Source organism: Erpetoichthys calabaricus, chromosome 6, assembly GCF_900747795.2.
Source record: "Erpetoichthys calabaricus chromosome 6, fErpCal1.3, whole genome shotgun sequence".
Lineage (NCBI taxonomy): Eukaryota > Metazoa > Chordata > Cladistia > Polypteriformes > Polypteridae > Erpetoichthys > Erpetoichthys calabaricus.
Window position 1 is genome coordinate 81,011,499 of NC_041399.2, and position 144,179 is coordinate 81,155,677.

General features: G+C 37.7%; 3 protein-coding genes across 6 annotated transcripts in view; 2 read left to right on the plus strand and 1 right to left on the minus strand.

Annotated features, from left to right (window-relative positions):
- Positions 1-15,643, minus strand: part of smchd1 (structural maintenance of chromosomes flexible hinge domain containing 1) — a 509,382-nt gene extending 493,739 nt beyond the window's left edge. The window contains 1 exon segment of the mRNA XM_051928888.1: positions 15,322-15,643. Within this exon segment, the coding sequence (XP_051784848.1) occupies positions 15,322-15,501 (180 nt within the window). The 5' untranslated portion in view covers positions 15,502-15,643.
- Positions 15,644-15,709: 66 nt separating this feature from the next.
- On the plus strand, positions 15,710-19,078 carry LOC114653071 (PWWP domain-containing DNA repair factor 3A-like). 4 transcript variants are annotated; one of them, XR_007935255.1, is made up of 7 exons: positions 15,710-16,077; positions 16,476-16,639; positions 17,098-17,163; positions 17,589-17,754; positions 17,863-18,063; positions 18,148-18,236; positions 18,571-19,078. XR_007935255.1 is itself a non-coding variant. In XM_051928884.1 (5 exons), the coding sequence occupies exons 1-5, from the start codon at positions 17,087-17,089 to the stop codon at positions 18,758-18,760; spliced, it is 723 nt and encodes a 240-aa protein (XP_051784844.1). In that variant the 5' UTR covers positions 16,673-17,086; the 3' UTR covers positions 18,761-18,949. The 4 variants fall into 4 exon arrangements, 2 of the variants coding, with proteins under 2 accessions (XP_051784844.1, XP_028659080.2); XR_007935254.1 differs by lacking the exons at positions 16,476-16,639; positions 17,098-17,163 and having other exon boundaries at positions 18,571-18,941; XM_051928884.1 differs by lacking the exons at positions 15,710-16,077; positions 16,476-16,639 and having other exon boundaries at positions 16,673-17,163; positions 18,571-18,949.
- Positions 19,079-46,683: 27,605 nt separating this feature from the next.
- On the plus strand, positions 46,684-103,902 carry mettl4 (methyltransferase 4, N6-adenosine). The gene is made up of 8 exons (XM_028803765.2): positions 46,684-47,057; positions 53,756-53,821; positions 54,615-54,984; positions 62,205-62,274; positions 66,519-66,693; positions 70,251-70,357; positions 70,729-70,820; positions 103,064-103,902. Exons 1-8 carry the CDS (start codon positions 46,803-46,805, stop codon positions 103,195-103,197), a joined length of 1,269 nt encoding a protein of 422 aa, XP_028659598.1. The 5' UTR covers positions 46,684-46,802; the 3' UTR covers positions 103,198-103,902.
- The last annotated feature ends 40,277 nt before the right edge of the window (positions 103,903-144,179 follow it).

Sequence of the window (144,179 nt, forward strand, 5' to 3'; positions counted from 1 at the left end):
TGTATGAAACAATGCCATGTTACAAATATATTATTAATATATACTATATGTGTTTGGGTGTGTGTGTATTATATATTATAATCTGATACAGTATGAGAGAGTGAATATATGTGTGTTTCATGATTTACATCTCTTATGATGTTTAAAATGTGCTTATCTGTTTATACATCCATTTCGTGTCCATAACAGTCTGTGTGTTGTATATGATAAATCATTTTAGAACTAGCTACACTCACTCAGACTTCTTACTAAATTTTAACTTGGTATATAACTTTGCTCCCCTTCATCATCTCCATCATGCATAATGGTTCAGCAGTTAAGTCTTGTACTCCATATCATCTTGACACATCCGGATAATGTAAAAACTGCTCTTACAGAGGTACTGTATGTTTATAGACAATAGCTTAGCATTCAACACTGTTGTGCCAACAGAACTGGATTTTGGACTTCATAGCGAGCAGACCTCGGCTTTGCAGATTGTCAGCATCATATCCTCTATGCTCACTCTAAATCCAGGTACACTATGGGGCAGTGTGCTAATCCCCCAGTGTGACTGTGTGTCCAGACACCATGCCAGCTCCATCATTAAAAATGCTGCTGACATCACCGTCATAGGCCTGATCACCACCAATGATTAAATGGCTTGCAGACAAGAGGTCTATCTGCTGACTCAGTGGTCACAGGACAATGTGACCTTTCAGGTCCAAAAATTAAGGAGCAGGTCACAGACTTCAGAGGACAGATTACGCTGTGGTTTGTGTTTGTGGGGTGCTGTGGAAATGGTGAGCTTGTTTAAATTTCATACGGTAACAATCACTGATGAATTGAGGAGGGAACAGCACATTGTTTATTGCCAAGTTCAGCAAAGCCTTCCTGAGATGTCTCACAGGTGCTGTCTGGAGTCCATCTTCACTGGCGGCATCACATCCTGGTCGGGCAAACACGCTTGGGTCACTGCAGAGGGTGGTGAAAGCCACAAACTATTACTGGCACCCAGCTGCCTTCTGTCCAGGATATCCAAGATTATTCTACACTCAGCCATTCGGCACAAGTGTTTTTCTTAATCCTCCCTTCTAACAAATAGTAAAGAACCAATGGCGCGAAGTATGGCTTCAAAGAAAGTGTTTTAGTTAAAGAGTTACTGAACAGCCAATCATAATAAGAAACATTGTAAGAAAAAGAATAGGTATAAATATTTGAAATATACTTGAATATATATCTATACTGTAAATTGTATTCTATATATTTGTTGTGTTTTATTATATCACTGTTCTGGAAAGGCATATACAGTAAGTAACAATATTATTGTAATGTATACACAAGACAATAAATACTGTATATTTAATGGTGAGATCACCTCGGGATAATTCTCTGCTGGAAGCACACTGTAACTGACCCACTATTTATTAGTAGTAGTAGTTACAACAGTTTTTGATATTTATCAAAATTTTAAAAAGATGACGACTCAAACACAGTTTGAGTCTATATTGGTATAAGTTGGGTCTTTGCAATCAACTTAAATGTTGCACGAAAAAGGTTTAAGAACAATCAATTGTCTCAAACTGAAAAGTTGTTAAAAAATGTAAAATTATATAAAATCTACTGGCTGTCACATGCCTTTCAATTGATATGTACATGACATACAGTATTTCACACATGCAGCTTTTAGTAATGAAAACGTTGATGGATCAAATCAATAAATAAATGACTGTTTCCTAAAATGTTTCCTTGTCAGTTTTAAAACCAATTTTATATGTAGCGCTGTTTTTCCAAACCTAAAAATAATTAAGCTTATTATTGTTTCACATGTGTATAATTTACTAGTGGGAATATGAAATACAATTATAGATTGAAAATCTATAGGTATGAGTTTCATGAGATACATTCCATTTGAAACACTGGATAGTAATAAGATTTGTTACTTTTACTATACTGTAACACTTTAGGAGAAAATGTAATGAACAACCATTCAAAATAGAAAAAAAAAAACTACTTTATATCGGCAAAGTGTTAGAATCTTGAAAGAGCTTAGAATGATTGGATAGCATAAGTATGAGACTGGAAGTCATTTATGTTTGACCAGATAGAAAACTGTTGTAATTTGTACAACTACAGCATACTGGCAACGAGCACGTCAACACTGTCTCACAGAGGGCATGATGCGACGCTGGGAAAGAGCATTATGATAAATCGCGTCAATCGTGGGTGTGTGGTGTGTTGTGCACTGAAGGGCGTTCTGTGACTGAAGCTATGGGTGTTCCATGATATGGAGAGTGTTCCATGAGGTATTGCAGTCTGCAGCTTCACTCTGTTGAAATGGCAATATGAATCACTTTTTAATACTGTGCTCTACATATCCTGATAAAGGATATTTACTGTCTCATTGTAATGAACCCAACTACAGATGGCCATTCAAGCATCTATTCATTTTCTCATCAATGTATACAGCAGTCCTATGCAAATGGCAGCCGGCAGGCCACATGTGGCACAGAAGCAACCTCTAAATGGCCCAGCCTGTGGTCCCTCCAGGGCTCCAGACCTCAACTAAAATGATCAGCAAATGTGTCCTAAAATAGGTTTGGCAATTATTTCTACTGGCTGTGCAAAAATTTGGGTCCCCTTGTAATTTTGCTGATTTTAATGCATGTAACTGCTCAATACTGATTACTTGCAACACCAAATTGGTTTGGATTAGCTCGTTAAGCCTTGAACTTCATAGACAGGTGTGTCCAATCATGAGAAAAGGTATTTAAGGTGGTCAATTGTAAGTTGTGCTTCCCTTTAACTCTCCTCTGAAGAGTGACAGCATGGGATCCTCAAAGCAACTCACAAAAGATCTGAAAACAAAGATTGTTCAGTATCATGGTTTAGGGGAAGGCTACAAAAAGCTCTCTCAGAGGTTTTAAACTGTCAGTTTCAACTGTTAGGAATGTAATCAGGAAATGGAAGGCCACAGGCACAGTTGCTGTTAAACCAAGGTCTGGCAGGCCAAGAAAAATACAGGAGCGGCATATGCGCAGGATTGTGAGAAATGGTTTACAATCAACCCACAGATCACCTCCAAAGACCTGCAAGAACATCTTGCTGCAGATGGTGTATCTTTACATCGTTCTAAAATTCAGCGCAATTTGCACAAAGAACATCTGTATGGCAGGGTGATGAGAAAGAAGCAGAGAAACAGAAACAGAGTTGCTTGTTGTATGCATATGCTCATTTAGACAAGCCAGATTCATTTTGGAACAAAGTGCTTTGGACTGATAAGACAAAAATTGAGTTATTTGGTCATAACAAAAAGCACTTTGCATGGCAGAAGAAGAACACCGCATTCCAAGAAAAACACCTGCTACCTACTGTCCAATTTGGTGGAGGTTCCATCATGCTGTGGGGCTGTGTGGCTAGTTCAGGGACTGGGGCCCTTGTTAAAGTCCAGGATCAGATGAATTCAACCCAGTATCAACAAATTCTTCAGGATAATGTTCAAGCATTAGTCACAAAGTTGAAGTTACGCAGGGGTTGGGATATTCCAACAAGACAATGACCCAAAACACAGTTCGAAATCTACAAAGGCATTCATGCAGAGGGAGAAGGACAATGTTCTCGATTGGCCGTCACAGTCCTCTGACTTGAATATCATAGAAAATCTATGGGACGATTTGAAGCAGGCTGTCCATGCTCGCAAGACATCAAATTTAACTGGAGAGATTTTGTATGGAAGAATGGTCGAAAATATCTCCATCCAGAATCCAGACACTCAAAGGCTATAGGAGGCATCTAGAGGCTGCTATATTTGCAAAAGGAGGCTCAACTAAGTATTGATGTAATATCTCTGTTGGGGTCCCCAAATGTATGCACCTGTCTAATTTTGTTATGATGCATATTCCATATTTTCTGTTAATCCAATAAATTTAATGTCACTGCTGAAATACTACTGTTTCCATAAGGGCATGTCATATACAGTGCATCCGGAAAGTATTCACAGCACATCACTTTTTCCACATTTTGTTATGTTACAAGCCTTATTCCAAAATGGATTACATTCATTTTTTCCTCAGAATTCTACACACAACACCCTATAATGACAACTTGAAAAAAGTTTGAGATTTTTGCAAATTTATTAAAAATAAAAAAATTGAGAAAGTACATGTACATAAGTATTCACTGCCTTTGCCATGAAGCTCATAATTGAGCTCAGGTGCATCCTGTTTCCCCTGATCATCCTCGAGATGTTTCTGCAGCTTAATTGGAGTCCACCTGTGGTAAATTTAGTTGATTGGACATGATTTGGAAAGGGCACACACCTGTCTATATAAGGTCCCAGAGTTGACAGTTCATGTCAGAGCACAAACCAAGCATGAAGTCAAAGGAATTGTCTGTAGACCTCCGAGGACAGGATTGTCTCGAGGCACAAATCTGGGGAAGGTTACAAAAAAATTTCTGCTGTTTTGAAGGTCCCAATGAGCACAGTGGCCTCCATCATCCATAAGTGGAAGAAGTTCGAAACCACCAGGACTCTTCCTAGAGCTGGCCGGCCATCTAAACTGAGCAATCAGGGGAGAAGGGCCTTAGTTCAGGGAACCCGATGGTCACTCTGTCAGAGCTCCTCTGTGGAGAGAAGAGAATCTTCCAGAAGGACAACCATCTCTGCAGCAATCCACCAATCAGGCCTGTATGGTACAGTGGTCAGACGGAAGCCACTCCTTAGTAAAAGGCACATGGCAGCCCGCCTGGAGTTTGCCAAAAGGCACCTTGAAGGGACTCTCAGACCATGAGAAAGAAAATTCTCTGGTCTGATGAGACAAAGATTGAACTCTTTGGTTGAATGCCAGGCGTCACGTTTGGTGGAAACCAGGCACCGCTCATCTCCAGGCCAATACCATCCCTACAGTGAAGCATGGTGGTGGCAGCATCATGCTGTGGGGATGTTTTTTCAGCGGCAGGGACTGGGAGACTAGTCAGGATAAAGGGAAAGATGACTGCAGCAATGTACAGAGACATCCTGGATGAAAACCTGCTCCAGAGCGCTCTCTTGACCTCAGACTAGGCCGACGGTTCATCTTTCAGCAGGACAACAACCCAAAGCACACAGCCAAGATATCAAAGGAGTGGCTTCAGGGACAACTCTGTGAATGTCCTTGAGTGGCACAGACTTGAATCCAATTGAACATCTTAGATCTTAAAATGGCTGTGCACCCGACGCTTCCCATCCAACCTGATGGTGCTTGAGAGGTGCTGCAAAGAGGAATGGGTGAAACTGGCCAAGATAGGTGTGCCAAGCTTGTGGCATCATATTCAAAAAGACCTGAGGCTGTAATTGCTGCCAAAGGTGCATCGACAAAGTATTGAGCAGAGGCTGTGAATACTTATGTACATGTGATTTCTCAAGTTTTTTTATTTTTAATAAATTTGCAAAAACCTCAAGTAAACTTTTTTCACGTTGTCATTATGGGGTGTTGTGTGTAGAATTCTGAGGAAAAAAATGAATTTAATCCATTTTGGAATAAGGCTGTAACATAACAAAATGTGGAAAAAGTGATGCGCTGTGAATACTTTCCGGATGCGCTGTATTAAAAGGAAGTTGCTACTTTGAAAGCTCAGCCAATGATAAACAAAAATCCAAAGAATTAAGAGGGGTTCCTAAACTGTACACTCACAGACACTGTATATACACTACCGGTCAAAAGTTTTAGAATATCTCAGTTTCTCTTCATATTTAATCAGCTGAAATGCAATTGATGACTTAAAATGGTGAAAAAGTAAGCAGTAAACTGCCAGAGACTTAAATTTCAAGTTTAGGTTAGAGAAAGGCCAAGCAAAATGACACCTTTTATTGGCTAACTAAAAAGATTACAATATGCAAGCTTTCGAGGCAAATCAGATGTAATACAGAAACTGGAGTTCCCTGTGTTTATACACACACTCTAGGACAAGAAACAACATTGGTAAATCTTTAAATGAGAAATTTTAAATGTAAAAAATGAATAGATTCATTCAGGCTAGGGTTAATTTAATAAGAGAGAGAAGAACAATGTATGGTCAAGATCTTTGGATAAGGTAACTGTCCAACAAAGTCTTTTGAAGTTAGTAATGAGTTTTTCAAAACAATGTGGATCTATACACAGGTTGTCTGTCATTCTGAGAGATGTAAACAATCCTCATATCTGGCCATAAAACTCTTGTCTTTATTCAAGCCATCATGTAAAAAAAGGTGTCATTTTGCTTGGCTTTTCTCTACACTCATAATGGCTAACACGGTACAACACTCTAGTACTGCTAAGCTGGCTGCGCCGTAAGCTGGCTGCGCCGACGAGAGCTCCGAGTCATCTCAGCAAAAAGTTATTATTTATTTCTTACTACTCACTCTTTTTGTGCGTTCTACTTTATCACACTTTCAGTATGACCGGCAAACACTATTGGAATTACGTTCATCAGCCAGTTCGGATTTTACAACAGTTTTTGATATCGTGGACACTGTACTGCCTGGAGCCTTTTGCTTACTCGCGCAACGCCGAAGGAAAACAAAGAGGGGGAAACACGCCGGAGTTCTGTGCCGAACCCGACAGAGAAACAACAGGCCTCCTCTGCCTAGCATCCTGCTCGCTAACGTTCAGTCTCTGGACAACAAATTAGATGAGCTGCGCGCACGGATAAAGCACCAGAAAGACATCACGAACTGCTGCGTTTTGGCGTTCACGAGAGACGTGGTTGGAGCCCAGCGTACCTGACTGCGCAGTCACACCAGACGGGTTCACAGTTTATCGGGGAGACAGAACGAAGGACTCAGGCAAGTCAAGGGGAGGGGGTGTGTGCTTTATGGTTAACTCTTCGTGGGCTACGGATGTGTGTGTCTTAAAAAACACACTGCTCACCGGTTCTTGAGCTGCTGACCATTAAAGTTAGACCCTTTTACCTCCCGAGGGAGTTCAGTTCAGTTCTCCTTTCAGTTGTTTACATCCCCCCACAAGCTGATAAAGCTTCGGCTATGGATGAACTGTATGATGTTATCAGTGGACTAGAGAACGCTAACTCAGAAGTAGCATTTATTGTGTTGGGAGACTTTAACAGAGCAAACATGAAGAAAGTTCTCCCTAGATACTATCAGCACATCTCTCCCCCCCACAAGAGGTGATCAAACACTGGATCACTGTTACACCTTATTCAAGGACTCCTACAAATCTCTCCCTCGGCCAGCTTTTGGAAAATCAGACCTATACACATTTCATTGTATGTTGACCCTGTGTTAACCTATATATGACAAATAAACCTAAACCTACTAAAGTTTAGGTTAGCAAAATCTAAAACAAAGGATGTATCAGAATATTACAAATGGGCCTTCTTCGGGGAACAACTAATAGGTTGCAACCTACAGATGTTCTGTAGCAATTAAAGTTAATTAAGCCTTGCAAGTTGAAGCAAACAATTTGCCCTGGTATACCAACCTCTGTTGATTATTTAAAAACCCTCTGTCTGTCTTTGAGCAAAGTTGGAACAGACTGTGTTACTGCACCCTCTAAAGTACGATTTGCACAATATTACACTGTAGAAAGATGCAAGTTCCAATTATAATGGCAAGAAAATGACAGTAAATAAATTAAATAAGACAGAGCATTATTACCCTTAGAAGTGTAGGCATTTCATTTAGGGAAACTGCAAAAAAAAAAAATCAAAGTGTCAATGTGTATGGTGTGCTATACAATCCAAAGGCAATTGGAAACTGGAAGAAACTCTCATAGGAAGAGATCTGGCTGACCCAAAGTCACAACCGAATAAGAAGACAAGTTTCTGGGGGTCACCAGCTTGCGTGATAGACACTTCACAGCACAACAGCTTCAAGCAAAGCTCAACAGTGGTTGAAAACAGCAAGTAGCAAGTCTCAGTTTCTCATGTGAAGAGGAGACTTTATGTTGCAGGACAAACAAGAAAGTGAGGCTTGCCTGGGCAATGAAAAACTGGCTGGGGACTACTGTTTACTGGAAGAAAGTCTTATGGACTGATCTTCAGTTCATCATGCAGGGTGTTTGCATGCCATTGAGTCGATTGAAGGATGGTTCCTTAGTGTGTGGCACCAACTGTCAATAATGGAGGAGGAAATGTGACGGTCTGGGGTTCGTTTGATGGTGGCAGAGTTGGAGACTTGCACAGTTTGACTGGCATTCTGAATCAAAAGGGTTACCACAGCATTTGCTGGTGAAGGAAACGGAGGAGATAAGGAAATGATGGGTAGGTATGATGTTGAGGAGAGGAATGCTGAAGTTCAGATAGTATTGGATTTTGTGAAAAGGATGGACACTGTGGTGAATGCATATTTTATGAAGATGGAGGAACACAGGGTGACATACAAGAGTGGAGGAAGATGCACACAGGTAGATTATATCCTATGCAGGAGGATCAGTCAGTCTGAAGTAGATTAAAGACTACAAAGAAGTAGCAGGGAAAAACAGAGTTAGTGAGCATAGGATGGTGGTCTGTAGGATATCAAGAAGAGAAGGAGAATGAGGACAGAGCCAAGGATCAAATGGTGGAATCTGAAAAAGGAAGACTGCAAGGTTGAATTCAGGAAGCAGGTAAGATAGGCATTGAGTTACCAGATAGTTGGGCAACTACAGCAGAAGTTGTAAGGGTGACATTCAGAAGGGTGCTTGGTGTGAATCTGGACTGAGGCAGGAGGATAAAGAAACCTTGTGGTGGTGGAATGGTGAAGTACAGCAGAGTATACAGAGGAAGAGGTTGTCAAAGAAGAAGTGGAATAGTCAGAAAGATGCTGAAGGTAGATAGGAGTACAAGGAAAGAATATGTAAGGTGAAGAGAGGCAGTGAAGGCTAAAGAAAAGGTGTATGATAAGTTGTATGAGAGGTTGGACACCAAAGGATAGAAAAAAGGACCTTTACCAATTGTTTAAACAGAGGGACTGAGCTGGGAAAGATGTGAGACAGGTTAGGGTAATAAAGGGTAAATACTGAAATGTACTCACAAGTGAGGACAGTGTGCTGAGCAGATGGAAAAAGTACTTTGAGAGGCTGATGGGGGGGAGAGAGAGAGAGAGAGAGAGAAAGAGCTTAGAAAGTTGGATAATAGGGAGATAGTGAATCAGGAAGTGCAACAGATTAGCATGGAGGAAGTGAAGACAGCTATGAAGAGGATAAAAAAATGGAAAGGCTGTTAGTCCAGATGATATACTGTACCTGTGGAAGCATGGAGGTGTTTAGGAGAGATGGCTGTGGAGTTTTTAACCAGATTGCTTAATGCAATCTTGGAAAGTAGGAGGATGCCTGAGGAGTTGAGAAATGTACTGGTACGGATTTTTAAGAATAAGGAGGATGTGCAGAACTGTGGTAACTACAGAGATAAAACTGATGAGCCACAGTATGAAGTTATGGGAAAGAGTAATGGAAGCTAGGTTAAGAAAAGAGGTGATTAAGTAAGCAGCTGTATGGTTTCATGCTGGGAAAGAGCACCACAGATATGATGTTTGCTCTGAGGGTCTTGATGGAGAAGTATACAGAAGGCCAAAAGGAGTTACATTGTGTCTTTGTGGACTTACAGAAACCATATGATAGGGTGCCTAGAGGAGTTCCGGTACTGTATGGGAAAGTCAAGAATGGTGGAGAAGTATGTAAAATTTGTACAAGATATGTATGATGGAAGTGAGACAGTAGTGAGATCTGCAGTAGGAGTAACAAATGCATTCAAGGTAGAAATGGGATTACTTCAGGGATCAGCTCTAGGCCCTTTCTTATTTGCAATGGTGATGGAAAGGTTGACAGACAAGATCAGATAGGCGTCCTCGTGGACTATGATGTCTGCGGATGACGTGACCTGTTGTGAGAGTAGGGAGCAGGTCGAAGAGACCCTGGAGAGGTGGAGACATGCTCTAGAGAGGAGAAGAATAAAGGTCAGTAGGAACAAGACAGAATACATGTGTGTGAATGAGAGGGAAGTCATCGGAATGGTGATATACTTGGGATCAACAGTACAGAATAACGGAGTGGAAGAGAGGTGAAGAAGAGTGCAGGCAAGGTGGAGTAGGTGGAAGAGTTTGTCAGTAGTGATTTGTGACAGACTGGTACCACCAAGAGTGAAAGTCTATAAGACGGTAGTGAGACCGGCTATGTTATAGGGCTGGAGACGTGTCTACAATGATCAGTGTAAATGTAGGATGACAAACAGATAACTAAAGGAGAATTTTTTTTCATGTTATATAAATAAATACAAAATTTTGACATGAGATGTATAATGTGTGAAGAATTAAGTCCAAATATCAAATAAACACTTTCACAAAAGGTAAACAAAATAAGTGTGCTTTTTCTTCCATTTTATTCTTGAATAATTGTTCAATTTAAATGTTGCTGCCAACGTTTAAAAACTGAAACCCAAATATCAATCGATGCATAATAAAGATGTTTGCATGCGTGCGCGTGTTTGAACGTTTCATTGTGGAAACGCGGAGGTCTCACAGGTATCTGCTTCATTGGTGCGGGGGTAAAAGCTTCTGTTTCGTAGTTAAGACGTTGCTGGTTTGATCCCCGGTCCTCCCTGCATTTACAGCTTTCATTAGTAGGCTACTATTATGGTTACTGTTATAAAATAAAAACTTCATTTGAGTATCTAACAAAACAACAAAACAAGTGTGCGTTTATTCAAGAATGAAACTGAACAAAAACCGAATTAAAAAAATCCGGACATAAAAGCACACTTAATTCATACCACCACGTCTTTATTTAAAAACTAATAGAGTCAGTTTTCAGGTCGGGGTCGTGATGACAGAGAATAAAACTGACTACAAAAAAACATTAACAATTACAACTACCATAACTTTACACAAGTTGTTAAGACTAAATTATGTGTGGTTATCTTTTTAAAAAAAAAGACGCAAAAAAAAAAAAAAAGTAATACCTTACATGAAGGAGCACTGCAATTACATAACTGTAAAGCTGATAAAGGCAGGGCCTGAAAAGAACAGTTTGTGATTGGCCAAATTACCTATGTGGCAAAGGCGCTATATAGGCGTTGACCCGACACAGGCCGACAACGGAGGCACAGGTAAAAATAAACAAAAAGATTGTATTTTTGTCTTCAGCTGTGGGGCACATCTTCACCGTGTCCCACATGCCCTACACAGTCCCCAAAAACACTCCCTTCTTCCTCCTCCATGACAGCTTTGTCCTCCTCCTCCTCCCAACTCTGGTGCCTCGAGTTGAGACTTTGGCAATGATATTTTTTCAAGTTACGCCCTACTCTCAACCATTTTCAACCACGCACATGGTAATCTCACCTCTAATTCGTATGAATGCTTTTAACAGACATTTTCTGCTCTCTCAGCTCTTTTAAATTTTAACGTATTCCTCACTTTAAGTTACCAATTAAAGAAGAAGTATTATGCCCAAATCTATTGAAGAATTTCATCAAATAGGGTTATTAACAGAAAAAATGAGAACACGGGCAATCCTAGCAGCAAGAAACGATAAACTCAAACGAATTAACGCCAAAAACGACGATCGTGTACACAGCAAATTATTGATACACATTTAACCAGACTATGCTGAAACAGTTGGTGGTGATCGTGCGGAAGATGAAAACATCAACTTACAATATCCCGAAGAATAACTACAACCGTTAACACTGTTAGGTCTTCCAATGCACAAATTACTGTAGAAAGAAGGATGAATCCAAGAAAGGTAATGTAGTACATCTTCCGCGGATAGCATTACACAACAAAGGAGATCATGATATGCCATTCATATTAAAACATTAACAGTTTCCCGTTAGAATTGCTTTTGAAAAGACAATTAACAAATCTCAGAGACAAACATTTGAAAAAGTTGTTTTATTTAATAAAGAGAAAGAAACTAAATTCAATCACGGGTAGTTATACGTTGCATTGTTATGATGAAAGTCAAAACACAGTATCAAAATTCAATGCAATATTGATGAAAATTTAATTCAAAAATTTTTTTTACTGAAGTTTTACAGTAAAAGTGTACACTTAATAAGTATGTGTGCTAATTTCAAAGCCAAACAGAACAAAATTGTATTAGCAACGAATAACTTAACGCAACATGAAACATAATTTACTTTAAAATTATTAAATTTTACTCTTATTTAATATGGTTAATTACTCGCTGTAATGTAAAATATTTCTATTATGCATATACTGTATAACAATTCCCATGAAAATAAAAATCTGTTTAAATTGTACAACCGCATCCCCATAAGCGAGCAACGGAACCGCAAAGAGGCTAGTGCTTATCGCAAGCACTTGATTTGGCGAGCAAAGCGAGCAGGGGGCAAAGCTCCCCAGTATTTACTAATTAATGACATCAATGTTTGTTGAATAATAGTTAAATATTCATAAACATCAATGAACACCTTATCACAATTACTAAAAACAAATTCACCAAACCCTGTTTAATAATTAAATATACTCTTCACAAAATACTTGAAAAAGTAAACAAAATTATTAACTTCTCATAAATAACAAGAGAAGATTAATAGGCTATTTACACAGGGTAGTGCAGATGTACTTCTGGTGAAATTTCAGCCAGCTCAGTCACTTCCGTTGTCCATACTGCAGTTGTGATTTTTATTCAGTGAGAAGAATGTCCAAGAAAAGGAAGCTTCGGTGTACAAATAGCTCTAAAGCTGAACATTGTTGTGCATCTTTATGTCAAACTTCCAGGAAGTACAACAAGGCACTTAGTTTTCATAACTTTCCTTCCAATATGGAAACTCAATCTGAATGGATTGTTTCTAGCTGGAGAAAGAGCATACAGATAGTCCCCCTATCTGAGTTTGCAGCTGGCTTTTTTTAAAAAAAAAAAAAAAAAAGGATTTTCATAAGCCAGGGTCTGAGACAGGGCATCAACTGCTGAAGAAGGGAACAGTTCCTGCGTTGTTTGAGTGGAACAATATCTCCACTCCACTTTCAAGACTGGGGGTTTGGGAGAGGAGAATGCAACCGAGAGAGGATGACGCACCGGACAAGGAGGGGGATGATAAAATCCTCTGCAACCATAACTATGCTGGCCCCAGATCCAGCAGTTGTAAACCTAGCACTTTATGAAAACAGGAGACAGGAGATCCTCCAGCTGAGAAAACAAACTGAGACCCTTACAATGAAGCAGCAGTTTTGCACTAACCATTTTGCTGGCTCGGACAGAGACATTCGCTTTTTTACAAGTGAATGTATTGTACCATCAGCACCGATCACCACAATGGATGGATTCTCTAATGTTTACATGGCTCTTTGGGGTAGTTCGCTGTACTTAAAAGGATTGCTTGCTTTTTGCCATAGAAGTTGGAAAAAGCATGTGTGAATTGCACAGTTGCCGTCTTTATAGGCGCTTCTGCTATTGATGATGTAATGCCAGCTTTTTCTTTGAGTGAACCATCTCTGGCTGATATAACTTGTCTAGTGCCATTGCAGTATTAAGCTTACATACAGTAGATATCATACATATTCACCTGTCCCTGAATAAAGTTTAATGAGAATTGAAATTCTGTTTTTTAAAGAAGCCTAATGTAATCACATAATTGTTCCATTTGAGTTAGTGGTCACAAGTTTTTAATACGCCCGGATCTTACCTTCGTGATTGTGGATGTAGAACGAAACCTATACTTTGAAGCTCTTCTCCTTTATAGCTCATTATGTTCATCACAATGTTTAAATAATGCGACTTTCATCATTTACTGTAAGCCTGGGCACGTCTTGAGAAGATTGGGTGAAAAACACCATAGCTAGTCCATTTTGATATCAGCTGCTGGCTGACACACAATCCCAAAGAGTGTGCATATAGCCTGTTCTTATAATTTGATAGGCGAGTGGCAAAACAAAGTGATTTTAGAATACTGTCCCTTAAATGCAAAATATCTATTTCCCAATATTATAAAAACAACAAGTTAATAAAGTGTCACCACTCCTACCCAGTGGGCTTAAAGTGGCTTTTTTATTTGCACTTGATAACCCACATTTGAAAGACTAATGTATCATCGGCAGACTTGGCTGGAGGTTGATGGAAAAAAAGGATAAAATGCAACATTGTGCTTTCACATTGCTTGGAGATATTTTTACAGTGGTATAAACCAGGAAAATAATATATGGAAGCAAACATGTTGACAGCAACAGGGAAAGTGACTGATCAACAACTGGAACACTGTGAAGTAACCACTGCAAACTGCACATGAATCACGATTTGTAAAGCTTGTTGCTTGCGAAGAACTTAAGGTGCATCCTAACACGTTCTAATAAACCGATGTGACAGGCACACAAATGGCAAAAATATCAATAGCCTTGAAACATAATGCGCCGTTGATCATCAAATCACCATAAATGTTAGGAGGAAAAAACAATGCAAAATATTTGTTGACTGCATGTCAGTAACATCGAGGAGTTTACGTGGACCACATGGTCAAGTATGAGGGGATCGCAAGGTTGAGAACACTTGCATCATGCTGACGCCTGTCTATTACACTTTTCACGCCAACACTATCTATACAGAACACGTGTTTTTTTTTTTGTGTGTGCGCTCCCACCGGCCAATGCTGATAAGCGGATGCAGCCATTGAAATCCTTGAGAAGCGCGAGTCCCGAGTGTTTAAGGTTTGTGGTGAGTGTGCCCCCCTTCCAACGTCCCGGTACCATGAGCGCTCGATCGACTGCCTGTGTGGTGTACCCGGCCCCGCTAATTAGCAATCATTATACATACTTTGATCAATAAATTGTAAACAAGAAAATGCCATTTTTTTTCAATACGTTCCTACCTTGTTGTCCAATGATGCTTGCTTTGACCCCTGATCTTCACATGGATCTGAATGTTTCACTACATTGGCCTTGTATTTCTACATTTATGTAGAAAGGGGATCCGCAGCACTCTTGATGGCAACTAACATTCTAGGAAGGTGCGTGGATAAATATGTCAAACTAAGGAGGAGGACCGCGTTACTTGAGGAGTGCTTTCACAACGAAGGAAAAAAGTCATTTCTTTAAAGCAACAAAGGTTGGGCTTAAAAGATAAAAACGTATTCTCGTATCTTTCGCTTAAAGATAACTTACTCGTCACAAGAATAAATTAATGAACAATTGTAAGTATTTAAACCAAACCTATTTACATTTTACTTCTGAAACAAGTCACTTACGGGGAAGTGCACTTGCCCTACGCTATTAACACGCCGAGTCCATTTAAATTAACGGGGTAGGTGTTCATTTCGTCACTAGGTTTACATATAAAATGTATTGCCATCTAAATGCCTCTGTAAACGATAAATTCGCGTCCATTCCAAGCCAACAAAGATACAGGAAGTCCAGTTAAAAATAATAAGTATACTCACCCGACACAGCGCATCCCTGAAATGCTCAAAAGTAACATCTCCACTCTCCAGCACCCTCTCAGTGGCTTCGGCGCATTCACGGCGGCAGTCGACAACGAAGACCCTACGTCGAAGCAAAGAGGCCTCGGCGGTAGGCTGGACGCTTGTGTCACTGCTCCGAAACTTGTCATCTGCAGCCATAGTGCTGTCAGGAAACCCTTACTGCCGGAGTATGCAGAGGCTGTTAAATAACAAACAAACCTCGCGAGCAGAAGTCAATAAACAAGTCAAAAAAGACTGCACTCAAACTCACCGCCACCGCGCAGCAGGCGCGTGCGCAAATAGCGAGATCCCGGAAGTGCAATTACGTAGTTATGACGTTGCCTCTAGGGGCGTATTTGTAGAGAAGGGAATTGCTGCAGACCGGAGACATTATGGGCGGATCTGAAGGCGGGATAACTGTAAATGGAAGTGGATAGTATTGGCTAATTCAGAATTTCAACGAATTAGATTGTTGTTAAAGTATGACAATCAAAAACTCACTCAACGTTTGAAGTTGTCTATCAAGTGTAACTTCCACCAATCTTTTCACAGTTAGTGATCCCTACCGCTTTGAGGTTCCGCCTCATAGAGTTTCTTTTGAAATAGCCTTGCGCTGTACTAAGCAACGAAACTCTGTTAAAGAAAAGAATACAAAGACGAAGCAGCAGCGAAGAAACTCTATTAGACCAAAGAAGAAGCGACGAAACGAATTGTTTGTTATTTCTGACAATGAAAGTAAGTTTGCTTCTAAATTAAAACGTATGAAATTTGCAATTGCTAAGTTTTCTTCGTGTTTTTCAAATAACATTTTGTTTCTTTGTTGTGATTGTACGTTTGTATAAATATTAATATATATTGTATTCACGTTTGTATTAATAATTATTTTCGCTGTAGTAATTGATGCATATTCAGTGCTTGAAGTGGTCTGGCACTCAGCGGTGCCGGCAAATCTTCAAACGTTGCAAAGCAAGTTTCACGGGCAACATACACCCATACCCACCCCCTCTCCGGTGCTCAGTGGAATGCTAGTAGATCACCGCCAGTAGTTTGGTTCCCTATTAACTCTGTGCATATTTACATTTGTGAGATGTTCGATTAAAAAGCTGTAATGTTATTTTACATTTTTTAAACAGGATCATATCGCGATCAAAAAATACCACAGACATTCCGTCCGTACTTCAATCTTCAGATGCGTTTTTGTGCTCTTTCTGTCATCCGCGACTGTATTCTTCACGCTCGTATATACGAGCAAATGAACAGTTTCGAGATCACCGCAGAACAGCAGTTTCCTACGGAGGTACGTGTATCCCATTTTTCCCATTAATTCAGGCTGAGTATGGGTGGTAAATATTCAGTGTTTCCTTTTTGTTTTGTTAACAATTTATCCCATAATTTTATGTGGCCATTTCCTATGGTCTGGTTTAGTGGGTGCCAAATGACCTGTGCCTTGTTAGAATAATTTACAGATATTGGTACTTGTTCTGAGTGTACCATTGCTGAGTGCCGGTGCAGGTACTCTGCTTTTGGAGACGCTCCTTTTTGGGATGCTTGGACAATCAAAGGTGACACCTCACATCCAACCAGGGGAAAACAGTTTAAATAAGCTTGGAATTTTACATTTTTTAATGTCTAAATAAGTTCATATAGTGTTACTTTAAATACACCAGTGTGTGTTTTGGTGTATACAGGTAAACTTTTACTGGCACTCTTTTTATTCTGTTAAATAAATAACATCAATATTTTAATGTCTAAAAGGCAGGACCAAGAAGATCATGGCAGCAGTGAACTCGTTGAGGAATATATTGATACAGCCACACCAAGGTATTAATGTAGAACTTAGTCTACTTGGTTCAACTTGAGTAAAAACCTTAAAATTGAACATGGTATGAAGGATTGTCATAAGCTTTTTGACCCGTTGTCACATGGGGAGTGTTAGATTGGTTATTTTGATGGTTAGAGTAAAAATATCTTCAAAGCTTTTCTGTGACTTGCATATTACTTTACCAGTGTCCGGACTGGTGCAATCATAATACTCTGAAGTAATGGATGTATTCAGAAAAGCTATTGAGATCACATCCAACAGGGGTTTTTGTAGTGATCCGCAGAGTAATCCTCACAGTTTCAACTGTCTTCCAATGTATCCACTTTTCCGAGAAAACACAACTGTTCAGACCAAAACCACACAGCTTGCATAAGACAAATGCTACATGTGACAGTCTGATGCATTTATTTGTGTGTGTCCACAGTGTAGGAGAGCAGGCTGGCTGTGTGGCTGCAGTAGGGCAGCTGACTGAAGAACAAGTGGCTCAGGTTTTTGCAGCTGCAGAGATCAGCAGGGCCTACAGGAGGACTCAACATGAAAAACTGTTAGAGTTCATAATAAAGGACCATGGAGCAGATGATCACTTGCTGGTAACTTAGTTCAGATGACAAGTAAAACTTTGGTATTGTAATCTATCTGGCAGCAAAGAGCTATGATGACTTTATAGTGCCAAACACTTGTATTTTCTTGTCCAACAGGCTGTTGTATCTCGTAAGGTATCGTCCAAATGGTTAAAAAATTATGAAAATCCTAAAGGTCACCGGGTAATGACTTATATAGAAGATGAGGAGATGATAGATGGCCTCTACAACTTCTTGGATGAAGTGCTGTCAAGAGCTGTAGGCACTTTTGAGAGGATTGACAGAGTTCACATCATTCTGGATGTGCTGATGCCAGAGGTTATTTAGTCTTCAGTAAATCTCTAATGAGTACAGAAAGTGTGTCTATGAGTAACATCCTTTCTTTTTCTGTGTTTTTGATAGGCTCTTATTAAAGCTATACAAACAGTTGAGAGGATTTCCCTACCAGAGGCAGAAAATCTGTTCATGGATGGACCAGTATACAGTGAGTTGTACGTCATGTGGAAAATAAACAGTCCTTTCTTTTTCTTTTCAGCGCCATTATTCTGTTAAATAGAATACCCTATAGTTGTTGTGAATTTAGACAAGAATATAAACTAAATATATATAAATGTGAATATATATGTTTAAAGTGACATTTAAACTATACATTAGTACATTTTTAGTATTGGTAAAATTACATTTAGAAGTATGCCATATGTAGCATTTATTCTAAACTGTACAAGGTCAAGAATTGTGGTTTCAAATGACAAATGCAGAAGTGTTTCTGGTTGGTATGATTAGAATTTGTTCATTTGTGTGGTTGTTTTTGTTTTGTTTTTTTAGTGAGAAGAAGAGTTTGACATACTTGTTTTGCAACAGTTGGAAGCACAAGGAAAGCAACACTGAGGCATTTAAACTCAGGATTACAGTTCAACCCTACTCAAATAAATGTGTCTCTTTTTTTACTTCTCTTTTGCCTTTTTTATTTCTGTGTGTTAAAATGACTGTGCATAATAGAGTTGTATGTATTTAATGTAACTATTGATGTAAATAATAAAGGACACTTTCTGTTATTGTTAAAGATTGTTGATTAAGTTCTGTATATTTGAAATTGCGTGTCTGTTTTTAGACAATTGATGTCATCTGGATTTTTTCTTTAATTGTTATAACTGCTTTGTACAGTTGTTATGCATTTTACATTGTTGTTTTATGTATATATAATATATAGAAGTGGGCATGCTGTTGTTTTAATACTTCAGTATATTCCTTGACTGCGGTGGGTTGGCACCCTGTCCGGGATTGGTTCCTGCGTTGTGCCCTGTGTTGGCTGGGATTGGCTCCAGCAGACCCCCGTGACCCTGTGTTCGGATTCAGCGGGTTGGAAAATGGATGGATATATTCCTTGATCAGTCTGTTTGTTAAATTTAATCTTTGTGCATTCTTACTTTCAATTCAACTGACCAATCATTATTGATAATTGTAAATATTTCTTGAAATTGTTGCACAATTTATATTGAATAATTATTAATAAAATCTTGTTTTTGGTAGTGATAATACTGAGTGTTCTGTTTAAGTGGTGCTGGTCCAATCACCTTGCGTATTAACACTGTTAGAACTGATAGATATGACCAGAGCCTCCACTTGTATCCACATGGTTACAAATGGTGTGCACTTTGCTAGTAATCCTACAAGATAAAACAGCTTGGAAACTGAGCATCCTGATCAAGGCTTTGCTGTTCACTTACAAACATACTCTAGAATAATATGGTTCTTACTGATCTTTTTTCAATAACACTTGCATTTTTAACTTAAAATGCAGGTTTTACATATGGGAACAAAATTAAAAGAAAAGGATTGTATACGCCGATTCCCGGGTCCTCCCTGCGTGGAGTTTGCATGTTCTCCCCGTGTCTGCGTGGGTTTCCTCCGGGCGCTCCGGTTTCCTCCCACAGTCCAAAGACATGCAGGTTAGGTGGATTGGCGATTCTAAATTGGCCCTAGTGTGTGCTTGGTGTGTTTGTGTGTGTCCTGCAGTGGGTTGGCACCCTGCCCAGGATTGGTTCCCTGCCTTGTGCCCTGTGTTGGCTGGGATTGGCTCCAGCAGACCCCCGTGACCCTGTGTTCGGATTCAGCGGGTTGGAAAATGGATGGATGGATGGATGGATTGTATACGCCTGATAAATAGTCAAAAGTTTTGAAGCTCAGTATTCTAAAACCATGACTCACAGCTAGGACCTTGTTGTTCTAAGGTCTTGACATTATATATTGTGACACTTTAAGGTCTCCGTGACCCCTTGAACCCTCAGACTAGACGTCAGACACCAGGTAAAAGTCCAAATAATGGTTTATTAATAATAATAATAATAGTGCACAAAGCACCCTCCTCTCCACAATACTCAGTAATAAATCAATAATCAAATAACAATACACAATCCTCCACTCCCACACGCGTTGCCCTCCTTCCACCCAGCTCAGCTCAACGTCTGGGATTTCCCATCGTCCTTTTATACACCCTGACCCGGAGGTGTTCCTGTCCACAGTTCCTTATCCCTTCCGGGTCAGGGTAAACAGTCCTTTTCTTCAACCCGGGAGCACATCATTTCTTCCTGTCACGTGACCGTGACGTACTCCCAGGTTATAGGGCGCATAAGAGTCCACGAGCCCCCCTACAGCGACTCCCGGTGGCCCCCAAGGTATCCAGCAGGGCTGTGTATAAAAACTACATAGTCCAGGCGGCCCTGCTGGAACTCGGGGCACGTCCACGCTGCTGGGAGAGCTCCTCCTGGCGGCCTGGGGGTGAGGACCGGAGTAAAAAGCCGGCAATCCTTCACAATATATATATAGATATAGATAGATATACTCAAAAAATGAAAGGAACCCTTTTTAATGAGAGTACAGCATCAAGTCAGTGACACTTGTGGGCTATTGATCTGGTCAGTTAAGTAGCAGAGGGGCTTGTTCATCAGTTTCAGCTGCTTTGGGGCACTAGGGGGAGGGGGGGCAACAATGAGACGACCCACAAAACAGGAATGAATGGTTTAACAGGTGAAGGTCACTGACATTTTTCCCTCCTCATCTGTTTTGTCACTCATTTTGCATTTGGCTACGGTCAATGTCGCTACTGGTGGCATGAGGCCATACCTGGACCCTACAGAGCTGGCACAGGTAGTCCAACTTCTCCAGGATGGCACATCAACACGTGCCATTGCCAGAAGGTTTGCCATGTCTCCCAGCACAGTCTCAAGGGCATGGAGGAGATTCCAGGAGACAGGCAAGCAGTTACTTCAGGAGAGCTGGACAGGGCCCCTCGTAGAAGGACCCATCAGCAGGACTCACCAGTTTCTGCTCCTTTGGCCAAGGAGGAACAGGATGAGCACTGCCAGAGCCTATAAAATGACCACCAGCAGGCAGGCCAATGGTGTGAATGTCTCTGTCCAAACAATCACACAGACTTGAGGAGGGTGGCCTGAAGGTGGCCCGACGTCCTCTAGTGAGCACCAGGGAGCTTGATTGACATTTGCCATAGAATACCAGAATTGGCAGGTCTACCACTGGTGGGCACCCTGTGCTTTTCACAGATGAGAGCAGGTTCACCCTGAGCACATGTGACAGATGTGTAAGGGTCTGGAGAAGCCATGGAGAACGTTATTCTGCCTGTGGCATAGTTCAGCATAACCAGTTTGGTGGTGGGTCAGTGATGGTCTATGGAGGCATATCCATGGAGGGACACACAGACCTCTACAGACTAGACAACAGTGGGCACCTTGACTGCCATTAGGTATCTGGATGAAATCCTTGGACCCATTGGCAGACCCTATGCTGGTGCAGTGGCTCCTGGGTTCCTCCTGGTGCACCACAACGGCCAGCCTCATGTAGTCAGAGAATGAAGGAATTGATCCCATTGACTGCCCCAAGAACACCTCTGGGTGGGACATTTTGTTTCAGTCCATCCGACACCACCAGGTTGCACCTCAGACTGTCCAGGAGCTCAGTGATGCCCTGGTCCAGATCTGGGAGGAGGTCCCCCAGGACACCATCCTTCATCTCATTAGCAGCATGCCCCCCCCCCCAATATTGTCAGGCATGCACACAAGCACATGGGGGCCATACAAATTAATGAGTGCTATTTGGAGTTGCTGCAATGAAATTTCGGCAAAATGGACTCGCCTGCCTGCCGCATCATTTTTTCCCTTTGATTTTCGGGGTGTCTTTGAATTCAGCCCTCTCTAGGTTCATCGTTTTCATTTCCAACAAACAATGTGCCATCCTTTTGTTCCTAACACATCAGTCCATAGCAGTAGAGACAGCCAGCAAGATTTTTTTTCCCATTAAGATCTCGTGCTTTCAAGTGTTCCTTTAATTTTTTTATATAATATATATATATAATACATACTATTGAAAACTACATTGATGTAAACCAGATTTTCAGTATAAACCAATGAGAAACAACAATATAAAAATGCCTTACCAGAAATATCATTGCCAAAATAAATTTCCACCTGTTCAGATTGAATTATTTAACGGCTATGACTTAACAGACTCAGTGCAGTGTGTGCTAAATGACCAGTTAAGTGGAGTCGTTTACAGCTGTACAGGTTGTTATGTCAGGGCCATACTGGAGTATACAGACTCAGTGTGCTCTGAATATGCTGTTTGCTTGGATACTCATATAGGATTATGTCCAGCTCAAATATCTGTCATCTCTATCTTGTTACCAGTCGTGATGCTGATGCCCATCAGTGCCTGCTGTACAGTTGGACTCCTGGCCTCCTCCAATCACAGAGACCCTAAAGACAGGCTGACGTGTTCAGCACACCACTAGGACCTGATGGAGTCAAATGGAGGATAAATGAGATATGAACAAACATCTGTCATGTTTTAATCTCTAAATGTAAATTTTGCATAAGTAATATGTATTATAATAAACACATATTTGATGATCTTAAAGAGGTATTTAAAATCCCAAAAGTAATAAAGGTCCAATTAAGTCAAATAATTGAATACCCTGATTAACAGGTGCACAGTCACAAAAACTGCAAAATTATTAGTCTTTTGAAGGCATAATATTTGCTCTTCACAGATCATTTAACATAGTAAACTTCATTGTAAAAATAATAATTGAAAGGTGACTATTAGCACTATGACAACTGTGTTTATTACATTTAACATTGATAACATAGAGACAGCCAATCGATTCTTTAAAGTCATAATTTTATTGCCAGCTTTCTTAACGTTTTATATTCCCTGATACCTGAACATGAGAGTGTCAAGTATGTGATTTATAATAATCTGTAATCATAATACAGCTAAAAAATAAACTTAAATACGTGATTCACAGGCAAGAAACTCACTAGAGCTGCTGGTATATTGAGAACAGACATGAAGACCGAAGAATATTTGACTGACATCAGCAAACAAAGCACAGAACCTGATCTGCAGGCAAGAAGGGGCTACAATGGAATATTAGGAACTCTGATAGTTTATTCAACGTTTAAAATTGTAATACGTTCATAGCCTTTAAGGTCTTTAAGGTAAATGTAGGCGGCTATTTCATTTGGACATTCGAGTAAACACCAACAGTCAAACATTTGTTTTAATCTGACTGACTTAATCAAGTAGAGCCCACACTTAAGTCCACGTCAATCCATTAAAATTAGGCGGACACAAATTTGTATTGTTATGTTCATTTAAATTTTCTTCAGACGTTGTTCAGTAACGATAAATATCTCATATGCAAACTTTTATTATTATTTTTTCAGAACCGCTACTTCATAAATGACTGTGATAAAAATACACAGCTGTCTTAATAATGCACTCGACAAAGTGCTATAGTGTAAGATATTGACACTAGTAGACTATCGTCGGAGAGGTATTTTATGAATATACACTCCGTCTCTTACAGTCACTTTATCTTGACCGTCCACCTTTAGAAATTATCTTACACGTCCACCTTTAGAAATTACACCCACCTTTCTTTTTACGTATCCAAAAGGCAATTGGCTAAAGTGGCAGATGAATGACAAATAATACCGATTGGCGATTTGTTGAATAAAACGGTGATTGACCGCAACGTTTAAATTTGCGATTGGCTGATCAGTGACTGACGTGCGCAAATTTAATATATGATTGGCTGAAGTTGAAAATGATATTAACGCCCATTTTACTCCGGTCTTCAGCAATATCTACTTGTATTTGTATGCGCTAGATATACCGTATAATGATAACGGAAGAAAATGTAATGACTTTGAGTGTTTAATTAAACGAACATATTTATTTATGATTTAAATTAAGTTCAAAGTAGCTTCAAGTCGAAATCAGTCTACATTGTGTTATTTTAATCAACAGTAGTAGCGAAGTGACAGATTCCAGCCTTGTGACATAACCTGTTGGTACTCCACAAATGCACAGTAGTGTGAACAAAGTGTCCACGTGTTGTAGATGAACCGAGATTCGAACCCATACGCCAGCAACTGTTATCCGAAGCTGATTGAATCGATTCCATCATTAAGGTTTTGCCTGACACTAACCCTTTCAGTTTACCCAGGCATGTTGGTCCGGTTTGCCCCTCTGGTGGCTAGAAAGTCCAAGGGTAGTATTTGGGGATGGAGCCCCAAATGAAGAGCTAATACCAAGAATGAGGAGGGAGGAAATAAAGGAGGTGCTGAAAGGAATGAAAAATAGAAAGGCAACAAGATCGGATGAAATAGCAGCAGAAGTGTGGAAGAGTTTACAAGAAAAGGGAGTAGATGTGTTATGGGATCTAATGCAGAAGAGAATACCAGTGGAGTGGAGGAACAGTGTGATTGTACCAATTTTTAAGGAGAAGGATAATATTCAGGACTGTGGAAATTATAGAGGGATAAAGTTGATGTCACACACAATAAACATTTGAGAAAAGGTTATAGAGAGAAGGCTTAGGGAAGAGACCGCCATTGGTGAGGAGCAGTTTGGTTTTATGTCAGGGGTTGCACAACTGATGTAGTCTTTGCATGGAGAGAGCTCAGAAAGAATCATCGAGAAAAACAGAAAGGTTTGCATATGGTGTTTATTGATTTGGAGAAGACTTATGAGGCAGTACCATGTCAAGTGATCTGGGGGTGCATGAGAGAGAAAGGCATACCAGAGAAGCATGTAAAGATTGTCCAGGATACAGTATGTATGAGGGAGTGAGGACCCAGGTTAAAAGCAGTGTTGGGGGTAACAGACAAGATCCTAGGTAGAGTAGGTCTGTACTAGGGATTGTAAAGGACAGCCGGGTTCCATGCCCGGCAGGGACGCCTCTGCTGCATCTGTTCCGGGGGAGCCACCACGGGCAGCTCAATACCTCCCCCGGGACGCTTGGTGGCAGCCTCCCTGGCGGATGATGATTCCCCAGCCTGGCGCATGGCTCCATGGGACATGGAGTCCTCCACAGCCTGGTTGGGGGCTTGGCTGACCGCCAGGGGGAGCTGCATGGTCTTGGCAGCCCGGCTGGTCAATTCCTCAGCCCCACCCGGAAATGCAATTAGACCCAGGTGATCAAGCACCCTGCGGTGGGTTGGCACCCTGCCCGGGATTGGTTCCTGCCTTGTGCCCTGTGTTGGCTGGGATTGGCTCCAGCAGACCCCCGTGACCCTGTGTTCGGATTCAGCGGGTTGGAAAATGGATGGATGGATGGATGATCAAGCACCTGGAATACTTCCAGGTGGGGTATAAAAAAGACCAGCCACCACCACTGAAGAGAGCAAGAATCGGGAGGAAGAGGATGAGGTTGCCTGGGAGGAGTGGTGGTGCTGAGGTGGAGAGAAGAAGTGTGGTTTGTGTGTTATTTAAGTGCTTGTGGGACTGTGTTGGGCCTGTGGGACACGGGGAAGGCGTGCCCCACGGCTGAAGAAAAATAAAAGAAACTGTTTGTGTTACACGTGCCTCTGCCTCAGTCTGTGCCGGGTCGGGCACTATATAGTGCTCATATTACAGGATCTTTTTTAAATTCTTAACTCTTTGATCTGGGTATGGATGTGTTGAGTCATGATTTTTGCTGATGACGTTGTGCTGTGTAGCACCAGAAAAGATGGCAAGGAGGAAGCCACTTCTGAAAAAAAAATTCAAAATTAATGTGACATCATCTGAAATCTTTTTTCAAGACAATGTTGTTCTGATGAAACTAAAGTTGAGCTCTTTGTCCTGAAAATGAAGCAATAGGTTTGGCACAAACCGAATACAGCCAGGTAGCACTATCTACTATCATTTCTATTGGTGGAAGTATTAATCTCTCAGGTTGCACAAGGAATAGGAATGCTCATTGCCATCAAGTGCAACATGGACAGACCCCATATATAAGTAAAAACTTGAGAAGAACCAGCCAGATATTTTACATTTAGGGTCAAGATTACTTTCCCAGCAGGACAATGACTCAAAGCACATGGTAAAACAACTAAGGAATGACTTAAAAATGACAGTAGTCTGGAATGACCCATGACCAAGGAGACTTACAGGTATAATTGCTGCTATGTACAAAGTATTGACCTGGATCTATTTGGTGGTGCAGTGGGCTTTGAATACTTTTGTAAATGAAAAAATATAAGTCTTTCTCTCTGGGGAAGTCAAAGTTTTTGAATAAAACAATAATATTAATTTGTTGGATTTATGGTGTTAGTGGACAGAAAAACAGCAATCAGAAGGTTGCCAGTTCAAATCCCATAAAACAGCAAAAGTGACTCTTGAGCAAGGTCCTTAAACCTGCAATTGCTTCGTCATGGGGTATGTAGGCCCTCCAACCTGAAGGGAATAATCTGGGGGTTGGTGGCAGAATTGCCATTCCAGCCACCATAAAAAACCTCACACTGTTCAATTCCATCTGAACTAGTGTGGTGCTGAGGTGTCACCCGTTGCGTGACTGGGACAGGTCCTAATCAGGGATCCTGAATTGGTTTGTCATGTGGTGGGTATGGCAATGCACTGTATCAGTGTGTGCTCCTAACCTTCAAGGGGCATTAGAAAGAACTAGAAATATTCATTAAAACAAAAACCACAGGCAGGACAATGTATTGTAATGTATAGTATTGAAGCATACAAAGCACTTTGATAATTTTCCTTTTTATTTCAGACTCATTACTTCAAATACTGTCTGAAAACACACCAAAGAGATCTACAAAGGAGTTGCCATAAATACAGCATTCTGACTGGCTAAGATTTAACCCAGGTGAACTGTTCACTAGCTACTGTGTATTTTTATTATATAGGTAATATGGTCTGTTGGGTTTCATGCCACCAATCTACTGATTCAATCCCTTTCATTGAATAAATGTGTGAGACCCTGAGATGTGCAAAATGTTAACCAACAACTTCATCTCCTTTTTACTACAGTTTTTTCCAGGAGATATATGTCAGGGGCCACACAGCTTGAAGGATCCAGCACCTCAAACATTTTGCTAGATGCCTATTGCCCAGTACTTAAGGAACTATGGAAAGGAAGATTAACAGTTAATTATTGTCAACTGCACTTGATTTCAAAGACTCCATGCTAAAACATATACAGTTTAGAGTTTAATTTTTTTTTCAAGTTAAGTGTAGCATATCTTCCATTCATCCATCCCATCCATTATCCAACCCGCTATATCCTAACTACAGGGTCACGAGGTTCTGCTGGAGCCAATCCCAGCCAATACAGGGCGCAAGGCAGGAAACAAACCCCAGGCAGGGTGCCAGCCCACTGCAGGCGTGTAACATATCTTTGCTTTTTAAAATTTTTTAAGTTGCTTGATATTTAAAATTAACTGAAAGATTAAAAAATAGGAAGATTTAGCTTTGAGGATACTGTACAATTAGAATTTCTATAACAGCATCTAGTCACAATGAAGTGTGCTCCCAGAACAGTATTCTTGCTGTTACAGGGCCCCAGCACATCTGTGCATCCACTGCGCTTTGATACTGTCCCTTAAAAGTACATCTATTGTAGCACTTCTTTTTTGGTTTCAGATTTTTATTGGCAAAAATGAAACCAGAAAAATGTAATATACATTTAAATGTAAATAAAATATGTGGCCATGAAAAACACTATTACTGTATAATAATGAGAAACAATAATGGAAGCCTCCAGCTGGCACCTGCCCACTACATACATGCCTTGAAAAGTGACAAACTGGCAGCTGGTTTCTCAGTAAGGTCACACAGGAACCAAAAGTGCCAGTAAATACAGAAATGAGAAGAGAAGAAAAAAAAGGAAAGGAAAGAAATATGTTTCTACTACCCCCAAAAATAATTGGATTGCTTTAGTTCAAGTTTGGATAGTGTAGCTGGGTGAGCAGTTGATCCTGGCTACTAAAAGTTGTAAATGTAAGACATTTTTAAAGTCGGAGGATAGAACAGTTCAGGGTGTTTTTATTTTGAGGTCAAGAACAATTTTTCTGTCAACAAGGGCAGCATTATAAGTGGCCCCTGTGGAAAAGAGAAAAATTAAAAGGAAAAATCCAGCACACTCAAAGGAACAGAAGGATATGGCAAGAAAGAATTAAAGAGAGAGTCAGCAACATAGAGCCAAAGAGATGCCACAGGGGGAACATTAGCAAAAATGTGGAGAAAGGTTCCAAGAGCATTGAGGGAGTAAAGGTGGCATATGGGATCAAGGGTTAGGTCCAATAGATGATGTGCTTGTGGTAGGATGGAATCAATGTACAATCTTAAACTCTGTCTGCTGATGGTTAGGTTATTTTAAAGACGTATTTAAATTTTGGAAAATGGAATTGCAGCACAACATTGACTGTTGGCGAGATCACAAAGAAAATTAAAAACAGCTGAAAAAAAACAAAGGATATGAATTTGTATTTAGAAGAGAGGAACATGGCAAGAGATGGATGGAAAAGAGGGACATTAATGGGACTCTACATGCCTAAAAACTGACTGTAGCTGAAGTAAAAAAAAGGAAGAATTGGAATAAATGGAATAACTTAACCTAAGGGATTGACCTAACCCAATTTCACCAAATCACCAAAGACATCACATGAGTATGCAAATACCTTGTACAGGGGAAAAGAGTTGGGATAGCCGCTAACATTAAAAGTAATGTTGTGAAATAATGAAGTAAGATTATGTCACCTCACAGATATGCCCAAAAGGTTTCCTACTTGGCGCCACAATTTTAAGGTGTAAGAGTGAAAGGGACAAAACATGGTGGCCAATGATTTTATCTTATTGAAAATAAATTGGATAGTGGAAAGAGAGTAGGAGACAGTATATTTGATTTTTATTAGAAGTCATCATGGAGGATATGTGGGTTTGAGAGTGAGTATGAAGTGGTACAATTCTAGATCTGGAAGAGAGAAAATCCTTGTCTTTCATATTAATACAGATAACTTTTTAACAATATCTTCATCATTAATTTAAGAAACATTATATATATATATTATATATTATATAAGTACAATGTGCTGGCATTACATCAATAGTTGGATCCTGACTTACAGTATGTCTGATGAGGCTAGAATAGACTCTGGATCTCCTATGCCTCTGTAATAGATTAGGCAGGAAATGGATTGAGGGATGGTAGTGTAAGATAATGTATAAGGACCTCATGCAATGGCATTTGTTTCTCTTGAAAGTGTGTCTGTAACCTATGCAATACTCCAACATTAAACACTATTGTGATCCTGCCAGCTTACAAACTGAAAAAAGCCAGACCTGCACTGAAATATAGGTCTGGACCAAAAGTGTATGCTTCGTCAGCTCAGGCAGTCTGGCCCCAAACTTAAGAGGCAGGAGTATGATCTGTACAGGCCAAAAAATGGGAAAAGTTTAATAGTCATAAATGTGAAATGTGTAAGAGGGAAAATATAAAAAACCTTTGGGCCAAGAAAACTAAACAATGTTCCTTTAATATTTAAACATTTACTGTAGTGTTCAAAAAGGGTTATACAAAAGCAAGGACAAGCACAAAAAATAAGAAATAAAACAGGCATCCCACAAAGGCAAACTTAATAAAGAACAAATCCAAACATTAAGTTGAAAGAAAAAAGTCAAAACCAATGAAACTAAGAATAAACACACAAAGCAAAAGACAGGAACAAACTTCAAATCCAAAGCAATCATGCTGTTGACTGCTTCTTCTTAAACGGCAGTGTAGGCAGTTCCTCATCTGTAGCATCAGATGGCGCAATCCCCTTAGATTCAACATATAAGATACAAGTAACATAATTTAAAAGACAAGGCACCACAAAAGAAACATTATTAATAAATATAAACTTATTAATAAACAAAAGAATATAAAAAATACAACATAATAAAAAACAAAAACAAAATTATTTATATTAACAAAATAATATTTAAAAAACAACATTAAATAAACAAAAAACACACTTGTGCCTGGTTAGGGGATTTAAATGGCTGTTTTCAGTACCCAGCTAGGCAGGCAACTACTGGGTTTGGGGTCTGTATTAAGGGCAGTAATAATAATAATAATAATAATAATAATTCATTACATTTATATATATGTCACTACTCAAAATGCTACCACACAGAAAGGACCCGGCATGGGAACCCAGGAGTGTTTTCATCTTGGTAATCTTGGATAGTAACTTGTGTAAAGTGTAGTTATTGTTTTGTTTTGTGATAATGCTTTATTTTTAATTTTTTTGTACTATACATTTCCGTGCTTAATTATTCTGATCGATCTGCATCTTTTTTGTTGCTTTGCTGGCCAATTTCTGTTTGTTTCACAAGTGCGACACTTTTTTCTTGCTAAATACTTTGATGCTTGCAGAACCTGGGGCATCATTCAGAAAGCTTGGGTACGCATAAAAAGGAGCCCAAAATGTGCATGTGCAATGTCCCACAGAAATGTGTGGATTTATAAAAGAAAACTTGACGGGGGAACATGCATATATTTACAGCAACTCTGACCCATGTGTATGCAATATTTTGGAGAAACTGGGAAATGATGTCACCCTTGATCAAGCGGGGAAATTGAGCCATACCAGATAAATGACGACTCACACGCATAATAATTCATATCAATGAGCCGTTATTATATTGTTCATTGATGTCACAAAAACACCTATATAACTATCAATATTATGCACTGACTGTACTTTAGTTCTCATTTAAGAGGGCCAATGCTACATGTTTGCACTGAAGAACATGTTTGTTTTTTACTCAGTTTTTGTCAGATACCTGTTGTCACTTCTCAGGGCACTGGCTCACAAGTCAACAGTATCTCAGTCAAGCCTGCTGTCCTGGAAACCATTAACCAACCAGAGAGGCACTACATCCAGCTTTTGTATTGTGTGGGTGTACATGCAAAAAAAAAAAATATATATATATATATGTTTTTGCAATTTGCAGCTGTGTGTGATTCTCCTAATGTAATTGGAGCACTTTTTTGTTAACCATAAGCAGTTACAGTACATTCCATTAATGCACAAGTCATCCAAGATGTGGCTGGTAAAAATTGTGTCTCAATGGCCTGTGTCAACCCATGATTCATTTATTTTGAGGCAAAGTTGCTTTGACAAATGTGTTGGTGCTGTTTGTCATGGTTGGCTTGTTGGTGTGGTAACTGGCTGAACCCTAGGTGTTTCATATAACCTGTACAATTCATTGTGACAGGAATCACATCATCACATGTGCCATTGGTGCCTTACACCTTCTCTGGACTCCTAGAGTGCAGAGGAGAGGTGCTATAATGCTGCATTTGATCTTGCACTTTCAGTTGTTGAGCACAGCCAGACACACTTAAATGTAGGTGGCGGGGTCATGATGCTTCAGATGGGAGGCAGCTCTACCAGCAAATAAAGTTCTACAGCATCATGATTTCATATGTATGAGGCTGATTAGCATGCTCCATATATGGATGTTTAAGGGCAGCATTCGAGGAGTGTTCATGTATGGATATTTAAAAGGTGATTGTGCATTATAAACTGTAAAATGTGTAGAAATGTATGTATGCCCTATTTTATAAATCTGATTTTTTTTTAATTACATGCATTTTCCAGTTTTTCCAAGCTCAAATCCATGCAAAGTTTTATAAATGAGGCCCCAGGTGAGGGGATTTAAATGTCTGCTTTCAATTCTCAGCTATTAGCTAGAATCTGCATGTCTCAGTCTCAACCTGGATGAAAGAGCAATATCTTCAACTCAACCTGACAAAGAAGGACCTCCTTATTCTGCCAACCAACATGATCTCTGTTCAGCGCAGCTCATTATCCTTAACACCTGCCAAGTAAGTATGCAGCTGTGGGATTGTGATCAATGATCAGCAATCCTTCACTGACTATATTTCATTCATGCAGATTCATTCTATATAAGAAACTTATCTGGCAGAAAATGCATCACAACTCCTGGTCCAAGCATTGATCTTGTCACATGTGGACTTCTGCAGCTCTCTACTGGGAGAAGTAACTGCAGGTGTTACCAAGTAACTGCAGATGATTCCTAACATGTTCCATCTTTTGTTCAACCAGCCAGGACTGGCACAGTTGTTCCTGTTTTTAGGGTGCTACATTGGCTCACTGTAGCAGCTCACATTAGTTTCAAATTCTTGATGCTTGCCTACAGAGTAATCAGAGTAATAGGTCAGAACCTATGTATTTGGAGACACTTATGAGGTCCAATGATTCTTCTTGCCCACTTAAGTCTGCTAGTATACAGTGTCCAGTGAAGCACTTTCTGCATGGCATCTAATTTCAAACCAGACTCTTTTCATATGTAGCTCTTAGCTGGTGCAAGGAGCTGTCCATCTTGATCTGAACTGCTGACTCCCTAAATGTATTTAAGAAGTTGAAGGCAACTGTTCTGTCAACATCTATCTAATTTATAATGGCTTTGATAGGTTAATGTAACTAAAGAAAGATTAACGAATGTTGTGCTCCATTTGTTTTAAAGTTCTTCACTTTTCACACCTCATAGATTTTTTTGTAACCTTCTGCTGTAACACTTGTTCCAGAGCAGTCCCAAGACCGATGTCTACTTGACTATGTTAACCTATTTTGTAAGTCACTTTGTATAAAAGCATCTGCTAAGCAAATAAATGTTAAAGGGCCAGGGATGAGACCCTGGCTGAAACATATCATAGTTCCCCCAAGGAGAGGCTTCCAGACAACATAAAACAAGAAACATAATCCAAAAATTAACAGTTCATGTGTTAATGAAGATGACAATATAAGAAGACTACTGTACTGTCCAACTGTGATATCAAGGCAAGTGAGATTTTACTGAAGTTATAAGATAAGGAGAGCATTATCCAGCAGGAACGAGGAGACATGCAGGCTATTTCCCCACTAGGATGATAAGACATGGAGATCACTGTCTAACGGGGAGGATGAGGTAAAGGGACTGCTACCCAACAGGGAGGGTGAGCAAAGATAACCACTACCCAATTGGAAGGATCAGTGCCTGAAAAGAAGAACAACTGGCTGGCAAAAATAAGCTAAGACTTAAGTTTTTGGGGTAGATACTCACCTCTTGAACCTCAGGCACTTTAGCAGCCAGGACATCTTGGGGCACTATGGTGACAAGGGCATTTCTGGTACATCTTGGAGTACTCTGGTGGTGAGACAATAGATCTAGCAGTGGTGGAAGAAACAATGGCACCCCCTCATGGTGACACGGCATCAACAATAATTCAGAGGCATTTCCTCCAGGGAGCACATATGAGTACAATAGAGACATCTACTCATGTGGACATGGGTGATGATAGCAACTCTGAGGTCAAGGTGGGTGGCTGAGGCTGCACAGTGAAGGCAGGAGAAGCACTAAGTGGCCAGACTGAGTGGTGAAGGCAAGAGCAGGAGGTTCAAGCTGAGAGGCAGAAGACTCAATCAGCATAGTAAAAAAAAAATAATAATAATTGGTGAACAAATTCCTACTAAAGCTTTAATAATGGCTGTGAGTGTGTGGATCAAAAAATATGATGGCATATATTGGGGAAGGGGGTTGAAGTAGACTAACAGAAGTAGGAACTGAAAATGGGATTCAGAAAGAAAAATTAAAAGATAAAGGGACTGCTCATGAGTGGCTTGGTGTGGCACAACATGGAGTTGATGCTTCAAAATATTCAGTGGCATAAATAGAAACTGGTGGCTTAACGAACAATGACTGAAGACTTGAGCTCAGCAAAGACTAGAGACTTGGGTTTGAGGACAGGAGCAGTTGTATTATACAACAAAAGAAACACTAACAAGTTCATCCTTGTCTTTCTAAATCTGTTACACTAGTGGTTCGAGTATATTAATCATGACCTTAGTGTTTTGAATGAGAGTGAAAAAAGTGTATTTATAATCTTTAGTGTTTCTTTTCATCAGATCTTCAAATACAGCATGTCCATCAGAGTTTTATTCATTTTTCTCTAGTGTTTTATTTAAATTGAGAACATTATCAACTCAGTTTATTTTATCTATACTCTTAGTCAATGCAAACAGACTGCTTTCATTACTATCCAAAATCATCTCCATAGTATACAAAGTCTTTTTTTTTTTGGCTAGTTTATGGCTTCCATGTTTTTTGTTTTAATGAACCTCCAGATTATGTTTCAATCCTGCTAGTTCAAAATTCTCAAAATAGGCGAAGGCCTCAAAAACACACATCATTCATGGACACAAAATGATTAATAAACATAACAATATTCCTCAAAACATACAACATGAAACAAATAATAATAATACATTAAGTAGTTCTCTCCTGAAAAGTGGACAGACATACAGACATACGGTCATTGGATTTTACAGTATATATATAGAGATGTCTTGGCAGCACAGTAAGAAGTAGTACAGAGATATTTTTTTAGTTACACAAGGAACTAATTAAGTAACCCTTTAATAATGTGGAATTCTTCAGCTTCTGAGTGTTTACTTTCTGATTAGATTACGTTTATCTAATCAGCCTGTAGTTAAGGCAAGTAACCTTAATTAGAAACCTGTATTTCATGTTCCAGGGATTTCTCTTCATGTTCTCTTTCTTTCACTTTCACTCCATATAAACCATATCTAGTTTATTCAAATATTTTTAAGCCAATAAGAACTTATGAGTTTAGTCTGACTAGTACAAATTTGTTTTGGCAAAGCACCAAAAGGAAGCTGGGAACAGTATATATTTTTTTTGTGTTTTGCTTCCTTTTAGTGTTTAAAAATGCTAAAAGCAAACATTTCAAAATCTACTTGTTTGTCTTTACTAAGTAATCAAGAAAGCATATCACATTAAGTCATTGAAGCAAAGTTCTGATTTTAGGTCCACCATGAGATGGCACTGTAGACTGTAAAATGTTATATGTACTTTGACTCACAAGGAACTAGGAGATTGCTGAATTCAGACTTATAAAATGATACATCTTCTAATGAGCTTTGCGAAAAAGGTTAAATTTGTAATTTGGCATCATAGTCATAAACACATAATCAATTTGCTGTTTGGCATCAATTTTCAAGTAAATTCTACCTTGCCTGATGAAGGGGCCTTAGCTGCCTCGAAAGCTTGCATTTGTAATCTATTTAGTTAGCCAATAAAAGGTGTCATTTCACCCTATTTTCTCAAGTAAATTCTACGTAAGTCCAGAAAACAAAAGTATTCTTACTTTGTGTCATTATTTTTAAGCAAATGAATGAACAAATGTCAATACTATATGAAATATGTCAGGTCCCTAATGGCCATTGAAGTGACAGAGAGGCTTATAGACCAAATAACTCTTTTGCCTAATGCAGGGGTAGAAACTAATTATTACTACATCAATACCTCATAAAGTAACCTCGACAAGGTACCCAAGCAATTTCAAATAACTGAGGTCTCAGGAGTACAGATGCTTGGAACTATACTCGATTTGTTGTTTTATTTAAATCTGTGTAGCTTCCCTGAAGCCATAGCAAACCTCCAGGAGCCATATTACAAGGTGCAATAGTTTCAGCCTTTTATACTTAGGTAAATATATAACTAATAAGCTGGTTACTTTTACAGGTAACATTGAACAAATTGGAATCATGAATAAATGAGCAAAATTGGCAGTGTTGGATGTGGACAGTTTTATGTGAATAAAAGTAAAGTTATACATATAGGAAGTAAAAATATTAAGTATTACTACTGTACACAATGATTGTTCTGTCATTTAAAAGGACACCCCATGAGAAGGACATTTCAGTTGTGGTGGACTCATCACTGTTCACATCCAGACAGAATTATGAAGCCATTAATGATGGCAAAAGGATTGTAGATGCACAAAGCACACATTCATGAGTATGTTGTGTGCAATTTTGGCCAGTGTACTATATCACAAGAAAGATATAACACCACTAAAGTAAGTCCAAAGACTGATTCTAGCAGCATGAAGTATAAGCTAAGCACAACAGCTAAAGGAGTTGAATCTTTTTAGTTTAATCAAATGGAAATTAATGGGGGATCAGATAGACGTGTTTAAAAGTATGAAGGTAATAAGTGTTGTGGTTAACATTTGTTTCTTTAAAATGTTATTTTAAAATGAGTTCTTCAACAAGAACATAAGGATAAAGATGGAAAATGTCTAGGATAAAATTTGGCATAAATGTTACAAATGTTTTTCTTCGCGTAGAGAATAGGTTACAGGGTAGTGTAGTAGACTGTAGTAAACTAGGAGTGTCAAATTTCAACTCAATGATATTTTGAAAAAGTTAGGTAAATGGGGATTAACAAGCTGTATTGAGCTCAATGACCTGTTCACATAAAAGCTTTTCTTATGTTTTCCTTTGAGATAAACTTGAATTTTTATGCAAATTTTAAAAGCTAAAAACTAAAGTAAAGCTATGATGCAGACTGAGTAATTTACTCTAATGCATTAAGTTTCTGATACAGTACCTTGCATACTCAATAACTCAGCATAGGCACCCTTCCTACTGTGTTAAAAGATGACATAACTCCTCAAAAGGCCCACACCTGACCCATCTGAAACAGGTAATTACGACAAATCTCTATACTCTTCTTTCTATTCAATATATTTTAATGTGCATGTTTTAAGCCTAGTCTCTTCCTTCCTTCTAGAGAACAGACTGCTTGGCAGTATTCAATCAGGCTTCAAGAAGGGCCATTCCACTGAGATGGCTCTACCTGCTGTTGTTGATACATTATAGCTGGGTAGAGCTACTAATGCTTCATCTAATTTTGACCTTCTAGATCTCTCCTCTGCCTTCAACACAGTCAACCATAAAATCCTCCTTGCCACTCTCTCTGACCATGTTTTCACTGTGACTCAGGTGCTTTTAGTCCTATGTCTTAGGCAAATCCAACTGTTCTGTTGAGGAGAGACATTTAGAGTGCATCAGCCAAGTATGGGGGTGCTACAAGTATTGGTGTTGGATCCTCTCTACTTTTCTCATTACTCTACCTCACTAGGCCCTAACATCTAGTCCCATGGTTTCCCATATCAGTGCTGTGCCAATGATACCCATCTGTACCTGTCATTCCCTTCAGAGGACCGCATGGTATCAGCTAGAATATTTGCAAAACTGATTGATATTGCAACCTTGATGAAGTAACACCTTCTCCTCTTCAGCCTGCCAAAGATGGACCTCTTTGTTGTCCCAGCTTGTCTGTCTAGTTAACACCCCAACTCTGTTCAGCTCGGCTCATTATCACTAACACCTGCCAAGTCAGTATGACTCAGTATAGGGTGATGATCAATGACTAGTTGTCCTTCAGTTGCCATATTGCAACTGTCTCTCTGTCTTGTCGATTCACTATACACAACTTCCGTAAGATCAGACCATATCTGACAGCACAACTCCAGGCTTTGGTCTTGTCTTGTCTGGACCACTAGAACTCACTACTGGCAGGAGTATTGGCATATGTCACCAAGCAGAGGCAGATGATTTAAAATGCAGCAGCATGTCTGGTGTTCAACCAGCTGAGGCAGGTACATATCACATATAAAGATTTCATTTTTTTTCTACATATTAGGAAGTTTTTCAAAGTTCAAAGAACCAACTTCATATGCAAAGATCCCTTCCCAGAATTAAATGGTGCTTTAAACAGTCCTCCAGACTGATGTTTACTCTATTAAGTTGACTTCTTTTGTAAGTCACTTTGGATACAACTGAATACAGTAATCCCTCCTCCATCGCGGGGGTTGCGTTCCAGAGCCACCCGCGAAATAAGAAAATCCGCGAAGTAGAAACCATATGTTTATATGGTTATTTTTATATATTTTAAGCCCTTATAAACTCTCCCACATTCTTATAAACATTTCACGCACAGTTATACAGCATAAACCCTTTGTATTCTCTTAGATATTAGGTAAGATTCGTTGAAATTATGTATGTAAACACAGTTTACATACAGTAAAACCTAAATATTATTTTAAAGATATCGAGCGTCTCCGATATCAATACGTTACAGCCATTACAACAGACAGGCCACCAGCAATAAATACGTACAATACAAGAAAAATTGTATACAGTAAAATGTGTGTACAGCGACACTAAACTATGTACATGTAATAAGTACTGTACGTAAATAATTAATTATGGTTACTCACCAACAATGACACGACGACTTGTCCGATAACGATGAGTTTAATTTTACTGCACAACAAAGGATAGCGTTACAGCTCTTCTAAAGGAGCCTCTTCAGGCGACTGTTTAGCACCGCCGTTGTTCTTCTTCCATCACTCTTCAATCCAAATCCCTAAAGCAGATTCCATCCAGACTACTGCCTTATCACGTCCACTTGCAACTCGTTTTGCGCCCTGATTAAAGGACACTGTGGCCGTAGATCTTATATGCTTTTCCTCCTTTTTAAATAAAAAGAATCGTGGACTCATTGATGCTGTAATTGTGTCCTGCAGCGGTGTAGCTGTTCCCCTCCTTCAACATATCCAAAACTTTTACCTTTTCTGCAATCCTGAAGCATTAGCAGTAACGTGCATTAATTCTGAATGAGTGAGATTAGACTTCCTGGTTAATGCAGCACTCCGTTGCTGAGCCAATCAGCAGCACACAGGAACTTAACCGCGTGCTCTGATTGGGTAGCTTCTCAGCCATCCGCCAATAGCGACCCTTGTTTGAATTCAAATGCGTTCCTTGTTTGAATTCAAATGGGCAAATCAACTGAGGAAGTACACGTACTGTAGACCGCAGACATCCGCGAAGCAGTGAAAAATCCGCGATATATATTCACATATGCTTACATTTAAAATCCGCGATGGAGTGAAGCCGCAAAAGACGAAGCGCGATATAGCGAGGGATCACTGTAAATGTAAATGTAAATATGATAACATAGATCATATAAATAAGCAATATAGGTTTTATTACTGAATCTAACAGAGTGGTAGGATACTTGGGTCCAACCCAGGGGCCTAATAAAGCTTGCACGAACACAAAAAGAAAATCAAAATGAATGTATGCTACTTCCTATGCAAATTCAGGATTTATAAAAGAAAACTTGACAATGGAACTTGCATATATTTACTGCATCTCTGACCCATGCATACGCTACATTTCAGAAAAATGCCTCACGAATATAATAATACATAGCACTGAGCAGTTAATATAATGTGCATTGACGTGACAAACACATAATGTGACAAGCACATTACACTTCAAAAATGATGAATATCTTTATATTTATATTAGTGTGCAAGTTAGATGAGAAGAGATGCATTGATCTTTTGAAACAGTGAGCTTGATACTTGTGGCCAAAATGCGGAATATACTTCTGGCTGTATACTGTCTGGACCAGGGACTTTGTTTTTTGCAAATCAATTTAAGGCAGTTTTGATTTCTTTAATTGAGACCAGGGCTTCCAAAATTGTGACATTGGTTTATGAGAGTTTAGGCAAAACAATAGATTTGAAAAAAATTCTGAGAAATAGTTAGTGATTTTGACTTAACTGGGAAAATAGAGACTAATGAGTCACATTTGAGTGTTAAAAACTTGCTTGGCTTAGCACCGGAGAGATAGTAACAGATGCACGGTAGTGAACTTTAAACTCTGCAGGCCTCATAAGGAGGGCATTTAACTTGGCTTTTGTTATTGAAATTTTAAGCTTGTGTAGTGGATCAGAGATACACAGGTAGGCATTATTTAAAATTATTCAGATGTTTCTCAAGGTCATTACTCTTGCATACAATATAAGAGTGGACAGATTCAGTTTGTCTCAAGTAGTCTTTTATTTCAGAATTCCCATTCCTGACAAAACTATCCCTCTAACCCCAAACACTTTATGGCAATTAAACACACACTGTTGTAAAATGTTAATTTTGCAAACATAACATTTCCCCCACCTCCACCAAATACACTTACTCCTAGAAAACCATAACAGGAGGCTTGAACTTTTAGAAATAATTGTCACTTACAAAACAGTCTTTGTTCCCTGAGGGTGCTTCTTCCATAAACCAAATATCAATCTACAGTCTGTTTAACTGTGAAAATCAATAAGAATTTTTTTTTTATCTGGCTGGCCAAGTTCTGATACATTCAGGTCTGGAGATGGTTTCAGTTGGAGGTTGCAAAATCTCAGGCCCCTCAGTCTGCATAGGGCCAGATGATCCTGCAGCTGAATCGAGTAACTCTGCTGTAAAACCTCAAGAGTCACAGCTTGGTATTGGTGGTGCAGTTACCCTACGGAGTCAACTTGAATGCCATTGGGAATCTTCAGCTAGACAAAATCTGTAACGTTCTAACTGGCTTATTACTTTTAAAGGAGAAGAGAAAAAGATTTCAACTTATGATCTTGGTGCGGCCTCCAGACCCTGACCCAATCTGATACAGTTATGTCTGGTATTTTGACCCAGTGTGACCTATCAAAGTGTTGCTTCATTTTATTCTGGTTTTTGGACACATTGTGTGTATGCACTGGAGTGGGCAGAGATGATTGAGCCTGCAGACGATCCAGTGGAAGCTGAAGTTTGCAACCAATCATAAGAGTGGCAGGAGAACTGCCTGTAGTTGAGTGCTGTGTAGTTTTGAAGTAAAGAATTGTCTAGAGAAGTGTCGAAAGAAATGTGCATCCATCTGCCAAATGTGCCATTTTTTAAAGTTTTATTTAAAAACTCCCCCATTGGCCTGAGTGTAGTAGAATGCTGTGCGATTATGTCAAATTCCTTTGTTCATCAAAAAGCTTGTAAATTCACTGGAAGTAAACTGTGGACCATTGTCTGTTGAGACAGCTCTGGTTGTGACTGATCCAAATGAGGCTACTTCCGGCCACTTAGGATGTAAGTCATATGCCACAATGCTGATGATGTGGAACGCTCTCATCGCAGATGTCTAGCTGTATGTGTTCCCAAGGCTTAACAGGCCACTGAACTGGCTGCAATGGGGGTAAAGTGGCAGGAAACATAGATAGTATATAGATAGTATACAGTGTAGGAGCAAAGCTCTCTTGCATGCTCACTTACATTTTCCAAATCAAGAGCCTGGAGGTAAGTTTTAAAAGACTTCAGCCAGTGGGTCCAAGGCACTGGAGCCTCTCCAGGCACGGCAAGAAAGGGAGGAGGTGGTGGAAGTGAAAATTCAGCCATCCTTATCACCAAAATGTTGCATACAATACAAGAGAAGACAGGTTCAGTTTGTCTCTAAGAGGCGTTTAATCTGGAATTCCCATTATCGCCAAAACTCTCCCTCTAACCCCAAACACTTTTCAGCAAACAAACACACACTAACATAAAATGTACATATGGCAAACATAACAGTCACTACTCTTGTGTGCCATATGTAATAGATTGGATGCAAAAGCCATAATCAGGTCTTGAATATGCCCCTTAATAGCTAGCCAAACATCATAAGTTGGATTCTGAACAGAGTCTTTGTTCAGAGCTACAAACTCCTCAAGTTTAGCTGAAGTTTGTTCAATAAAACCTGCATTTTGCAGTAGAGAAGTGTTAAAATGCCAGCGAGGAGGTTTGGAAGACAAAAGGGGGAGAAAAAGCTGAGAATTAATGCACTGATAGTTGGATAAAGAGGATGAGGATAAAAAAAAATGCATTCAACTTGCAGGATGCAAGAGATTTTGAAATTAGGATATAGTCTATTCTAGGAAAAGACTTGTAACAAAAAGAGAAGAAGGAAAATTCTTTTGTGGAGGGATTTAATAACCTGAAAATGTCTACAAGTTTTAGATACATAAAAAATTTGGCAGGCGTGCGTGAAGAGGGGGGAATACACTGCTTGATCAAAGAAGGAGATTTATTGATCAGGGTGTCAAAAATGCATTTGCATCCATGCCAATGATTAGTTGGAATTCAGAAAAAGAAAGGACGCATTTTGTAGTATCAACAAAGAAATTATTATTATATGGAGTTGGGGTGTATACTAAAACACAGGCAAATTTCCTTCCCCCAATCACCATCAAAGCATAATAGAACCTGCCCTCTGGATCACCTCCAGAACCAAGAAATTTCAGGTGCAAAGCAAGGCAAGTTAATACCAAGCTACGTTTCTTACTTGTGGCAGAGGAGGATGCCACCACACAGTAGCGCTTAGAGACAGCCCTCTGAATGTCTTTGGCCAACAGATAGGATTTTTGCAAACAGGCCATATCTACCTTGTTGTGGAATAATAAATCAGCAACATTCAAATCTTTGCAAGTGGAAGACAGCGACCTTACATTCCAAGAAAAGAATAATATTATATTAGCCATTAGGTAGGTGAAGGAAAAGAGAGCAGCAAAGGGGAGTTATAAAGAAAATACAGTAGAGAGTACCCAACATGTTTGTCTCATAGCCCCTCCAGAGACCATGTATAATGGTGTCAATAGGTCCAGAATCTCACCCCCAAGTAACTTTGCATAAATTTAATGGAAACAACACAAAAACTGAACAGAGGTCTCTTAAACAAATAACGGAAAGTAACCAACAAGTTTTGCCCACAAATGGGCATACATAGAGAGAGCTTGGTGAACAATCCCACCCTAACCCCCATATCCACATCACAAAGATTAACACAGCAAAAAATTGAGAGAACATATCTGAGGATAAAATTAACACACAGATAGATATTTCATAACTGTGAAGCGAGAGAAATCCCCATCACATGGTGCATTTTTGCCACAGCATAGTAGGCCCATGTCCTGATCCCCCCAACCCCTGCAACTCTCTGACAATGAAAAATGAGTTTTAAAATGCTCATTGAAACCATGGAGTTCTTGGTTAATATGTATACATACAGTACACACACATATACAGTATATAAACAAAAAAGCATACAGTCAATGCGGTTAGCCATTACTGTTCAATGCTTAGGGAGATACTTCAATGGTACTAGAATAGGGTACATAAAGCAGCAACCAAGAACCACTGGAATAAAACAAGTCTAGGGCATTAAGCACTTGTTGAGGGTCATTGTACATTTAGTGCCTTCTTGGAAAAGAGATCTGAAGCTTTGCCGGATAAATCATGAAAAGAGAGACGTCAAGTTATCAAGAATTCTTTATCACCTGAGACATGGCCTTGCATGCTTGTGCAGCGTAGGTCGAATAATTAGCATAAAAGTATACCTTCCAATCTTCATAGGTTACATTTTGATGTTTATGTGCCTCCTTCAGGATGGTAGCTCTGTCAGAATAATGGAGCATCTTGAATATAACTGGATATGGACACGTACTGTCAGTGTTCCTTCAATATATCCCATGCATCCAGATCACTTCAGCCCTTAAGTTTGGGATAGACAGGAACCATTGCTTTTCCAGGAACTCAAGCATATTTCCCTTCTGTACACATTTTCTGGGACTCCAATAATTCTGATGTTGACTCTCCTAGCTCTGTCTTCTATTTTGCAGAGTTTGTCAGGGAGAGCTTGTGTTTCAGTATGAACTTGCATAAAGATGGACAAGAGTTCCTATTGTTCATTCCTGATTTCAACAATGTCCATATGAAGATCTGAAAAACTTCTTTCTTTTGTCGCGTTCAAGGTCACTTAGAATGGCATTTTGCTCCGAGACGAAGGCCTTCAATTGGTTGACAATTGAAACTGCTCCAAAGTTATCTGCCACCATGCCAGCCTCCACTGCAGTCCTCTGGGCTTTCTTCACTGGACTTGAGTGTGGAGAACCAGGGTGATTCATTCGTCCTGAATGATCCATATCGACCAGCAATAAACAAGAAAGATATGTAAATGCTTTGATAGAATTTTTCAAGGTTAATTCATATACAAAAGAGTAATTGTGGGGTCAGGTCGCAGAGCTCATTTAGGACATGGCCGTACTTCATCGAATGTCACATGATCTTTGCATATGTATGAGGTTGATTAGTATGCTCCAAAAATGGATATTTCAAGGCGGTATTTGATGTGTGTTTACATATGCATATTTACAAGTTGAGTCTGATTGATAAACACTAAGTTGTGTAGAAATTTGTGTGCGCCTGGTTTTTATAAATCTAATTTTTTTTGGAGTGCTCATAAGGTAATGGCCGAAAACACTTAATTTTGTAATTGAGACCCAAGGTCACTATGTAGAGAATGCACATTCTCCCCTTTACACAAGCATTTTTTTATATACTCACTTTCACCTACTTCCCAGACATACAGTACATGTATTAGAGTAGCAGACCACATCAGAGCTAACACTTTACTACCATGATTTTGCTCTCATTGCAGGACCCACTATTTGTTTCAATCTCCTGGCACAAATCAATATGTTGTAGCCAACTGAGATAAAGGCAGACTCCTTTAGGATGACAGGCCGTGCTTTTGACTGTGAGGAGGTGAAGTTATGTACATTCTTTGCAACAGACTCAGGCTCTTGAGCCACAAACAGTTACATTACATAGGACTGACTGATGACACTAAATAGTCCAGTCATGACTGAGTATATTTGTGTGTATGCCTTGTGATAGACTAGAATTTTTTCTGGTCTTGCCTCCTGTCTTCCACCCAATTTGACTGGCTTGCTGTGACTCTGTAATCAAATAAAAAGTCCCTGAAAATGCATTAATCTGTTTTCAATTTAATCAGAATTTAGTTATTACTTTGATCTTAAATTTTCTTTCTCCAATTAAAATAAAACACAATTAAGACAAATTAATATTGTGCAGAAGAGCATGGTGGTGAAATATTAAGTGCTGCTGTGTCAAGGATTCTGAGTCCTGGGATTGAATCCTGAACCCCGTTGTTGCCAATTTGTAGTTTGGACATTCTTCCAATGTCCGCCTGGGTCTTCCTCCCACATCCCCAATTGGTGGCTCTGAATTGGCCATGTGCGAGTGAAGCTGTGTTTGTTAGGGGACTCTCTAATATACAGCTACCCTGTGCCAGGCTGGTCCCTGCCATGCAGTTGATGCTGTTGAATAGGCTGAGACACACATTAACACTGAATTGGGCTAAGAGGGTTTGTGAATATTATGTTATGTCATACATTACAGGACAGATCAAGATTTATTTGTTCCTTCACTCTACATCTTGCTCAAATTGCTACAGAAAGCATCATAACTAGAATTGGAAGTACAATCATATACTGTAAAGTTTTTACGTCTGTATACTGGCTTCTATTTACACATAAAGCAAATTTATAATGTTCCATCTGTCATACAAAGCATTGAAATGATTTGTACCTTTTATATCACAGAACTCCTACCACTCTGAACAACAATAAGTAGCTTCAGATAATGGATGGCTGTAGGAATTATTTATAAAATAGGTTGAAACTCAAACCTACAGACAAAGACATTTCACAGGTGAATTAATATGTTTCTGGCTAAAAAACTGTCTACAAAGATACACAGATTATTTAGTATCTCAATATTACTTTGTTCACCTTCACAACTAAACGGTGTGATCTTTGATGTGATGTTCGAACCTACTAAAATGTACTCTTAATTGAAAAGTACTGGATTGTTGCAAGCTTGGGTGAGCCATGGCGCCTACTCCGTTTTAGCCCAGAGTCAACCCTGCTTATCACTGATTTGCACCTATGAACTTACAATGTCAGCATATTTGCAGAGGGTATGAAGAGAAGTCTGAGGGCACAGTCCCTGTTGTTCTGGGCACAATTCAATTCTGCAGATATATGTATGCAAACATTTTCTGGTCCCTCTATTGTGCAATCATTGCAAGGTCACAGGGGACTGGAGCCTTATACTTTAAAAAGAAACTTGCCACATGTCAACTAACTTTCACTTCCAATAACACTTTTCTAAACAAGTTTAATCCACAGATAAGGGTCACATGGAGCTGGAGCCCATCCAGGCATCGTGACGCACAAGGCAGGAGGCTGACCTGGTTGACAGTCCACTGCCGAGAACACAGTGGGACAGTGCTCACTCACCTGTGATACTTTAGTACTACAAAACTGCTTAATGAATAACTTTTTTGAATCCAGGGGTTTGCGGGATACAGAGTAACCAGAGAAAATGGGTAGAAGGTAAAAACTCCCTAAACAAAGCAGCAGTTTCTTGAGATTGGAGCCCACTAGTTGCACTACCACAAAACTTTTAACAACAAAACCTTCTTGGGAGATCCTGGTATCTTCCAATTGATCACAAAGGAAGCAAATGGCATAAGAAGTGAGGTGGCGATAAAGACCTGACTCTGTCAAGCTTGGTACTAAAATTGATCTGAGCCTTTTGAGGTTTGACATATTAATAAAAAATGCTAGGAAAATGACAAAATAATAATAGTAAAAATCTTAATTCTTACGAGGTAATGTATAATTAATGTGAATTCGACAAACCAGTATACACAAAATGAAAATAAAGCAGGGTGCTCATGCAAAATAACTCTTTGTAGATTTAAAAATAAATAGATGTTAATACAGCATATATGTCTGAATTACAGAGCAGAAGTCTTGGAAGTCTTCTGCAAACGCGAACCAATCTGTTTAACAAACACTGCACCAGATGGCAGCCTAACCCCACAAACGTTTGCTTAAGGTATGAGACTAGAAACAGGTAGAGCCGTGCATACTGATAGTTCTTTGCTCTGGCACTTTTTTTTGTTAATTTTCAAAAATATCCAGAAGAAACTCAGTGGCATAAATGTTTTAAGAGAGTAAAATGTTAAGGTACAGTACTTCAGTTTCGGCGTTTCATAAAAAGGATGCTTGGCGCATGCGCCTTTTTATCAAGATGGCAGCCGGAAGGTCTTTCTCGCATGGCGAGTCTAAGAAATAGTACGATTCATTCACTATGAGTGCGTTTTGAATGGTACTGTAATAACGCGCCATGTCAATAGTTTACAAAGATCCAAAAGGATGGCTCCTAGATGAGCTGTCCCATGCCAGCAGGACATTAAAAGTAGCACCCTTCGGATTAAAATACGCCTTCAAGCCGGAGTATTTTGATACTTATGCTCCTCATATTGCGGAGAGCTCCAGTGCTTCGGACGCAATCGCATGTGTAAACAGAACCGAACAAGAAGACACAACATCTAGAGAAAAGTCAGGGAAGACAACCAGGAATAATCACGAAGTTAAAAAGGTAAATAAATCACACAGAACAAATACGAGGGTTTCCGGAAGCCATGGGCGCTTCTAAATTCCATACAATAATAAGATCGTTAAAGTGAGCCGACACACGAACTTTTGCAGGTCTGTATCTGCATTTGCATGCACTCGGGGGCAATGCTGCAGCAGTGAGGGAGGGGGCGGTGACTTGGACAGTGACGTCTGATGATCGTCACGAGTATGACACTCGGTGCGCCTTCGGTGCATTTGCTTCGACTATTTAGCATTCCCAAGTAGAGAAGATTGATTGATTGATTTATACTGACGGTTCTCAAGTTCAGTGCTGGAGTAACCCACTGACTTAAGGGTTTTATCACAATCATTTCACAATCTAAATTGTTTAATTAGCGGACCTATTCTTCTTCATTTATTCTGTAGAAGACATTTGTATTTTGGCCTTTAACCTCCTTTCACCTTTAACCGCTTTCTTTTTTACTTTTTTTCTGTGGCGTTAACAGCCATAATTGTATCAAGATATTGACAAAAACGAGCAGTGCAGCCACAGGTCCAAATGACACCGAATTCTAAAGGGTAGCACATATTTAAGTGCCATGTTCCCTTATGTGCCAATTGGTAAGAAAAGATATAAATTGGCAGAAAATCTGAAAATAAGCAACATCTATAAATGCAAGAACAAGAAGTCCAATTTACTTTAGTATATATCACACACACACTTATTGCATTAAAGTTTTAAAAAATAGTAAACCTGGTTTGTAATTTCTGGACTGACAGATTTTCTTAAAATGTAAAAGTTATAAATAACAGCTTGCTTAATGAGGGCAGGAGTCCAGTTAAAGCAGAAGTTGGTTGGAACAAAGACTTGCAGCCGCAATTATCCACAGGGTAGAGCTTCAGAACTAGTAATTTGTCTTATGATACAGAAGTAGCTGCTCAACTTTAGCCTTCAGTGTCATTTACCGTAGTGTCTTGCAATATAATACACCCTGATGAAGGCTACTTTTACAAAGCTTTGTGTCTCTAACCTTTTTGTTTTTCAGCACAGGAATAACCTTTTCTTTTTCTGTTTTGCGTATACATGTTGACACAGTCCTTTACTAAGTCCACAATATTAAGTGTGCTCGTTCATTCAGTAAAATGATGTAAAACAAATAAAGGCAATATTCTGTAGTTGTGATTCTTAACTGACAATGTTAAAAATAGGAAATAATCTAGACATATCTCAAGGAAAAATGCTAAAATTATTAGTTGTAACAGAATTGTAACTTTGTGTCTAGAATATTTTTTGCAATAAAATTTGACTGATATTTGTCAAATACTTCACCCTAAAAGGTATAGATTTTTTTATCTACAGTAAGGTCTCATAGTGTATGAGAGTTACATGCCTGGAGTTTCTGCTGATGTACAATTTTACATCATTAATGGATTATTTATGTATATAATACTAAGGTAAAACTTATCAAATTATCAACCAAATCTCTGGTAACAGCTTAAGCTGTGATATTTCAAGGCATCTTAATATCTATATCATCTCTTTGCATGGTACTGTAGCTTCACAACTATCACCTTCCTATAACATTCTCTCTGGGAATGGTAAGTAGAGGAGAATCAGGAGTAAAAAAAAAAAAACATTTTACGAAGAGTCTCAGAGTGTGAAAAATGAAACAAGACATTGCTTTTAAATATTTTATGCCCCATTCTGTATCATTTCTCCTTTTTAAAATGGTAGTATTCAGGTATAAAATTAACAATTTAAGATTTATGTACTCCAGTTTTGGTGACTTTGATATGTAATGTTTTGACAGAAATTGTTGTGGGAAACTGCACTGTGGAATTATATTCATTAAATATGATATGATTAATAAAAAGCTGCAATTTGTGTGTATTTGTTTCTCACTTTCAATGAAAGATGCAGAGTGATGATAGGCTTTTTTATGAGAGAAGAATTTTAGCTTCTTAAGTGGTCTTAGGGTGAGGTGATGGGCATGTGCTTGTGATACATTTAGTCATGACTGAGCAAATTTGAAAACTCTGAACATTTTAGCTTGCATAACAAAGGTGATATTTTTTAAATGAATAAAAGCACAGTTATTTTTCTGTTTAAGAAGTATGCAGTTTATTATGAAGTCCATTTCCTGTATCAACACTGACATTATATAGACGTCAGCAGCATTTGATTTGTTGGTCGTTAGTGTACACATTTGTGACTCATAAAGGCGATTGGGTGTTGCTCAATTTTCTTAGAAGTTCAGGATATGTCTTCCTTTATACTTTCTCAGATGCTGCTATGTAGGCTTTTGTAAAAAAAATTCTGTTTGATATTAACTTAAGGGGCGGCGCAGTGGGTAGCTCTGCTGCCTCGCAGTTGGGAGATCTGGGGACTTGGGTTCGCTTCCCGGGTCCTCCCTGCGTGGAGTTTGCATGTTCTCCCTGTGTCTGCGTGGGTTTCTTCCGGGCGCTCCGGTTTCCTCCCACAGTCCAAAGACATGCAGGTTAGGTGGACTGGCGATTCTAAATTGGCCCTAGTGTGTGCTTGGTATGTGGGCGTGTTTGTGTGTGTCCTGCGGTGGGTTGGCACCCTGCCCAGGATTGGTTCCCTGCCTTGTGCCCTGTGTTGGCTGGGATTGGCTCCAGCAGACCCCCGTGACCCTGTGTTCGGATTCAGCGGGTTGGAAAATGGATGGATGGATGGATTAACTTAAGGGGCAGGTTTTATAGGTAGTTCTTTAGAATCATAACAGGATGACCTGAATGAACAACTTTTCAATTCTTCAATAGAATGACTGTAATTATGAAAAAATTTTGTAAGTGTGGTGGGTGGCAAGCAAATAGTCAGCACAATTTTAAAGAAATTTAACCTGGTGGCAAGCAGAGAGGTAGTACATTTCAAAAGACACCTATATGTTGCCAGTTGTTTAATTTAGTTCTTTAAATTTGAAGTTGCGACATTCAACCTATTGATTCATAATATAAAGTTATTTTTAATATTGAAGCTGGTTCTCAGGACTGTGAGGAAACATTAGTGGCTTACTCACACATCTCAAAGACAAATGCATAGGGTTAAGGCTATACACTGACCAGTGGTGTGTGAGTGTTTAGTTGTGTGTGAACATATAGTGTTCCCCTGTAGTGGACTGGCATCCTGTCCATGTCTGGCTCTTGCCTTATGAATAATGCTGCTGTCTAAGATTACTTTTGGCCTTTTTCATGATGCTGCTGGGATAGGCTCTGGCACCCTTGTTTACATTATTAAAAAGAAGACTCATACATTTTTTTTGCTGTTTTGTAACATTGCACTTATTCCCACAACCAGTTTAGTTAAAATAAATTCAGTCATTTTTTTTCATCAGTGTCTGTTAATTTTCACATAGCCTTACGTTAGCATGAATATTATTTTTAAGTTAGAATAACAAGAACAGTTGCTTGTATCCTAATCATGTGTTACAAATTTTTTACACATATTTTTCTCAAAGAAAATATGAATCTGTTATTGAAAACAGTGAAATATTTATGTAAATTTGTTACTTATTTAAAATGTTGTACTTGAGAGAATTTGTTCATTAGCATTAAGTGCAGTGTAGAAACCAAACTTGGTTGGGGCACCAGTTTATCGTATGACACACTCATATGCATACCAACATCTGCTCCTACGCTTCTTCTCTGTATATTTTGCATTCTGTTATTTGAGTATCTTATATTGGCTTAATACAAATAATACAGCCTAACTTCAAATACATCAGCAGTAATTAAAATCAATCAGTTTATCTATCCATTTATCCATCCATTTTCTGACCCAGTTATCTAGTTCATGGTTATGGGAAGCTAAGGCTTGTCCTTCAGCACTGAGTACTAGGCAGGAACCAACACTGATGTTTAATGTAATTTAATTTTATTCTGTCACTTCCATTTCAGTTGTTATAGTTCCTTCCATCCATTTATCCTTTTTCAAAAACAGAGTATTCCAGTGTAGGAAATCAAAATTAATATGGGAGAGCAAGCAATCTTCATATAGCTAGTACTATGCTGGGTTTTTGAACAGAAACAAAAGGTTAAGAGTTTTAAAAGGCCTTCTCAGTCCCCAGACATAAGTAGTATTGAAAGACTTGTGGTGAGATGTTAAGCATAGAGTGCATGCAAAAAGATTTTAGCATTTCTGAGGCAGAAAATGTATGCAAAGAAGACTGGGAAAAAAATGGAATTCTAAAGCAACAATACTAAGACTCAACTGGCTACGGGCAACACTTAGAAGCTAAAGTTTCTGCCCAAAGAAGTGTTACTAAGATTTGTACATGGCAACCATTATTTTTTCAATTCGTTAAATTAGGTAAATAGATAGTTATTATGCATTTACATATGCATAAATATCTCATAGTTTTATTGGTGTCCTACAGATGTTGTGTTAACACCATTTCATTTAGCAATTAAAGTAAAATACAGGTAAAATTCCATTACAACGAACTGCCAGGGACCTAAAAAATATTTCGTTGTAAAGAAAATTTCATAGTAATGAGATTGTGTCCAGGCATTTGCAATCATTTCAACAGCTTCTTTTGTGTTAATTTTAATCTTCTCCTGTCTACAAGTTATGCTGACGAGAATTTTTCTCAGCTTTTCCTTGCGATAATACACTTTCAGGGTGCGAATGATACCCAAATCCAATGGCTGAAGCACTGCTGTGCAATTGGGTGGGAGGAATTCAACGCGAACATTATCTAAATGTGGAAAAATGTTGTGGGCAGCACAGTTATCAATTAGAAGCCGAATCATCCTTTTCTTCTTCATATTGTGAGGTTTCTGAACACTTTTGGGAATGCTTCTTGAATGAGCATCACTGAACCACATTAAAACTGCTTTTTTGACGTCTTCAAATGCATCAGTTCGCATACATTTGCAACCCGAGATTTGCTTCTTTTTTTGCTCTGTCTTTGAAGAAAGTTGACAGTGTTGATGGCGAAATTCCGAATTCACTGGCACCATCTTTTTTTTTTTTTTGCTGCAACAATGTAAAGTTTTTTTTTTCTAATATGAACTGTTATCGTTTTTTTCGTGTCTGCCGTTTCTATAGGAGGGTGACAATGAGTTAAATTCTAATGGATGTTTTTCAAATGTTGACGAGCAATAAGCAAAAAGTATCACTGAAAACTACAGGAAACAAAAACAGCAAAAAAAAAAAAAAACACTACAAGGAAAGTTCAAATAAAGAAAAAAAAATTACAGTGTTTCTGTTTTTGGATCATTGTGCACAACTGAGCTGCGACCACAGAACTAGCTGCTCTGTGGATGATTCATTGAGGCATTTCAAGGTCTTTTGGGCACTTCGTTGTAATGAAAATATCTGCTGAATGTATTTCGTAGTAACGAGATTTCTATAGACTCGTGTCATATGGGGAAACTGTCGGGACCATAAAAATACTTGGTTGTAATGAAAATTTCATTGTAAAGATATTCGTTGTAACGGAATTTTACCTGTATACAGTTTGACCAGCAGTGCTCAAACTTTGCTACAACAGTATACTCACATCGTTACAAACTTAGTCTGTTCATTTTCCTTGTCTGCTAATGTTTAAAGTTGGACCCTTATTTGATGACCCTAAGACTATTAAGTGTGCTGTGGGTGATGGAGCAGAAACTGAGAAGGCTCTAATTAGTGTAATGCTCATCTTCAAAGACTTTGCAAACTTAAATCATTCACTTAAAAAACCTCACCTGTAGCCTGTGTATGGTTTGCTTTTTTAATGTTTTGTTTATTGCTTATGTATGTATGTGTGTTCTTTTTTGTCTATACTGCATATTTGAGTTTTAGAAAGGCTCATTGTAAATGTAATTTTAATGCTTTTATTAAGTAATAAGAAGTAATAAGAGTAATATGAATATAAAGGGAGTTTGCAAACAAATAAAAAACATACAGAAGGACAATGTAACTTTATGGTTCACTGTCAGATATGCACTTATGTTAAACAGCATTGTTTATTCAGCTATATGTAATCTATTGTTTTATCAGTTCATCTGTCTGTCAGTTTATTGAGTCCATTTATTCCAGGTCAACAACATGGCTTACCAAAGTAAATCCTATGCTGGATGGGATGCCATTCCATGACTGTGCATACTGCTGCACAGAAGGTCAAATAAGAATTGCCATTTAACCTAACTGGCATGTGTTTAGAATGTGGGAAGACTCCAGAGTACAAGGGAAAAACCCATATGCACACAGAGAGAACATGTAAACTCAATATAGAATGTGCCCAGGAGGGGATTTAAACCCACTCTCCTGGAGGTGTAAGGCAGGAGCAAATTAACAATTGTAAAACTGTGTCACAGATGTAATATTTTATTATTAAAGAAATTAAAATAGATTTACTTTATACATATGCAAAATAAGCATGGGTCTTGCAAGATTGAGTTAATCAACACCTTTGCTTGCAGGTAATAATTTATTAAAATAACATATTTAACTGTTCCAGTTTTAATTTGCTATAATTGGAAAGAAAAATTATGTTGCCTGGTTGTATTCCTACTTTGGTTTTCTGTAACCTGTTTTTTTGCCTTATTGCCTATGACAAATCTGATTATCTAGTTGATCAGTAAAGACTTTCTATTGTTGTATTCTTTTAAAAATGGAAATTTTGAAAATTTAGATTTGATTATCTTTATGTTTATAATGCATGTATTTCATTTTAAGTCTGTTTAATCTCTCTTTTTTACACTGTCTTTCAGAAACGTAAGCGCAAACTTAGAGAGCTTAACCAAGGAGAAATCGATTTTCATGAATACCATACAAAGGTGAGTGATCCCATCGAGCTCAGTTAAGTTTCAAGTACCCACACGATGAAGTGTGAAGATGGAAAAAAAAAAAGACTTTGTGTTTTTTTAGAAACTTTTTTAAGTATGGGAAGAATCCGTCGAAAAAAGTGAAATTTCAGTATGCTTCTTCTTAATCTGCCCTAAGGGTACCAGAAAACTGAAATGTACTCTGCTTAATTTTTTTCTTTTATCTGTATGGCTGCTTAACAAGAAAGTGACTGGGTTCTTAGTCTTTTCCTTGCTCTGCATACATTAGTTGCAATGATGAGAGAAAAGTGAATGTAAAATATAAAGGTGTTTCAGCTCAATTGAAATGCTATAGAAATTCTTCACAGGTGATGTTTTAGCAGTGCTATTCTTGTATGATTTTGCAAATAAAAAAGGCTGTGAACTTTTGTACATAAAAATCACTTTTAAAACAGGGGTCATATACTGTAAATATAATTAACATTTGTGAAGGCTGAGTTATGTCACTTTATTTTTAATTTTAGCAAAAGTGGAAATATTTATAAGACTGGATTCTTCATTGCCTTGTACAGTACATTTTTTGGCAGAATGCTATGTTATTAGCAGTCAGTATTGAATAAAAAATGCATTATTTTAAAAAGTTTTGTTTTTTGAAAGTATAAATATAATTCAAAATGAGTTTGTCAGTCTACGTTTTTATTTAATAAAGGAGACACATTCATTACTTAACATATACGTATTATACTGAGATTGCTTATTTTTCTTTTGTAATAATGTTATACTCTGTATCTCTTTCTATTTGTAGATCAGGAAAATTATTTTAGAGGGCACTAAACCTTTGGCTGCAGAAGGTCTTTCACTTGGGTTTCTTGATCGATCGGGAATAAGAAAAGAAAGCTCACGTCTTGCTCCAATAACTGATGACAGCCGTCTGGCAGATCTCTGTGAAATGGCCAGGCAGCTCCCATTAGACAGTGACAGTGAGCCAAAAGCTGTACAGATCATAAGAGAAGAGGACATGACCTCTGCGGATGATCTGGATCTGTTTTCAAGTGTGACGAGAAATAGTACGGATTGTGCCAGACTGGTAACTTTAATGGGACAAAAATACCTAATTCCCCCCCATAGTAGTTTTCTTCTATCTGATATCTCATGCATACAGCCACTTCTCAGATGTGAGTATATATAAGGTTTATTAACTGTTCCTTCTTTTTTTGTTATAAAATATTTTTTATTTTATGTGCATTCTGAACATCCTTCAGTTAAGAGACTGGAAAAAAATACATTTTAGAATTAGAATGTGATCTTAAAATACTTACAACAGGGATATAATAGGAAAATGAATTGCTACTTAAAGAAGTATTATACAGGACAGACATTTAAGGAATCATATTCACAGATAAAAATCTCCTAAATAAAGGGAAAAGTAAATTATCAAAAACATGACTTTTAATTAAAGCTTGAGAACATTTTTATTTCCTTCGTTTGCCATAACATAACATTTTCAAACCCAATTAATCCGAGGTATAAGGCAGGAAACATCCCCCAGACAGAGTGTCAGTTATTTGCAGAGCCCAGTCACACACACACCCATATAGTACTCTCACTCAGATGGGACCAATTTACAATTTCTAGTTAACCTGAACTGCCTATCTTTGGGGAAGTAGATTGAAATTGGACTACCCAGAGGAAAACTTTTGCTGACATGGGAAAATGTGCGGACTCCTTATTGACAGTGACCAAGCACAATATTCAAGCTCATGATGCCATTTGCTATAGTTGCTTTAAAAATTGCACTCTTTCATCTTCTCCATAAGGAATTTAGGATCATTTTCAGAGGAGGCGGTGGTGCTTTACAGCTTAGACCTTGACAGTAAAGCATATGTTCTCATCAATCTAAGATTAGGTAGCTTCTGTAGTTATGAGAAATGAAATCTTAACAAATATCAGCAGGAAAAGATGTGTAAAGCAAGGTGCTGCCCCCATTAAAATTTACTAAAGCTGCAGTAAATTCTCCAACAATCTTTTGTCATAGAGTGTCATACTTAATCCAGAAAGGGACTCAAGTGTTTCTTGCAAGCAGAGAGAGATAATAAAGTTGTATTTTCATTACTTTATAGGAATTTATGTTTGAACTGTTTTTCTATTTTTGATGAAATACAATTTTGTAAGCCATGTGTTTGATTCGCTTCTAAGTGTTCTGATACTGTACACTAGTTAGCGTTTCATTATAAAGATTCTAATTAAGTTGCAGGTTTGGTATAATTCTGGTGCAATCCAGAAACTTTCCTTTAAAAATGATTCCGTAATATTTACTTGTAATATTACAAATGATTCAAAATGCATTTTTAACACTGGTAAATTAAATTGGCACCTGTGATGAAATTGAAGCTCATTACATTCATCATTGGGATATTCTACTCTATAAGGAAAAAGAGTAGGGGCCAACTTCCCTACACAACAAGCTGCAATTTTACGTCTGGTTCATAAATCATCTTCTGTATACAAGAAATACCATTGTCACAAACATATGTTTACATTTTAAGATGTATTTTGCTATTACATTCTTTGTATTCTTGCAGTTTTCCCTTGTGTTCTAGATCTCCTGCTCTGATTCTTCAACTATGATTCCAGTTTATCAATCCATAATCTGCTCTTGCAGTTAAGGAGCAAGTGCCTGTTTTATCAGCACTAGGTGCAATGCAGGAATTAATTGTGTTTTGAGTACCATTTCATCTCATTGCATGCTCACAAACACACTCACACATACAGTACAAGGCAATTAAGAGTTGGTAGTTAAATTACATTACATTACATTTTTTGTAAGATATTGGAACAAAACCAAAGCAAGTGTGGAAAACGTGCTGACTCCACACTTTGGCTTTGAGGTAGCAGATTTAACCACTTTGCCACCTTGTTGTCCAGATTCTAGTTTTGTCTTAAAAGATTAGGGTCACACCTTGTTGTGTAAAGGAATCAAAGCAGCAAGTACATGCAGCACATCCTCTGTCTGACACAGTAACACATTATTTATATCTATTTGAATACACCTTTATAATGCCTTACTGTGACTGTGACTGCTCTTATTAACTTAAGACAAGTCAGGGGTTTTCTTTCTTGTTATTGTTCTTTCATTTTAGTTAATCTGTGTTTTTAAGAGGAGGTTTATTGTTTGTCATAATATACTGTAATAACCTTTATCTACTTATTGAGCTTCTGTAAAAAGCCAAATTTTCTCCTGGGAACACATACAGTTAATTTGTTCATTTAATCCATCCATCTATATTAGTGATGTACAAGTCCCGTGAATCTGAATTTGACTAGTCCATTTTCAAATTGTACTCTGTTATAATTTGTAAAAATATTCTGAAGTTCGTCACTGGCATAATAAGAAAGGATTCATTGGCATAATAAGAAAGGATGTCTTCAATTTTTTTTAACTCTACTGCCTCTGGAAGACAGATACCTCAGTATCCCTGAGTTTTTCTTTAATGCCAGTTTACACTTTTAATTAATGTTTATTAAATAATCTTGCGCTTGTTTCTTGGTAAGACTTAATGAGGACTACTTAAATATGTCTAAATATGCTAACATTAGTGAAGATTTTTACACAATATGTGACTTGTTCTTACCTATCTTTCTGACTTGCCTTCCATTTTAATATATACACAGAGGTCCAGTGATGCAAAATATGTTCAAGTTGTCCTTTTCTTGAATGCTGTACAGTATATTAGAGTTAATTTAGTGTTTCTCACAAATCACATGGTTTGAAACCATCTCACAGGATGGAATGAAAAGAAGTCTTCAGCAAAATTATTCCTTAAATGTTTTGTTCCAATATTATGTATATACTTTATTATTTTTAGTACGTTTAAATTTAATTGGACACTGAACGCCTATAAATACATAATGAATGTACTGAGTGTGAGATGAAACCATATACAGGTGCTGGTCATAAAATTAGAATATCATGACAAAGTTGATTTATTTCAGTAATTCCATTCAAAAAGTGAAACTTGTATATTAGATTCATTCATTACACACAGACTGAAGTATTTCAAATGTTTATTTCTTTTAATATTGATGATTATAACTGACAACTAATGAAAGTCCCAAATTCAGTATCTCGGAAAATTAGAATATCAATTAAGACCAATGCAAAAAAAGGAATTTTAGAAATGTTGGCCAACTGAAAGGTATGAACATGAAAAGTATGAGCATGTACAGCACTCAATATTTAGTTGGGGCTCCTTTGGCCTGGATTACTGCAGCAATGCGGCTGGCATGGAGTCGATCAGTCTGTGGCACTGCACAGGTGTTATGAGAGCCCATGTTGCTCTGATAGTGGCCTTCAGCTCTTCTGAATTGTTGGGTCTGGCGTATTGCATCTTCCTCTTCACAATACCCCATAGATTTTCTATGGGGTTAAGGTCAGGCGAGTTTGCTGGCCAATCAAGAACAGGGATACCATGGTCCTTAAACCAGGTACTGGTAGCTTTGGCACTGTGTGCAGGTGCCAGGTCCTGTTGGAAAATGAAATCTGCATCTCCATAAAGTTTGTCAGCAGCAAGAAGCATGAAGTGCTCTAAAACTTCCTGGTAGATGGCCACGTTGACCTTGGACCTCAGAAAACACAATGGACCAACACCAGCAGATGACATGGCACCCCAAACCATCTCTGACTGTGGAAACTTTACACTGGACCTCAATCAACGTGGATTCTGTGCCTCTCCTCTCTTCCTCTGGACTCTGGGACCTTGATTTCCAAAGGAAATGCAAAATTTACTTTCATCAGAGAACATAACTTTGGACCACTCAGCAGCAGTCCAAAGGCGAGACGCTTCTGATGCTGTCTCTTGTTCAAGATTGGCTTGACACAAGGAATGCGACAGCTGAAACCCATGTCTTGCATACGTCTGTGCGTGGTGGTTCTTGAAGCACTGACTCCAGCTGCAGTCCACTCTTTGTGAATCTCCCCCACATTTTTGAATGGGTTTTGTTTCACAATCCTCTCCAGGGTGCAGTTATCCCTATTGCTTGTACACTTTTTTCTACCACATCTTGTCCTTCCCTTCGCCTCTCTATTAATGTGCTTGGACACAGAGCTCTGTGAACAGCCAGCCTCTTTAGCAATGACCTTTTGTGTCTTGCCCTCCTTGTGCAAGGTGTCAATGGTCGTCTTTTGGACAACTGTCAAGTCAGCAGTCTTCCCCATGATTGTGTAGCCTACAGAACTAGACTGAGAGACCATTTAAAGGCTTTTGCAGGTGTTTTGAGTTAATTAGCTGATAAGAGTGTGGCACCAGGTGTCTTCAATATTGAACCTTTTCACAATATTCTAATTTTCCGAGATACTGAATTTGGGACTTTCATTAGTTGTCAGTTATAATCATCAACATTAAAAGAAATAAACATTTGAAATACATCAGTCTGTGTGTAATGAATGAATCTAATACAGTGATCCCTCGCTATATCGCGCTTCGCCTTTCACGGCTTCACTCTATCGCGGATTTTATATGTAAGCATATTTAAATATATATCACGGATTTTTTGCTGGTTCGCGGATTTCTGCGGACATGGGTCTTTTAATTTCTGGTACATGCTTCCTCAGTTGGTTTGCCCAGTTGATTTCATACAAGGGACGCTATTGGCAGATGGCTGAGAAGCTACCCAACTTACTTTTCTCTCTCTCTCTCTCTTGCGCTGACTTTCTCTGATCCTGGCGTAGGGGGTGTGAGCAGGGGGGCTGTTCGCACACCTAGACGATACGGACGCTCGTCTAAAAATGCTGAAAGATTATTTTCATGTTGCTACCTTCTGTGTGCAGCTGCTTCGTGAAGCGATATGCTGCACGGTGCTTCACATACTTAAAAGCTCAAAGGGCACGTATTGATTTTTCACTGTTTTGTTTTTCTCTCTCTCTCTCTGCTCCTGATGGAGGGGGTGTGAGCTGCCGCCTTCAACAGCTTTGTACCGGCGGTGCTTCGCATACTTAAAAGCCAAACAGTCCTATTGATTTGTTTGCTTTCCTCTCTGTTTCTGACAGCCTGTGCTCCTGACGAGCACTCCTTTGAAGAGGAAGATATGTTTGCATTCTTTTAATTGTGAGACAGAACTGTCATCTCTGTCTTGTCATGGAGCACAGTTTAAACTTTTGAAAAAGAGACAAATGTTTGTTTGCAGTGTTTGAATAACGTTCCTGTCTCTCTACAACCTCCTGTGTTTCTGCGCAAATCTGTGACCCAAGCATGACAATATAAAAATAACCATATAAACATATGGTTTCTACTTCGCGGAGTTTCTTATTTCGCGGGTGGCTCTGGAACGCAACCCCCACAATGGAGGAGGGATTACTGTATACATGTTTCACTTTTTGAATGGAATTACTGAAATAAATCAACTTTGTCATGATATTCTAATTTTATGACCAGCACCTGTAATCATAGACCAGATTGGTGAATGTTGAACATCAATATCATTAAAAATAAGAGCATATTTTTTGTGAATTGGTCAGTTAAGTAGGGAACATATAGTACAGACTCTGTTTAAGGCTTTTACTATTAATCAATGCTGCACATGTTTGAAGATGTCTGCATTCAATTCTGTCAGCATGAGATGTTTTAATGCATAACAGACATTTGCAGCATATGTATACATATTTAGAAATGGTTAGAAGTTTATGAAATTTTTAAATTTAATGTAGAAGTAATATAAAAAACCCTTTGTCTGAAGTTTAATATGTAATTAAGACTACTAAATCAATATTGTTTAATTATTTTCTCATAAAATATGTTTATTTAAAGTAAAGTTAATAATCTCTTTGTGAAAAGTAACTGAAGCTTTAAATTCAGTAATTGGTTATACATCCTATAACAGCTGTCACAGCTGCTTGGAAAAATTTGAAAAATTTTTGCCCGTTCTTCATAATATAATTGCTTCAACTGCTGTAGATGTGTCATTTGTCTTGCATGAACAACTTGCTTCTGTTTTTTCACAATACATCTGTTGAATTGAGATCTGAACTTTGACATTTTTATCAACATTATTGACATTGGAGAAAATATCATTTTGGCAGTAGACTGGTTAGGTTTTTTTGTTGCCATTACTATCAGTTCTAGAATATTTTGTTCAGAAAATTCAGAAAATGTCCTTGCAAAAATTAACAGGAACAACCTTGTGGTCTTTTGCAAACCTAATACACAGAGCAGTGTTCATATCTGAGAACAAAGACTTCCTTTAACTTTCCCTCACGATTGCCATTTCAAGTCAATGTGCATTATATGGCTGAGGTATGAGTTTGGACATCACCAACAGTGAGAGTGGACTGAAGATCCTTGGTTCTGGGTTTTCTTATAGTTTTGATCTCATATATTTTTGAACTATCTTAATGGGAAGACTACCCACATAACTGTATAATTTCTGGGTAATTAAATTTTCTCCATAGATTCTTTTTTGTGCATTTAATCCCTTATATAGCAAGGCACCTCTTAAACATTTTCCGGTGATTAGCTCTTTGACTGAGTAACTTTTTACTGAAATATTGTGGCGCCTGGATTTATGTTGTACATAAGCTAATCCTTGTTGATCTAATTTATTTTCTTTTTCATGCATTGGTACTTTTAAATAATAAGTAGAATTTATAGATATTGACATTTTCTTTCAGAAAGGTTAGCATTAATTTTTGAGTAAGTATTGGCTTACAAAAATCCATCTATCCGTTTTAGAACCCTATAATACCTTACCTTGCACACTCACAAATATTTACTGATTCTGAGTCAATCTAGAGTTGCCAAATAACCCAACATTGATGTAATTTAGCCTTGTAAGGACAGCTAGTGAAAAACCCATACGGAGATAGGGAGAATGTTTATGATCAAATAAAATCCCATTTTGGGAAAACGTTTTAATATTTAAATACAGAAGATGATGGTACAGTGGGCTAGGATTGCATCTTGGATTTGAATACCACAAGCAGAGTTTACATCTTCTTCCCATAATTTTTATAAGTTTTTACTTGTGTAGCTTTGTTTTACTACAATATCCCAAAGATGAGCTTGCTCATCTAATTGGTATCTCTAAATTAGCTCAATGCATTTGCATGTGTGATACCTGTTCAATGATAAATGGTCATCTTCTTCATGGATGGTTCCTGCCTTGCACCTGAAGTTACCAGAATAGGATGAAATCTGGCATTTGCTAATGCCATCCAGTTGTTTTTTGTTTGTTGGTATAAGTTTTTAATACGTTTTTGTCTGTTATTTTATCTTTTGTCACACAATTTGCTATGAGGAAAAAATTGAAGGAACCAGGCTTAAATTTGAACCAGGAACCACTAAACTTAAACAGCAATTTTTTTTGTTTGTTTGACTCCTAATGTGATTTTAATTTATTCCAGGCAATAATAAATTTGATGTCATCATCATCGATCCACCATGGGAAAACAAATCTGTTAAAAGGAGCAACAGGTATGTAAACTAGAGTAAACTGTGCTGTAAATTTACAGAGGTTATCTTTCTCCATGGTTTCAATAAAATTTAAATTACACTGACTCAAATGGACACATCATAGCCCTATGTGTTCAAAAATAGAATCAGGTTGAACAGTTAAATTTACAGCCAGCAATTTAAACTTACGGCTAAATAATTCACATTTAAAGCATAAGGTCCATTCCTGGTGTTAAAAAGTTGCCAGACCTGCCTGCACTACAAGTATCAAAATATGTTTACATTGTTACTGGATGTTTAAACTGGTGTGCCATGTTGTACATCTGGAGAATACTAATTAGTGCTGAAAACAACTATTTTGCTAATTGATTAGTTAGTTTGATTATTTGGGGGGTTTAAAAAAATGAAACATTTGTCCAAAATTGCACACATTTAACTATAAAAAAGCAATTTTATACCTTTCACAAAACTGTGTATAAAAATGTTTACATGTTACTCATGTTAAGGTCAGGCTTAACACTTTCAAGGCTGCTTTCAACATCAAGGGGTATAAAGATGAAACACTCTCTTAAACTTGTCTCAGCCCAGAACCAGGGTCACTTGCCTTTTAAAAAAAAATGCATTACACCACATGCCTGTCACACACTGACACAAAAAACAACGCAGTTTGAAAGCTATGGATCTCGGCATCACAATCCTAATGATCAAATTGTTCTAATATTTACGGTTTAGTTTTAATTTGACATGAAAATATAAGTGTGACATTTCATAAATTGTCATAAAATTATTTTAAAAAAATCATAAGAATTATTTTGCATAATGAATATCCAAATGCTGTGCATCATTCTAAAGATTTGGACCAGTAGAACCAATATAATGAACCCTCCCACTGACTTGGCATACGTGAACTACAGCCTAAAAATTATAATAGTATTAGCACTCTTCTGATTTTACAATATGCATTTTACTTCACAAAACACTAGCAAAGAAATAAAATGGCATATGAGTACTTACAGTAGATTGTCCTGATTAAAACAATTCCAAACACAATGCTGTACAATGCACACATTATGAGATATCCTCCAAAAAGTAATACATGTTACATTGGCTAGTATTTCTTATTTTCCCAGGTCACTGGCTCTGATTCATAAGGTCACACACTCAAAAATATTCTAGTATTGGACAGCAGAGAGACAGAGCTTTCCAACATCGTACATGGGCATGCGGAGGCTAACCTATAGCCGTTCATACTGAAGGATGCAAAGAGCAGGGGAATGCGAGTGCTGAGCACAGGATTAACAGGAGGAGGAGGAGGTTAGGAGCATGTGCTGATACAGCGCATTGCCGCACCCACCACACGACAAACCAACTCAGGATTCCAGATTAGGACCCGAGTGCAGCCATGCAACAGGTGACACCTCAGCACCATACTAGTTCAGATGGAATGGAACCAGCGTGAAGTTTTTTATGGTGGCTAGAGTGCCAATTCTGCCACCAACCCCCAAGTCTTTTCCCTGCAGGTTGGAGGGCCTACATGCAGGGCTGGATGCAGATTAATGTCATACCCAGGATTAACAGGATTGTTTTAATTTTTTTTTGAGATTTAGCTTTAAATTGTTCATTGTTTATGTGCATTAAATCAGTTATAAATCTGAATACCTGTTTGGAGATGTTTTTGGAGACTTTTTGGATAAAGAGGGGATACATGGTGCCACGTGCTATAATTGTTTATTCTTTTGCACTTCAACATAAAACTTTATACAGGTACAGTTAACATGTCTGAGAACACCTCAGAAGTGAAATAACTGACCTGTAACTACTGGTACATGAACTATAATATATCACAAAACAATAATTTGAAAATGTTATCTCTTAGCATCTAGTCTTTTGTAAGTTTAGCAGCAGTTTCTAAGTCAAAGCATGTTTAAATGTGATATAAATTACCACTCTATTACATTCAAGAGGATACCTGTCAGGTTCTAGTAAAAAAAATGTCCTGTCTTAATTTCAGAATAATGACACTTTATTTTGGGGTACCCTCCTCAAGAGGATATTGCTAAAAAATGCTTTCAGGATTTAAACATCAAGAGAATTTGCGTATAATGTTTATATGCTAGGTGGCAACAAAGACAGTAAGATGAGCTGAGTGTTGCATATTTCAAGATGCCTTTTTCTTTGACTCAGATAAGGATTTTGAGATTTTAAGATTCAAACCTTTTTTTTTTTTTTTTTTTTTGTAAAACTTGGGTTATTTGTATGGAATGTTATTTGATTTTAAATAAAATCAATAAAATAAAAAAAAAGGATTTTCAGCTATAAGAAGAAATCAAAGACATTAAAACTAAGGGGTGGGGTTTGGGGAGTCTGTAGAGAGAAAGAAAGAGGTCAACATTACTCCAATATGTTTTCTTCTCAAGTAATCCCATCCCAAATGAGCTCACAGATCTTGCAAGAAACAGATTTCTTACCAGATGTGAAGCTGAAATAACTTCACACGTTTCAGTTATTTGATCTTTAACCCTCCTCCATATTTATGTCCTCCATCTCTGACATATCTCAAAATATGATTAACATTACTTTTGGGGGCAGCACAGTGGCGCAGTGGGTAGCGCTGCTGCCTCGCAGTTGGGAGACCTGGGTTCGCTTCCCGGGTCCTCCCTGCGTGGAGTTTGCATGTTCTCCCCGTGTCTGTGTGGGTTTCCTCCGGGTGCTCCGGTTTCCTCCCACAGTCCAAAGACATGCAGGTTAGGTGGATTGGCGATTCTAAATTGGCCCTAGTGTGTGCTTGGTGTGTGGGTGTGTCCTGCAGTGGGTTGGCACCCTGCCCGAGATTGGTTCCTGCCTTGTGCCCTGTGTTGGCTGGGATTGGCTCCAGCAGAACCCCGTGACCCTGTGTTCGGATTCAGCGGGTTGGAAAATGGATGGATGGATTACTTTTGGTCAGTTTAAGTGGTGTGCCATAGGTAAGAAGACAACTAACTTTAAAAAAAATTATTATCAGTTATTTTTATCATTGATCATAATTGATGACATCATACATATTGTTGCACAAGCCTATTATAGTAATATTATATATAATATACAGTTGTTCTTAATAACAACAACAACAACATTTATTTATATAGCACGTTTTCATACAACTAATGTAGCTCAAAGTGCTTTACTAGATGAAGAAAGAAAAAAAAAATATATACAAATAAGATTAGGCAATACTAAGTAACAAATAAAGTAAATAAACAAATATAAATAAATAAATATAAATAATATATGGAAGAAATGATCAGCTCTTGTGTTGCTAGAAGTTTGATAGGTATTGCTGTTTTAATTTCATAAGTTTACCTTATAGCAGAATGTTTTACTCAAATTGTAATTTGATTTTTGAATACACAAACAATTTAAATAACATTTTGAAATATGCCATGAATAGACTAGGTGGTATAGAACAAAGTAACTGTCCACAAATAATGTAAATACATAAAAGTGTGAGATCCATCAATCCATCCATTTTCTATTTATTTAGCACAGACCTGTGGCAAGCAGGATCACATCCTGGCATTGCATGAAGCAGTGCCATGTTACATGTTAGTCTCACCAAAGAGTCCATACACTTAGTCACTATTGAAGGAGTGGATGTTGGGGTGGAGCGCTGCTATAAGTAATTGGAGGTCTACATCATTGCCATGTTGGATTGGTCTAGAACACAGAGGAACTATGTAAAACATGGTATAACAAACTCTTTTTTCTTTGCATTCCTTCAATGTTTGCGATCCTTCAGTGTGCATAGAGACACCCTTTACATGTTCTATTTCTGTGATATCCAATGCATTTTTCTACACTGTAGTATGCTGAGCCAATAACCTCACTTCAGGAGACATCTACCAAATCAATAAGCTGTTTAAGAAGGTTAGTCTTGTTTTGGGATGCACATTCCATCTGCTGGAGGTATTAGCAGAGGAGATAATGAAGAACATTATGAACAGTGCTGCACATCATCCCTCTGATACACTGTCATTGAGTACTTTTAACCAATGAATTATTCAACATAAATGTTTAAAGAAATGCCTTGGATCCTTAGATTTATCTATCTATTTGCACACATACCTACAGTCACTCATACAGACCACAAAAAAGAGAAACATGCAAAATCTATATAGAACACATCAGCAGCATGTTTTTGAATGGTATTATGGTGCAATGATGCCTGCCACCTTAATTTGCATCCTTTTCAACATTTGTTTTATAATTTTTCTACAACTACTTTTCAGGTACCAATTCTTACCTGCTCATCAACTGAAACAAATTCCTGTACCAAATCTGGCAGCCCCAGAATGCCTTATAGTTACCTGGGTGACCAACAGGCAAAAACACCTGAGGTTTGTGAAGGATGAACTGTACCCGTTTTGGTCCATTGAAGCAGTTACAGACTGGTGGTGGGTAAAAGTAAGAACCTGATTTAAATTTTGGACTTAAGAAACAACTGTACCCTGGCGTTTTTCATCTGAGTAAAATATTTTTAAATATGAGAGAGGTTGACTTTGAATTATATAGTAGGCCAAACTTTAAAATGTACAGCAATCCTATGTAACCTTTATGGCAGTTTTTCCAAATTCTCACTTAATCCAAAAGAAAAATGCAGGGCAGTTTGAAACCTCTGTTCTTGATTAAGGTTTACCTTATGGTTGACTTTGGCTTGGTTTTGGACTTAACAAAACCTAAAAAGATACTGTAAAACTGTAGTCAGGTTTGAATAGCATTATGGTTGTTGACAAGCATTATTAATAAAGGGATGAGACTGTGAGTGAAGTCAAAATAAGGATTGCTACAAGTCATTAACTAAAAGATTTTTATCACCAAAACAAAGATGCCAAAACTGTAAAGGAAGTCATTTATAACTTGCACAAATATATCTGCATTTATTAAGTCTTTTTTAGGTATGTTTGCTTATACTGCGAAAATCACTTAGGTCATTGCTGTGTATGTCAGAATGAAGCAAATCTGCTTTCAGTGGACCAGTTTTGTTGAAATTTGGCACACATATTCTTCAAGGAAATTTGCTGGGAAATTTTAATTTTCTTTTTCTCAAATACAGCTTGTTTTACAAAGTTTTGAAATTTCAAAAACGCACATGGACAAGCATTGGGAAATTATTCAAGCTTACCCAACTTAAAACTGATGGATTAATTTACAGTTCAAATTTCCGCTGAGAGAGGTCTCTTCAAGTTGTATATTTTGTACATTTTCATCTTTTATTTGTTTGACAGTTGCTCCTGACAGTAAAACAACTGCAGAGTTAGGTTTGCTGCAATGGCTGCTGCTTTATATGCCGCCTGTAGAAGTGGCTCCTGCAGCTGCACAGCAGTTTTGACAAACCTCAGACACAGCAGGTCACTTCTGTTCCTTGAAATTGTATCAGATAAGCTACATGATGTTTGTGACCTTAAAAGTGAAAACTAGTAACTTATGTAAAAGTTGACAGGAAAGTAATCAAACTCCATAAGTGTGGCTTTCCTTTACACGAAAAAACAACCTCATGGCTACATTTGTTGCAGAACATAATGATGCAATACTTATTGAACACTATAATTTATTGGTACCTTGCCACAGTAGCCTTCTATCTATCATAGTCAGGTGCTGCCAGCAATTTTAGCTTAACTTCAACATGGGTTTTAAATCTCCATTGGATACTTGTTTGAAAAATTTTATGTTTAAGAAATTCAACCTATAAGCTAATAGACACTTTGCAACTAACAATTAACAATAGGACATCAATTGATACATTTGTTTCATCACTTGAGTTGGAATCTACTATCTTTGAAGGTTATTTCAGTCGCCACAAGCGTATTTGTGCTCCATTTTCAAGTATAAAATATTTGTAAAATGCAACTTAAAAACATGTATTTTATGTATTTTACTAACATACTGTATATACTGCTCAAAAAATTAAAGGAACACTTTTTAATCAGAGTATAGCATCAAGTCAGTGAAACTTCTTGGATATTGATCTGGTCAGTTAAGTAGCAGAGGGGCTTGTTAATCAATTTCAGCTGCTTTGGTGTTAATTAAATTAGCAACAGGTGCACTAGAGGGGCAACGATGAGACAACCCCCAAAACAGGAATGGTTTAAATGGTGGAGGCCACTGACATTTTTCCCTCCTCATCTTTTCTGACTGTTTTTTCACTAGATTTGCATTTAGCTACGGTCAATGTCACTACTGGCAGCATGAGGCAATATCTGGACCCTACAGAGGTTGCACAGGTAGTCCAACTTCTCCAGGATGGCACATCAATACGTGACATTGCCAGAAGGTTAGCACAGAATCAAGGGCATAGAGGAGATTTCAGGATAAAGGCAGTTATTCTAGGATAGCTGGACAGGGCCATAGAAGGTCCTTAACCCATCAGCAGGACCGGTATCTGCTCCTTTGGGCAAGGAGGAACAGGATGAGCACTGCCAGAGCCCTACAAATTTAACTCCAGCAAGGCCACTGGTGTGAATGTCTCTGACCAAACAATCAGAAACAGACTTCATGAGGGTGGCCTGAGGGCCTGATGTTCTCTTGTGGGCCCTGTGCTCACTGCCTGGCACCTTGGAGCTTGATTGGCATTTGCCATAGAATACCAGAATTGGCAGGTTCACCCTGAGCACATGTGACAGACATGAAAGGGTCTGGAGAAGCTGTGGAGAACGTTATGCTGCCTGTAACTTCGTTCAGCATGACTGGTTTGGTGGTGGGTCAGTGATGGTCTGGGGAGGCATAACCATGGAGAGACACATAGACTTCTACAGGCTAGACAATGACACTTTGTCTGCCATTAGGTATCTGGATGAAATCCTTGGACTCATTGTCAGACTCTATGCTGGTGCAGTGGGTCCTGGGTTCCTCCTGGTACACGACAATGTCTGGAATCATGTGATGAGAGTATGTAGGCAGTTCCTGGAGGATGAAGGAATTGATATCATTGACTGGCCCCCACACTTGCCTGACCTAAATCCAATAGAACACCTCTGGGACATTATGTTTTGGTCCAGTCGACTCCTCCAGGTTGCACCTCAGACTGTCCAGGAGCTCAGTAATGCCCTGGTCCAGATCTGAGAGGAGATCCCCCAGGACACCATCCATCGTCTCTTTAGGAGCATGCCTTGACGTTGTCAGGCATTCATATAGGCACGTGGGGGCCATACAAACTACTTAAAACAATTTTGAGTTGCTTCAATGAAATTTTGCAAAATGGACTAACCTGCTGCATAATTTTTTCATTTTGATTTTCAGGGTATCTTTGTATTCATCCCTCTTTAGGTCGATAATATTCATTTCCATCAAACAATGTTACAAACTAACACATTACCCAGTCCATATCAGTATAGATATCCAGCATTATATTTTTTCCCATTGAGATATGATGTGTTTTCAAAGTGTTCCTTTAAGTTTCTTGAGCAGTTTATATTGTCACTGTTATTTTAAATGACTTATTGTTACAAATTTAATTATTTAATAAACAGTATGTGATATGTAATGTGATGAACTCTTTTACTGAACCCACAAGAATATTTAAAGTGCTCCAGTTTTCAAATCTACATCTCTGAATGCACCTGAATGGTACACCATGTGTACATTTTTTAGTTGTTTAAAGTTGTTCTTTTTGCATTCTTTGTGAATATGCACACATAAAAATAATGTACTATTTAATGATAAGCTTTTTGAAGAATAATTTCATCTGCTCTTCTGCAGTATACCTTTAGACCAAAAAAAAGCATTTAAACTAATTGTAACAAATAAAATGATGATGCAGTGGTTCTCTGATTCTGGACCCCTGTTTGATTAAAATTCCTCAGTATAAATATGAATAATTGTGTTTTTTTGGCCACTGATAAACTGGAATATCATGATGCATGCGTGGTTTTAAAAGCTGACAGCCTTGTAAGTTAATATAGTATATGTGTGCATTGTTCAGAATACAGTGTTTTTTATGTTTTTTTACTTAATTTTTATTTCAGATTACCAAGGCAGGAGAATTTGTATTTCCTCTTGAATCTTCACATAAGAAGCCGTATGAAAATCTGGTATTGGGAAGATATAGAAAAAGCAAAGAGTATTTTACAAGGTATGCAAAGGAGACACATATTCACATTCTCTTATTGTTTTCTGAAGTCATAAATTGGTCAATAGAAGTGTGCAAGTTCTATGTATGAAATTTTTTGCAATAAGTCTATATTCTCATGTACTGTTTTTAAACACTACTGTTGTTGACCTTATTAAGTTTTGCTGTCTGCAGAAAAGAAATTGTGATCACGGTTTTTATTTTAAACATTAAAGTGGTGTAGTTTGTGTAGACCGATTATAATTGTAGTCACCATGTTTGAACTTATTATCAGCAGAGGTCGTTAAAAAATAGAAGGTGACATATTATTGTTCTTAGAAGGTATTTTAAATAATCTATAATGTATATTATTTTTTTACTTATTCTTCCAACAGTGAAACAGAAACCACCATTTACCCTATACCAGATCAAAAAATAATTTGCAGTATACCTTCCACCCTTCATTCCCATAAACCCTCACTTTCAGGTTAGTCTGTGTTCTAACTAACTTGTAGGATTCTTACAAATGCTGTTTTCTTAAATTGTTTTGACATTTTATTGATTTAACTGCACAGTTTATTGCTTGTAGTTTGTCATTTAGCAAAAATTACTTTTACCCTTAATAGTCTGGTCCCAAGATATCTAAATTCTGTTTTTTGATTGACCTTAATTAATCACTTGCTGGTAGAATAAATCTCTAAAGTTGTCCCTGGTTTTGAAGATGTAAACAGCAAGTGGTAGATTTTAAAAGATAAAATACTAATTCACAAAAAATAAAAATTTGAATTCATATATAGAATGAAAACTTAACACCTCAAAGTGCTGTCGATATTTAGTAATGCGGAGTAGTGTTTAAGGCACCGGATTTCAAGCCATAAGGTTGCCAGTTCTATTCTGTCTGGTCTTCACAGTGCAGCTTTAGGCGATTCATTTAAACAGCCTTTGCTCCAATTGTAAAAAAATATCTGTGTTTGCAATATACGCTCTGAAGTAGTTTATTCTTGATGGTATAATAGTCATATGGTAATGAAATGAATATAAGATGTTGTACATGTATAATGGTTAAATTGACAGTCACCATTTAACCTAACATGCAAGTCTTTGTGATAGGGAGGAGATCCAGAGAGACCTGGTACTGACACAAATGGCCTATTAATTGTGCCTTGCAAAGTATGAGTAAGAGAGTATAAATAAAAGTATAAAGAAAATCTAACCTCACTTAACCAGTACACAGTACAATATGCAAGGTTGGTGTGCAGGCTTTTTAATTGTCCTTTTAATGGTATGTCTATTTGATTTCTTATTATTTACATATGGAAGTCTTTCTTTGATGCATAATTAATAATTATTTATAGTTAATGATTGTTTTGGGCGGCACGGTGGCGCAGTGGGTAGCGCTGCTGCCTCGCAGTTGGGAGATCTGGGGACCTGGGTTCGCTTCCCGGGTCCTCCCTGCGTGGAGTTTGCATGTTCTCCCCGTGTCTGCGTGGGTTTCCTCCGGGCGCTCCGGTTTCCTCCCACAGTCCAAAGACATGCAGGTTAGGTGGATTGGCGATTCTAAATTGGCCCTAGTGTGTGCTTGGTGTGTAGGTGTGTTTGTGTGTGCCCTGCGGTGGGTTGGCACCCTGCCCGGGATTGGTTCCTGCCTTGTGCCCTGTGTTGGCTGGGATTGGATCCAGAAGACCCCCGTGACCCTGTGTTCGGATTCAGCGGGTTGGAAAATGGATGGATGGATTGTTTTGAAATTGCTTGTATTGTCATCCTGAATAGGATTAATTCTTTCCTAGTGTCTGTGGCTGCTGTAAAAGTTTCCAGCTCTCTGCAGTCCTGTTTTTAATAAGCAGATAAATTTGTAATTTAAAATATTAAGAAACATTATTAAATAACTTACAGTATTTCATACTTGTTTGTCCAGATGTACAGTGTAGCCTATTATATTAAACGTACTGAAGAAGGGACAGTGCAGTGATTCACATGAAGTTATGTGTGATTTTCCTTAACACACTACACCAGTTATAAGTATAAACCAGTCATAAGAGTTCTGTAAACTTGATATACACGCTGCTTTTTCTTAAAACTAGTATAATAAATGTAACTTCCATGCACAGTATAGAAGATTTATGGCAGGGCATCTAAATGAGTTGTATTTGATTATATAATTACATTGCTAAAATGTATAACATCTGTGTGCTGAAACTTCTAACTTTTGTCATTTCATGCAAGAATAAGAATTTTTGTGGCAGTTGTGTTTTTTTTTTCTAAAATAAAAAAAAAAAAATTAAAAAACTATTTATGTAGAGTAACACATATAAAACAGACAACATTCCTGCTGTGTACTGCAATACTTGCAACTTTCAGAAGATAAATCATGCCAGCATGCAAATTTGGTAATTCTCCCAGAATTCTCTGGAGGTAAACAAATTGTCCTCACTATTAAAAGTAGTACACAGTTTTGTTCTGAAATGTGCTCTTTTGGTGCATTCATATCATTTGAACATTTCCAAACTCTCTGCTGATTGAGAAACTATAGGTACATTAGCATATGAGAAAAGAAAGGCTTCTGGTACATGAATAAGGCACCACCAGTGGAAACCCACACAGTATGAAGTGGACCATGCCTTACCCATGCCTGTCAGTGCATTTATATACTGGTGCTTTTCATCACATGTATTGTATTGTTATATTCACATAAAGTTTTGGATGTTCAGAAAATAGTCCAGACTTCTCAAATTTACCTCTAGTCATATTCTGTCTGTTACTACTTTGTCTTACAGAAATGATTTTTGAACATGTTTGCTTTACATGATTGGTCAGATCATTTGTTTATAAACACCTTTCTCTTCTTGAAATGTTTTGTTCATCTGTGTCAATGCTTACCCTACAGTAATTGTTGTTCATGTCTGCCTGGAAAGTATCTTTAGGTTTCAAAAATCAATGAAGTACCTATTGATGCTTCTCAGAGCACACAAAAAGCATAGTTTCAGTATTCCTGCCTAGCTTTCTGCAAACTATGTCCTAAGTAGAAACAGTTAGTGTTAATAGACAGAGTGTTGAAGTGAAGCTGTAACACACTCTGTCTACCAAAATCTTCTCATAATGGTGCCTTAAATCTCTAAGATAGTGGACCATTTTATAGGATCGGATTAAATCAATGGCACAGTTTTATATTGCAGCTTACCTGACTACATTTCTGGAAAAACTTTGATTTGTAGTAAGATGTCACAGGAAACCTGTTTCTGAAGAATGTGTTTTTTATTGTTCATTTCAAAAGTTTTTGATGCATTTGAGTATTACCTGGCATTGTGTTACATAATGAGAAGGCTGATTTGCGCCTCAATTTGTATTGTTAGCATCCTTGGCAAGTTAAATGTTTTATGGTGCTTTTTGGTTAAGATTTACATGCAGTATTTCTTTGTGTTTAATGTTATGTTTTACATCCAAAAATTCTTTCCTGTTGACTCATTTCTTTGTGCACACTTCAACTGAGGACATATTAGATTCCGCCTTTGTGTCAGTAAGACTTTGTCTGGACTTTAACTAAAAATTAAAGAAAGAAGTTATTGGAAAATATTTTAAGTGGCTTTTTTTGTTTAAAATTGAAGATTTCTGACAAGCCTTTAAGAGTACAATTTTTTTTTGACAACTTTAATGGAAGTTTGTTTAATAGCTAGACTCTTGCTTATTCCATAAACACAAATTCTTTAATACATTTGCAAATCCCTGCCACATAAAAAGCAAAAAACATACATTTTGCTGGTGTTTTACATGGAAAAGCACTCTTTGGTCACAAACTGCTTATGAGTTGTCAAGGACCTGTTATTTCTGTTAAATAGTATCTGCACAAGTCCTTCAGGTTAGCATTGTATACCTTCCTTGAAATTATTCCAGCACTAATTTTTTTTTTTTTGCTAATTTCTCAGAGCAATTCTGAATTCAGATACAGAAAAAGTAACTAAAAAATTAACTCAGGGTGGTCTGGTAGATGCTGGCAGAATTTACATAAATGTGAGTGCTTGGTAAATATGTTGGTAGATTGCAGTTTGCATTTACTAACAAAAACACAGTATTTGCAATGAAGCACTCAGGTACAGTAAATCATAAACTATGGCAATAGTTTTCAAGACACAATGAATACAAATGGAATGGAGACCCTTAAAAAGAATTTAGACAATGAAATAAAAGTTTGCATGATTGCATTATCTGCCAATGCAAATATAAAACAATAATTAGCTATGTTATTCTCTGTCAATATTATGCTTTAATCATATTATGTTGTAACAATCTAACATTAATGCTTAGCTTGCCTAAAGGACTTTAACAAGTGTGGTATATTTTATTACTAGCTTATAAACCATCCTACAACAAGAATTTAATGTGTGATTGAAACTCAGTTCAGGGTCTTGATTCTAACTGTTTTGTAGTTTTTTATTTATAATGTGTATTAAGGAGGCTTGAAAATCAATAAACTTCTGAACTTTTGTAGAACTATACAGAGGTATAAAAGTCTACAAGTTCTCCTGCTTCTGCTTTTCCCAGCCATTTTGAGAACTCAGACATGCCCCCAGCGGGAGACCTATGGACCTACATTGTTAACAGAAAAGAGAGAGAGAACATGAATTTTATTATTTATGTACAGTATATAATGTACATATTTAGGGAACCATGCCCTGCATTTGTTTGACATCTTGGTGAAACTCTTTATTTTTTTTCTTCACCTATCTTCTTATAGTATTGTTTTAGCTATGTCCTTCAGCATTTTACTTAATTTGAGCCATGTGTGTTCTATTAATATTAATAAAAGAATGTTGTTTGTTAAAACAGTGATCTACACAATGTATGGTGAATCATAGCCTATTTGCTAATGCTGTCTCAGGGTTCATACATTTTTATTTGTCTATGTAAATATAAAAATGCTGTTCACAATATGCGATTGTGTGGCAGATTGTTGGTAGGACAGATAAGTTACTGCAGGCCTTCTTCACAGTAATTCTGTATTCTTCTAGTCTCTGCTTAGCACTAGCATATACTGCATGTATCCTGTAAAATGGCAAATCTATTTGCATTTCACACCTGTGATGGATAGCATATGCCAACTTACGTAACTTGTCTTTTGATAGATGGTTACTGCATTTTCAATGACCAGTGCTGTCACATAATTAGTGTTTTAGCTGTGTTCGGTGGTTTCACCTGTTCTAGCCAGGTCATGTTTAATTTTTCTATTTTTACATATTGTGTGTGATCGGAGAAAAGCATTTCCTGGTAGACAAGATCAGACAGTCTGAACAGATGCCACTCTTCAGTGGTTCACTGTTCACTTTTGCTAACTTACTGCCTGATCACAATGAGACATTAAAATTTGTCATTGCACTTTCTGCTTTTGTCATTCTCACTTTATTATCCATGTTGCACATTTAGAATGTCCAATATGGATAACAATGATTAACACAGTACTCCCTATTGACATTATCAATCAGTTAAACCTCAAATTGTCACACGTGTTGTAAAACTCAATGTGACTGTCTTTGTGTGCATAGGTTGCATTACACAGGTGACTTGAGAAGTAAAGTTTACTCTAGTGTAAAATGTAAATAGGTGACATAAATGGCATGCTGAAAATAAGACATATTGCCTTTGTTAGTAAACATAATAAATTAATAGCTTTTTTGTTTTTCCTTTCGTTTAAAGAAAATTGTTTATATATTGTTGTATATTGTACAATAGTATGAAACTGTAATCTGGGTTTTTAATTATGTTGGCTTTTTTTCCAGTACTGACTTTGAAGCTGTATTTCAGTGGTATGACATACAATAAAATACAGTAGATCAAATGCTAGTGTTTTTTCTGGGAGCTTATTCATACTGCTCAAAAAATATAATATTGCTTTATTTCACAATAATATTGTGTTATTATGCAATAATTATTGTGCCTTATTTTGCAAAAGTATTGCGTTATTTAATAAACATCTTGCCAGCTGCTACCATTATCATTGTACACATGCATGCTCTGGCAGTCTAGTGACAGCTACTGATTGTAAGATTAAGCATCTGTGTAGCATGCAATCAAGTGTCAAGAATTGCACAAAAGATATAGGTATACATTTTGTTTTAATCACATTCAAATTTTGCATTTTGTCTAAAAAGTTTGGATCATGTCTGTATGTTGTATACTGGAGAGGGAGCCTAGTTTTAGAGATGTCTGAAATCAGTTTCACCTGTTGTTAATGACAGAGAATTAAAGTGTTAAACAATGCATATGAAAGCATAAGTAAATAAACTGAACTGTTATTTCGAAACAAAATGATGATGTACTGGAAAACCACAATAAAAAGAGCTTACCCAGATCTGCAATATAGAATAAAGAAATCTGAAGCCTAATATTAAGAAAGGAAAAATAACCTCTCTGTTATAACTTAAAAATAATCATTAAAGACACTGGGACTTTCCTTTTTACTTTAGTCTTCTTGAGGTAAGAAACATGCAAAGGAGTTACATATAATTCTATTATCCAAAGGTTATTTTGTCCACTTGTTTTTGACCGTTTTAATGGTCTTATCTGGATCTATAGGTCACCTCAAAATGCAGGGATTGTTAAATCTGCAAAATTTTTCACTTTGGGACTTTATTTCTGTTGTTGTATACACTAATTGTTTTTCAAAATTTGCTAAGTTAAATTGACTCCAAATATTAGATAGTGGTGATGGGTTGCATATTGATTAGCACATGCAAGTAAGAATTTTACTGTACACATAACAATAAAGACCTTCTAAATGTATTTACTAATTAGATCTTGGGAGAGGATTTAAATTTTGTTCGGTTTTTATTCAAGTGACATGAAACTATCCTTGGTTTTATAATTTTCAAGCAATGGAGAGTATAATACTATTTTGGATGTCTTTTTAGTAAGTAGTTTAGAAAATACTGAGGTTTGCAGTGCATATTATTGACTGTAGAGGTATTCTCTGTAAATTCTTAAAAAGGCATTGTGCAGGTTTTCAGGACTTATTTAAATTATTTTCCAGTTGTATTTACATTTTATTCTGTATTTTATTTAAACACAAGGTCATTTTAAATTATGTTAGTATAAGGTTCCATCTTTTTTCTTTTTGAGGCCACTGTTTAGGATTACAGGAAGCCTGAGCCTACTGTGCCAGAAGTGACAGATGGACCAATTTAAGCCTTTATTGGTCTACATGTCCTTTGTAGGGCACACACAGAAGCACATCCCCATACTTATTCATAATATGCCAGCTTAAAACTGTTAAAAAAACACACCTGTACATAGAAGTATAAACTTCACAAACACTTACTGAACCATTGTGATGCGTGAGACATCATCATTTAGCACCATAAGATTCCAGTGATTGTTCTTTAAAAAGCATAACATGCTAGTAACCTACAGGTCTGACTTTGGAATAACACTGCACAGTTTAGGTCATTTATGATGGATATACTGTACAGGGTCATTGTAATGAGAGAAGTATATTTATAATTGAAAATACACCCATTGCTCAATAGAGGAGGCTTCTTAGTCATTGTGTCAAATGGGTGAAACTGATTGTGCAGTCCCTCAAAATGCCTGTTAGGATCATGGTAAATCAGTCATAAACCTTTCCTGCTGCACATTATTATAATTCAATATTTAGGATATGATATCAGTTGTAAAGATAAATTTGCCATTGCAAATCTTTGAAGCTTCCTGTCCTTTCTTTGTTGTGTAAACATATGGTCCTGAAAGCTTTTATGGTCTTGTTTTTATAATGACAATATGTTTACAGTTATCATTTTTCCTTCTATTTTTCCTACTAGATACTACTTGAAATTTATTTTGTTTTGTGTGGGCCCTTGGCATGTTATTTTTAGTAGCAGTAAGAAAAGCAAAATGAACCCGTAAGTGAAATCTGATAAAAAGTGCCAAAAAACACTGCTTCACTTTCATTCCTAATTAATTAACTGGTACTTCTGCATTTTTACATGTTTTTTGGATCACCGTGTACTTGTTATATTAGTCACAATTTTTGAATTGATTTGATGGGTGAAGAAGCAACCCAAATGCTTTTTGGATGGATTAAAACTTCTGAAAATCAAAATATATGATCATTTGCAGTAATCAGAGTGGTTATGAGAAACTTTTCAAGTACCAAATTTAAAATAAATATTATTTTTGGTTAGTGTGTCTTTAAAAAAAGACTTCAGCTTTCTGAAGGTGTCAGTAACCAAAGCTGAGTAGCTCTGAACCAATTTCCCACTAAGAAATTTATTAACACTTGCCTCAGTTTTTAAAAAGCTCCAGAATATATTTTACAGAAAATTTTTATGCGCAGATGAGTCAGAAGTAGAACATTTTTGTGTCTTTGCATTGCTGGGAGAAAATAAAAACTACATTCTCTACTAAGCATATCATAGTGACTGTTGGATGTTGTGGTGGCAGTGTATTGTTTGTTAAATGCTCTTATAGTGCTCAGAACTTGGGTGATATGGATGACAATTTTTTTCAACTATCTATCTGTACATCATCTAATGCTTAAGGAATCACAAACATGTAAGGAAGTCAATAATTAAATAAAAAGATTTAGGTGTATTGTATTGGAGAGATATGTCAAATTCTAGATTTAAGCTGAATAGAAATTTTATGTCAAGATATAAAACAATGAATTCATGACTGTCATATTTTAAATTCGCTGCTCAAAAAAATGAAGGGAACCAGGTAATGGCTACAGACAATTTCTCTTTAATTATTCTCCCTGACTGATTGCTCTCTAGTTTGCTAGTGTCCTTGTCAGTACTGGTAGCATGAAACGGTATCGATTCAGGTTGCATACTCCAGTTCCTCCACAATGACACTTCCATATGTGTGTATCCATATTCACATGAAGGTTTACTGTGTCTAATCAGCACAATCTCAAGAACATGGAGGCGATACCAGTAGACAGGCCATTACATAAGGAGAGCTGGACAAGGCCATAGAAGAGCATCAACCCAGCAGCAGGACTGAAATCTGCTACTCTGTGTGAGGACGAAAAGGATGAGCACTACTTCAGCCCTACAAAATTACCTCCAGCTGTCTACTGGTGTACATGTTTCTAACCAAACTTTCAGAAACAGACTCCGTGAGGGTAGCACGAGGGCCCAACATCCTCTAGTGGGACCTGTGCTCACAGCCCATCGCTGTGCAGCTCGAGTGGCATTCACCAGAGAATACCACAATTGGCAGCTCCACCATTGATGCCCCGTTCTCTTCACAGATGAGAGCGGGTTCACACTGAGACGTGAAAGAGTTCGGAAATGCCATGGTGAATGTTCAGCAGTCTACAACATCATCCAGCATGACCAGTTCGGTGCATAGTCGGTGATAGTCTGGGGAGGTATATCTTTGGAGGGTCACACAAACCTCCCATGTGCTAAGCAGCGGTACCCTGACTTCTCTTAGGTACTGGGATGAAGTCCTCAGAGCCATTGTTGGACCTTTTGCTGGTGCAGTGAACCCTGGGTTCTTCCTGGTGTAGGACAATGCCCAACCTCATGTGGCCAGAGCATGTAGGCCTTTCCTTGATGACGAAGGCATTGATGCCATTGACTGGCCTGCACATCCTCCAACTCTCCTCATGTAACAGCCCATCTCCTGGTATCTCCTCTGTGCTCTCGAGACTTTGCTGGGAGACCCAGCAAACCTTCTTGCAACGGTTTGTATGGACGTGTCATCCTGGAGAAGGAGGACCTCCTGTGCAACCTGAATCTGCTGCAGGTACCAGCTCATGCTACCAGTAGCGACAAGGACACTAGCAAAATGCAAAACTACAGAAGAATGTCAGGAAGGTTAAGGAGAGAGCAATTGTCTGTCACAATTGATTATGCTTCCTAAATGGACAGATTGGTATCCCTGAAGCTTAAATGACTTGGTGTCAGTCTGTGATAATTAAGTGTTCCCTTCATTTTTGAGCAGTATATTACTAAGAATGACACAGTTTACCATATTGGAAATGGACGACATTCTGTCTCAAAGTAATTTTAGCTGTTACAGGTAAAGGTGGTACCCAAATTATGTAAAGCTTTTTTTTACAATACAAAAAAATTGAACATTGGATGAATTTCTGAAGTAATTAAATAAAACATCCAAAAGAAGTGCCATAATGTGCTGTCATATACTAGTAGTTTACCCCGGTGGCCATTATTAATTATTAGATAAATATCTTTTGGAAAAGTTTCCAATTCACTGCAGATTTCAAGCTGTGGTTTGTAAACAAGAACATAAAAATCTAATAAACTTAAAAGATGCAGAAAATGATAAAAGGAGGGAATAATTTTTCACAGAATACTTTACCTTTTGTGGTATGATAGCATTAAAAATCCCAAACTTAAAATGTATACAAGAAAGGAATAGATACGTAAGATGTCAAAACATTTTTAGTAAAATTATCTTTGGATACCTGCCTTTGTCCAAAGAATTAATGAATTATTTAATCTTGTAATGAAATGTGTGTGTGTAATTCTAGTATGGCAGTATTGCACATAGCCAGTAGAGTGCAGCATGACAATGTAAAGAACACACTAAACATTGCTTTCTTTTATAATTTCCAGGACTCTGTATATGATTTAAAAAAGTTGTGATTTGCCTACAATCACAGCAGCGATAATTTTATATTTGCTTTTACTGCATTGATTAAATACATTAATTATAGACAAATTTAATTGAAAAAACATTATAAAAGAAAAGTAAGAAATGTTATTTTTATAGGTTGAGTTACTTTAATAATCAGTGATTTAAGGAGAATTTTCAGCTTCATGAAAGTCCATGCCACTATTTATTTTTAACACTTATATAAATTTTAAGTATTATATTGCAGAGTTAGATTAGTTTCCAACATCGCACTGGTACACATTTTGCATATTTCGGAGAAATACAAATTTTAATTGAAGAGTCCTGTTGAGATTTTCAAAACAACAGATGCAAGCTCAGTAGTTCCATCCATCAATTATCCAACCCGCTATACCTTAACTACAGGGTCATGGGGGTCGGCTGGAGCCAATCCCAGCCAACACAGGGCGCAAGGCAGGAAACAAACCCCGGACAGGGCGCCAGCCCACTGCAGGGCGCACACACACACACACAGCACACACTAGGGACAATTTAGAATCGACAATGCACCTAACCTGCATGTCTTTGGACTGTGGGACAAAACCCACGCAGACATGGGGAGAACATGCAAACTCCACGCAGAGAGGACCTGGGAAGCGAACCCATGTCTCCTAACTGCGAGGCAGCTGCGCTACCATGGCGCCACCGTGCCGCCTATTCAGTAGTTTGTAAAGTTAATTTAAAATGCATTATTTTAAATTTCCTGAGCTCTTCGTCAATAAAAAAAACACTTTTTGAATTGTGAAAATTGAATTATTTTCACATAGCATGATTGTCCTCACGGTACAATTCTTAGCCTCATAAGGCAATGCAACTACACAATCAAAACACCCTTTGTTATAGTGTTTTGGTTATTCAGCTGTTAGCATTCATGTGTATTCTATTGTTAATGATTTTTACAGGCATTTTGCATTTTATTATACTTTTGTTGGAAATCGTTGCACAACAGCAGGATTCAATTATGGTGTCCAAATTTTCAAATGACTCCATGCTAAACCACAGTGAATTAGGAGACTAATTGGCTTATTTAGTGTGATATACAGTATATACAGTACCTCAGTCTGAAGTTAGCATATCTATCTTAAGTAGAACCAGATACAGTATGTGATAATATATTGATCTTTCAGTTGTAGTGGGCAATGTATATTTGTCTGTTTATATAACATTAGATAAAATCACTGTCTGCAAAACTTCACCTGTTTTTGCGTACTTTTTCCTGTATTTTCAGTTGGTGTGAGGAACAGTGTTCTGTTTTTAGATCTTTTAATGCATATCTTGTTCTAATGTTCATTTAAAGTAAATCTGTCTTGATTTACTTTAGGCTATTAAAAATGTGTTACCTAGTACATGTATATCTTTCTCTGGCTCATACTTTATTTATAAAGGCACCTTTTCTGTCTATATGTGCATCAGTCTGTATAACTCTTAACTTAAAATCATACAGATTTAGAATAGTTTCCATCAGTGTTCCATGGTTCAGTGTTAGAAATATCCTATAACAACTAAGTCTAAGTTATTTAGACATCATGAAGGAAAACCTTTTAAAGCTTTTACAGCAGCAGGGAGTAACTGATTTTATTCAGCAACAACTTTTTTGATATTAAACACACCACAATAAACAACAATGTGTTCATTCTTTTAGTTCAGAGACTTAAAGACAGGCCATGTCAGTTAATGCTTACTCAGTTGATAAGTATTTTCTGGCAAATGCAAAGATATTCTACTTAGCAGAAATTTATAGTTTTTTAGTTTGTTTGAAATCATCTCTTGTTTTCTTAGAATAGAGCACAAGCTCTTCATTGTCTGTGTTATAAATGGTAATGTTGTTTGACTACAGTAAAACATTTTCATAGTTTTATTCAGGTCATGCTGAGTATTAACAATAGTAATTACTCTTGAGCAGTACTTGTACTTTAGTAGGATAGAATGGACTCAGTTTTAATGTTGTGCTCTTAAAGACGTATTCAGATTGACCAAGTTATTAACCTGTAAGGAATCCAAGTTGAGTGAGGCCAGCATTTTAAAAAGAGGTTTTGGAACTGTACTTCTCAAAATAACAAGCCTTGTCATCCTAGGTTAATGTTTATTTTTAGTTTAATACAGCTATGTGGCAGCAATGTTTTGCACAACTGAATACTGATTTTCATAATACAAATTATAAATGACAAACTGCCACTACAACAAGCCACCGAATACTGTTGTTTTACTATCCAATGCAGAACCCACAAATTCAGTCTATTTGTTAACTGAAACCAATGAATTCACTGTATTGCATTTGGGAAGCTATAAGTAGTACTGGATTTCTTCTGAATACTCCAGTTTTTTTCTCATTTCAAATGTGCATGTTTTAGGTTAATTGGTGCAATGTTAGTCTGTGTGGTGTTTAGCCTTTGATGAACTGTGCTTCATGCATTGTTAGTTTCTAATTGGTACCAAGACCTAAAACTAGATTAATCAAATTCAATAAATGGATTGATTGGTGGGTGAGCAATACCGAAAAATATTTGTTTTGTTTAGACAATACAGTCAGTCACTGTCTAAAGGTCTTATATTTTGAGATGTGGAATTTAGGTTTGATGATAACAAGAGATATATAATAGTTCAAAGTTAACATTCTTGAAAGGTTTCTTGCCCCGTACTAGAAATATAAATCTTGAAATATAGACAGCTAATGTATTTTTGTGTTGCACAATTGACATATACACTACTATTACTCAGTGGCGGACCATCAGGGCCTGCAAGGCCTTCTCTGCTGGCCTAAAAAAATATCTGAATCACAAACTGACGTTAATTATATTTTGTCCATGAATACTTATTAAATACTGTAATTCCAAATATTCTGTCCACTTCCTTTCATAGCTTTTCCGATGGTTGTGCTGCTTCCGGACATGAATTTTTGTATTAAAGCATTTAACCAATCACATTTCAGCCATCATTTGTTGCCAGGCAGGGTCAAAGTCAAAGAAGTCTGCCCGGGAGGCCTTCACAATCCGTTCTGCATACCCTCTAACACAAAATAAATGTTGATTAAACTGTTGCTTCAACCAATCAGATTTTGAGTTGGTTTCACTAGGGCCCTCTAGCAGGTGTACGGCAACGTCACCGTATTCAGACCCATTGATTGGATAGGATGGTGTGATAGCTATTTCGTCACCCCATGGCTGAAGGAGGAGAAGAAATAGATTTGGTGGCAGATTTACTTTCAAGGCCATTTTCAAGACAGACTTTTCAAGAAAAGCTGGACATTGTTAAGAATGTTAAGAACTCCGAAGCTAGCTAGCCTGTCACAACCAGGAGGAGGATTTGTCCGCCACTTTCAGGTTACCAACTACGAGCGGTACCCCTGGCTCACAGGGTCCGAGGAACACTGCAAATTGTATTGCTGGGAGTGTTTGTTATTTGCCACTGGTCGACATGGTGTTTGGAGCCACACTGGGTTTGTAAATTTGACTTGCCTAACCAAGGCAGCAACGAGACATCAAAGCACTGCCGGACACTTACAAGCAACGGTGCTTTCCAAAACTTTTGGGGAAACCAGAGTGGATCTACAGCTGAACGAGCAAGTGCACAGGGAAACGGAGCTCCACAACGAAAAGGTGAAGAAAAACAGAGAAATCTTAAAATGACTGATAGACTGTGTCATTTTTTTGGGCAAACAGGAACTTTCATTTCGGGGACACGATGAAAGTTCCCTCTGTTATTGGATCCCGCGCTATGTGGAGCTTCTTTCTCTCATTGCTGAGAGCAACACGGATTTACATTACCACCTGTCCACCAATAAAGTGTTTAGTGGGACATTGGGTAAAATACAAAATGACCTGATCACTGCTATTGCTGAAGTGATGGGAGAAGAGATGAGAAGTGACGTTAAAAAAGCACCGTTCGTCTCTATTATGGTGGATGAGACGACAGACGCACTGGTCCTGTGTTACGTAATGGGCACAGGTGTCAAGGAGCGATTTGTCAGATTTGAAGATGTTACCAGTGGGAAGCGAGCCAATGACATTGCAGGTCTTATCATCAGAATTTTTGTTGGAAAATGAATGTCTGGGTAAAGTTATGGCACAGTGTTTTGACGGCGCAGCGGTCATGTCTTCTGGATTAAATGGGGTGCAGGCTAAAGTTAAAGAGAGAGCACCTTTGGCTTTATTCATACACTGCTATGCACATTGGCTCAATTTAGTACTGACTCAAGGGGCCTCAAAGCTTAAAGAATGCAAGATCTTTTTCGGCCACCTCAATGGCCTTGCTGCATTTTTTTCTAAATCGGCTCGGTGCGTGCAACTACTGGACGAAATTTGCCAGCGGCATCACCCTCGTGTGGCACCAACACGGTGGCAGTACACATCCAGAGTGGTCAATACTGTCTTTGAGAAGAGAGATGCTCTAAAGGAACTGTTTCATCACATTCTGGAGCATCATGATGAGTATGATGAGGACACAGTGCGCTGTGCTGATGGATTTAAAGCACGTCTGGATGATTTTGAGTTTTGTTTTTTGCTTCACACATTCAATGGCATTTTTGAGTATTCAGACGTGCTCTTTTCAATACTACAGGACAAAAAACTGGATGTGCAGTTTTGTCTGGCTAGGATAAAGGAGTTCTGTGACACCGTTGAGCGAGATAGAAGCCGATATGAGGAACTCTACGAGGCCACTGAATGCACCACAGGCGCTCCGAGCGCACGAAGAGGTCAAGCGCAAGATCCTCGCTCGCACTAACGCCAACTCCATGGCAGGATTCTGGATAATATTATTTACCAGACACAGACTAGATTTCAAGACCACGAAAAACTGATGTTTGTCACGCTCCTTGACCCACAGAAGTTTTGGGAATACAAGAAAAATTTCCCGCATGCAGCCTTCTCCAGTTTAACACAGAGCCACGGAGCACATTTTGATCTGTCTCGGCTAAAAACAGAACTGATTGTAATGTATGCCATGGATGATTTTGCAGGAAAATCTCCCACTGATCTCCTTTACTTCCTTCATCAGAAAAATCTGAATGAGAGCATGGGGCAGCTGTACACATTGGTATGTTTGGCGGTGACCATTCCCATGTCCACTGCTTCGGTCGAGTGGACATTTTCAGCCCTAAAGTGAATTAAAACTTATGCCAGAAATACGACAGGGCAGGTTTGACTGTCAGCATTAGCTTCGATGGTGATAGAAAGGGACTTCGTGATGGAACTGAAGCGCACGGATAATCTGTACGACAGAGTAATTGAACTGTTTTTGAGGAAATAGAGGAGGATGGATTTTGTTTACAAATAATCCGAATTTTTGGTGAGTAAAATGTTGCGATTTTCCTAAATAATATTAGTAGTACTAGGGTGTTGAACTGTGTTAGCCTTTATGAATGTAGAGAAAAGCCAAGCAAAACAACACCTTTTATTGGCTAACTAAAATGATTACAATATGCAAGCTTTCGAGGCAACTCAGGCCCCTTGACTAAAAAGATTACAATATGCAAGCTTTCGAGGCAACTCAGGCCCCAAGGGCTATCTGCGATGCAACGGCTCTTTATACTGTATTTCTGCATATTAAGATGGTTTTTATAACCATAAATTAGTTTTTGAGGGGCGGGTTGATTCAGACGGAGCACTACTGAAGGCCTAAGTGTGAAATGCACGGTCCACCACTGCTATTACTTATACAGTGGTGTGAAAAACTATTTGCCCCCTTCCTGATTTCTTATTCTTTTGCATGTTTGTCACACAAAATGTTTCTGATCATCAAACACATTTAACCATTAGTCAAATATAACACAAGTAAACACAAAATGCAGTTTGTAAATGGTGGTTTTTATTATTTAGGGAGAAAAAAAAATCCAAACCTACATGGCCCTGTGTGAAAAAGTAATTGCCCCCTTGTTAAAAAATAACCTAACTGTGGTGTATCACACCTGAGTTCAATTTCCGTAGCCACCCCCAGGCCTGATTACTGCCACACCTGTTTCAATCAAGAAATCACTTAAATAGGAGCTGCCTGACACAGAGAAGTAGACCAAAAGCACCTCAAAAGCTAGACATCATGCCAAGATCCAAAGAAATTCAGGAACAAATGAGAACAGCAGTAATTGAGATCTATCAGTCTGGTAAAGGTTATAAAGCCATTTCTAAAGCTTTGGGACTCCAGCGAACCACAGTAAGAGCCATTATCCACAAATGGCAAAAACATGGAACAGTGGTGAACCTTCCCAGGAGTGGCCGGCCGACCAAAATTACCCCAAGAGCGCAGAGACGACTCATCCGAGAGGTCACAAAAGACCCCAGGACAACGTCTAAAGAACTGCAGGCCTCACTTGCCTCAATTAAGGTCAGTGTTCACGACTCCACCATAAGAAAGAGACTGGGCAAAAACGGCCTGCATGGCAGATTTCCAAGACGCAAACCACTGTTAAGCAAAAAGAACATTAGGGCTTGTCTCAATTTTGCTAAGAAACATCTCAATGATTGCCAAGACTTTTGGGAAAATACCTTGTGGACTGATGAGACAAAAGTTGAACTTTTTGGAAGGCAAATGTCCCGTTACATCTGGCGTAAAAGGAACACAGCATTTCAGAAAAAGAACATCATACCAACAGTAAAATATGGTGTTGGTAGTGTGATGGTCTGGGGTTGTTTTGCTGCTTCAGGACCTGGAAGGCTTGCTGTGATAGATGGAACCATGAATTCTACTGTCTACCAAAAAATCCTGAAGGAGAATGTCCGGCCATCTGTTCGTCAACTCAAGCTGAAGCGATCTTGGGTGCTGCAACAGGACAATGACCCAAAACACACCAGCAAATCCACCTCTGAATGGCTGAAGAAAAACAAAATGAAGACTTTGGAGTGGCCTAGTCAAAGTCCTGACCTGAATCCAATTGAGATGCTATGGCATGACCTTAAAAAGGCGGTTCATGCTAGAAAACCCTCAAATAAAGCTGAATTACAACAATTTTGCAAAGATGAGTGGGCCAAAATTCCTCCAGAGCGCTGTAAAAGACTCATTGCAAGTTATCGCAAACGCTTGATTGCAGTTATTGCTGCTAAGGGTGGCCCAACCAGTTATTAGGTTCAGGGGGCAATTACTTTTTCACACAGAGCCATGTAGGTTTGGATTTTTTTTCTCCCTAAATAATAAAAACCACCATTTACAAACTGCATTTTGTGTTTACTTGTGTTATATTTGACTCATGGTTAAATGTGTTTGATGATCAGAAACATTTTGTGTGACAAACATGCAAAAGAATAAGAAATCAGGAAGGGGGCAAATAGTTTTTCACACCACTGTATATTAACAAAAACATCAAAAACTCCAGTACGCTCTGTAAGGATTGCTGCAACGTTAACAAAAGGCTTCATTTGCAAATTTATGTAAGATTTTGAGGTCAACTTTTTTACAGATGGTGTAATGTTAGCTTCCAGAATTTGCTGGTGTTTATTTGAATCCATTCTTCCCACTACCAATCACGCTTCCTGTGCTACTGGCTGCAATACAAGCCCAAAGTATGATTGATCCACCTCCATGCTTAATAGTTGGAGAGGTGTTCTTTTTTGGCACTGCTTTTTCTCCAAACATACCTTTGCACATTATGGCCAAAAAGTTCTATTTTGACTTCCATCACTCCACTGGACTTGTTTCCAGAATGAATCAGGCTTGTTTAGATGTTAATTTGCAAACTTCAGGTGCTGCATTTTGTGGCTAGGATGCAGGAGATCTTTTCCTTTGTCAACTCTACCATGAATGTCATATTTGTTCAGGTGTCGCTGTTAAATCTTCCTGAAGGTCTTTTGCAATCAGATAGGGGTTTTTAGCTGCATTTCTAGTAGTCCAACAAGCAGTTCTTTCAGAATGTTTTCTTGGTCTTCCAGACCTCAGCTTGACCTCTGCCATTCCTGTTAACTGCCATTTCTTAGTATCATTACAAACTGAGGATACCGCCACCTGCAAATGCTTTGCTATCTTCTTGTAGCCTTCTCCTGATTTGTGAGAGTCAATTATTTTATTTTTCAGAGTGCTCAGCAGCTGCTTAGAGGAGCTCATGGCTGCTAATTGTTGATATAAGGTTTGAGGAGTCAGAGAATTTATACAGCTTTGCAATTTGCATCACCTGGGGTTTCCTAACAATGACTATGAACAAGCCATAGTCCTAACAAGCTAATTAAGGTCTGAGACTTTGGTAAATGTTATCTGAGACCTCATATATCTCTGGGTGCCCAAACGTTTGCATGGTCATTTCTTATTTTCAGTGTACAATTGTACATAACAAAAACAATACACTAATCTTGCCTAAAATGCTGAAAAGAAACGTGTCATTTTTAACTTCATGCCTTTTGGTGATCGGTTCCTCTCTTCTGACTATTCACAGTAACAGATATTTTAATCAAGGGTGCCCAATCTTTTTAATGCTACTGTAATTTATACTATAACACACAAATATTTTTGACTATTATTTTTAGTCTAACAATTTATCTTCTGCATAATGATAGATAATAACAGCATTACAAAGTGATATGTCTTAGTACTTTTTATGTGGTAGTACACTTGATTTAACCTTTCTTTCTATATTTAACATAATTGACATAAAGTAATATTTGCATATTACATATTACTTACAAATGCATTGTTTAATCCCTTACAAGCTGAAAAAACGTTTCTATTTCATATGTAACAGTTTCGTGGAAGTTGTGTTTTGATGATTGAAAATGGGCAGTATAGTATCTTTAATTACTATGACTTTCTTCAGTAGTTGAACTGAAGGAAAATCATATATACTTTTTCTGTTTCTTAGTTAAATTTCTTCAATTTCATATCCCTATTAATTACTATTTGCCAAATATCTATAGTGAAATTTGTTATTTCTTCAAATGAAACAGTTTGTGCTGTATTGTCAGAAGAGTATGCATGTAAAGGCTAGAAAAATAAGTCAAAACATGAAATCATAAATTTTAATATCGATATTGAGAGACAATGGACACTATTTCTGTTGTGAATGCTTCTGAAGGGATAACAGTCTTCCCTAATAACATTTTTCTGTCAGCATAAATGCTAATTTCTTGCAGATTGGAAAGGAATTTCCTTAATGTGCATGGTCATACTCATTTTCTTCAGTGGGCTTCAGTAGTATCCTCAGTTTGTATGTATGTATGTATGTAAGTGCCCATGCTAATTTACTGCTCAAGCTCACACAAATGAGAAGCTTTCCAATAAACTAAGGATGTATGGTTTTCACAGTTGTTCTCAAGAATGGTTTTTACCAATATTCTTATTTGCTATTTAAAATTTTAACATATTTGAGCACATTTGTAATCATCCATCCTTTCATTTTAGAAAATTGGGAAAGATAAAATGTCCATATATTTTTGATTAAAATAAAGAGAATATAAAAAGAAATATTTGCTTAAGTGTTCATCTCAAAAAATCACATTGAAAAGTGAATCTCAAATGATCTTTTATCTACAAGGTACTTACAATGAATTATAAGATAGTTTAAGCGTGGCTACTCAGAGGGTGTTAGGAATGACACAATGATGTAATGTTGCAGTTACTTTAAAGAGAGTTGGAAAGAGTATTTACATCTTGATTTGCTGATTGAAATGTTATTTGAAATCTTAAGTATTAACAATATGCCTCTATTATATAAATGTCATGTAAATATTATCTTTATTCTAGATTGACAATATAATTTATGTCAGGCTCTCCAGTAAATAAATTTCAAATATACACTTTGCTTTTCTGCAGATCAGATTAAAGGTTTCCATCATCCATAATAGAGTTAGTATTGATTTTTTTCATTGAAGCTCGTTTAATCCTGAGTAATTTGGGCATTGATCCAGTATTCTTGTAGATATCTTTGCAACTGTTACAATACTTTAGCTATAGATAGACCATTTTTTTTAATCTTGAGTGTTCTATAGTTATTACAGTGAATATTTTTATTCGAATTATGAGTTCTGTATATGATACTTCATTAAAGAGGTTCTGTAGTAATAACCAATATTACTTTTTCAGAAAATTATCCATAGGTATATTTTATTGCGGGGTTTAATTAATAATAATTGACTTATGAAGTCTTTTTATCTATCTGTCTGTCAGTAACGATTTAAAAGCAATAAATAAGAAACAAAATGCTTTCAGCTTTGCATATAATATTGAGAACCTCATGAAAAAGTAGAAGGACAAGAAAGTATTTAGCCCCCTAAGCACTGTTTATAATGCAGCAACTGTCAATGTTTGTTTCATGGGAAATGTGGAAGTGTCTAAGCCTTGTGCTGAAATAGCCTACAATAACACAATGGGTATGTCTATCATACAGATCAGGTACTGACATTCTAGCCTCTCATTTACAAGCAACAGAAAAAATATAAGAAAAGTGTACAAAGAAACACACCTCTGCTGTCCCGATTGTGATGTCGGACTGTGCGTTGGGGACTGTTTCAAAACATGTCACACAAAGTACATGTACTAAATCTGCATCAGTACAGCAGTGGACACTAGAAATACCTCTTCTGCTGTATTTATGTTGATGTTTTAATATTTACATGTTTTTATTACACATAGTAACATTTTTTTGTCAAAAAATGTAAAATTATTGGTTTATTTTTCCGGGGATAAACATAATGCTAATGAGATTAATAGATATTAGATCCTTGTGTATGCATTCAAGCTAGTAAACCAAAATAGCACATTTGTTTTTCTCATATAAAGCATTGACTGTTATACATTGAAATGTATAGTCTACCTAACCATAAGAGAACTGTTAGTATTATGACTCCATATATAACTGAGAGAATATGGAAAGAAACACTATCTATTGAAAAAAGAATTGGTCTCAAATTCAGACTAAGCTATGTACATCAATGTTCTTCATTGCTTAATTATTAGGTATAATTCTTTGAAATCAATGCATTATTAGGGACACCCAGTGTATACAATATGCATTTGTCTATTTTTTGTTTTCATAAAGGGAAATGAGTACTCTTCTTGATCTCTAAGCATAGTACTCTCAATGCTGCTCTCTTTCTGGTTTTTAAGTACTGTACATGAATATTTGTGGCATTTAAATTACTAACTGATCTTGCTGACACAATTCAGTGAATATTAAACATACCAGATAGATAGGAATTACTATAAAGCAAGAAGAATTCAAAAACTGCTGTTGGTATAAAGGAGCCCCAGTAGCATTTCTTATCACACTTCTGCTGAATAATTTGTTGGATATTACTCAATATTAGTGTGTCAGAGAGAGGATGTGTGGTATGGTTCATAATGGCACTCAGTTTTGTTTTAACTCTCACCTTTGCTATTTGCCTCCAGGGAGTCCTATAACTGAGCTTGCCCTTTTAATTAGTCTGTTGATTCAGTTGGCCTCACTTGAAGTGATGTTACCAGCCCAGCACACCACTACTTAGAAAGTCACACTGGTCATCACAGAGTTATAGAAGATGTGGAGGATATCAATCCCACATGAAAGGAACACAGTATCCTAAAGAAAAAGGGCTTGCTCTGCCCTTTCTTATATAGTCCCTCTGTGTTCCGAGACCAGTTTAACCTGTCATTAATGTATACTCCCAGATACTTGTAGGAGTGGACCACCTCTACCTCCACTCCTTGACTGGACATAGAGACTCTTTGGTGCAGTGAAAGTCAATAAACAATTCATTGCTTTTGCTGATATTAAGATGCAAACAATTCTCTTTGCACCAAGAAACAAAGTTCTCCACCTGACTCCTATACATACAGTCAGTTCCATAAATATTTGGACAATGACACAATTTTCATAATCTTGGCTTTGTACACCACCAAAATGGATTTGAAATTAAGCAGTCATCATGTGATTGAAGTGTAGATTGTCAGCTTTAATTTCAGGGGTTTACTAAAATACATTATGAGCCATTTAGGAATGACAGAAATTTTTATACATGGTCCCCCTATTTTCTGGGCCTCAAATGTATTTGGACATTTGACTGACAAGCTGTTCCTTAGTCAGATGGGAACAGTTCCCACATTATTTCATTAAGCAAGTAAAAGGTGTGTAAATTTGCATTTGGAAGCTGTCACTGTGAACTTTCAGTATGAGGTCCAAAGAGCTGTCCATGCCTTTGCTGTAGTGAGATGATATATTATAAAGAACTCTGGCATTACTTTCCACTTACTGGATCCTTTTAATCCAATTTTTAGAGTTGCTATGAAGTTATAATTCAGATTTTTAACATGGATATATTTGTTTAAATATGAATATACAAGAAATATTTTGTTGTTGATGTTTGCAATAACTATTGTATTACATTAGAGGATGGTGGATTTCTTTTCTGCAATACAGTCTGTTTTCTTGTACGCCTAGCTTTAGACCTTTTGAAAAATGCAAAGTGTATAGCAGATAAAATAATGACAGGCACATGAGCAGAACTAAAGGGCACAGAGAGGTGAAAAAATAAAATTGCAGGTTAAACCCTCTTCATACTAAAATGTTGTTTCATATTCGTTATCATTATGTGTTGGCGTCCTGTCACTTGTATTCTGGCTATTACTATTTATTTGTTTAAAATAGCTCTTAATCTGTTTTATTTGAAAAAATACCAACCTGAACTTGAAATTTCCTCAACAAGCCTGCAAGCCAATTATATCAAACGTTTTTTTAATTGCATCTTATATTATCAAAATATGTAAATTACACATTATATCAAAAGCTTTTTATATAATTTCCTGTTTAAAAATGCTACAAGCATGTATAGCTTATGTACAGTGCATCCGGAAAGTATTCACAGCGCAACACATTTTGTTATGATACAGCCTTATTCCAAAATGGATTCAATTCATTTTTTTCCTCAGAATTCTACACACAACACCCCATAATGACAATGTGAATAAAGTTTACTTGAGGTTTTTGCAAATTTATTAAAAATAAAAAAACTGAGAAAGCACATCCATCCATCCATCCATTTTCCAACCCGCTGAATCCGAACACAGGGTCACGAGGGTCTGCTGGAGCCAATCCCAGCCAACACAGGGCACAAGGCAGGAAACAATCCTGGGCAGGGTGCCAACCCACCGCAGGACACACAGAAACACACCCACACACCAAGCACACACTAGGGCCAATTTAGAATCGCCAATCCACCTAACCTGCATGTCTTTGGACTGTGGGAGGAAACCGGAGCGCCCGGAGGAAACCCACGCAGACACGGGGAGAACATGCAAACTCCACGCTAGGAGGACCCGGGAAGCGAACCCAGGTCCCCAGGTCTCCCAACTGCGAGGCAGCAGCGCTACCCACTGCGCCACCGTGCCGCCCGAGAAAGCACATGTACATAAGTATTCACAGCCTTTGCAGTGAAGCTCGAAATTGAGCTCAGGTGCATGCTGTTTCCCCTGATCATCCTTGAGATATTTCTGCAGCTTAATTGGAGTCCACCTGTGGTAAATTCAGTTGACTGGACATGATTTGGAAAGGCACACATCTGTCTATATAAGGTCCCAGAGTTGACAGTTCATGTCAGAGCACAAACCAAGCATGAAGTCAAAGGAATTGTCTGTAGACCTCCGAGACAGGATTGTGTCGAGGCACAAATCTGGGGAAGGTTACAGAATAATTTCTGCATCTTTGAAGGTCCCAATGAGCACAGTGGCCTCCATCATCCGTAAGTGGAAGAAGTTCAAAACCACCAGGACTCTTCCTAGAGCTGGCCGGCCATCTAAACTGAGCGATCGGGGGAGAAGGGCCTTAGTCAGGGAGGTGACCATGAACCTGATGGTCACTCTGTCAGAGCTCCAGAAGTCCTCTGTGGAGAGAAGAGAACCTTCCATAAGGACAACCATCTCTGCAGCAATCCACCAATCAGGCCTGTATGGTAGAGTGGCCAGACGGAAGCCACTCCTTAGTAAAAGGCACATGGCAGCCTGCCTGGAGTTTGCCAAAAGGCACCTGAAGGTCTCTCAGACCATGAGAAAGAAAATTCTCTGGTCCGATGAGACAAAGATTGAACTCTTTGGTGTGAATGCCAGGCGTCACGTTTGGAGGAAACCTGGCACCATACCTACAGTGAAGCATGGTGGTGGCAGCATCATGCTGTGGGGATGTTTTTCAGCGGCAGGAACTGGGAGACTAGTCAGGATAAAGGGAAAGATGACTGCAGCAATGTACAGAGACATCCTGGATGAAAACCTGCTCCAGAGCGCTCTTGACCTCAGACGTCATCTTTCAGCAGGACAACGACCCTAAGCACACAGCCAAGATATCAAAGGAGTGGCTTCAGGACAACTCTGTGAATGTCCTTGAGTGGCCCAGCCAGAGCCCAGACTTGAATCCGATTGAACATCTCTGGAGAGATCTTAAAATGGCTGTGCACCGACGCTTCCCATCCAACCTGATGGAGCTTGAGAGGTGCTGCAAAGAGGAATGGGCAAAACTGGCCAAGGATAGGTGTGCCAAGCTTGTGGCATCATATTCAAAAAGACTTGAAGCTGTAATTGCTGCCAAATGTGCATCAACAAAGTATTGAGCAAAGGCTGTGAATACTTATGTACATGTGATTTCTCAGTTTTTTTATTTTTAATAAATTTGCAAAAACCTCAAGTAAACGTTTTCATGTTGTCATTATGGGGTGTTGTGTGCAGAATTCTGAGGAAAAAAATGAATTGAATCCATTTTGGAATATGTATCTCTAGGCCTTTTGTACAGTTCTGACCATATTAAAGTGACATGGTAATTTTTGCAAGTACTATGTGTCCACTTCAGATCACATTAAAAAGTATTAATAACTTTTTCACAATTTTCTGATAGTTATTCTTGATTTGGTCAGTGAATAATAATTTATTGCTCCTGAAATGTTAATATGGTGAAAGCAACATGCTGTCATGAAATGTTAATAAGGTCATGGCGGACTACATACCTTTAAATGTTAATGAGTTAACATAATGCTCTTCACAGAGGGCTGACAGTTGTGCTCCTTACTACACGGTATCCGGCACTGTATTGATATATAAAAGGAATTCTCTCAAGCAACATTTCTGTCTTGACCTTTTCCTGGAGAAAGAGATGTATGGTAGGGCAATGTATTAAATATTTACAGGTATAATTATTTTTCCACACATTTTTATAGATTTTAAATCATTAAACATGTCTTATATGCCACTGTCCTATTTTTAAATTTAGTCCATATTTATCTTTTATTGGAAGTTCATGTAGACAATGTTTCAGCCCCTGTGTTATTGTATTTTATTTTTTTTTCTGTCATTGACAGCAACTGGGTGCAAGATCTTAACCCCAGGCTGCTAGATTTGTGAGGCAGTTAACCAAACTGCTACTCTGTTGCATACACTTTATTCAGGTATTGAAATTTAAAAAAAATCAAAATACAGGTGTACTATTAATTTTATATATTTATATTTATACAGAAAAGTATTTATAAAGTAAAGTGTTAATGTTTTATGTACAAAACAGTGAATGGTTCTAGGTCATAGTTTTTTGAAAGTTAAAATTTTTTTAACATTCCATCACTTACATTTTTTTGCCAGATATCATTGACACCTATAGAGCTGCATGAATCAAATTTGACAGTTATGCCACACATGACACAGTTCACATTTGTTTATTTATTTCTTGAAGGTAGACTCTTGATTTTCTCATCATACAGGCTACTCTAAATTGATGCGTAAAGTTTGAAATGAAGAAATTAATCAATGTTGCTGAGTGAAAAACTCTCTTCATTGCAGAAATCAAAGGTGGTTATGGCAGAGTTGGCAGTTTATACACCAGCTTTACTTTGAGTTCTGTATCTTTTTCAAATGTTTAAAGAAAACTTTTTTGGTCAGTTAGTGAGTATTCCAGTTTGCCCACTACAGAGTTAGAATATAGGATTCCGTTATCTTTCAGTGTATCATTAAGCATTAAATGCTCGAATTTCTGCAATCATTTATTTAATTTGTGTAGAACTTTCATAGAATTGATTTTTGATGCATCAATGGCTGTTTTTATCAGCAATCACGCTGAAGAATGGTGCTATTCAGTAATTATAAAACTTCTTAAATTCCATAAATATAATTTGTTAGAAGTTCTGGTTCTAAACAAAGTAACTGTTCATATGGATGAATATTTAACTAGTAATTAAGTAGTATGGCACTACTCACACATTGGGAGTACTGTGCTTAGATGTTGAAAATTAAATCATAACTTGTGTTTTCAATTTATATAGCAAGAGGTAAATTGAATGAATAAATGGTTCATTTTATGTTCGGTTGAATGGGTCACAGTGACAGACAAAGTAATTTATTTATAACACAAAAATTATACAGCATGGATATATGTATGAATATGCAGACATACAGTGGTGTGAAAAACTATTTGCCCCCTTCCTGATTTCGTATTCTTTTGCGTGTTTGTCACACAAAATGTTTCTGATCATCAAACACATTTAACCATTAGTCAAATATAACACAAGTAAACACAAAATGCAGTTTTTAAATGATGGTTTTTATTATTTAGGGAGAAAAAAAATCCAAACCTACATGGCCCTGTGTGAAAAAGTAATTGCCCCCTTTTTAAAAAATAACCTAACTGTGGTGTATCACTCCTGAGTTCAATTTCCATAGCCACCCCCAGGCCTGATTACTGCCACACCTGTTTCAATCAAGAAATCACTTAAATAGGAGCTGCCTGACACAGAGAAGTAGACCAAAAGCACCTCAAAAGCTAGACATCATGCCAAGATCCAAAGAAATTCAGGAACAAATGAGAACAGAAGTAATTGAGATCTATCAGTCTGGTAAAGGTTATAAAGCTATTTCTAAAGCTTTGGGACTCCAGCGAACCACAGAGCCATTATCCACAAATGGCAAAAACATGGAACAGTGGTGAACCTTCCCAGGAGTGGCCGGCCGACCAAAATTACCCCAAGAGCGCAGAGACGACTCATCCGAGAGGTCACAAAAGACCCCAGGACAACGTCTAAAGAACTGCAGGCCTCACTTGCCTCAATTAAGGTCAGTGTTCACGACTCCACCATAAGAAAGAGACTGGGCAAAAACGGCCTGCATGGCAGATTTCCAAGACGCAAACCACTGTTAAGCAAAAAGAACATTAGGGCTCGTCTCAATTTTGCTAAGAAACATCTCAATGATTGCCAAGACTTTTGGGAAAATACCTTGTGGACTGATGAGTCAAAAGTTGAACTTTTTGGAAGGCAAATGTCCCGTTACATCTGGCGTAAAAGGAACACAGCATTTCAGAAAAAGAACATCATACCAACAGTAAAATATGGTGGTGGTAGTAGTGTGATGGTCTGGGGTTGTTTTGCTGCTTCAGGACCTGGAAGGCTTGCTGTGATAGATGGAACCATGAATTCTACTGTCTACCAAAAAATCCTGAAGGAGAATGTCCGGCCATCTGTTCGTCAACTCAAGCTGAAGCGATCTTGGGTGCTGCAACAGGACAATGACCCAAAACACACCAGCAAATTCACCTCTGAATGGCTGAAGAAAAACAAAATGAAGACTTTGGAGTGGCCTAGTGAAAGTCCTGACCTGAATCCAATTGAGATGCTATGGCATGACCTTAAAAAGGCGGTTCATGCTAGAAAACCCTCAAATAAAGCTGAATTACAACAATTTTGCAAAGATGAGTGGGCCAAAATTCCTCCAGAGCGCTGTAAAAGACTCATTGCAAGTTATCGCAAACGCTTGATTGCAGTTATTGCTGCTAAGGGTGGCCCAACCAGTTATTAGGTTCAGGGGGCAATTACTTTTTCACACAGGGCCATGTAGGTTTGGATTTTTTTTTCTCCCTAAATAATAAAAACCACCATTTACAAACTGCATTTTGTGTTTACTTGTGTTATATTTGACTAATGGTTAAATGTGTTTGATGATCAGAAACATTTTGTGTGACAAACATGCAAAAGAATAAGAAATCAGGAAGGGGGCAAATAGTTTTTCACACCACTGTAGCACAGTAAACAGTACAACACAAAGCACAAATCTAAGATGACTTGATTTCTGTCCCTCTCCTGTTGAGAGGACACAATTATATAAATTATATTTAACCAAAGAATTTGTCAAGGAAATTATAGGCACTGATGCATGCTCCATACTGCGGTGACCAGCCCAAAATTCAAACACAATCTCCTAAAATGTTGAAGAAATAGCCCTATCGACCACACCACCTTGCCTTACACACCTTCAGCTTTTTAAGAGTTATTTAAATCATGCACAAATGAAATGGGGTACTATCTATCTATCTATCTATCTATCTATCTATCTATCTATCTATCTATCTATCTATCTATCTATCTATATACATATATAACCTGCAATATCAGTTAGGGATGTTAACATCCAGAAAATTTGGTAATCATTTTATATAAAGAATCGGAAGCATGTACACGTTTACATGGAAATCTGAACTTATCAATGTCAAATTACAGCAACTGAAAATAGATTTAATGCTCCAGTAGGAACTCAGAGAAAAAAACCGCCCTGCACCAGCGTATGGATGTGGCTGGAAGTTGAATATGCAGCTCATCTGCATATAACACTATCAGGGCTTAAAATGGTTAAAGCAGTATGTGCTCACTGACATCAACAGCTGTTATAATTGATGATAAACATTTCTTATTGTACTTGCCATACTGTATTCTGAATCCGAGAAAGTTCTTTTTTTTCTTAGTTTGAACATCCATACTACACACGCCAGTGTCTCAGTTTCATAATTTCTCTCTACTTCCTTTGCTTGCTGCTTGACTATGTAATCTCACTGCTACTTCATTGCCTGTGTTACAAAAGGTGCAACTGCCAGTGAGGGAGCAATTGCTGGATTAATAACTTTTGATCTGATCGTGTCTTTGGAGTACACAAAATGGGGAGGACCAGCAAGGAGGGGTTTCAAAATGTATTTTACCAATGTCTGTAAGAGCTCACTTTGTTGTTACATGTGATTTGATCTGCAGTTTTACAAGGAGGCTATGTTGAGATGTTGTTATCTTTATAAAGTAGACTGTGATTTGGGATAATAGTAGGAGGGGGTGGGGCTTATATACAGCTTTTGTTTTTTTAATGTTCCTGTCTAGTTTCCTGTAATTGGTTAAATGTTTGAACATTTTTTTACTCATATTCCTAATTACAATACTCTGTAGTGTTGTACATTTTTAAAAAATTGGAACATTATACCAAAATAGTTCAGTATATTAATAAATAAAAAATAATTACCTATGTAGAACTTATTTCCAAAATCAACACATGTCTAATGCTCTTCATTCTGGAAACACTATCTATCAGTTGTGATTCAGGTATGTACTTGGGGGTGTTATATGAACAATTAGTAATATCAATCAATAGATAGTATAGCAACTGGCAAAGTATATAACCCCACAAATATGGCAATGCTATTCTAGAAAATAATCCACATTGACAGCTTGCTTCCCAAACCAAATGCAATCACAGTGTATGGCAATTGAATCAGTATGGCATAAGGTACACTTATGGAGACACTAGTATGAGATAGAAAAAAATTGACAAAGATTCACCAGGGCAGTCTATCTTAACCCAGCATCTCCGTATTACTGTATTATTCAAAGCAATCTAATCAAAATGGAAAGATAAATATTGCAAGCAGTTTACTTCTTATGTATTGATTCTGGGTTAAATATTCTTCCATTTTCAGTCTTGCTTAGTTAATTTCAGGGTCAGCTCAGATGTGTGAGCAAACTGTAGGAAACATGGAAAAATTGGGATATTGTGTAAAGTCCATATAAACTAGCTATGAAGCAGCAGAACTAACCAATTTGTTACTCTGCAGCACTGTATTGAATATAAGTATTTTCACTTTCAGTGTTAAACATTTTGTATTGCTCATCCATGTTTTGTAAATAATTTGGGTGGGGGTTAATCCTGTAGACAAACACATAAAAAAGTAATTACATTTTAGCCCATTTTCATTCACAATAATGTGAAAATAAAATACTTAATTTCTGAATTTCTTTCTTAATCAAATGTCTCTTAAATTGTTGAATATTGTAATCAGTGTGAATTTTTATACATAGAGTTCAGAGATTTAATTCCAAATGCAAGGTGTTCCATCTTGGTTTTGCAAGAGTATAACTGTTATTTTTTATCAAGCCATTTACTTGTCTCTCTATTATAAAAAAAATCCTGGGAGAAAAAGACTAGGGAGATGAGACGTGATCTTCACGTGAAGATCACGGAAGACACTTAACACTAGAATTTCCAGAGTCTACGAAAAAACTCGTAGATCCGGCCCACCTTAAAATCGTTCTCACCTCTCCGCCAGCGTCTTTTGTCTTCTAAATGTGCTGATTAAGACGAGCAGCAAGCAGCCGGCTATTCCATCCCCCACCGTCGCAGAACGTTCACTAAGTTTTCCCAGCTCATGCCTTTTTTGATTATCTGGGAGTGACTGAACAGCTGGAGTTTTTGAGTGGAAATAATAGATCGTTATTTGGAACACACGCATTTCATATGTGTTCGTTTCTACAGTAATCTGTGTAAACACATTTTTAAAACAGAAATGTTTTTCATATTTTAGTAGTAAATGACAAAATGTAGGCATAAACTATATAATGTATGAAGCCTGAAGTCCAAAGATCAAGTAAACACTTTCACAAAAGGTTCAAGGAAGAGATAACAGCTTCAGTGGCATAGCGGTAAGATTTGCTGACTTGTAATCAAGAGTCCCCGGTTCGATCCCCACTCACTCCTATTTTTGCCGTTTTCAGTAGTGAGCTGCTCTTTTTGTTAATATTATACAGTACACACATACATTTGGTTTGCATCTGTAACACACGGTGTACATTTATAGGACTTGTAAAAGTTAATGTTTTTTTAACTTTTATTCTCTCTAAATCACTATCACGATACATACTACCACCCCCCCACCCAGGGATCTGATGCTGTTATTTTTTATTTGAAACGGAATAACTGGAGATGTGAGTGGTGTTTTGAGACAGTGGACCTGGACATTCTCTCATCTGGAGGGATTAAAGCTGACACACAAATGCTGCCGAATCTGCCTTCTTCGTATCTCACCATCACTTGATTTTTTTTTATTCAGTTTTATTGAGTGTTCCTGCTCATGCTGAATTAGTGTGCACCTTATGGTGTATGATGTCAAAAAAAAAAAACACGTAGGTATATGTGATATTTGGAATTGTTCGTTTTATGACCTGTATAGTACATTTCGGAAAACTTTGTGGCACGGATGCAACATTATTCATATTATTCATATTCATTTGTATAACATCTTGCGGTTTGTAATCAGTGACTGCGTGTTTTTTTCCCCTGATCTTGCCAGTCCCCACATGTTGCTGTATGCTGTTTCTTTTGTACTCCAGAACATGCAGGGGATAGAATAGTCAGCGCTATATGCAATCATCAGATTCAAATGTTAACTGTTCACACACACACAAGGATCGTCTTTCCTACATTTACAACATGTGTACCTGTTACAATGTACATGCTTCTCTCTATGCTGTGGTTTCTATTACACACCTGAAAGAAAGAGACAATATATGTGAAAACATCATCGCACTAATGCAATATTATTTGAAAACGAACAACGTCGGATCGGGTGTGGATTTATGCTGGCGCTATAACTGAAAGAAAAAAAAGATCAACATGTGCGTTGATCCTGTAGCACTGAATAAGCTCACACGCTCTAACAGTGAGTTTAGAGCATGGCATTAATAAGCAAAATTGTAATTGGATATATACAAATACATGACAAAAATGGTAAAGGCGTTCATTTTACTTTTTCAACCTTTTTGACTTTTTGTCAGTTGGCATCCATCTGTACATAGATATAAATTGAAAGTTATTTGAAAACTCAATAATATAAAAGAGATCTAGAAAAGACAAAAACATAAGGTATAGGAGGTAAGGATTTTGTTCCTTCATGTATAAATAAGAATAATGTTCATGGATGTGTAATCATTGTTCATATTTCTCAAGGGGAATGTTTTTCTGTTTTTATTTCTAAAAATACATATTAGAATCTTCTGAAAAAATCTTTGAAAAAACGTCTACTTAAATAGTTCTTTTTAAATAATTAAGAACTGATGTCACTTCTTTGTGCTTGTATTTATTTTGTATTTATTCTCTGTGCAGAGGTCCTGAAAGAGTACATCAGTCCAGATGCAAGGTGCTTGGAGCTGTTTGCACGCAACCTTCAGCCTGGTTGGACAAGTTGGGGAAATGAAGTTCTTAAATTCCAGCATATTAGCTATTTTAATACGATATAGCAGTTTTACTTTATTGTACCACAAATTATTATTATATTTTGAACCTCTGTGCCTAAAATTCTGAAATGTAAATACAGTATTGTATTTTATCACACATTCGTCAAATAGGTTTGGTTTCCATTATTCATTGAAGTTGTGTACAGCAAAAGAAAGTTGCATTGACTTTGTATTTTTGTTTGTTTCTTTTACCTCAAAATGCTTTGTTTATACATTCTTTATACTGTATATATTTCTGTTTTTACAAGGATCTAATGTAAGTTTCTACTTAATTTATCATGCTTGGAATTTTTTTTTATTTTTCTTATTTTTTTTTTTTTACTGTAGATATTATTTAACAAGAAATACTTTTACAACTCAGCAAATGCAGCTAAACCTATTATAAATTAAATGGTGACTCATAAATATTCTTTAAATTTAAATGATTTTAGAAAATTAAATGTTTTTATGCACTTTGACTTGTGTTGAATATTGCCAGGGGTCACAATGAAATAACTGAAATGAAATGAAATATTATACAGTGTAACACCTAATAGATACATATACTGTATATATGGTTAACAATTTATTTCGAAGCTTGCAATCTTATGTAGCAATAAAAAGTTGACTAAATAAAATTACAGATATTAAAAATAGTTATTAGTGTATACTATGCTATATGATATTAAAAATATAATGCCTTGTGAGAACTGCACATATAAACCAACATCTCTTTTAAAAAAAAAAAAAAACTTTACAGTTCTGCAGATTTTTTTTCTATTGCCATTCTCAGTATGAGTTCCTTATTACTTAACGTATATACTGTGTAGTTGTATATTTTGATCTATCTTGAAATAATTTAAAAACTATTGTAAATGATACAATTATTCTGACATTTCTTTGTGCCTTTTCTAATGGAAAGGCAAAAATTATGAAAAGCCTAATTAAAAGCAAGTTTTGTTGATTCATAGATATTTAGTAGTACTGTTGTTATCAGCTGTAGCTTACACAGTCATATTTATTAATGTAAAAACGCATGATTTTTACCAACACAAAAATAAAACTTGATTAAAAATAATGTTTTGACTAAGGTTTACCTCAGCTACAGTATGTCTTAAGTGTGGCTGGATTCTGGAAAAATGTTTTTGTTAAAAAAAAAGACAAACACTTGGACTATAATTAAAAATTCTCCCACTGTGTGGTTCTAAACTACAGTATTTAAGGATTTTCCTTCATAACTGTCTGCCGACATGAACATGTCAGCATATATCCAAACATATCCTATGTTTTACTTCTGTAGTTCTGCATATATACAAAAAAAATTCATGCATTTTTATCATTGTAAAAATCTTCAGCGTGTTTGGCAGCATCACTAAACAGAGATAGTAACAGTCACAGTAAGATTTGAGCCCATCCTTATTAAAGAATAGAAATATTTCAAAATAAACAAAAAACAATTTGCCATAAATTAACAAGAATCAGGTAGACATGTAAGATTTTCCCTAAAGACTAGTTGAATTTGCTACAATTTATGTGGGTCTATATCCATGGCTGAATTGATTTCCCATCTATGTTTAACTAGTAGGAACTTAAGATAGCTGCATCGGTGCAATGCCAGTGGTCAAATGCTCAGTGAGTAGTATGGTAGGCAGAGCAATTGACTTCTAATTGTTTAGTGTACTTGTTGGAATATTTACAAAACAAACATACTTCTTGAAAGTTTAGTTTTGTTATGACACAAAAATGATTCAACACTGCTCCATTTTTACAGCGCTCTGCTAATTTAAACCTCTTTGTTGTACAAGTTAAATCTTTGGTGGGATGGAGTCTGAAATACCTTCAGGATCTCCCTATCATGCATTTGAATAGACTGCAACATTTGTTTCATTGTATGTAATATAATCTGATTGACTTTTCCATCTCACATACAGTTCACAGTTTCCATGACAACAAAAGCAGCTTGCATTGCTAGTCAATAATAAATAAGGCATGCTGCCCATTCAAGCCTAGAACCACTTGACAGAATGGCTTTAGACTGTCCCCTTTTGCTTTTTTATCTTGAAAGAGGAACATTGTTGGAGCTTCCCAATCATGCTTGTATATTGGAAGGAAATGAACAAATCATTCTTCATGAACAGGTAAACAAGAAAATCTCTCTGTTTCGTTGCTCTTACATAAACTTAAGCAATACTACATCTGTTTATGTATACTATTTTTTACTGAGTTCATGTTCATAGCGCACACACAAATCCAAATCCACAATGCATTAACAATACAAAAATATTTCTTTTTTCAAAACCAACTCATTGTGGATGATGAAAACTGAAAAAACAAGTATACTATTTCTGAATTTGCAATGCTAGAGAGCAAAACACCTTCAGAAACTGATTTTTGCCCAGGAGTGGACCCATTAAACACCAAAGATAGCCTTTGACGTTGAAGAAAATGTTGAAAACATTAAAATCATAATGGAGGATCGAATTGTGATGGTGTGTGACATAGCTGACACCACAGGGAATAGCAATGAGTCAGTTGAATACATTCTTCACTAACGAGTTAAGATGAACTAGGCCTTGTTCATGTTGGCTATCCAATATGAAGGATCAATGAATCCAATAGTCTAAGGGGAAATTCAAGCTAATGAATTTAATAAGCATCTCAAAGTTGAGAATGAAACTTGGATATATCACTTTGTCCCAGAGTTCAAACAACAGTCAAAACAATGGAGGCATGGCCATTCTCCAACATGAAAGAAATTTTGTGTCTAAGCCAGTGCAGGTAAGATCAAATAAACAGTTTTTTTTTTATGATGTTGAGGGCATAATCCATATTGAATACATGCCTCCAAAGGCTTGCATAACTGATAACTATTATGATGGGTTTCTTTGGTTTTTACTAGCAGTGGGTTAGGAAAATTTAAGATGAAAGCTGTTGACTATTCCCCTTCTGCATCACAACAACGTTTTTCCTCAAACTACACGGCCTAACTTATGGCTGCATTGCTAAACTATGTATTTGAAAAGACGGTACACCCTTCCTATTCTCCAGATCTGGGGCCACATGTATAAATGGTGTGTATGCACAAAAATGTTGCATACTCCCGTTTCCATGCTCAAATCACGATGTATAAAACCTAAACTTGGTGTAAAGCTACGCACATTTTCACGCTAGCTCAAACCCTGGCATACGCAAGTTCTCTACTCGGTTTTGCAAACTGGCGGCACCGAGCATCAAAGCAGTGCTTTTGTTCCAGTGTGGTTTCCCTTTCTTTTTTAGATCCACATCTAAATGTGGCTTTATCATATACACTGAAATTAACCGCATATTGTTTATTAATTTAAGGCATCTGATTGTGATTAACCTGTAACAATACAATGGTCCACGGAATGGCCAAACTATTCCAAATACCATAGCTGCTTTAGTGTTGTTACTCTCACTGCACCACCTTCTTCTTCTTCTTTCAGCTGCTCCCGTTAGGGGTTGCCACAGCGGATAATCTTTTTCCATATTACTCTCACTGCATCACTCAGAGTATTTATATCACTGTATCTGAGTGTGGAATCACAGCTCTACAGCAGTTGATCGGAAAGAGAATTATCAATATACAGCATCTAGCACACGCTGCCTCAGCCATGCTGCCTATTTGAACTGCTCTCGTAAGACAAACGCTTTAGAGCCTTTCCTGTACTGACCTCGCGGTTCAGAAACAGTTTCATCCCAAGAACTATAAACGCAATCAATCAGTTCATCAAGTGCTCCTTGTAGAACTGGTTGTACCTATAAGTACAATTACCTCACTGTAAACTTGCGCCACTTTATAAAACGCCTATTTACATATGATGAAGATATCATTCTGAAGATGAAATGCAGATAAATATGTTTATTACATTATACAGATAAAATGTTAACATCATTTAAATCTATATATATATAAAATTATTTTCACGTTTGAAATGGAAATTACGTATGACCACGCGATATGGAAATTACGTATGACCACAGAACATATTATAATACAGGAACTAATCACTTCGTTTGTGGACGCTATTTTTATATCATCTTTACAAATTGTTACTATTTGTGTGAGAGTTATTTTACTGATGTTGAAAAGAAGTAAACACAAACACGCCGATCTATCCCATAGAATTGCACCCCGCGTCATCCTCTCCTAGCCCTCCGAGAGGGGCAAGGATTTTCGGCGGAAAACTTTTTTATTTTTAAGGGGAATGGCAGATCAAGGAGGAGAGAGAAAAAAGGAAAGATAAGGCTGAAGGCAACGCAGCGACTATCCATGCTCAAAGAATTATTCAGAAACTTACTTCACCCAGGGACGTCTGCTATTTATGGGTGGCCACCCCGAAGAAATAATCAAGTGACGAATCCCGGAGAAGAGGCCAGGTACTGGTGATCTCCATGTGCTCCCGTCTGGTGAGTCGGATCCCTGAGTTTGCATTCTTCGTGATAGTCCGCGGAGAAGCCGTTTCGCCAAAGGACTGTTGTGTTTCCTCCTGCCATACAGGAGGAACTGAACTGCAGGGTTTCTTGTTTTCTTATATTGTGGACTAAGTTAAATCTTTCTTTTGCGTTTTCAAAGAATAGTTTTTTTTTATTATTTACTTTTTTTTTATTGTCTGTGTCAAACCGGGGGTTAGGATTTGGGCGCTGGGGAGGGTGTCTGGGGAAGGGGTTCACTAATGAGTGCTCAGGCACCGGGCAAGTAAATGTAAACAGCAAATGTTAATATATTTATCAGTCCCACTTCCTGTTGCGTTTTATTTTTTGCCAAGTATTTAAGGGGGCATAGGGGCATGAGGGGACGAGGACCAAATATGGTAATGCTATTGTAACCTTCAAACATCGTCCACTCCCCTGATCGGGTTGTGAAGTGTAGGAATCGCGTTCCTGTATTTTGCGGTTGCTACAAAGTAATGTTTCACACACATAGAGCACATAGAAGAACACATACAATACAAAGCATTTAACGTGCTACTTTAGTTACGATGGGATTTGAGAAACTAGTAAATTAAACGATTTTAAGATGAAGTTTATGATGTTCTACTTTAATGACAAAATAAACTACGTGATTAAAGTGGAAATTTCGAGATTAAAGTTGACATCGAGCTTTTTTCCCCACTGTGTCCCTATTTTTTTTTCTTTTCTCTGTACCCTAATAAGCTTCCATATGACACTTAGACGGTGGGCTACGACTCACCTTTTCATGGCGACTTTGATATCTAACAACTTCTTCTTTATTTTGGGCACTTTGCGACTTTGTGAACTTGAGCTTTTGAGATTCTCCAACACTCTATGTCATTCGATCAACTTCTTTTTGTTGTTTATACCACTGTTTAAACCAAGAAATAGTACGTTTTTCCTTGCCTCCACTTGGTATTCGCTGAAATTCTTCTATTTCCCCCCTTGCTTTTGTCATTGCCTTTTCATAGAATGCTGAGCTTAAGGGTGTAACAAGAATGAGAAGAAGACATCACAAAGGTTTGGGGCAGCCACCCGTATATTATGCTTGGCTGCAATTGCTCTTTTTTAAGTACACGAAGTGAATCGTTCGGAGTCCAAAACAGAACTGCCTGTACTGAGGCAAGATGGCAGTTTTAAAGGCCCAGAAGGGAAATGACTTCTTCGTTGCAGGAAGTGGGAGTGGTATCCTGGTGTTCGGAAGTGACGTCATCCTTGGGGCCGTCCAGAGGTGGGATTTCCCGGGACAGGTCTGCAAGGGACTGAGAGAGATAGTCAGTACACTCCGCCGCCCCCTGGCCTGGCATAGAAATACAAGTGTCTAGGCCCTTCAGCTGCTTCCCATGCGCACGTGTGTGACAAGGGCTATTTATATTGATTTGCATATTCAAAGATGCATAATTCTGGGAGTAGTTGGGGAGTGGCAGCAGGCGCGTGCACGTGCCTTGCTTTTCACGCTGACCGGGATTTATGTAGCGGAAGAAAGTGGAAGTCGGTGTACGCATAGATTCATGCATCTGGATTTTTTTGTGCATACGAACATTTCCGCTTTTGTCTGTGCACAATGTTTTAGTGTGAATTCTACGCATGGCATTATGCATCAGGCCCCTGGCCTTGTGTGACTACCAAATGTTCTCCATACTGGAAAGCCATAGTACATACCTCCAGGGACTATGCCAACAATGAAAATGTCAAGTAGACTACAGAACAGTGGTTGCACAAGCATGACAAAACATTAGGCTTTTGATGACTCCTTAATGTCAAACGTGCAATAAAAATATAAGCAATTCTGTGAATTAATCTGTTTTACTAGTAAATGATGATGCAGTGTACATGCGTGCTTTTATTGGTAACTCCTCAGGAAGGGATAGTTCGACTAATTCTATAGGTCTAAAGTATGGTTGTTTATGATTGGTTTTGAATTGGAGAACATTCTGTACTACAATGCCCCTTTGGTTTGTGTTTTGTGGTAAGAATATTATACAGCTGGTCACCTTGTCTTTACCTCTCTCTCTCACCAAGAGCTGACTATAGAGGCAAGATGCACTGCTACTTAGGCTATAAGGGTATGGTTTGCCAACAGTCACATAATATTAATTGCTTCCATAATATTTTTGGGCATATTATCAATAATACCTAATTAAACGTGTAATTTAATTCCTGTCTGTTTCTTTACTGTGTCTAATTGCCTGAGATTACAGATGTAGAAGGGAAGCGGGGAGGAAGGGCTAAAGTACGTGATCACAGAGTGGCAAGTGTATGGGATTTTAGACTTTTTATTAAGAGTTAAAAAGAATAAAAGAGTTATAAAGAGTATAAGCTGAGAAAATAAGGTCAACGTAAGACCCTACACGATAAAACATCAATCAATCAGTTTGTCTTAATTATTATTAGACTGAGCTGATTTAACTAGAGGGCGGCACGGTGGCGCAGTGGGTAGCTACTGCCTCACAGTTAGGAGACCTGGGTTCGCTTCCCGGGTCCTTGCTGCTTTGAGTTTGCATGTTCTCCCTGTGTCTGCGTGGGTTTCCTCTGGGTACTCCGGTTTTCTCCCACAGTCCAAAGACATGCAGGTTAGGTGCATTGGCGATTCTAAATTGTCCCTAGTGTGTGCTTGGTGTGTGGGTGTGTGTGTGTGAGTGTGTGTGTGTGTGCCCTGCGGTGCGCTGGCACCCTGCCCAGGGTTTGTTTCCTGCCTTGCGCCCTGTGTTCTCTGGGATTGGCTCCAGCAGACCCCCGTGACCCTGTAGTTAGGATATAGTGGGTTGGATAATGGATGGAAGGATGGATGATTTAACTAGAGTGCATTTTTTTACCCAGTACCACTTGATGTTAAATATATGAAACAGATTAAAAAGGTATTAGTTGCTCATCCAGGTGTCCTTTATGAAATATTTAAGCTTGATCAAAAATTTACAATAACAGAATACATCAGGAAATGGTGAAATACTTATTCAAAGCATTGTAAGTCCCACAATATACAAAGCTGTAAGCCTAAGAGTTTGATAAAGGAAGAATAGCACTAAGTTTTTTTTAGGGGAAAACCTGTATGAAAACATGGCCACCGGTACTGACCTTACAAACCTGTTGCATTAATAATGTCAGATGTTGTGACCTCAGTGACCACACCCCTAGCAGCCAGGAGCCATGCATTGGGAATGGGATTTGCAAAATGGTATCATAAATGCAAAACATTCTTAATAAAGTGCAAAAATAAATAAGATATTTGGAACCTTCATAGTCCAAAACTACCTCTAATAGATATGTACATTGGAAAAAGCTCTAAAAATTAGAAATGAAATGGAGTCACGATGCACACCAAATTCGTTTTTTATACATTATGTAATTGTTCTGGTTGTGGTAAGTAACCTTCCATAAAGAGAAGCAGCCATGCTGTTAGATGTTGACCTTGTCTCTTTTGCCTTGTTCTAAATTCATAACACAATGGTTTTTCAAATGAGTTGTTAAAGAAAACACAAATAAGCTAATGAAGAGTTGTTTCCCAGGTAAGAACAATGTTTAATAGTCAGTCTAACTGAATAACATCCTCAGGACAGCACTGGTCTTCTGATCACTGGGTCACCAGATAACAGAATAAGTGTCCATGTACAGCTTTCCTGAGGTCACCGGTTGTCTTTTGAATCAGTTACTTCCTGAAAATGGTGAGAAGTCAAGCAAAATGACACCTTTTATTGGCTTCTCGGCTACAATCATAATGGCTAACACGGTACAACACCCTAGTACTACTTCATGAAAGTGGAAAGGGAAAGAGTATGTGACTTGATGTGTAACTGCAAACAGTACCCCCAGTGCCCCCTTTAAATCAATCCCTGTAAAAACAATGAAATAATTACACATTGGGTAAAATACAAATTAATGTTGATAAAAATTTTATATCTGTCAGCCTTTCTCTATGAATATGCAGCTATTGAGATACTGGCATTTACTCATGTCTTTGATTTTTGTTCAGTCATACATTTTTCCATTCATGTTATCAACTTGCCCATGTTCATGCACAGTTCTGATTTATATTATGGCCATCTACATTATTATATCAATAATATATTGGATTGTACACTTTACTACACTTTTCCACGTAATATCAGTAACCTCCTGGTGACTTAGTATACACACTCTACTTGTTTGTTTTACTGCTTGTAAAGTACTGAAAGTATTCAGAAACTGAATTTTTTAAACATAACAATGCATAATAAATAATGAACAAGCAGACTTTTGGAAATGTACAGCCTGATTCTGGACTTTACAAATTCATCATCTTCTGACCTTTTCAGCAGTGATTATTTCTTAAGACAACACTGAATCATCTTGAACCTACCAAACTGAGCAGCTGCATAGCATGATTACCCAGACCAGTGTCCAGATTCTCCAGACTTAGTCATCTCGTTGATTCCTCACTTTATAAATATAGTTAATATAGCATTTCTCACTGATTGTATCAATTACATTTATCATTACATCTTACATTTATCATTATCAGCCCTTAATCTAGGGTTTATCTGTAAAATGTATCACAACAATTAAAACTTTGCAGACAGGCAGTTTTAAGCATTGAGGAAAAACATTTTTTTCATGTAAGCTTATAAAAAACATTTCCAAAACATTGAGGACTCTCAGACTCTGCAATGATGTACATACTTATCAACCAATGTTCAAGATGCTCATCAGGATTAGTATTTGAATTTAGCCTGAAAACACAGTCCCCTAACATAGTGTGCTTTTGTAAGTGCTCCTTATGAGGCTGCTCATAGTGCTTTTTTATTACCTGTGGAAATTATTCTGATTGGCTATTACTGAGTCTGTTCTCCTTTTTCAATCTTTTTTAGATTTCCAAAGTGGTGTTTTGCACTGCTGAAATTATTAACATTTTTATATACCATAATGTGTTGTGGAGTTCCTGGGAAGGCTTGGTTGGCAGCTCAACAACTTACTTTCTCAGAAATCCGTGTAGTCTACCATTTTTCTTCTTTCTCTACTCTTCTTCAGTATTTTCCTTACACAATTAATATTTATGAGTTTTAAGAAGGTAATTAACAAGAAACTATTGACATATGCTGAAATGATCATTAAGGAATATGAACAGGACCTTACATCTTCTTGATGTTCTGGTCTTGAAGTGTGGAGGTAGTCTAGAGATGCCAAAGAGTAATAATGGTAATAAATTACAATTTAACAGGAATCGCTGGCTTTGACAGAGGACAATATTCAGGCTCCTTACATTACATTTGGCCCCAGCTGTTTTGCTACTGGAAAGAACAGGCAAAGAAATTTTTGAATGAAAGATCGGAGATGAAACATTGTTGTAAAAACCAGGCCATGTTCGAAACCAAAATATCAATATATCATGTCGTCCACTCCCAAAAACACTAAGCCAAAATTCAGTCTTGGAAAAAAACACACAGAGAATCATTAACCAGAAAAACAACTAAAGAAAAATAGCACTGAAGAGACTTATTGAATCCTATCTGCAATCTCAGACAACCAGGAAGTGCATGACACTGACTATACTGACCTTATACCTATGACCTTGTGATGTGATGAGCTTCAAATTTCCAGTTGACCCAGCCTAACATGAGCAGAACAACCATCAATAAAATTTTATAAAAATAGCTCTACCCACAGATAAACAAAATGGTGTTGTTGTAGAAAACGAAAATTTTTTAATATTGCAAAAACCAATCTATGTAGAATTTAGTCTGATTTATATGTGTGGTTTTTATCAATTTTACAGTTTTGGCACATGAAAAATCTATTTCTATTTAGGAAGTGACTGTATGAAGACTATATGAATAGGGCAGTGATTACATACTGCCTTAGGCCTTGGTGTTGATAGTTAGCATTCAATCATGTAGGCTCTAACAGTTGGATCTTACAACTCTTTTCTTGCATTTGACTTTCATTTTCGTTTTGCCCTCTCTTTACTGGTTGCTCAGTATTGTTTGGCTTCCACTGTATTCTGCCCCTTGCTTGTCCTGACTTTTGCTATTGCTACTTTAATCATCCATTGTTTTATTGTACTCACAATAATCATTGGTCTGGTACATGTCTCTAACAATCTTAAACAAAAAGCAAACATCAGAAACAGATTTCATTAGAGTCAGAATCATATTCTGCATGAGTAGCTTTTGATAAAAGTCCAAGGAAAACTCAGAGAAAAAAAAAAGAAGTTGGTCATAACACCTGCTGCCTGTTACAGTAGTCAAGCAACTTGGGGATGTCCTGGCCTTTGAAGGATGTTATGATTACAGTCCAAGACAGGAATGGCCAAAACTGTGGAAACACCTTTTCCCAAAACAGAACTTGAATTAAACGTTTTAATAGGAAAACAATTAAAAGTCAAATTTACAAAACATTTAAATAAATTTCAAAATGCAAAACACTAGAAGAAAAAGATAAAAAACAGAGAAAGCTAGAAAATACTTAGCTGTAACCAATAATTAACCAGAGAACCAAGTTATAAAATCTAAAATGACCAAATCTTAGGTTAATCTTAACAAAAAAAAAATAATCAAAAAGCTACAAACCACACAAAAGGGGAAGAACAAAAGGAGAAGAGAAGAGCAAAAGTTTCTAAAGCAAACTAATGCCACAGCCAACTACATATAGCAACGAGCCTCTTTAATAGGTAACTCAGGTAACTGCTAATTTTATTCACGAAATACCTGAGATCCCTAATTGACTAGGACTGGGTTTAATAAAAGGAGGCAAACAGAGTGTAAACCAAACTGACATTAAGGGGGCAAATTATAAAAATGATAAAAAGAAAAAGAAAAAACAAAGAAAACAGAAATGTGATCCTAACAGTGGTGGAGCTGAGGCCTAGGCTGTTGTGAACACCTGAGACCAGCGAAGGGAGCACGAGAAAGTTCCCAGGGTTCCAGAGAGCATTCCTGAATCAAGAAGTAGTTGGAGAGTTTTATTCAGATGTCATCCCTGGCTAGAGCTTAACCTTTGTGATCGGTGTGTGAGTCTTGGGCCTTCTAGGCATTTTTTTTGGACCTGGGATGGCTTGACACTATATATATCATTGGTGTTTTTTTGTGTTATATTTTGGATTTAATTTTACTTTATGATGTTTACCGTCTGCGGTGGGTTAGCACCCTGCCCGGGATTGGTTCCTGCCTTGTGCCCTGTGTTGGCTGGGATTTGCTCCAGCAGACCCCCGTGACCCTGTGTTCGGATTCAGCAAGTTGGAAAATGGATGGATGGATGGATGTTTACCGTACTCAAGGTTTGTGAAAGAAAGTATGCTATAAAAATACATTGAATATTTTCAAGAACAATTATGGATTCTGATATTATCTTGTATATTATCATCTGATCTTTTATGTTATTTCATTGTAAAAGGTCCCACTTTTAAGATGTACAGTATTACCCAAATTCATTTCTATCTATTGGATAATGAGATTTCTTCTATATCAGTTTTTAAAGGCTTGAAGGTTTACTTTCTTTTATTTTAGGTTATGACCAAAAATGTTTCACAAAGAATGGATATTCTGCCTTAAATTTCCCTTCAATGGTGTATATAACTCACTTGCTTCTCCCCAAGGCATTGTTTTAACTGGAAGCTGAAAAAGCATTTGACTGAGTTATGTGGGATTATGAGCTTATGAAGCTTCAAAAGTCTGTTTTTGGTCAATGTTGGTTTCTGACAACCATTCAATATTTCTTGATCATAATTACACAAGGTCTGCTACCTCAGAGTAAGCTTCAGGCTGCAATATTTACAAAGAATGGTGCAGTAACTCCATAAAGAGAAAAGGAATGCCAGTAGTTTATAGGATGTCCTTGTCTCTGCCTACATGAGTGTGATATATTCTAATCAGCAATGCCTTGTTCTCATTGTAGGCTTTTACAGTATTTGTATATCTCTCTATTATATAAAAAAATCCTGGGACGAGACAAGACTTTTTAGCCTGGGACGAGACATGATTTTTTTAGGGAGATACAGTGCATCCGGAAAGTATTCACAGCGCATCACTTTTTCCACATTTTGTTATGTTACAGCCTTATTCCAAAATGGATTAAATTCATTTTTTTCCTCAGAATTCTGCACACAACACCCCATAATGACAACGTGAAAAAAGTTTACTTGAGGTTTTTGCAAATTTATTAAAAATAAAAAAACTGAGAAATCACTTGTACATAAGTATTCACAGCCTTTGCTCAATACTTTGTCGATGCACCTTTGGCAGCAATTACAGCTTCAAGTCTTTTTGAATATGATGCCACAAGCTTGGCACACCTATCCTTGGCCAGTTTCACCCATTCCTCTTTGCAGCACCTCTCAAGCTCCATCAGGTTGGATGGGAAGCGTCGGTGCACAGCCATTTTAAGATCTCTCCAGAGATGTTCAATCGGATTCAAGTCTGGGCTCTGGCTGGGCCACTCAAGGACATTCACAGAGTTGTCCTGAAGCCACTCCTTTGATATCTTGGCTGTGTGCTTAGGGTCGGTGTCCTGCTGAAAGATGAACCGTCGCCCCAGTCTGAGGTCAAGAGCGCTCTTGAGCAGGTTTTCATCCAGGATGTCTCTGTACATTGCTGCAGTCATCTTTCCCTTTATCCTGACTAGTCTCCCAGTCCCTGCTGCTGAAAAACATCCCCACAGCATGATGCTGCCACCACCATGCTTCACTGTAGGGATGGTATTGGCCTGGTGATGAGCAGTGCCTGGTTTCCTCCAAACATGACGCCTGCAATTCACACCAAAGAGTTCAATCTTTGTCTCATCAGACCAGAGAATTTTCTTTCTCATGGTCTGAGAGTCCTTCAGGTGCCTTTTGGCAAACTCCAGGCGGGCTGCCATGTGCCTTTTACTAAGGAGTGGCTTCCGTCTGGCCACTCTACCATACAGGCCTGATTGGTGGATTGCTGCAGAGATGGTTGTCCTTCTGGAAGGTTCTCCTCTCTCCACAGAGGACCTCTGGAGCTCTGACAGAGTGACCATCGGGTTCTTGGTCACCTCCCTGACTAAGGCCCTTCTCCCCCGATCGCTCAGTTTAGATGGCCGGCCAGCTCTAGGAAGAGTCCTGGTGGTTTCAAACTTCTTCCACTTACGGATGATGGAGGCCACTGTGCTCATTGGGACCTTCAAAGCCGCAGAAATTTTTCTGTAACCTTCCCCAGATTTGTGCCTCGAGACAATCCTGTCTCGGAGGTCTACAGACAATTCCTTTGACTTCATGCTTGGTTTGTGCTCTGACATGAACTGTCAACTGTGGGACCTTATATAGACAGGTGTGTGCCTTTCCAAATCATGTCCAATCAACTGAATTTACCACAGGCGGACTGCAATTAAGCTGCAGAAACATCTCAAGGATGATCAGGGGAAACAGGATGCACCTCAGCTCAATTTTAAGCTTCATGGCAAAGGCTGTGAATACTTATGTACATGTGCTTTCTCAATTTTTTTATTTTTAATAAATTTGCAAAAATCTCAAGTAAACTTTTACGTTGTCATTATGGGGTGTTGTGTGTAGAATTCTGAGGAAAAAAATGAATTTAATCCATTTTGGAATAAGGCTGTAACATAACAAAATGTGGAAAAAGTGATGCGCTGTGAATACTTTCCGGATGCACTGTACTTTCAAGTCCCACGAGAGGAGACTTTGTGCCAAGAGATTTAACCACGCCCAGGGCTGGAAATAAAAGACAAAGAGTAGATGACAAAGTAGAACATCGTAAACAATTCAAAAACATTGGCGCGATACACATGCAGATTAGGTTAGAGATAATGAAAGTACTAAAATTCAAAAGTCTCAAAAAAATGATAGTAAAGATCACATTAGCGCAAACAAACGGAAATTATTAATCGGTGAAATAACGGAACAGCGAAATGAGATCAAATATATTGTTCGGATTTAAACTTTAAGTCTGAGACTTGTAGATAGTCTAATTCATGTTGCCATCAGGGAAAAAAAGTAGTGTTTCTTCCCAATGAAGAGGCGTATCTGCAAGAATTAAAAAATTTGTTTTTTGGTGAAAGTGAAATCCACATATGCAAGCAGCAGAGATGCGAGCAGGGGGCAAAGCCCTCCTAGTAACATTAAAAGTTTTAATTTAAATGAACATTTAAATACCACTGTAGACATCTGAATCGTACTCCTCCTAATTAACATGCTACATGGTGTTCATCTACTCTGTCTGATATTTAATCCTGGCAACAGAAGAAATTGTTTTTAAGTTTGTTTTTTTATCAGTATCCATGAAGCGGCACTGTAGTGTTAGAATAGCGCTCCTTGGTTTGTGAGCTATGCTGCATGGTGGTTTGTGTGTATTTTGTATGCTCTACCTGTGTCTGTGAGGATTTTCCTCCAGGGACATTTTTTTGTTCACTGTCCATAAAGAAATAGAGCAGGTTATGTTTATTGGTAATTCCAAACTGGCCCCTGTGTGACTGTGTCAATTAGCCCTGCAATTGTCTACCCAGAGCTGTTTTCTGCATTAAGCTCAATAATTAGTTGTGAATTTCCATCCATCCCTCAGTGTATTTTCTGAGTCTTTTATGTTTCATAGGCGATAAAAATTTACGTTAGTAACGATAAGATATTACTGAGAATGAGAAGTGTCCAAACATAATATGGTAATATTGCTCATTCTGGAATTCATTGAAAAGCCGTCAAGCTTGGGGAGCAGAGCTGGAAATTCCATCTAAAATAAAAAGGATTTACAAAGGCAGGTTTGAAGGTATTGGTAATAAGCATGAGAAGCCAAACAGGTAATGCTATTAATATTTCTTCAGCAAAAAAAGAGTTTATTCTGACAAAACAAAGAAGACTGACCATCATGAAGGGTCTGTCCTAAAATAACTCTAACAAATAGATATTCCACTGTTGTCATGTCTTGTTTATTGAAACGAACTGCCTCTAACCTTAAAACATCTTTAAAAACCATGTTCTTTTTATTTTTTATTTGCCTGGGCCTCTTGTAAATATACAGTATCATTCAATTTGCACACTGTCTATAACTGATTCACAAGACCAAAGTCCAGTGGCTCTCCACTGTTACTACAAAGCCAGTCAGCATTAATACATTCAGTTTGCCCCATGATGCACAAGTAATTTCTGTCTAAGTAATTCAGATTTGTCGAGTACAGAGTCTGGGTGGTTTGCTTTAATAGTTTGCATCAGCACACCTCTGTCTCTTCTTTGCCCTTTTAGGGCAGCCTTGCCATCTATTCATTATTTTTATTTTTACTCCCTAATCTCTTTCATATTGAGCTTGGCTTATTTTTTAATTGCTCTTTGAGCATCAAGTTTTCGTTTTCTGTCTTCACAACATGCTTTGCACCACTCTTCTAATTGATCGTCTAGAAGTGTGGAATAATTGACACAGAAGGCAATTAATTCAAAGTTCAAGCTCCCTACAAGACAGGCGCCTACAATTAGGAGACAGGGAAGGCAGCCGTTTTGGATTTAATTAAGATGTTCATCTAAAACCAATTTTTATACCCTGCTAAAGAGATATTGGTTTTGTTCTAAAACTAAACAGTAAATATATTTATTATAAAAAGGCCTTTGTTTGTTATTGGGGATTTCTTAGAGTACTTGCTTAATCCAGTTTAGAGCATCAGCTGCAATGCAGGAACAAATCCTTAAACGGCGTCAACACACCCACATACCCACACACTAACAATTTAGTAATAGTACAATAGGTGTTTTAACATGAACCCTTTATAATTTACCTGGAAACAGAAACAATGCCTACTCAGGGTAAATGTACAAACTCCACACCGATAGCCATCTGGCCAAGATTGTCACTTATGCTCTTCAATCTTTGAGGCTAAAGCATTAACCACTATGTCTCTGGGCAACCACTGGTATCCCCAAAACCCAACCCTCCAAGTGAATCAAAATGGAGAACTGAATTAAACACAATGGCAAATGATTTTCAGCCTTTTTGGCAGTCTGTCTCCAAATCAAAATTCCCTAGCAAGGGTCTACCGAAAAACCAGGTTATTTACCAGGCCAGGTCAGGTAAGGTAGAGGAGTATGCACTGGTACAGCTCGTTACCACACCCACCACAAGATGAAACAGCTCAGGATCCCAGTTGGCAATCCCCTAGGCAGACATGCGGTCCAGTCCCACCCTCTGGAATTGACCATCTATCTGCTGCAGCTAGGTGTTACGTGGGCATCCCCTTGGCCCTGTCAAGCCACTCAGGTCCTCAACAATGAAGATCCTGTAATCTGAATCACTCTCAGAGATTCGTGCCACATGGCCATAGTACCGTAACTGACACAACCTCGCAATGTAGGTAACGTGCCTCATTCGGGACTCCATGAGCAACCGCTCATTCTATACAAAGTCAAACCAGCGGTACCCAAGGATTCTCCAAAGAGACGCAGTACCAAAGGAGTCCAGTTTTCGTCACAGGTCACTGGATAGCGTCCATGTCTCACAACCATATTATAAAACAGGAAACAACAAGACTCTGTAAAAGGTGAAAGGTCCACATTTTTAAAGATATCATGAGCGCCACACACCCCTTTCCAGTGACCTCATGACCCCCCATTCTCTCTCAATAAGTCCACTGACTTCATAGGAAGAGTCACCGCAGACATGAATGTCGCTACAGAGGTAAGTAAACCTCTCAACGTGGTCGACACTCTCTCCGCAGACAGATACAGAAAGAGATCTTTAAAGTTACCCTTGTGTTTTTTTCATTTAGCTTTTATTGCTACCTTTTTAATAATTTTGTTAAATACAATAATTCTCCTTCCTCAGATTAATTAGAGCAGAATAATTCTAGCATAACATGTTGCCTTCTGGGGGCCCCAGACTACTGTAAACCCCTAGGATCACCAAAGCACTTTTAATACTTTCTTAAAATCTTGTGTATATTTACTGTATATGACAAATGTGTTCTGAGATTTCTCAGGTAAGGAATACAGAAGTTTTGAAGTAAGGAGGTTAAATTCATTAATTATGGCTCCATGCAATGGCGACTTGTTGTGTGTCAATTAGTACATACAAGTAAGAATTTGATTCTGCTCTGTAAATGTGACGATAATGACCCTGTATACTTAAAATATCTGGCCTCTGGAGAATGAACCAACCGAGAACAGGGAGCCAGTCAATTGTAGGGCACAATCAAATTCACTGGGCCAACCTAGAGTCAACAACTAACATAGCAAGCTGATCTTTGGAATACGGAGCTGCAACCCATACACACAAAGTCAAAATGTTATAATTAATACAGGCATAGGTTGAGATTTAAATCTGTTTTACTGAACATGTAAAAACGCTAGGGGTTGATGTTGCCCCTTAAACCCAACAGATAGATTCGCAGACTCAAGGTAAAAGCATGAAGAAGAATGTTTAATTATTTTTTCTTCTTCAAAGTGCCTATTAAGCACTACAGCCACCATACACAAATAATCCAACAATAAATCAATTCAATATTCTCGTCCACACCTCCCAGCAATCTCTGTTCTACTCCTCCCGACTCTGGCTTGCCTGCTGGGTCTTCAGCAGTCCTTTATATAGTGCCCAATCCGGGTCAAATGGAAAATTCAAATTCTTTAGTCAGCCCGGAAGTACTTCAGGGCTTCTGTCCACGTGATCCATTAGCACTTCCAGGCTATAGGGAAAGTATGACTCCCCCAGTCCTTCGACAGCTCCCAGCGGCAGCACCCACGGCGCTCAACAGGGCTGTGAAACCGAACTCCAAGTCCCAGGATGCTCTGCGAAAATCCGGGGCACCGCTATACTCCTGGGGAGCTGCCATCTACCGTCTTGGGAGAGGCAGTGTCCAAAAGTTGCTGCCTTCCCCAATCTTTTCCTTCTTGGGGTGTCCCAGCCAGGTTGAGCTGCCGGCCATCCTTCACAATGTACAACACCAGTGCTAACTACTGTTCCAACTTGTTGCCATCAACTCAGCAATATTTTGGAATCATTAAGTAGCCAGAAAAAAAATGAACCATGGTGGGCTGGTTAGCTAGTTCTAGACAAAACTGTCCTGTTCACATTCAGAAGCTAGACATACCAAACTGAACCAGGAAGTTCACAGAAGACTACAAAAACAGTATAAAGAACACCACACCACAGGATTTATACTTCTCATTAATGCCAAACATACAAAGCCAGGATTTCTAAAAAGTAAGATGACGAATCTGTATAGTCCTGATACAAAGTGTCATAAACCAATGAGATAAATATTAATTTCTACTTAACTGAATTCAAGGTGAAACTGTAGAGAAAAGAATAAATTGTAAGCAATGCACAACATAGAACTTCATCTATGTCATGGCTTAGGCATGCATGGACACCGCAGGAATGGGCTTATTCATCTTTATTGCTGATATACTGGTACAAAAATTGCACAAGCAAAATGGCTTGAAGGGAGAACAAGAAAATCTATCCAAACTCAATGGTAAGTGCTTCATCATAGAGTAAGATACGAATCCAAAAAAACTTGATAATGATGTTCATTGTGGAGAAACAAAAAAAGGGAAAAGCTTGACTGGTTAAGCCAGTCCCCTGGTTTGAATCCAAGTGAGCTTACATATCATGAGCCAAAAATGGGGACGGAAGTCAGAATTATCAAATGAAAATGGTTGCAGCAAAATCTTGGGAAATCATCTCAGGAAAACAAATCAGCAGTTTTGTAATGAAAATGGGCCTCAGGCTTCAGCATTTGCAGCCAAATGAGGTTTCATTTTCTTAAACATGCCTATCCAACTATTCATTGATCTGCTTATTCCAGTTTATTGTTGAGAGGGGCCAAAGCTTATATGGTCAATATCAGGAATGAAGTAGAGATAAATCTGACAGCTATATAAGTTTCAGTTGTTTTGCTGAATTGTGAATATATGTATTATGAGATAATGGCAGGAATCAGAAAGAAATAAACTTCTGTCTTGGAATTCCACCCTTTACGCGTTTCACACTGTAACACTCACTAAGAATAAGGTGAAAATGCAGGACACTTGAAGGCTCAGATGTTTTTCTCCATTGCATCCTTACAAGGCAATCCTCCATTCCTTCAGTGGATAATATTTAGCATATGAAAGAAAATTGGCATTGGGACATTTATAGATATGTAGAGTTAGTTAAGAACATGCTTTGCTTTCTTTAATAAGATGTGCTTGAAATACAACTTTTAATCAACACATTATTTACCAAAAGCAAGTCGAAGATTTTGTTTAAGAATCCTGGAAAACCTTTCTATCTTCCCAAAATATCTACTGTAGATATAGGCAGTGTCTCCAAACAATACTAAACTTTAAAAACAGAGCAGCCCTTGATATTGTGAGACACAGTTGGAAAAAGAATGTTAAGGAGATCTTCAATCATTGAGTGCAGGTCAGTCGTTGATAAAATACGCTCTTCACCATTCTGTGCAAATAAATTCACCTTGCAGTTGCACATTGCACATATCTTTTCTCAGCTCAGACTATACAAAATGTAAGTCCTAATATGTTAGGTTCCTGTTTCACTGTGTCACCTTTTTGGAATGAAATATTTTGTTTTATTCATTTTTAAGACAGTCTCAAGTGCATCATTGTGATAACTTACTTTACACTGCTAGGACACCATCATATCTTACACTGTTGGAAAATACAATCCCCATTCACTATAACTCCATGCGAAAATTAATCCAATTCACTTAGTAAGTTCTTTAGAATCAGGCAGTCATTTATTAATGCTTTTAGTATGGTGAACAGTGAGGAGCGAAATATGCAAGTTTCAATACGTATATACTGTATTTTAACTAAACTGACACTAAAATTAGTTTTGCAGGTGATTTTTCAACTGCAGAATGTAAAACTCACTAAAAGCATTTTTTTTAAGTTTAACATTTTTGGGGGGTGTAAAAGTACCCTAAAATGTTCCTGTGTCTAGATTCCTTCACAGTGGATTGAGGGTATGTGCTCTCTAAATGCTGTGCAGCTCAAAGTTTCTTTTCTGTCTCTTATTGTGTTTAGGATTGTGTCACACACGTAAGCATGGGGAACTGCTTAAGGGCTTATGTGATTGTAATTCCCCTTTGAGACATGAGGTCCTCTCTTCTTCATTCCACTCTGCAGAAAGGAAGATTGACACAATTCCGCCTGTGATGTCAGTTCCAGAGTCAGGCTACCTGGACCTGCCTCTTCCACCCAGAATGCCTCAAGACAGGAACCAACGCCATCTTGGACAGCCCAATTAAGAAAATACGATGACTCAGCAACTTGCGCTTTACACGCTTTTTTTTTTGTTTTTGATGACTTTTGCATCCTATAATATACAGCGTTGGCCTTCACGGTGCTTTGTCTCTTTACAATTGTCATCACCAAAATCATTGTCATTATTGTCAAAATTGGGAAACTAACTACCAGAACATGTCTGGCAGTTCAACAAAATGTCTACAAATGACAGGAAATTAATCCAGTGTTTTTTTTTTCATTAAAAATCTTAAAATAATAAATGACAGACTTCTAGACATGACTAAACACATTTCTTCTTGTGTCCATAGCAAAATGCAATTTGATTAATGAATTTGTGTGCCAAGTAAAACACTGAGTTTTTATCCATCTAGCCATCCATCCATTATCCAACCCACTATATCCTAACTACAGGGTCACGGGGTTCTGCTGGAGCCAATCCCAGCCAACACAGGGCGCAAGGCAGGAAACAAACCCCGGGCAGGGCGCCTGCTCACCGCAGAGTTTTTATGCAAATTTAATTTTGTGTTAATCATTTCATTTATTGCTAATGATGAACTATTGCTAACATATTGGCTGCTCCAATGCTTTTGAGTGATAACATCAAACTAAACCTTTTTCTTTCTCAGCTCTTCAAATGGGCAGGAGTTAGATGATCTAATTTTATCAAGACATAGTACTGTACATGTTACTGAAATGAAATGTGCTTATTTTAAAGCATCCCTGGGTGTGGAACATTAAAATTAAATTATTATTTTGCACAATTTACAACTTAATCCAGTATAGGATTGTGAGGAACAGGAATCTGCCAGTTCATTACTGTACACTGATGAACACACTGCAGGCCAATTTACAGTCACCAACCAATGAGAGTGTACGTGACAAAAACCAAAGCACCCAGAGATGGCACACCCTAGAATGCAGGAGGAATGAGGGATTAGTGATACTACTGCCAAATTGGGATTATTCAAAAGACCTATATACATATCAATATCTGAATATTAGATTTAATTTGATCTTTTTATCTCAAGTGTCTGGGAATAATACAAAAATAGCATTTTGTTGTCACTGTCCCATGGTTATGTTAACTGAAGTGACACAACAGGTATTAATATTGTAGGATGTATATTCTCGCTTTGTAAAGATATCTTACTGTACATAGTGAATCAAGGACTTCACAATCATCTTTACATCAAGCCATATGCCACAAACCAAATTATGATGGTGTACCACATATGGTGTCTTCAATCTTGAGCTTTCCCTGCTTCTTGTTATTGACTAGTTTGGCCTTTCAACAAAAAAAATGATCTGTCAGTGCTGTGCCAAGCAAAAATAAAGAGCTCACTGGTGGCACCTTTATGGTACATAATGGCCTTCCTTCAGTTTTTCTTATTTCTCTTCCATCTGTCTCTCTTGGCTATTAAAGTATGCTCGCCCTTTGAAGAAACAAGCGCAAGCAGCCAATTTAACTAATACGGGGCAACTGTCTATGCATGTGTGCGGCTTGTGGCAGTTCACACAGCTAATTAAAGACAGTCAACAGAAGGCAAGGCCCCATGACAGTGTAAACAAGATGCAGGTTTTATTTATGCCATTATGAGATTTAGTACACTGTATATATGCCTAGTAGTAATTAAGCACAAAAAGAAATTACTTTCTGATAAGTATGTCTGTAGTCCCCAGGAGGTACAAATGAATTCCCTAAATAACAATTGCTTAATTTTAATTGTTTTGAAATACATTTGTAAAACAGACATTTTTATGTTGACATATAAAATTGTGTTGTGTCCCATTTCAGGACTTTTCTGAACAATCAGCATTATAAATTAGGGATAGCACCGATGTTTTGGGCATTAATGGGCTTCCTTAAAGTGATATCATTTAAGAAACATAACAAGTAGGTGAGTTGTATTGCCATTAAAAGTATCATGCCTACAAACCCTCCATGCGCTTGTCACTTTCATCGCACGCAGACATCATTGCCCTATCCTGTTGCATGTCCCTCAAACACACTCTAGATCCAACATAAAAACACACTCAATCCTTACTAGCTGTCTCTTTTTCTTCAACATCAAATGCTCATGCCATCCCTCCAAAACAGACCCCCAAAGAAAAGCTGGTACCTCTGTTGGTTAGTTATTGTTAAATGGCACACATGCATTGAGTGATCTTAATAAGACTTGCAAAGCACCAATTACAATATTTTAGAGAACTGGCCACCCACGTGCTTACATGCAAGAACACCTTAACAAAGGCTTAGGTTGATTTTAATAAGAGTTTTAAAAATTGAAAATGGGTGCTACCTAGGTCTGTGTTGTCTAACACGACATTAACAGAGGCTTTGTTTGTGTTGCACAGCAATGAGTCAGGCACTTTTGATCATGGGCTCACTAAATGCCCTGTTTGGTCTTAATAAGAATGACAAAGCACCAATAACAACACAATGGGCTATCTATACAGCATCTATTAGTCACCTACTGCTATATAGAAAGACCTAAACAAAGGCTTTGTGTGTTACATAGCAGTAAATGACTAATCAATAGACTGTAGCAAGCCCTCAAAGCCCCAGCTCTAGTCATACAGAAAAACTTGTCCTCAGAGATGGTCAGCATCGATCACAACCTGCTTTCTCATAAAAAATATTGCATGACAGATTTCACACCAAATATGAAAAAAGAAGCAAACAAAAACAAAGAAGCTACAGTTAATGTAAGACGCTTAGAAGAGAAAGCCTACATTAAAATAAAGAAAATAAACCTCTGGCACTTCCCTAATGTTTGGTTTACCTCTCCTTCCAGAGTCGTGGTTATACCTTATATTTATCGGTTTTGTAGGAGGTCCCATCAGCCTGGGATTGTGGGTATTGGCACAAGGACTGGGCTGTAAAATGTTATCTGCCACTCTGAGCACGATTCAGGCTTTGAAAATGAATACTTACATGGACTTTAGATTTCTTTCTGTGCTGATCTCAATTAATATGCTGCTCAGATAAACAACCCGAAAAAACACATAATTAATTAAAGTAGAGAAATCACATAAAGTGCCAGATGGATTACTGGGTATTAACAGCTGTGATAGCAATGCATGTTTTCATATATTAAAAAAATAAGTACAAGATTTGCTGTTTCTCAATGCACACCTTAAATTACCTAATTCTTCAATATAGGATTGCCTGGTTAGACGGAAGACCAGCATACTTAATTTACCCTATAGACCAGGAATGGGACACCCCCATTTCTTTTTACCTTACAGGTTCATGAAAGTTCAGCAGCATTGGCTGCACAGCAGCAACAAACTTTAAAGGATGCCAGTACAACTAATTTAGAATCAGCAGAAAACTGGACAACTGGAGAAAAATCCACCTGGGCACAGGAAGAATATGCAAACTTCAGACAGATAATGGCAAGGCAGCACTTTTCAATCTAAAGAAAGTGAATTTAAAAAAAGTGGCATAGAAAGTGACTCTGGTGAAAGCCTACTTAGGGAGAGCAAACATGTCTCAAAAGATAGAAGGCTATATTTTCAAAGTTATATTTTTTATGTTAAAGATCTTTTAACTCATTTGGGAGCAGCCGATACCAATCAATAATTCAAATTAATTGCAGCATGCTTTAGGAGCTAGAACTTTCTCCATCTATTTCAGGTTTGTTGGGGCTAGAATCTTTCCCATCAGAACTGGGCAAACGACTGAGACCAGACCTGGGATGGACATCACAGGGACCACTCTTCCATAAGAATGAACATGGTTGAGTGTGCCCCGTGATTGACTGGCACTCTTGGGATAAGTGGATGCTTCCACAGTCCTGAACTCGATTAAACTGGCTTGTTAATGCTGGAAAGGATCAAGTATTTTTCGCACTGCATTTTCTCCTCAGTCATCATGTGCGTTTGCTTTCATATGATCTGTGATGAGCTGAATAGAGATCATAATGTTGATGTTTTTAAAGCTACTTGTCAAAACATCTATGGATAAACCCTACTGAGGAAATGAATTGCCTTAGAAAAAGGAAACATGGGTGAAACCTAAAACAGACTGGCAGCCAAAAATGCATGCTTTTCAAAGAAGACATTGAAAACAGTACTCCAATATATCTATGTTAGCATTCTTTTAAAAAATTCTGTTATTTTTTTACCAGTTTTCACTTACTCTTCCCAAAAAAATCTCACTACAGTATGTTGTTCAACAATTTTGCAATCCTACAGCAGTGTCCAAGTTCTTTTGACCTTGTCTTCAACTAGACTAACAGCACAGTGCTGCGCTTTGTGTGTACAAAGTACACATAAGTCATCGCATATTTGTTGTATTGCGTCAGCTTCTATCTTTGCAGTTACCAAGTAATTTTCAAATTTTAACCTCATATATACAGTGCAGAAAGTCCTTTACCGTGTATCACAAAGTTTAATAAACAGTTTCCCCTGTGCAAAAGAGGTGATGGATTGTCTCCCTTTGGTAAACTGTTTCCCACAAAGAGGATTTAACCAAACCATCATACCACCAGTATGCAGAAGGACTGTATGCAGTACAAGAAAGACATAGCAGCACTCGAAGCTGTGCAGAGGAGAGCAACCAAGTGCATCCCAGGACTTAAGGACATGTCATACTCTGGCAGACTCACAGAATTAAACATATTTAGTTTTGAGTAGATGGGACTGCCTGGAGACCTAACCCAGGTATTTAAAATCCTCAAAGGCATCGATAAAGTAGATCCAGCAACATTCTTTCAGCTTAAGGCTGAATCACGTACTGGACCACAGCAGTGGAGATTAAAGGTAAGTGCATTTTAAACTGAAGCCAGGAAGGATTTCTCAACACAAAGAGATGTGGGACTTTGGAACAAACTACCGAGACATATAGTTGAAGCAGAAACCTTGTCAACCTTTAAGAAGAATCTGGATGAGATATTGAGACAGCTTAGTTAGCCTGATGGACTGAATGGTCTCTTCTCGTTTCTCAAATTTCTTATGTTCTTCTATGAAATATATGATATGAACTCACTACCTACTGAGCTTAGAAATATTGAATCACTTTCAAACGAAAACTTAAAACCCAACTGTTTAAAATGGCATTTTCTTTATGATTATGGTGATATTGTTTGGTTTTGACTTCTATATTTTCTGCATTTTCTGATGTTTTAAGTTTTGTTTATAATGTGTTTTTATTTATTTATTGTTTGTTCTGTGTCCGTGAGTGCTTAGAAAGGCGCCTTGTATAAATTAAATGTATTATTATTATATTGTGTAATTCAGTTTATAAACCTGTTTTGTAATATCGTCCTCCTTCCTGCCTGCGAGACAATATTTCATAATTTCAAACTGTGCTCCTGCAATCCTAATTATCAATATACCCAATTAAAATTATCCCACCCTTGGCCCAAACCCTCGTCCTTTTAGATCTGTCCTCCTCATGTCTCACCTCATATCAGTAGAACCTTATCTATTTATGTAGCCCTGCTAGTAAACAACTCATTGCTTCACATTGGAAATCCGCTCTAAGTCTGTCACAAGTGATAGCTGAGTATCTCCATTTTACAGTTATCTGTGACTCAGATTAACAGAGCATCCAATAAAACCATTGGGGACAGATATATCGCTGTTCAATCCTTAGTACTAGGGTGTTGTACCGTGTTAGCCATTATGAATGTAGAGAAAAGCCAAGCAAAATGACACCTTTTATTGGCTAACTAAAAAGATTACAATATGCAAGCTTTCGAGGCAACTCAGGCCCCTTCTACATCTTGCCTGAAGAAGGGGCCTGAGTTGCCTCGAAAGCTTGCATATTGTAATCTTTTTAGTTAGCCAATGAAAGGTGTCATTTTGCTTGTTCAATCCTTTAAATACAAGATGTGTGGTGCTCATTAATTCTGCCCTTATTTTGTCTTACCTACTCAGGCTTTGCTTTCTGTGAGATGTGTCTATATGAGGTCAGTGATCCTTTTCTTTTAATATATCTTGGTCTCTTTGGTTTATTCCCCGACAGGATGGAAGTATATGAGCTCTGTTACATATATTCTGTACAGTTCTTTTTAATCTGTTTGATGTTTGGAAATATTCAATAAATGATTGATCATAAATTGTATTTAGTGTGTCACGCATGTGAGCTTGGGAGGCAGCTTAAGGGCTCTGGTGATGGTAGTTACCCAATGAACCAGGGGTTAGCGCAGTTTGCTCATGCCTTCTCCTTTCCTCCTTCTGCAAAATGGAAGACTGACAACCATTCCATCTCTGACATCACTTCTGTTATTCGCCCTCCTGGTCCTTCCCCTTCCTGCCTTAATGCCATATGACCAGCAGTTCAGCCATCTTAGAGTTAATTCTGTTTTGAACTCACATCTGAAAAGACATTTCTGCAACTTATTGCATGTTTCTTTTGTTTTGGGTAAACCTTTAATTATAAGGGGTCACTAGGGTGGTTCCCCAACCCTTTCACGATGTTTTGTCTCCTATTACAAGTGGTTCTAACAGCAATTTTCACTGCTACCACATAGCTTAAGTGTCCTGGGCTCCATGGGTTTGGTTAAATGGCAGCTCTTGAGTGGGAGTTTAGGTGAATGCATTAGTGTGCCCTGCCGTAGATGGATGTCTCATTCACTAGTGGTGCCTGCCTTGCACCTGATGCTCCTGGGAGAAGTCCTACTGTTTAGCAATCCTGAATTGGAATAAGAAAGGTTCAGGACAACAAAACAGATGGATGGATGTATTGAATTCAAAACAGAATGGTGGAGCAGCGGTTATCACTTCATTTTAATGAACCTGTCATTGATTTTCCGCAAATACTAATTATGTGCATTTTAAGGTGATTAAAAACTCTATATTAGCCTGTCTTGAGGGATAGTGGTGTGTGACTGACTCTACTCAAAGACAGATTGCAATCTGGCTGTTTTTTGGCTGTTGTCAGAATAAGCTATGGTAGCCCAAGGCCTTAAAATAAACCCCTTAGTTCAAAAAATGTATAGATTGGGGGTTATGTTTTCTTTAGGGTGGCATGGTGGTACATCGAATGGGGCATGAGTTCAATTTCTCATCTAGGTTACTATCCGTGGGGAGTATCCATGTCTTCCCCTGTTACTGTGCCGCTTTATGATTTCCTTGCACATCCCGAAGACGTGCATGTTAGGTTAATTGACAACTCTAAATTTTTCCAGTTTGAGTAAGTATAGATATCTTGGTTGGTGTGCACTGTAATTCACTGGTGCCCCATCCATATTTATTCCTGGCTGCTTCAGATACAGCAACAACAATATGCACTGGCTACCTGTGGTACAGTCTTTAAGGTTGAGAAAATTATACTATTGAAAAGGATTAAGTAAGGTTAACAATGTTACTTCATGATATTTTATATATGGCTGCAGTGGGTCAATGTTTTGCTTTGTGCCCTGTGTTAACTGCAATCAGAAAATTGCATTAATGTATGCATGTACAGAGGTGTGGAGTTTATTGATTGAAATTGATTGAAGTGTGGCCTAGTTGTCACCGGAGTAGACTGTGTTGATGGTTCAATCCTCTGTACTGTATTTGTGTTTTCCTGAGCAAATCATTCAAATATGGAGACCTGTATGAATGGTAGGTTGCTTTGGATGAAAGCATCAGCTAAATTATTAAAAAAATATTGTTAGAGGCCAGGACTCCCACTGCATAATAATTCCCTTTAGAAAAATGTACCATCTTCTAATGCTACTTATCTAGGCATAGGTCAGTGAAAAGGATTATTAAGATTAATGATACTCTCTTCAAGCTATCTCTTATGTTTTGACAGTAAGTATCCCTAAGAGGATTTCCATTAGAAAAGCTTGAGTGCTGCTGCAGGTAACAAGAACAGTCCTGACATGCTATGTGTAACATCCTGAGCATAACTGCCAGCGCTGACATGGACACTTGTGCTTCTCCTCTAATTATCTACACGTCTTGTAAAGATAAGGCAGTCATTTTCCTTGATAATGTTTAAAAGTCAGAGGTAGACTGCTCAATAGTTTTCTTAAGAAATTCTGCAGCAAATACAGATTTTTTTTAAAGTATCTGCTTCAGCCACTTTTTTAGCCCTTGACTAGCAGGAATATCTTATCTATATGAGATTTATAGTCTTCAGGCTATGTAATGATAATTGTAGCTTGCAATACAGAATCTGAAAATAAATTACTTTTAATAAAAATCCTCTAGTTTTACAAGAAGAGTTGCATTTATTTTATATGCAGCATGTGCCTTAATGGCCCCTGTGAGAATGTTGAACGACACCTGACTTCCAATAAGGATCTCGACACTTTCCTTTTGTTCATTAATTACTCAGGCGTTAGGGGTTGAGCCGTATTTTGTTTTCTTTTCCCTTGAAGCACATTCCTGCATAAATAGTTAGACTTATTTACTAATCAGTTTAGATGTGACACTGTCAACATTTTTTTTTTTAATTGTTCTGCGTTTGTGTTCTTAAGAAGCTTCAGATTGAAAGCAAGGCTTAAATTTCTAGACAAGCAAAGCAGTGAAATCCTTCTGCGAATCATGAAATATGCCAGAATGTATCTGAAGGCTATAGAGGCATAATTTCATACTTTCATCATTTTTGGCCTTTTCATCTTGTCTGTATTGGAATAAAATAAGCTGTCAGCATATGGAATTTTTGCTGCTTGCTTCAATGACAAACTGTTTTGCCAATGAAGTATTTAACAATCCATTCTTATTAGATAATATTAAACTCAGGCATAAAACCCACTCTCATGTTACAAAAAAAAAAATCTTTCCATAAATGTAGTCAGCCCAAGAATAAATTCTAAATATTGACATACAATAGACAGTATTTCTCCTATTCAGTTTAATGGCCTTTTTGACTGTAGATGCTGCATTTATGTTGCTGATCAGAAGTGTGACGTGCCTCAGTGCGCCCGATGTTGTCTCATCTTTGGCTCTGATGCTCTCTCACAACACTATCTTGCTACTTACTGTTTAATTATCTTCAATAACTATGTTTGAAAAAAATTAAATCCTTAGAGAAGCAAGAGATGTCTGCTAATGACACTTAAATGAATTTTTAATCTCATAACAGAGGCAGTAATTACAGTATATTAAAAAAGCAATTACTAGAATCTTTGCTTTTTACCACTTCTGAATGAAACATTTGTATAACCACTGGGTAGCAGGTGACAATCTAATCATTTGGGGGGAGAAGAGCTATGTAACAAATTTTATTTTATTTTTTGCTTATCTCTTTTTGTTCTTATGCAGTTTGATAATAAGAAGTCCATGAAGATGTTTTGAACTAACACCATAAAACTCGACAATTAATTAAAGCCAATGATAAACATTCACAATTCTTTTAATCTTTGGTTTGCTTAAACTGCAGCCCTAAATTTAATTAAAACCCATACCACATTACGGAACTTCTAGTCATTGGGTATGTCAGACTAACCCCTTTTTCTGGCAGCATATTGCTGGTTGCCTGACAGAGCCGGTGCTGTACGAAGGGTTAATGGGTATAACACGTTCAGCCACAATCTTAGCCCTTGTTTCTCTTTTTTCCATCTGTCATGGTGTGTAAAAATTGACACATCAGACAGATAAGCTTCTTTTTTGCTTGTTAGGTTAAAAAAAAAACCATGTTCCTTATTCCTCGTCATTCCATTATATGCATTGTACTTCCAGATGTGTATTTATTGTGTGCCAGTTCTCATGCATACAGAACCCGCCTCTATAACTAAAGACAAAATTAAACCAGTTTGATTTTATCAGAGCGAGTCACAAAGTACTCGTTGTGTATGTCACATTGCACATCTGAATTAATGGCAGCATGCCACGAACTTCCTCTGACTCGCTAAGATTATGTAAATAAAAGCTATAACTGAAAATCACTGGAAAAGTGGAATAATGTGACATAGACTTAAGTGGGTTCAAAAATGAATGCATAAGTGTAGACTTGGACAACTGTAGGTGGTGTCAAAGTTCACAAAACTCCCCTGTGTGAAATGAGGTGGGAGCAAATGGAAAACATAGGAAAAGGGGAAATTCTAGAAGCCACAACATTTATTTTATAGCATATTGTCATACAAATATTTTACATTAAAATGCTTTATAAAAAGTAAAAGTAAAATGACAATTATAAACGTAAAAACAAATAATGGAAGACTTAGTAAAGGAATTTCTGTCAACTAAATTACTGCTAACTATATGAAGATTTGTTATAGAATAAAAAATTACCCAACCTGATAACATAAACATGGTCATGGACAAGAGAAAAACAGGAACAGGGTGATAGTGAAAATTAACCAGTCTTCTGTGGGAATTCTACAGTACATACAAGTCAGAAATGTATCCATTATTCTTCTGCTTCCCCATCGTAGAAGATTTAACACAGTGGGCAGTTGCAGTAAACATATCTCACCACATATCAAAGGTGGCTGCAGAAGGTTTTGAACAGCTTGTAGTAGTCTGGAGAACCACCATAGGTTAGATATGAGAGAGATCTTCTGGTCATGAAAAGAGCTTGTTCACAACAAGAAGTGTGTCACACAGGAATGCCTCAAATTCAGGGGAGCTAATTCAGCCAGGAGTGGTCAGCAATAGAAGAGAAAACCATGTACCACTTCTGACCATATGGCTTGAGAAGAGTCCAAAATGGGATGGAATGGAGTTTGCCAATGTCCTGTTTTAGCTAGGGTCACTTAAATGTTGTTTCTTTATTGCATCTCTTTTGTTGTTTTTTAAATGTCTTTATTATGTTTTGTCCTCTTTTGAATATTGTTCTGTTTCTTATTTATTTATGTATGTATTTTCAGTTTTGTATAAATGAATTTAGTTATGTGCCCTGTCCCCTTAAGATAGTGTTTAACAGGGTGGGCCACCATTACATTGAGTTGGAAGGCTGTCCTCTACCTTTATACCCCAGGCAGAAGATCAAATTCCTCAGATTGGCACTGAAAATGGTATTGCTTTTTGAGAGTAAATTTGTAAATTGTTTTTTTTATTCTTTGCCATTCATCTGATTCTTTTATTATTTATGTATTGATTGTTTTTTACTTTTGTTGTTACCTTGCGGTAATTTAGTGGGTTCTGGTGGGTCACCAAAGAGATTGACAGCACCACATAATATTTATCCCCATATTAATTGGTGATCCTCCATGCTGTCATTTTTTAATTTGATTCAACCCCCCTACTCTGATATTTGTGCTTGTTTCACCAAGGGAACATTCTGTTCACACTCGATTAACCAAGAGGGTTTCAAATACACTTATAGAGAAAAAACAGGACGTGACATCATAAAGGTTGAGAAACACTGGGGTAAGTCTATAGATCCAATCTAATTAGATCTCAAGATCTAATATAGTCACCACATTTAATATTTACAATATTAATAGGAAGTACCATCTGCAGTCACTTAAGTAGCTTCCAGCCTTAAAGAAATTTGGGTATTTTTCTATTATTGTGATGCAAATTGGATGGGGCCACCACTCTGGTTACTTAATTTTTGGATTTTAAATTACTAGACTGGCCTACCCCAACCACAAATACTAACCTTAAAGTTAGTGGGGGTGGAGCATAGTTACCTATAGGTCCCAATTGTTAATGTCCCCTTTGGGACCCTAATCTTAAAAACAATAATACGATTTGCGTCATGATAATAAAGACGTACCAAAGTTTGTTTTGGAGTTTACATGATAACATCATCTAGTTCATTTAGAAAAGTGTAGAGTAAGTCATTACACAACCAGATTTTAACATACATAGAAATTATATGAATATACACCTCCCCCCAAAGAGTGGCATCAAAACTACAGTAACAGGGTACCAACGCTGCTTTCTACAGAATACAACAAAGTCAACCAACAAAAGTTGCATTGCAATGTGTTTGTGCTAATAACAAATTCAACTCGCACATACATACACACAAAGGTCTGGCAATAATGAACTGACTTAAAAATGTCCTTAGAGAAAACCAATCGATTGGACATGTAGCAATAGAAATGGAAAGGGTAGGATTTAATGATTGAACAGATATCCATACACAGAAAAAAACTGTTTGCTGTACTGGTAGGCTTCTTCAGGACTGAACCAGCCCACTCCCAAAAGCTGTGTAAACAAGGCCAGTCTGGTGGATCCTTCACAGGTAAGTTGCACGGCTACATGCTTACTGTTGCAAAATAAAAAAACATAAAGGTCATAAAGAGTTGGGAATACCACCCCATATACTTGGCAATTAGGTAAATTGTTGATAAGCGTTTACAGACACAAGTTCAAAACAGAACTGAGGTGAAACAGAATACATGGCTGTTATATTTAGCAGGCAGTGATGACTTAGGAGGTGGGTTTGTGGGAACTGGAACCAGAGGTGATGTTTTTAGAGGGTACTTCTGAGAGGAGAAAATAGTAGAGTACAACACCAACCCCAGGTCCGGTGGAGAGACACATTTATTTAAGCCCATAAACTGTCTCACATGCGTTATGTGTGTGACACTGCTCTCATTGCTGCTTCTCTTTCCTGCTAACTTTTCTTCCTGTTTGTAAAACAATGACTCTCCTGGAACAACAAACCTCTTTCTGACTTTGTGTGGAGTGGATTATTAAATTCCAGTCCAAAGATCCTGTTAACAGAGTACTTTGAAGTTGACATACAAATGGAGACAATTTTAAAGGAACAGACACATGATAAAAAACATAGGCACTACTAGAAATGTGTGTTTTATCTTGGATTACAATTACAAACAAGTTTACAGTGCATTCTAGAGTGACAGTATAAAGAAAGGCTTATGAGATTCCTAGAAGGAGCAATAATGGGAGAGGTAAAAAACTTTGAATTTGGTGACTGTTAATTTTATTTATTTACTTGGGACCTGGCTGATCTACTGCTACATCACATTTGCAGATGCATGGTGGAGAAGCTGTCGTCTGTGTTTTTATTATATCTCAGGCAAGAATTCACTAACACAGGCTGTGCTATTTCATGTATTGTTATTGTTGTTGTGGTATTTACTCTGTATATTTATTGTACTTCATTTGTTTACTACATTTTCTTTTATGAGTTTATCATTTATTTGTGTCTGAGTATTAAGACTTGGGTTTAATAGAATCCAGGTGACTAATATTATTTTGAATATTTAGGTACTCACTTAATATTATTATTATGAGCCTATACAGTACCATTAAAATGTATGTATACTCCTTGTGAGTTTTCACATTAATTTTGACACTGATGAAGTGAAAAAGACTCTTAACTGTAAGCAGAGCTCTGCAAAATCGTCTAAATTAATTACAAACATAAAACATGGTGTTCTCAACTGTTATTTAATGCTGTGTAACAATAACAATGTGAAAACTTCCAAAGTGATCAGTACTTTTTGTAGGCACTGTATATACAATACAAGCATTTCATTTCCCAGTCACCCATTCTCCATCCTTAAGTGGGTTCTCACCAGGCATTCTGGTTTCTTTGTACATCCCAGCGTTACTTAGTGAGCATGTGTGTCCCGTGATGAATTGACCTCCCATACAGGGTCAGTTTTTGATTTGCGCTCAGCATTGTGACCTGTACAAAGAGATTCAAAAAACTGAGGAGGAATGTGAAGTGCATTTGGTGTAGTTAACAAGCTGGCTTTACTTCTTTAACATCACAGTGATAACGGAATTGTGACTCTCACTTGCCTTCATTGAAAGCACAAAGAAACAGCAAAGACTTTGATGTTACTGTCAGGTTGGCCTAGATGTGCAACACATGTTCATATGTCCAGAGTTCCTTTTTGATCTCCCCCAAAAGTTGTATTATGTGGGTTCATTGTAGAAATGGATGGTTCCTTTGAAGCATGGAAGAAGGCCTGAATGTACATTTTACAAAATGGATGAAAGATGAATTCTTGATGCAAAGTTGTCTACCCTGTTGGTGAAATTGCTAAATATGTCAGGTTAAATTCCTGACTGAATAAGAAAGAGTTTGGAAGATGTCATTTTAGGGAGTGGGTTAATACATTATAACAGAGAATGGATGCAGCGTGGTATGTGCTACCAAATCCACCTTGTAGAGCATCATTCCATCCCTGTGGGGACAGAATCCAAAGGGCGAAAGTGACACCAGATGAAATTAAGTCTTTTTCACTGCAATGTGAATCTGCAGCCCTGAGTCCTGTGCACCCTGCATGTGTGTGTGTGTGTGTGAAGACTCGGTCTGAATGGTGCAAACCAGTCTGAATACCTGATCAGCAGCATCAATCTCTCCTGGCCAGGAGGAGTTTTGAGAAGCAGAGCATTGCCAGGTTCCTAGAGAATAGTTCCTAATCATTTCTGATGACACAGTATCCTTGACTTTCTGGTTCCATGCAGTTTGCCATCTTTTCATTTCTTTTTTCTTTTTGTCCATGAAACACCTACTCTGTACATTATGCATTTCCTTCTCAAGGTTTCTTAGTGATTGTCTTCTATTATTTAACTTGTCTTTTATTTCCCTGTCTTCATAACATGGAACTACATTGATTTTTTTTTTTATTTGATACACCTTCAGTTTTTTTTATATTCTTCTTGGCAAACCTTTTTGATGATGTGAGTGCTGCTCCCGGCTGCTCATCACTGCATGGTGGAAGCAGGGCCGGTTTAGAAGAGTGTTTGCAGAGCAATATTAAAAAATCAGTTTCTATTTCAGTTATTGTACTCCATTGTGAGGTAATCAGTTTGTGCTCACATCCTAAACACCAGAACATCTGCACAAACTAAGAAGAAGCTTTCTCTAGATTGTTTATTTCTATCCTATTCAGGTGTACTGCAATGTTAGCCTTTCAGAAAGGTTAGTAACTTCTACATTCATCCATTTTTCAGGACCACTTTATCATATGGTTTAGATTTAATGCAGTACCTAGGAACTCTCTGCCAAAAAATCTCTTATTTTGTGAATTCTTGTCTAAAATAAAATTAGTTGCTAGGTTTTGTAAACTAGGAATTGTACTTAGCTTGTATTTGGTTCTGAAGTTTCACTTGTGGTGATCAATTTTGTATTGTTATCCTGTAAGACTTGTTTCTGGCCAGCACCCCAGACTGATATTTACATAACTATATTTACCTCTTTTGTAAGATTCTTTGGATAAATGCATCTGCTAAGCAAATAAATATAAATTTAGATTTAAAAAAAATAAACACAAGGCAAAGTTCAATCAAACAGCCACAGCTACCTACACACTGGAGAAATTTAGCATTATAAAATAATCTAGACCTTATGTGATGATGGACTGGCACCCCATCTATAGCTGGTTTCTACGCCGTACATAAAGCTGCAGGGATTGAACAGGATTTTTCAAGTTCAATAAATGTAGAAATGGATAAATGATGTCTCAAGAACATTTAAATGGAATTTTTGGAGGAAACCCCACACAATGATATCCTGGCTCAAAGACTAAGAAACGGGACAAATAGCTCCTAGAGATATTTCAAACCAGATAAGGAGTTTTAGTCTTCAAATGATTAATTTACTTAAGGGTTTATTTGTCAAATAAGAGCACAACACGTAGAAGAGAAAAGCAGATGAGTCTCCATCTTCCCAGTATCGCTCTTTCTTATCCATGTTTTAGAGCTATGCAAGCCTGTTTCCTCCAAAACATTCAAAATGTATCTCATATTTATGAATTACTATCTCTTTAATTATGGCTTATTAGTTCCTAATACACTTTGTTTTCAAAACCCACATTGCCATGATTTGTAAAGCCTATTTCAGCATTTAAAGAACACAGACAAACTTGTGCTTATCTGTGCATACTGCTGGTTCACACTTTTATTTCACCTCAGTTTGCCTGTTAACAATGGTCTGTTTTATGATCTCCCCTTTAAAAACCATGCATAAGACTGTAGCATGCTTAAAACAGAACTGCACTTTTATTAACAAACACCCACAAATATACCTGTATATCCCAGTTATATCCCTCCACTGTTTCTTGTTAAGGTGAAAATTCATTTTAAGATTCTTCTCCTTCTTTATAAATATATGACTGTTGCTGCTCCTGTTTATCTCTAGAATCTCTTCAACTCATACACATCCATTTTCTCCCTTAGAGTAGTGATGGATTCTAAGTTCACGAGCTTCTGGTCCTGCACAGAGGAACCGCCACAGAATGAAGCTACCACCACCATGCTCCATGGCAAGGATGTTGTGTGTTTGATAGTGTGTGGTGTTTGGCTTGTGGCAAAAATGGCTACTCAGTTTTGGTCTCATGAAGCTGACTTCAGAGTCTCCCATGTGCCTTCTGGCCAACTTTACCTGAGAGGGGTCAGTGTCTTTCTCTTTGCTCATCTCCCATAAAGCTGTAACTGGTAAACCACCTGAGGCAACAGTTATTGTCTGCCCAGTCCCTTCAGTCTCAGCCTTGGTAGCTTGGAAATACTTTAGGGTTAACAGGGGTTTCTTGGTGGCCTCACTCGCTAGTTGTCTCCTTGCGGATGGTCTCGTCTAGGCAGATAAACCCACACTGAAATTCATGTATGCCTTAGACTGGTTGGTCTCAGACTTGGTCCTGGGGACCCATTGTGGCTGCAGGTTTTTATTCCAACCAACTTCCATTTTTCATTGGACTTTTAGCCTAATTAAGTAAATCATTATTTCCCAGGGGGGCGCCACGGTGGCGCAGTGGATAGCGCTGCTGCCTTGCAGTTAGGAGACCTGGGTTACCTTCCCGGGTCCTCCCTGCGTGGATTTCCTCCAGGTACTCCGGTTTCCTCCCACAGTCCAAAGACATGCAGGTTAGGTGGATTGGCGATTCTAAATTGTCAATAGTGTGTGCTGGGTGTGTGTGCGTGTGCCCTGCAGTGGGCTGGCGCCCTGCCCGGGGTTTGTTTCCTGCCTTGCGCCCTGTGTTGGCTGGGATTGGCTCCAGCAAACCCCCGTGACCCTGTAGTTAGGATATAGCGGGTTGGATAATGGATGGATTATTTCCCAGTTTCTGTGTTGTGGAGTCAATGAAAAATTCACAAACTAAGTGTGGTAGATTTTTATTAAAATGTTATAAGCAGTTATATGGGAAATATGTAGTTTTTTTTTTTAAACAACATTTATTTCTATAGCACATTTTCATACAAACAATGTAGCTCAAAGTGCTTTACACGATGAAGAGAAAAAAGACAATATAAATAATTAAAATTAGGGAACACTAATTAACATAGAATAAAAGTAACGTACAATGTCCAGGGAAGACAGAAAAAACAAAAAAAAAAAAACTCCAGACAGCTGGAGAAAAAAATTAAATCTGCAGAGCTTCCTTGGCCACGAGACCACCCAGCACCCTCTAGGCATTCTACCTTATTAAGTCATTAACGGTATTTTCAACCTAATTTCAATTCTGCTTTTCCATGTGTTCTGGTTATTCAATTGATTATTTCCTAATTAGCAGGTCTGACACTGAAGTCGTTGCTGCTTTCATCATCCGGGTGTCTGCTATGCTGGTTGTTAACTGTCACTATTAGGGTTAAATGAAGGGAGCAAACTACACAGGACAAGGGGAAAATAACAGGAAAACAACAAAAGAGAGTTAAGCATTTACAGCTTTAGAAATAAATAGAAATATTTCTAAATGTCTTATAAATGTAAAAACCATTCTGAACGCAGAATAAGAGAAGAGTAAAAAAGACCAGCTAATTAAATGAGATCAGTTGTTATCGATTATTATCACCGATTGTGAATCTGGTTGGAACAAAAAGCCACAGCCGCAGTGGGTCCCCAGGGCCGAGTTTGGGAGCCACTGCCTTTGACCCAGGTCTTCTTAAGTTTTGGTCCCTCTGCACTTGAACCTGTGCACTTTGGGTGACTGTGCTTTTTGGACCATGCTTAAGGAACAGTCTTCCACAATTTGTTTGGGCCTCAGCATCATTGGCTGTTTTTAAAAGATACCTAAAGACTCATCTTTTGTACATCCTTTTGGTAATTCTTAATGGCTAACATTTCTCTATGGCTCTTAATATTCTTTTTATTTATTTTTTAACTGTTTTGCTAGGTTTATATTCTTAAGTATTTTTATTTAATTTCTTATGCTTGTGTAATTATTTGGTGAGGCAATTAGAGGTTATTAAGTGTGCTATATAGTTAAAATGTATTATTATTATTATTATTATTATTATTATTATTGTTGTTGCTGTTTTCCATATTTGGGTGCAAAGTTTTTGGCACTCTACAATTAAAAATACTACAAAACAAAATTATTAGATATATTTTGTTTTTTTCTTTCTTCTCAAAAATGGACAACTATAAGCAAAAATATGATTGTGTCTTGCTGTAGTCAAATATGATTATATGATATTAAGTCATAAGATATACTTTCCTTTTTGACAGTAATGGGCTACCATAATAAATAACTTCCTTTAACTTGGTTCACTTTGAGTTTGTTCATTTTTTCTTACATTCCCAGGGTATGAGAATTTACAGAAGATTTCACTGACCCTTTTAGGTGGAAAGATTATGCAAGCTATTCTAATCAATGACTGCTTTAACACAAATCAAAGGAATAGAATACTTTTAAACTGAAAAGTAGAAGCTGGCAAGGTTTTCTACAGATTTCCTAAAGCTGCTGGCAGGTCTGGAAAATAGTAGTTTTGATTTAATATTTGCCATTTGTCTAGAAACAAACAATGTATTATGTTTATCTTTTTCACAGACACTAGTTATAATGTATTGATCTCCAACTGAAAAATTACACTATTATATGCTTTTTCCAAGCCTGAATGAATGCAACTACAAAAATAAATCTCCAGTACTTAATGGCTTCCATAGAACATTATGATACTGAAGAAAACATTTTGATGTTTTACACTTTAAGATTCGTCATTCTTGTACTGGGACAGTGTCAAAATCTGCTTTTAAGGATGCTATTCTCTACAAGTGAAATGATGGAAACATTATATGGTCAAATCCATCCATTTATTTTACAGCATGTACCCAATTTCTTGTGGTGGAGCTTAAAAGACAGTAGACCCTGTAGTGTTCTTTCATACCAATGTGTGTCTTAAAAGCCAGGTAGTGTTACTCCATTCTACTGCTTCTACAGTGTATGTTCATCTTTTTTTTCATGTGCAACCAACTTAGTTAGAGCTGCCAATCAACCAGTACATGTGTTTTAGGACACCACAAAGCCGACACCTAAACTAAAAACTCATAATTTAATTTGCTATGCCACCATGCCACTCTCCACATACCTGTAATAGTCTTACCTCCGCTTCTAGACCACCCTTAAGCCGCTACTCTGTGATGCTATTCTTAGAAGGGAAGACCAAAATCATAAAAACTCTCCTAAAACACTACGACCAATAAACAATTAGGAATAATTAAACTGGAAACACAAGAAAAATACAAAACTACATCTGCTATGATCATACCTGAAAGAACACATGATCATGAAAAAACTTTAAGAAATGTAAGGAAAAATAATAGGACTGAAAGATGTGGATACAAAATAGGATAGATAGGTGAATGGTTGGAGCTACATCCAGGAGTACCCCATTTAATGTGAGAAGTAAGAAAAAAAATGTAACTTTATAGGATAGGAAGAAGGGGCCTGAGTTGCCTTGAAAGCTTGCATATTGTAATGTTTTTAGTTAGCCAATAAAAGGTGTCATTTTGCTTGGCTTTTCTCTACATTCATAATGGCTAACATGGTACAACACCCTAGTACTAGGACAGAACATAAATTGACAGCATTTTCCACCATATTAAAGTGTAGAGAATTGGCGCCCTCTTGTGAGAATATTAAGAATTGCAAGAGCAGGCTGTTTGCCCAGGCTTTTTTGGTCAAAATGATGCCCTGCTTGGTGGCATTGCTCATTTTATCCTGGTCAAGCTGAAGAAATGCAACTTGAGGAGGATATAACGTCAGATGTCTTCCGTCTGGTTACCTCTCGCTCCAAGGAAGGAACTGGATATTGTGAGGAAAACTGTTCCCGTGTGTTACCTTGAAAAGAGTTGGTATAGAAGCCTCCCAACGCCTGCATGTACGATACAGGATTGAATCAGAAGTGAGGCAGTAGTTAGAAAATCAAGAGATCAGACAAAAAAACAATCATAACAAGACATAAAACCAGATCCAAAGTCAGAAAAGCCGTAGTAAAAAAGGTCTTAACACTGTTTATACACCCCGGAACACATTAAAGTAGTGACGACTACTTTTTTGTTGCCTTCATAACACTATTACAATCTCTGCCACTCACCATAAAATTGTTTTACAGGATTCTTCTAATATCCTATTCAAAAATAATAAATAAGAGGATGAAACATGAGAAATTCCTCCTTATATAGTTTCAATGAAAATGGTAAGAATTACAAACGTGTGATCCAATCCAGAAGCACCAATTAACACAAAGTTGGGTTAAAAGGTGATTGGAATAGTCTGTGGTTCACATTAATGTCATGCTCTTTAAACCATTCATTACCTACAGT

What these genes read in the sequence shown, in the direction of transcription:
- LOC114653071 (XM_028803247.2), top strand. Translation starts at nt 17,389, where the DNA reads ATGTATTCAGAAAAGCTATTGAGATCACATCCAACAGGGGTTTTTGTA. An exon ending in TGGATGTGCTGATGCCAGAG is followed by an intron (nt 18,064 to 18,147) that starts GTTATTTAGTCT and finishes TGTTTTTGATAG; the next exon opens with GCTCTTATTAAAGCTATACA. An exon ending in GGACCAGTATACAGTGAGTT is followed by an intron (nt 18,237 to 18,570) that starts GTACGTCATGTG and finishes TTGTTTTTTTAG; the next exon opens with TGAGAAGAAGAGTTTGACAT.
- mettl4 (XM_028803765.2), top strand. Translation starts at nt 46,803, where the DNA reads ATGTCAATAGTTTACAAAGATCCAAAAGGATGGCTCCTAGATGAGCTG. An exon ending in TTCATGAATACCATACAAAG is followed by an intron (nt 53,822 to 54,614) that starts GTGAGTGATCCC and finishes TTCTATTTGTAG; the next exon opens with ATCAGGAAAATTATTTTAGA. An exon ending in AGCAAAGAGTATTTTACAAG is followed by an intron (nt 70,358 to 70,728) that starts GTATGCAAAGGA and finishes TTCTTCCAACAG; the next exon opens with TGAAACAGAAACCACCATTT.